General features: G+C 38.4%; 1 protein-coding gene across 6 annotated transcripts; it reads right to left on the bottom strand.

The window, feature by feature from the left end:
* Positions 1-42,227: 42,227 nt before the first annotated feature.
* Positions 42,228-143,481, bottom strand: COL12A1 (collagen type XII alpha 1 chain). Of its 6 annotated transcripts, XM_039568522.1 has the most exons (67): positions 143,117-143,389; positions 140,427-140,534; positions 132,107-132,223; positions 131,292-131,435; positions 130,349-130,405; positions 129,401-129,664; positions 129,123-129,287; positions 128,495-128,668; positions 127,394-127,684; positions 126,567-127,169; positions 124,919-125,191; positions 122,398-122,670; positions 121,197-121,469; positions 109,440-109,709; positions 107,287-107,553; positions 105,182-105,374; positions 103,433-103,554; positions 100,683-100,832; positions 100,477-100,596; positions 99,796-99,960; positions 99,462-99,608; positions 98,705-98,844; positions 97,412-97,541; positions 96,247-96,392; positions 95,851-95,980; positions 94,919-95,058; positions 94,075-94,204; positions 91,878-92,014; positions 91,463-91,595; positions 91,335-91,361; positions 90,882-91,024; positions 88,638-88,767; positions 87,631-87,770; positions 86,408-86,537; positions 85,515-85,657; positions 84,461-84,590; positions 83,396-83,538; positions 81,834-81,963; positions 81,517-81,636; positions 80,759-80,905; positions 79,885-80,001; positions 79,306-79,452; positions 79,144-79,218; positions 78,454-78,593; positions 76,483-76,606; positions 76,145-76,288; positions 74,115-74,279; positions 71,385-71,423; positions 71,153-71,291; positions 68,848-68,990; positions 68,363-68,472; positions 63,160-63,309; positions 62,679-62,756; positions 62,010-62,096; positions 61,112-61,165; positions 60,494-60,589; positions 58,998-59,051; positions 58,038-58,091; positions 56,803-56,856; positions 55,631-55,702; positions 49,957-49,992; positions 49,781-49,847; positions 48,020-48,208; positions 46,914-46,982; positions 45,705-45,875; positions 45,325-45,330; positions 42,229-44,559 (listed from the first exon to the last, which is right to left on the bottom strand). In XM_039568522.1, the coding sequence occupies exons 2-67, from the start codon at positions 140,497-140,499 to the stop codon at positions 44,549-44,551; spliced, it is 9,201 nt and encodes a 3,066-aa protein (XP_039424456.1). In that variant the 5' UTR covers positions 140,500-140,534; positions 143,117-143,389; the 3' UTR covers positions 42,229-44,548. The 6 variants fall into 6 exon arrangements, with proteins under 6 accessions (XP_039424454.1, XP_039424456.1, XP_039424458.1 ...); XM_039568520.1 differs by lacking the exon at positions 45,325-45,330 and having other exon boundaries at positions 42,228-43,309; positions 143,255-143,481; XM_039568524.1 differs by lacking the exon at positions 45,325-45,330.
* Between the last annotated feature and the right edge of the window lie 698 nt (positions 143,482-144,179).

Raw genomic sequence — 144,179 nt, 5'->3', positions numbered from 1 at the left:
GAGATTAACTTTGAGCCAGACTGCCTTGCAGTGCATGGAGCTGCAGTAGCTGGGACTGTCCTTCCTACTTGCTCTCTGGCCACGTTTCATACAGTGAGCAAAGGACAGACATTTCCCTGGGCTGAAATCCCCCACACCCCACCATGTCCATATTGCCCAGCTGTACCTTGGCCTCGTGTACTTCAGGCTGTACTTAGAGGTCTCATGAGTGGAAGGGCCAGCAAAGGTGGTCTTGAAAAGTGATTTCAGGGCTGTGCTTACCAGACCACATAGATCTTTCTAAACTATTTCAGATTCCCCAAGTCCAATGCCTACTCCTCATCTGTGGGGTACAGTTTAGGTTGTGACTTGGGGTCTTGGCAACCCAGAAACCAATCAGTTGAATTTTCCATATTTGAAAAGTAACCTAGGAGTTCAGATGAAAAAGCAGTGACCAGGGACTACCACTTGAAGTCAACTGTTGGGAAATAACAGAAATTTTGCCAGGGATTAGTCTCCGATAAATTTTGAAATATAATTTCACACGCTGTGCTAAATTTTAATTAATAAGGATGTTTACTGCAATCTTCCCATAATTTTTTAGAGTGAACCAAAATATAGAGCACCAGGGGTTCATTTGTTGCATTGATTTATTTTAAAGTTGGTTCAAGTGAAACATCCAAATTTTAGAGCCAACTTTTCATGTTCCTGCAGTAAAGGTTGTGCTTGTCTGTAATGAATTTAATATAATAGTAGGATTTTTTTTGTTAGTCTTGAAAACATTTTGTTAGTCTTAAAATTCTGCCTAGCCTTCTAGTTCCCAGATTAAATAAATGTGGTCTGACATACTTCATGCCAGCCCATAAAGTGCTCCTGAGTCCAGGCCCACAACAAATGCCAATAAATGGGGCTGCTAACCCTCTACAAAGGCCCCATGAACACATCTCATTCACAGAATTGTTCTTAGCTCTATGAATCTTAGCTGTACAGGAGTATATGCACTTTTATAGACATTTTAAACATGAAATCAGTCCCTTTTTTTTTCCAGAATTTCAGTTATCCAGATAGTGAACCAGTTTGAGGCACCGACATTTCTGCTTTCATTCCTCTTGCTGCAGAATGCTTTAACAAGTGATAAGAAATTGAATCATACTTTAGAAATATCTTACAAGTTATTTAATCATACATAATAGCTTCTTAATTTAGGTCAGAGTGTCAAGTAGAAGTATCTCATCCTGAAACATCTTAGGGCTGAATCTCAGTCTTCATCTGGAGAGAAGGGGCCATGTATTGATCTAGCTGCTCATACATAGGTCAGTCCTGCAGACTTTATTTAAAGTCAATTTTCTCCAAGTTAAACAAACCAAACCCCTCAGCTGCTCCTCATTCCTTTTATGTGTCAGCTCCCCAGCCGCCTTGGTATCTTTGCACTGGGTACCATCCCTTGCTAATCTATCTCTGGGGATGTAACACTGGGTAGCTGAAAATTGGACACTGCAGGCATGGACTCACAAGGGCTGAGTGGAGCAGACTAATTGTGGTTCTGGACCAAATAGCTACTGCAGTCGAGGATGTGATGAGCCTTTTACTCTGCAAGAGCATCCTCTGGACTCCTGTTCAGCTTCTAGTGTACCAGGATCATCAGACCTTTTAGAGATTTTCTCCCTACCAGCCAGTCTTCAGCCTGGGTTCATTCCCTCCAAGAGCAGACCTTTGCATTTCTCTTTGCTAAATTTCTTGAGGTACTTGTCAGCCTTCATATCAAGGTCCCTTAAGGTAGTCCTACCCTTTTGTGAGTCAACAACTTCAGATAGGAATTCATTGATATTACTGTATGAAATTCACCTTCATAATTACCACTCATTCCTAAAAATAACTCACACAATTAATTATTTTTATTCCATAAGATGTCAGTATTCTTTGACGTGTATGTCTCCAGGATTAAAGATATTCCCAATTTCTTATTGTTCCCTCATTGTTCAAATAAATTAATAAAAATTAATAACTTTCTTAAGCTCTGGTCTGTTAGCTCAGAATGAAAATAGGGTCAGTTGAAGTCTTCCCACTCATTAGGTTTCTATTGTCAGATACTTGCCAAGGGTTCAGCAACAGTTCCTTGGCTTGTGTTTATAGCACCGGAAAATCCCAGGTGGTCTCTCTATCCAATTATCCACCAGGTTGGTATTGGCTTCTGTGATGAGTTGGAGGTATCACACTTCAGTCTGACACAGCCAAAGTCAAAATGCACTAATATGAAACATTCTATTTCAACAGTTTGTTGAGCAATACGTGTTTCCCAACTTCCTTTTTTGGACCGCCAAATAATTTTTAGAATGGGAAATTTATTAAAACTTAGGTTTAGTTTGGTGAAGACCCTCAAAGTTTTATCTCCATCAGAAACTGAATTGGTGATCTTCATAGGAACATTCTACTTACAGTTTCCAAAAAAAACAGTCCGTAAAACAACAGAACAAGAATAAAAATTGGTCTCAATTTCCACCATGATGCTACTTTGATGGTTAGTAGCATTCTGTATCTTCTTTTTCTTTCCGTACCACTTACAGCACACTTTTCCAAATTTCTTTCAAAATGTGGTATGAGGAGAGAGACAAGTGGCAGAAAATTCAACCAGATGAGTTTGTGGAGGAGAAAATATGTGCGAGAAGGATGATGGAGAAGTGTCACAGTATAAGTCTCTCCTCATGAGTGTATGGGCCACAACAGAGATGGGAGCTGCTGTCACAATCAGTGATAATATTTTCCATCTGCACAATGACAGGACCCAAATGGGAAAATTTGGAAGCTCTGACGTAGAGAAAAAAGACACCAGACAGCATGTTTAAGCCACAGTGTGGTCATAACTGACATAAAGGTTGATCAGAGAGCAGGACCTGGAGTGTAAATAAAGTACACAACATTACCATTACGTGAGAGCCACTCTTCAGACCAGAACCTCTTACTTCTCAGGCAACCTTAGCAAATTGAATAATAAACCCTAAACCAAGGCTATTTTATACTAAGGAGATTCACAGAAATAGTGTTCTTTCACAAAGGACTGTGACAAACTGCTTGCATTGTGCAGAATTTTCCCCAGTCTTCTAAGAAATGGGCAGTATTGGAATCCTAATTTTAATTAATTTTACCAGTAGAATTTCAGGAACCTGTAGGGGTCTGTAGTAACAAGACTCCACCCTGAAGTTGTGCTGGAGCGCTCACAGCTGCCAGCAGTTAGATCTGTTAGGATGAACTCTTCTGAAGTTGCTGTTGGCTCATCACAACAAATCACTGTGTGTCCAAGATTCTCCTATGTGCTGGTGTTACAAACCCTGTGGGCAAGGAATGGGGACAGGGGCTGCTTTCTATTACTTATTTTTCTTAAGAAAAATTCAACAAGGGGTTATTACTTCTATTTATCACTCACAGAGAGGAAGATCACCTTCCTCTTATTTCCTTGATTTGGCTGCTAGATGACACAAAAAAGTCACAGTCTATTATTTTTATTCACATCTGAAGTGAGATTAAGAAAAAGGCTAATGCACGAAGACTTAGCACAAAACTAGGAGACAGGGCTTTATAATACAGCAGGAACCTGGTATATTCAACCATGTGGCAATAAGAAGGATAAATAAAGTTCTGTTGCAGACATCCATTTGTTTCTTTTTCTCACCAGCTTCAAAACATTCTTCAAATTCATGGAAAACACTTCTCAAAATCTCTAGTGACCATATTCTGTCTACCTAAAAAGCAACTTCTCATTGGTTCAGAGAACATTATCAACTTGCAAAATAAAACAAAAGAGAACTTCCATAACTGCACTAGTACTGCTAATCCCATAAAGAGAGCAAGAGTTTTACCTTCTGGGCACCACCAATTAGGAGGTTGTGCAGATCTTGGGCTAAAAAATTGCAATCAGAGCCTCTGCGCGTTTATCACAGTTCCTTAATTGAGACAGAGGTCAGACTACGCTCTGCACCATTTGTCTTTGTTAGAAGTTCTGCAGAAGTCAGGTCATTCGACATTTCTGGATTGTATTCTGCATACCTTGGATTCTGTAGACAGTCAATTACATCCATCCAGGTAGTTATGCTATAAAAGGACCATTATGGACCTGTTCCCAGTTTGAACTCTCTTGGCAGCTTCTTCCTTTCTTAGCCTTTAGTTAAGGGAAATTTTTCCCAAGATACTTATGAGAGCCTGTATTTGACTTCACCCCAATCCTTGAAACAGGACTACTTTCTGAACTAGATTTCCTTGAAAAACGTCTCAGGGTTTTCCCATGGCAGGACTCTAACATAATACAGACGAAAGAAAGCAAACGCACTGCTCAGGCCTTGATCTCCCACTTATGTGCATAATTAATTTCACATGGAAAAATATTTCCATTGATTTAGGACTCTTCATAAGCAGAATATGCAGTTCATATGTATTTGTAGAACTGGGGGTCATACACTGTACACAACCGAACATTTGTCATTTTTATTGGGAAAATATTGAACTAAAGGCCTGGAGACTTGAGTATGACAGGAAAAAGAAATTTTTATGATTTATAGTGTGGAAGCCTTTTCTAGGCTCAGGAAGAATCACAAAGTAATGATTTTCTGGCTATTGACACACAGGCTTTATGCTCTGCCCGGTCACCTCTTCAACAATATTGACTAATCCAAAACATTTTGAAATTTCCCATTCCTTAAATTACTCCAATCTAAACAGATCAGTGATTAACTTTAAATCTGCATTCCAAATGGCATGCAGCTCTTTGGTTAAGCTTTCTCTTTACAAAGAAATTCTTATTTGCTTTTATTCCAATGTTACATTATTTTTGGTCTAGATGTGAATGCTACTTAAGCATTTAAAAATTAACCTGCTGTTTGGAACTAGAGGGGTAGAAGTTCTGGAAACCCTCAGTCCCTTTGTCTGACTCCAATAAACATCATAGACCATAATATTTCAAAAAATTCCAACTGCTTGATCAGCTTGAAAAAGCTATTAGTATCCTGGCAAAAACTTCACTTAAATATGTGCACTTAATAAAACTTCCATAATGAGAACAATTAAAATTCTATTATGTCAAAGTTCTGAGCAGGCAGTCATGCCTTATTTTTACCTCAATAGGAATAACACAATTCATAACTTCAACGTCCACTTTTCACTGCAGCGAGCAAGCTGTTTAATGCTGTCAACAACACCAGGTTCCCCCTCCAGCATCTGCTTTACTGGCCAACACGTATAAACAAAGCAGCTCAGGTCATGCTTCCTGCTCATTCAAAATAAGGAATACCAGGCATGAACTCTTTTGCCCTACTTGTACTGAACTCCATAACTTAAAAAAAAAAAAAAAAAAAAAAGAATCCTTTTTCCAGCATTTCTTGCAATTCTTATGCCAGGAGAATGCATTCATATGTAAGCATGACGCATAAAGGAGCGAGGAGATCCTTTATTTGGATCAGTATTTGAGGTGAACAGGTATGAATCTACTGAACATAGGCTAACATAAGTATACTAACAACATTACTAAGCTAATGCAAACTAAGATATAGGCTTCTTTCTCTAGTGATACCTTGGTACTAACAGCTGTATGAAGAATAAATTAATTAATTTTGTTGCATTGCTTGAAATGTCTGGATTCTTTCACAGACAGTTTTTGCACTTGTCTAAATTGGCAGTGAGGTTCCTTGGGAAATACAGTCGCCACACCAATAGTCCTTACTACTAACTTCTTAATATTCACCAGAATTTCCAAGCAAATATACCTTCCTAACCATCTTCCATTTTAGAACACTAACCTCTGTGAAAGAAGTGAAGAAATAGTAACAAAAGGCTTTTCATCCTTCTTTGAGAAGAATAGTCATTAATTCTCTATCACTTTTAGGTACTCTATGGTAAATGCTTTAATTTCTAGCTAAAGAGAACGAGAGAGTTTACACAGGAAGGTCAAAATCAACATGATAATCACTACAGAAAAGTTCAAATTTAAAAAAAAATTTCATTCTTCTTGGCGCTTATCAGTGGAAAGCTGATAAGCTGTGCCACCTTGAAAAGTATCTGCGATTTCTGGTGAGCAACACAGTCTATTCATATGAGGTTTTCCTACCTAACAGCATCGAATCACAGAAACAGAAATGCTCCTGAAACAAACCTCTGCAAGTCTCAAAATCCCACTCAGAGAGAAACAATTGCCAGTACTAGATCATGCCTGGCATAGCTTTGTCTAGCCAAGACTTGAAAACCCCCTGAATGGAAACTCCATCAGCTCTCTGGGTAATCTAGGCCTGTTTCTCCAACCTCTCAAACTGAATTCTGTGCTGTTGTCTCATATCATCTGCCACTACTATAAAGATGTAAGATCCAGACCTTTACAACTGTCATTCAAGTATTTGTAGGCTGCTGCCAGACTATCCCTTAGCTCCCCTTTTCCACGCTGAATGAGCCAGCTGTCCTAACCCCTTTGCAAAGGCACTCTGTTCAAAATCCCTGACCACTGAAGAATGCTTCCTTCAGACTCTTGCCATTTCTCAACATCCACTTGAAACGGGTACTTAAAACAGGTTGCTGCATTCCAGATGTAGTCTCACCAGAGCCGTGAAGAGGGTTATAATAAATTCCTCCAATTGTTTGACCACACCTTCCTAATGTGTGTAGTAGCCCATTATCCACTTCTCCTTGTTCATAATGGCAGTGCACTTTTGTTTGCTATTCCAGTAGTTTTTCAGAAAATCCTCTGGTGTCCCTGCGGAAAAGAAACTGATAATGAGTCAGTAGTGTGCACATGCAGCAAAGGAAGACAGCCAGCTTTTGGGCTGTATTTAAAGAGTTTAGCCAACAGTCAAGGGAAGTGACTATTCCCTCTTTCCAGCTCTGTGAGGCCACATGTTCTGTGTCCTGTTTTGGGTTCACTCCAGTACAAGAAAGACATGCGGCTCTGGGATCACTCCAGTAGGAGAGTCACCAAGGCAGTGGGGAGGCTGAAGCACAGGATGTTCAGAGAGAAACTGAGGGAGTTGGGTTTGGTCAGTATGGAGAAAGAGGCTGTGGCTATTGCTACCTACAATGTACTGGGAGAGTGTAGAGAGAATAGGGCCACTCTTCTCTGAGGTACAGGAAGGAAAACACAGAAAATTCCAACTCAACATAAGGGAAAATTCCCAACATGAGGGTAGATAAACACCGTATCAAGTTGAGGTGTGGAGATACTCAAAATACAGTAAGACAAGGCTTTGAGTAACCTGATCAAATGGCCAAAGATTCAATAAGTCAACCGCCAGAGACTTTTTCAACCTACATGAGTCAGTAATTATTTGTCCTTCACTGTATTCCCAAGGTCTCCTGCAGCAAGGTTGCTACCCAGCCAGCCTGTTCCCAGTCTTCCAGGTGCAGATATTTGTTCTTTCTGTTGAAATTCATGCTGGCACAATCCTCAAGTTTCTCAGGGTCAGTCTGACTCCTTCCTATCTTAATGATGCCTGCAAATTTGCTGAGCAGTGCTTTCTGCTTTATGATACAGGTCACTGATAAAAATACTGAGGAACATCAGCTCCATTATCAACCCTGGAATACTTTGCTTGTTACTGACCACTGCCGGAACACAGTCATTTCAACTCACCCAATGGTCTGATCATCTAGCCCATCCTTTCTCAGCTTCCAGATGGGAGGTCTGGGGTCAGAAACCTTACTAAAGGCATATCCACCCCTCTCCCCTCATTCTCATAACCAGTCATTTCACTACAGAAAGCAATCAGGATGTCTGTTTCTGATTACCTCCTTGTCCCGTCTGAGTTTAGAAATGGATTCCAAAAGAAGGTTGTGCACCACAATCTTTGCAGGGACTGAGGTAAGCCAGCAGATGACAGCCCTCCAGATCCTAGTTTTTGCCATCCTTGAATATGACTGTCTGCTTTTTCCATTCATCATGATTTTTCACAGACAATACACAGCAGCCTTGGAATCACAGCAGCCAGGAAGGCAACTACAGCAGCCAACTTTTCCAGCACCTTTAGGTCAGTACCAGGAATATGAATATGTCCGGATGAAGCGGTTTCTGGCTTGTTCACACAGCAATGCCTCCTTCCCAAACTGTTCTGATACCTGCAGGGATCAGGGAGAAGGCTCTGCCTGTGATATGAAACGTGAAAAAGGCCCTAAATGCTTCAGCTTTTTCCATATAATCCACACTGTGTTGTCTCTTATACACCAGCAGCCCCAAATCTTTCCTTTACAATTTGTCCTTCTTGCTCAATATAATGAAGCTATTTTTAGCTTTAGGGTTTTGACTTTCCTGATTTTGTCCCCAAGTACCTTAGTGATCCTTTTATATTCTTCCTTTGTGGCCTGTTTTGTTTCAAACACCTTCACTGTTTGTATTTCAGTTCATCAAGAAGCACCCTTTTGAGCAAGCTGGTCTTGTTCTGAAACTTCTTGTTTTCCCACATAAAAGGATGTCTTGATCCATCAGTGAGTTCACTGTGAAGGAGTCATCCAGCTCTGTTGGGTACCCGGGCGCTGCATGGCTGCTTCACAGAGGACTTTGCTTAGCAATTCCTTGAATAATCAAATCTGTTTTCTGAAAGTCTAGAGCCCTAGCTCTGCAGCTTTATTTCCAGACTTCCTTCAAATCCTGAGCTTCATTGCCTTGTGCTCCCTGCAGCTTAAGATGCCACCAGTGTCTGTATTTTTCAGTCCTTCTCAGTCTGTGGGCAGTAAGTCCTACAGAGCAACACCCCTGGAAGGCCTCTCTAACAGTTGCATTGGAAATGTGTCACCCACACAGTCCAGCCTTGGGCTGTCTGCATGAAGGCACATTGACCTCATAGCAGCTGTCTGGACAGCTGAGACCACTCATAAAAACAGGTGCCTGCAGCTGGGAGGTTTCCACTGGTTGTTTGGAGAAGGCCTCTTCCCTTGTTTCCTATCAATCAGGTCTGTGGCAGACTTCCAAGATGTCCTTAGTCTTACCTTTCCTCTCCAAAGCTGATGCGGAAGCTTTCAATTTAGCATCTCTAGTTCTGCCCTATAGAGCCCTGTGAATATAAAAGATAACCTGCTCCTTATTTTCCCTGGATATCACTCCTCAATGGCCCATTTTCTCCATGGATTACCTTCCTATCATATTCCCTGTCTGATGCAAACAGACCCTGATTGAGACTGGCCCCACCTTTTGTCTCCTCAAACCTTGATCTCCTCGTTCATCAGGAAAGGTCACTAAAGGCACCAAGGGCAGTGAAACATTCTAGATATTTAAATGACGGCATATAAAAGCAGTAATCAGTGAACAGCTTATGCACAATTATTCTCAGGAGTAAGTGAGATTTTTAAAGTGTACTAAAACACCTGGTATTTGCGTAGAGTTGCATATTGACATAAGATGCAGAGGTAAATTAGAGGCATTCAGCTTGGAATCTTCAGCTCAAATTTGTGGTCTTCGTCCTTGGATCCATAATATGACTTCAGAGCTTGTGTTCCTTGTGCTAAGTTTTTAGATTCATGTAAGTAACAGCTTACTTACAGTGTCATGCTAAGATCTTAAAGCTTTTTTCTACTAAATTCTACTAGTTTAGGCTGGAGAAAGATCAACTTTATTTATCTTTATTTTAGCTGCTGTGGTGCTTTCAACTGCCAGATTCTTTGCCTTTCCATTTAACATTATTCACAATAATACTAAGCATTTGTATGAGCATCCATGTATGAATTATCTTACGGTCAGTAAGTAGCTTTATTTGCAGCAAATAACGTAATTTTACTTTTTTTTTTTATTTTAAAATTTTGAAATATTTCTCTTTTCCTGTAGCAATTATATTGTGCACTACAACAAACTACAGTAAAAAATTGTAAGTCATATTAAAATGCACTGGTTTCCTAAATTTAATGTAAAACATTTGGACTTCATTTTCTTCCAGACACATTAAGTTTTTATGACTTTTTTTTTGAAAGATTGTCCTGTGCTCCATAATTCATATTTGTTTCTGCTCTGGCACATTATTCATTTACCAATAAATTTATTATAAGATGTATTTTGGAATTCTTGTATTTTGTTTTGGTTTTTTTAAATTGCTTTCTGAGTTCATCTAGAAATTCAAATTAATGCCATACAAATAGAAGCAATTATCTGGCATTCAATCCAAAGATAAATGCTCAAGTGTAAGCAGAGTGCAGTATTTCACTATTCTGTGGTGTTCAAAGAGAGTATATAACAGCAAAGTTGTGTTGAGATGTCAATTTTTCTATTATTTCATTCCATGTTTGAAAAATAAAATTATTACTTCAATAAAAAATTTAATATTTTCTTCAGGCATTCTTTTTAGTAACAAAAATCAGGTGTTATCCAATCCTATAGCAAATATTTTTAGATTTACATTAAGTCACTATTTTAGGCACAAAAAATACTCGTGGAAAACTAAATTAGAGTTTCCATCACACGAAAAAACCCACCTTTTAGTTTCTCATAAAGTCTAGGGTTTTTAAGAGGTGGCTGAAGGCAGCTTCTATTAGAAGCATTGGCACTTACCATCACTATGAACCTCATCACACATCTGTAACACTCAGTTTGCTTTGAAACTCTTGACCACATGTGGTTTATAGTCAGCCTCCAGCTTCTGGAGTTAAGGTTGTTGTTAGAAAAAACAGTGTTAAAAAGCTTTGTTCTTAGAGGCCAAAAATGGGTTTTGCGTGATCTGTTTCTAAACAGAGTTCTGCACCTGCATCTGCCACCAGCACTCCTTGAGACTATTTTCTGGAAAATAAATCTCTTTTATCTGCCTGCTTGCAGTGCATCCTCTTTATGGTAGTGGTCATAACTTCTGTGGTGTAAGAATGCACCCGGGGCACGAGACAGAGCTCACTGTTCCACAGTCCAGCAGGAATTTGACAGAATAAATACAACTCTTCTTTCTTTCAGACCCATGTTGAATACAAGGCCCAAATTGTAAAACTTCAGAAAACTGTATAAATGGATAAATTTAAGCCATATCAAATTAGATATTTTCCAGCTCCTGACCCTGAACCTTTTGATAAAACTTGAACTCTGAAATCCAAATTATTTTTAGCTTCAAAACTGTTGGCTAATTTATTTTCATTTTGCATGTCTTTGTGCTTCCAGTTTCTGGCAACTTCTACAAGTAAGAATGCCAAAGTCCTCCATTCAAATTGTATCCTTTGCCAAGTGAAAAGGGGAAAACACTCAAAATCATGCAAGACAGTCTTTTCTCATGAGTTTTCTGTTCTCATGAACTTTGTAGGCCAATTCTAGAAATACAAAAGTTCATAATGTAAGAGACATCAGATAAGGAACCAAACTTCTGGGATTCACCCATTTGTCACTAATTTCTCTTCCTTCTGGCATAAAAAAGCAAGGCTGCTGAAGGAAAAAAAAAATGTAAGGAAGGGAGAAAAGTCCAGAAATCTAAAAAAAATATATTAAGAGAAGATCCATTAACAGACTGAAAAGAAAATAAAGAAAGTCCTGAAGAAAACTAATGAGAAGAGGCTGGGCAGAGCTGCATTCCAGAAGTGAATTATGGAGACAAAAAATGGGATAAGATGGGCATCTAACTGGATATAGACATGGGCTTTTTCTTAGAAGCTAAAAAAACTACCTTAACCTGAGCACCTCAGTTCAGACAGCCAAAGCTGAGGTGAGCATTACCTAAATACTTACTTTCTTATCACCTTCTTCATTCTTTTGTGTACATCAGTAATTCTTTTATTCTACAATACTGGCAGTATTTTAGGATCCTCATTTTTATACACAGGTGTACTGGTTTTAGTTTGAGTACAGTTTACTTTCTTCACAGTGGCTGGTATGGGGGTCTATTTTGGATTTGTGCTGAACACAGGGTTGATAATATAGAGATGTTTTTGTTATTGCTGAGCAGAGCTTACACAGAGCCAAGGCCTTCTCTGCTTTTTGTACTGCCATAATGGGAAGGGGGCAGGGGGCCTTGGGATGTTGGGAGGAGACACAGCCGGGGCAGGTGACCCAAACTGGCCAAAGCGATATTCCAGACCACGTGATATCATACTTATTATATAAAGTGGAGTAAAAAAAGGAAGATGGGGGACATTTGTACTGATGGCATTTGTCTTCCCAAGTCACCATTAGACACAATGGGGCCCTGCTCTCCTGGAGAGGGCTGAACACCTGCCTGCCCATAGGAAGCAGGGAATTAATTCCTTGCTTTGCTTTGCTTGTGTGCACAGTTTTTGCTTGTCCTATTAAACTGTGTCTTTATCTCAACACATGAGTTTTCTCACTTTTACCCTTCCAATTTTCTCCCTGATTCCACTGCTGGGATCGAGCTGCTGTGTGGGGATTGGCTGCTGGCTGGGGTGAAATCAGGACAACAAGTCACTGATGGACTACTTATAATAGGCCTTTATAATTGTGATAGATGCATCAAAACTCTTGATCATTATAGAAGCCTTTATCTCAACTCTGTGGATAAAACCTGTGTATTTGAGTGCTGTACTACAATATATGACAACATAATGCAGGGGCAAAAAAGCAAAGTGTGGGGGAAAAGACAAAAATCTATTCACATTGTCTTACTTACATACCTCTAGATCCATCCACCCAAGCACTACAGTGTTCTGTGAACTCACACCATGCCCACTGCACTCCTCTAGCTATTTACAGTCTCTTGACATAAAGAGCCTTAAAAAATGCCATTATCTTGGAACTTGGAATTACAGACACTTTAATCTTATGGTTCTCATATCATCTGATCAAATGATCCTAATCTTCTGAATTTTTACATCATTGCAAGACCTTTAGCCACATGACTTTCATCACATTTGTCAGGAGGATAAAACCTCACATAACTTTGAAAATGTACACATTTAAAAGGTTATTGCTATTAGTATCCATGGATATCTGCTGGGATCCCCTGCAGTGCTTTCATGAGCTACAAGCTGGTTGTGATTGCTGTGAATGATGTAAAACTCTGTTCTTCTCATTCACCAGACACTAACCTTTCTTTGCTGAAGTCACAGGTCCACAAAATCTATTTTTTTTCACTAAAAACCCACTTTTTATGATGAAACTAATATTATATTGGTTAATGTTTGGTAGAAATCCATTTCATTTTTATTCTTCAGTTCTAAAAACAACAGAGCAATAGTGACTAATAGAAGAAACCTCACAATAGCAATCCTATGTATACACTAAATATGCAACTGGCAATGAGAAATATTGAATATGTAGAGACACTTGTAAACACTGCATATGTAAATAAGTAACTAAGCAGAGGTTAGAGTATTTCTTTAAAAAAAATAGGTTTTCTTATTCTTGAAAAACACCTCTCTTCCAAAAAATAAGACAAGCTGCAGCCTACTATTGCACAGTGGCCACCATGTAGCTCTTAACATTAGCTAGCAAGTTTTCCTGTTAGTTAAAGCAAGCATTTTTCCAAGAGGCTCAGTTATGTTGTTCTCTTATACCAGTCTATTTTTGTTCCTTTAGGCTGTATATAGGAAACTCAGCTTCCCAAAAGGGCCGGAAGAAGCCTGAGAGTCCTGTCCTCACACATAGAACTCCTTACTTCAGCTCTTTTCTCCTCTTCCTTTAACAATAGCTTTCAAACGAAGGAAGAGGAGACACTACAATTAGTTAATATCTGAAATGTTTCTCCTTGATTGTAAACAGCCTCTGTTGTGAAAGAAAACACAGTGCTGTTTGCTGGCATTAATAAAACTTTATTAGAGATACCTGATCTATATTGCAGAAACACAGAATGCTGGATGAGAGCCAGTGTCCTGGATACAGTATTCCTAACAGTGGGTTTATCTTGTTGTACCAATGTAATACACATTTCACAATAAGAAAAACCTCATCACCAACCACCTTCTTTTTCAGCATGACACAACCATGTACAGTTTCACAAAGGCATTTTAATTTCTGCCCTCTTGGAGATAAATTCCTGGGATGTGAGTGGGTGAAGCTATGGCTCACAAGGTGCTGGGGTGATGAGCAGGAGCAACCAGTCTGCTCTTTGCTGGTCCTTCAGCCAGCTTCCCTTGTGCCTTCCTAGGTAATGCATTCCTAGGGAAGAAGTTTCCACTGGAATGTACGCTTCCTCAGTAAAATGCAGTTAGGAAAGATTACTCCTTCCCTTAATTATTTCAGCTTTATGCCGAATGTTCAATGGGACGTATCCAGGCCTTGCTGACTCTGAAAGGCTCGCAAGCCAGCCGCTATATTGAGGTGCATCCGTCTGCACTTACAGGGAGAGTGCCAAAAATAGCAAAGGTTTAGATCTCTACAGCCAAGACTTCTGAAAACACAGACCAAAAAGCAGTAAGTTTTGACATCAAAATGACTCAAATCCAACAGATGAAACAGATTACAATACGAGGTTAGAAAACAAAGCTGTCCTTTGGCATTCAGATCATTTTCACCAGCCTTCCCTCAGGCCAACAGCTTTCTCCTGATTCTCTAGGCTGCAAAAAACACTCGGCAGCCTGTGTGGGGTCCACTGGGAAGGTCTTCTTCCCACCACCTTTAAGATGTGTGTTTGTTCCCTAAGTCTCTCAGAAAACTTCCAACATCTAAACACTACAGGCTCCCGCTGGCTGCCTCCCTCATGCTCCATACTGACCATTCCATCTTCTGCTCCAGATGCGTGTGCCTAGATAGTCCAAGAGAAATCTCCCAGGACCTGTCCCAGAGAGCAGCATCCGGACAAGGCAACCAGGGGCCTTCTCCCACTGCCCAGCCCCTCTGTCTATCAGACAACATCATGCAGTATATCCACAGGTAGTAGGCACATCAAGTGAATGTTCCTGCGTCTCCTCCATCAGTTTCTCTTATTTTATCTTCAGACATTACAACACTATTGACTGAAAAAAAAAAAACCACAAAACCAAACCAAACCAATCAAACAAAAAAACCACCAAACAAACAAACAAAAACCAACCAAAAAAAAAAAACAAAAAAACAAAAAAAAAACCAAACAAACCAAAACCAAAACCCAAAAGAAACCCCAAACAAAATAACTCCCCAAAACTTTCCTCTCTCCCCAGACTTTAACTGGTTAATGTTTTCTCTTTACTTGCCTTTGTGGTGTATGGTCACAGATACTCCTCTGATTTCTCTAAACTCAGTTGAGAAGCTCAAAGTCCTTTTTAACAGTCATACATTTCTTCTATGATTTGTCACTTATATGTAAGTGTTTTGTTTCATCATCTCTTGACATACATACATCCTGATATAAATCAAAGTTTTTATCTTCACTGTTTCTGATAACCAACTCTTGTTTTGCTTTCAATTATCTCTTTTAATTTACTCTGCATTTCTAATGCTGTCTCTGGTCATAAATCTAAAGTCAATGTGGTCTTACAAAATGGACCTGTTCATGTCTGGGGATTCAGAAGAATATTTATTTAAAATTTCATGACCGATTCAGAATGCTGCTAATAAAACATGCATACAGAACTGGCCAACCTTCACATACAATGGTGCTCCCTTGCTGCCTATTTGCCCCTAACTGCTTAAAAGAGTAGTCAGGCAGACACATACAATCAAATGAACTTCCAGTATCTCTGATGTGCCTGTCTCAGGTGACATCCTTCCTCTTCTGTGTCTCAGCTCTATGCACAGGAGCTGTGTAGGCCATGGTACTATGCACAAACAAGCTCCTGAGAGTTGTTTTATAATTCACTCCAAAGCCTGCACTAGAGCATAGCTTATTACCACAACAAAACTGTATTTGGACTTGACTGATTACACAGTCTGTTCTGAACCCTTTTAGTCCCCAGGAACGATGATCATCCCTGCTATTAAAAGTTGTACGACTAATATGTCAGTGGAAGTTAAGGACTCTTCAATTCATACTGTGATAGTCTCGTTCATCTTTAATGTCTCGGGGGCTTTTATCTTTTGCATAGAAGCTCATGCTACATCTCCATGAGACTTTGAGCATGCCCCTTGCTTTTTTGGCAAAGGATTTGTAAACTTAGGACATGATTAATGTAGAATGTGTCTATTTATAATTAAAGGAATGGTCCACGTTTCCCAGACTGGCACTACTGATGCAATTCTGGTCACCCTGAATGTCCTGTAAGCAGCTGAAGCACATACTTGAGAAAGGCTGGATTCGGCAGCAGCTCTTCTGGAAGGAGCCAAAAGTTTTGGTCATTCCTAAACTGAAAGGATCATCTATGCTCTGTTGTTGAAAACAATAGGAAAATCCCATTCTGGTGGAGAAGTGGGGATCTGCAAAGCACATAAAGAAAAAAATCCTTTTCATATGGTTCAGATGACAGGAATTTAGCTGAAGTGTTTTGTCCAGATAAAGGTGCTGAAGTTTGATAAAACTGTGGATCAATTAGGGAGAGTCCAAATGAGAACAAAGAGTAAGTCTTGAAAAGGGTAACCTAGGGGGAAAAAAACTGAAAGATTCTGGAAAAATTATTGAAGTGCAAAACAGAAATAAGGCCCTTTCTTCAGGATGATTTCTGTTCATCTGCTCTGTCTTACCAATAAAATCTTAAGGTCACCCAGTGCAGACTGCATATTGTAAAGTGTTTCCACAACTCACTAATTTTCTAAATACTTTAAAATAAATGATAGGATGTAAGAATTTAGCTTTCTTCCTTACTTTATGCTATCCTTAGTAATGGATCTAGTAATAGCTAGTAATCTCACTAACAGCTGACTTCAAAAAGGACACTCTTCTTCAGATTCTGCACTGGATTCAAGAAGGATGACCTCAATAATTAATCTTCCACTGCTGTTCTTTTCTTTGTAAATAAAATTCCGCCAGCTGCTACATTCACACTCCTTGAAAAGTGAAGATGTCATGCTTCAAGTATTTTTTGGTGGTTATTGCTTGTTTTTTTTATGGCTTTGTCACTAGCCTGTTATTATATGAGGTTTTTTCCAGATATGGTGTTTGTATCAAACCAGTAAGAAATATCCATGGTGCCAGGATGCTGAGCTTACGTAAACAGAAATAATGTAATTTTAACCCATAGAATCTTAATTATAGAGGATTCTGGACACTTCTCAGTAAAGAAGGTCAGTAGATCTGGGTCAATGAACATCACTGATATCCAGAGGCTAGAAAGAGTCATTTTTAAACATGCTGTTTTCCGAAAATGCTTTTGAGCTAGTAGGTCATCCAAGATTTCCAGACTCTTACAAACAGGGAAGTTTTTAGTTTAGGCTTTAAATACCTTCTATCACCTTGACCCCACACAATGTATGGGCAATAAATAGGAAGATTTCAAATCAGGGGAACTAATGGAGTATGCTAACCACCTCTTGTATATTCTGCTCCAACACTGTGCCCATGTTGACACATCACATGTTTTTTTTCTCCCATCACTAAGTGTCATGGGTTAGCAAGCATAGTCCCAGAAGTGATGTCCTTGCCAAGGGATGCTTACAACTTCCTCTATGACCTGATAGAACCTATCAGCTGGCCAGTTTGAATATGGACAATTCTTTAAGCCACTTAAAGTTGTGACCGCCTCTGTGATGCACACTTAAGAATAGAAACCCTGAGGCAGAGGCTCTCTCTTGTTTCTGGTGCTGGGACAGGTGGCTGCAGGCCCCGTGTGGGGGCCAGTGGGCCTGGCCCAGGCTCTGCTTGGGCCAGGCCGGGCCGGGCCACGGCCATCCTGGAGCCAATGGGCCCTGTTCCACCCACAGAACCCCCCCACAGCCCTGCTCTGGGCAGCTGGAGCAGCGCGGCTCCCCCCCTCTCCACTTCGATTAGCCACATTCCAGCTGCAAGGCCGAGGTGAGATTAACCCTTTTATTGCTGTGAAGAGCTGAAAACTTGAGGGAAGAGAAAGAGGAGATGCTTAAAGCTGAAATTCTGTTGTGAAGCTATGATAGAGTATCCCGTTGTAATTCCATGAAGATATGGGGGGGTGGAGTGTTCAGCTCGTAAGCAAAAGCACCTGCGCTGAGATAGGCAGATGCTGACGCAGCTGTAATTTCATGAGAAGTTTGGACAGGGAGAGATGGAAGCGATGAGGACTTTTGCTCCAAATGGGAAAGGAGAAAACCTCAGTTCCTAGAGATGCTCCCAGAGATAGTCCTAACGATGAAGATGAGGAAGACCCTTTGCTCCCAGGGAAGGAGAAGGGCATCTGTTGTTAGAGATGAAATGCTCCCAGAGATGGTTGAAGAGAACTTCTGTTTCTGAACGGCTCAACCTTAAAATTGTACCACAAAAACCTTCAAGAGTGGACCCTCGAAAGCAGTTGTGGGAAAAGCTGCAAGCTGGGGGAAGGGACTCGCACGCGAGCAGAGAGACTCCTCTACCTAAATGGACTGAACAAGGTTATTATGGAAGTGGTAAACAGACTGAACATCTTGAGGGTTGTCTTTTTACATTGTCAGTGGGAGAAGGGAGGAAGGTGGGGGGAGGAGAAGAGTTCTGAAGGTGTAGTATAATTTTTTTCCCCTCTTTTAGGTCTGTTAATAAACCTCTTTATATTCTTTCAAGTTTGGTGCCTGCTTTGCGTTTCTCCTAATTCTTATCTCACAGAAGATAAACAGTAATGAGTATTTTGGACCAAACCACTACACTAAGTTTCAATGCTACCTGTGTAAGAGCATGAGCTATGGATATGACCTGTTTAAAGGGCTTCTGTTAGTGCCTGAATAATTATGAAGAAAAATCCTTCCCTGAGATCAGTGACTATTCAGAACATATAGCAAATTTGAGTATAAGCCTAAAAATCTGTTAAGGTCAATTATTCAACAGAAATGTCAATGACAATATAGGGGCCTATGAAAAGAAGGGAAAGTTCAATGCTACAAAATATCACAAGCTGATAACAATTAAAAAGAAAAAACCCACAACATATCTTCCTTCTAGGATATTTCACTTCTAAGCCAATGACAAAGTGTCTAAGGACAATGTCTTTTAACAACTTAGTTCCTAGAAAAGGTACAGTAGTTTACATGTCCATATGCCAAAAAATTCAGAGTAGGGTTTACCCTAACCAGTGTTAATGTAGCTCTGTCTTTGTGGAATTTTGTTTATCTGTAGGAAGCAATAGTGTAGTGGATATTAGCAATGTTGGCAGTATAAACAGCCATTAGGGAAATGACTAAAATTATTCCAAAAGCTAAACATTTTTAGAAATACTTCAGTTACCCTGCTGTTTTCATTACTTTTTTTCCCCTTGAAGTTTTTATTCAGCTTTTCCAGTCTCTGCCCATCACCCAGAAATCTTTCTTGCTTTACCCTCAGACAAGGATACCCCAAAAAGTCTCATGCTAAAACCATGAAAAACATTTTTAAAAAAGCTGAACTGAAACCCCTGGGCTCTCAGCTATAGGTGTGGATGTGGCCCCAGGAGAGGATGGTCAGGGCAATTAAGGCTTATTTCTGCCCTCAGATCCTGACAATAATAGAAATTAAATCACCACAGAACTGTCGTAAAGGTGCTATTATGGAATTAAAATTGGTTAGACAAGAGGAAGTGGTGTTTCAGCAGTAGTGTCCCTTGGGATGTGCTCTTTGGAGTGGCTTAATTCACATCTCTATCAGTGATTTGATGAGAGGAACATGGTTATACAACAACACACTGAAATCTCCAAGTCTGGCAATGATACTAAGACCTTTCACCTACTAAAATGCTCAGTGGGTGGGCAAAATGTGGTGAGTGATTTTCAGTATGGAAAAACAAAAGGTGATACGTTTAAGTACAGGGCTACGAAGATGATTTGGGGGCTGTATCACCTCAATTATGAGGAAAGGCTGAGAGAGTTGGGCCTGTTTAGCCTGGAGAAAACTGAGAGGGGGTCTTATCAATGCATACAAGCATCTGAAGAGAGCATGCCAAGAGGATGGAGCCAGGCTGTGCTTGAGCAATAGGACAAGAAGCAACAGGAAAAAAGTGGAACACAGGAAGTTCCACCTGAATATAAGGAAGAACTTCTTTACTATGCAGGTGACTGAGCACTAGAACAGGTTGCCCAGAGATGCTGTGGAGACATTCAAAAGCCATCTGGGCACAATTCTGTGCAAGGTGCTCTATGGGACCCTGCCTGAGAAGGGATGTTGGACTAGGTGGTGTCCAACCTTACCATTCTGCAATTCTGTAACTCTTTGAAGTAGAAATTATGTGTATCATGTGTACAGATGCGGTTTTCAGGTCTAAATTCAGCAACTCAATGTGCAACTCAAACATTTGGAGTCAGCTCTCTGAAATTGGCTTAGTGTGCAGAAGCAGCCTAAAGAGAAGCATTGGAGTGCACTGTGTCACCAGAAAGGGCATGGAGAACAATTTCCTGGGCATCATTTTGCCAATGCTGAAAACTTTGTTGCACCTGCATTTTGTATAAGGTGTGTAGTCCTGGTCTTCACCTCTACAGGGAGCAGGGGATAAATAAAGCACAGAGGAAGGCTCTTAAAACGATCAGGAGGATGAAGTAGCTGCCATACAGTAGGATATTAAAAACACTGGGACATTTAAATTTGGAAAGTAGGAGGCTGAATGATATATTCATGAGGTTTATAAAGTGGTTAAAAAGAATACAAAACATTTTTCAGCATAGTCCACAGAACTGTAACAGCAGGCACTGGCTGAATTAGCAGAAGGTTAGTATGAAACAGCTCTGAAATAAAGTACATTTTTTATACAAAGGGTAGTGAACTTCTGGAACTTTTTGTCACAGGAGTTTGTGAAGGCAGGAAGTATCAGCAGGCCTAAAAGGGTATTAAACAAATTTAAGGGCAGCAGATCTACAAACAGATACTTTGGGACTACAAATTGTTCTGAGTAGGAAGTGGTTCATTCTTTACTGTTCAGTATGGTATTCTGATTGTTTGTCCTTGAGGCATTGTTGTTGGACAGGCTTTTATAACTGGCAGTCTAACAGTTATCTGCAGTTTATCTGCATTTACTCAAACAACTCTCTTTGTTAATGCCAGCATGAGTAGGGAGCAGAAATCACAATCAGCTTTACAAAGCAATGGAGGGTGGTGGGTTTGGAAGCCAAGCAGGCAATCTAGAACAGCACAAAGAAGACCCCCAAGCAGATTATTTAGCCTCCCACCTCCAACAATCTCTGAACTGCTGCATACACATTGTATGTACCTGGCTCTGTTGCCCATCTTACTTCGTAACAGACTCTTCAAATTAGTATGGTTCAGTATGATATTTGTCTCAGAAAATTCCCTGAGGTGAAATAGCTGGAGGTCAGAAGAATATTTGGGAGAAATACCTCCCATGGTGGCCCTCTAGGATTCCCCTTGCTCTTGGAAAAGGATATTGGTCTGAGTCAGCATGGCTGTTCCTACTCTGACCAGTGCTCCTGCCATATATTGACTACATGAACAGAACATACTAACATTAAATCTGAAATGAAATCTACTTACCTGTTGAAGCCAGACACTAGCTGGTTTAATTCCTTTGCACCAGGCAGCTCAACCAGTTGGAGGCCTTAAGAATTTAACATTTGAAAACAACATATGGAAGGCAATGTTCATGTACAAACCTCACTGACTGTCTGTCCCCAAATAAAATTTGGTCACTTTTTGGAGGTGCTATGAGGTAGTTTAAAAATTTCAGTGGTTATTCTGTTCATTGCTATTTTGATCCTCTAAGGGTCACATTCTATGACTTGTTTCTGGGTTGTTAATTTTAGTATATTTTAAATTGGTCCATTTTTCATCTGAATGTCATTGTGCTTAGACAACATGCTGGATATGGCATTTTGTAGCTAATTAAAATACATTCAAATATTTTCCTTTAAATCACACAGTTAAATAACATGAAGAGACTATGTAATTAATATACACTCTCTATAATTACATTATTTCACTTTAGTTTTACATAAAGCCATACAATTTCAGAAACCAGGTCTTGGCAAATTTTAAGAAAGCAGAAGTGCTAACTCAACATACTGATGGAGAGCCAAAGCCTGGAGATACTACGTGACTTTCTTGAAGCTGCTCAGGGAGCAGCAGAGGAGCTAAATTAGTGCTAGATCTCTTGGGTTCTGAATCACAACCACAATATTGCCCTCCCTCTTCTCACTACTTCTACTCAGGCAGCAGCATCCTATACTGATCTTCTGCAACTACGTTTCTAGGGAAACCCAAGGGAATCTATCTTTTTGGACCTTCCTTCTGTGTGTAAGTATGCTGGCAGATGGGTGGCTGAGTCACAGATGCCAAACATCTGACTGGGTGAGGCTAAGCAGTAGCCAGAGAGCAAGGCTGCCAAGCTGCTCCCTGCAGACAAGGATCAGGGCCTGCATGTAGGCAGCAAATGTCCAAATGAGGACGTTAACAGAGAAACATCTCTAGCAGGAGTCATGTGTTTTGGCTCCTCCTCAGCCTTACGCCACCACAATAACCCATCATGGTAAACCAAATTTGGAACAAGAAAAAAACTCTGGACATAGAGTTCATACATATAAAATTGCAGTTCATCCAAAAGAGTATTTTCCAGACTTCCTCTGAGGTCGATGCAACATTTGCTTACTCTGAGCAATATTGCTCCCAACAATACAGACATTGTTTGAACAATACAGACCCAGACTGAACAATTGCTCTTAACAATGCAAGCCCTTAAACTCATCAGCCAGAGAGGCTAGCAGAGTTAATGAAACTGGAAAATTCTGCCATCTTGGACTCTGCTTAGAAGTGAAATGAAGTGCCAAAAGAAGCATTCCCAGGAGCTAAATTTCATCCAGTATCCCAGAACTGTTCTGTTCAGGAGAGAAGGGGCTTGTAGGTTGCAGGAGAATAACTTTTCTCTTCTTTGCTTGTAAAGATGGAAATTTGGGGAAATCAGCTTCCAAAATGTAACTCAGGCCTTTGGACATAATCCCAGGGCTTCTGGCCTTTGTGAAGGGATTACACAAACTTCAGAGGGACTCCTGAGACCTTGTGAGCCACCTCTCTCTGACACAGGGGGTTGAACTTTTTTCCCACTGACCTGGTTTTCTCCAGTCCATTATCTTTCCACATCAGGGCACATCCTGTGGGATACATTAGATATTAACCAACTAATATTAACATATTCTTCTTTGTGTCTAACCTCTAGATCACAGGTGATTTCAAGTCCAGATAATGTCATTAGGAACAAAATCAATACTCATAGGAAATGTTTTGCAAGAAGCCTGGAAAATCTGAGCTGGGATAGAGAGAGCCATTTATCCCTTCTTCTCTCATGACTGTCTCTCTATTTTGCTCATGGATCTTCATTGGGTTATTCCCACAAACAGATATGTTTCCAAAGTGTGCACAGCTTTTACTTTAAAGATTTAAATTGTGAGAAATTAAATTTCCGTAGTTACCACATTTTAATAGTTACCTTCATAGTCAAGTATCACATTGTTTACTTGGGTTTGATTTCCAACTGCTGGACATTTTGTTTTCTATTTTAAACTGCTTTTTTTTTAAAGCAAATTAAATTGATCTTCGCATGGAGAAGTGTGGAAAACTATTTTAATAAATGATGGAACATGAACATAATGTTAGTTACTGGGTAATGTGCTTTAGCTTGTAGTAGGTGACCTGAACAATAATACTGTGAGCTGCCTCTAGGTTATGACATACATAATAATTCAAAACAGTAGTGCTACATAGTGATGACATGGCAGTTTGTGCAGCTTTGTATTGCTTTTGAGGCGGTCATTAGATCACAAAATCAGGGAGACAATATTTCATTTTAAAAGTAGAGTGTAAAGTACCATGCAAATGGTGAACTATAACTCAGGATAGTCAAACCTTATTCCTGACTGCTTTTTGGAAATCACATTCTGTGATAATTTTGTGTTTGAACAATAAAAATATTTTTGCACACATTTCTTAGCTCAGAAAATCAAAATTTTTGTGAATTGTTTGCTGTTAGTCATAAAATAGAAGGGCATTTTAGGGAGTATGTATATGCACATATAGATTTGTATAAAAAATACAGTGTGCATGTGTCTGTGTCACTTCTATCTCATCTTTTCCAAACAGCTTGTGCCCTATCTGCCATACCCTGATTAAATGCATATTAATAACAGATGTTAGATTCCTTTCCCTTTCCTGCACACATGATAATTTTCATTTCTCTCCTGCATGGGGCCCAGGATGGGACCTCATCCCCTGACACTTGGAAGAGTGTCTTGTGACTATTATTATTGCTCATCTTTAGTGATTATTTGCTTCACAGTGATGCCTCTGTGTGTCAGTCATGTTCAGAACCCTTGTGTACTACACAGAAAATTTGTATAAAGGAAGAGACAATAGTTAGATCTACATAGAGGGACAGTACTTAGCCTGATAGGTAACTCTCCCAGCATATCACCAACTAATTCTGAGCCTCTCAGGTACTATAGAAAAAGCAGGTGCTAAAACATCTCTGTGGTTGTTGAATTTATTAATACATATGAAGAGGTTTCTCTCTCATCAGAACACCAACTTGGGAAAATGAATGAAGGTGCTCCTCATAAATATGCAATAAGAGGACGGTACTGTGTTGCTTAGAGCTGGCACTGGCAATAAATAGATGATACCACAGCTTCTCAGTGCAGTTGGAGAGGACAAGGAAAAGAACACTTGCAGAAACATTCCTAACTAGGAGCCAAAATGTTTGGCATGTCATTTTTAGGTCAGGTGCTATAATACTGTACTATGCTAATATAAGGCCATACTAAAATCACAAAGGAGGAAATCTAACCTTTTTATTTATTTCATTAGATATCCTAAATAATGGTTCTATATGGCTTAAATTTCTATTGAGAAAAAGGTTTAGTCAATGGATGCTTTATTCCAACTTACATGATTTCCCAGCTACACATCCACCCCTCTAGGAGCTGACAGATTCTGCTGGTGGGCAGACCAGACACAAGGGGCAGCAACAACTGAGAAGGGGTGTCTGCTGTGTCTTTTCACTCTGAAGGACATCATTACTTAGTTGCACCTGAGGCAGCAGTTCCTCAAAAATGTTTGCCCAGCTGGAGAGTTGGAGGACTTCTGCCAGAGAATGCAGTGGAGAAAACAGAGAAGTGAGTGGAGTTCAGGGTGAGGGCTGAGTCCTGGCTCATCTCCCTACAGAGACACAGCCTTGTTGCAAGCTAAGGAGGAACATCTGATGGAGTTCTACAAACCAGTGCAAGAGGGTTCAAAGCAGCGTCATAGAAGTCATATCTTGCAGCTCTCAGCAGAGTTAAAAATTACTTGAAAAAAACTAACGTACTAAGCAGAGCAGAATTTTGAACACACAAAACTAAGACTCAGGCTACTTGCCTGTGTGCTGTGGTTTATATCAAAAATGGGGAGTAAAAACCTATAACCCTTCACAATGCTTTGTCTTGAGTCTTACAAGCTAAAAGTAGCTCTAGGGTTGTGGTGGAGATGACCCAGATTTGCCAAGAATAGAAAACTTATTTAATTATTTGGGTTTAGGTAGCAAAAAAAGAAGGTGCAAGGAGCTGTCAAACAGTCAGCACCTGCTCCACATGCATTAGTGTTCACATGTACAAAAAACGCCAAAACCCAGATGCGAGAACAGAGACATCCTAAGCTTAGACTAGCTAGGTTTGGTACACACATTCTAAGGCTCTTTATGACTGTGTGGTCCTGCTTATTCTTCTACTTGCTGGCAGGAGAAAAAAGGTCACTGGAAATCCTTAAACTGCCTACATGACAGATTAAACAGTCTGGTTTCACAGTAGCACTAAGAAACTTGCTTGCAGACAAGGTTGAGCAGGAAAGCAGGATTTTGCTTGCAGGAAAGCAGGACTTTGCTTGCATCATATAATCATTAATATCTACAGTGGTATAGACAAAAGCCAGACATCCAAAGATTGCCTACATTTCCTTCAGGCAATCCACTCCAGATGCTGTCAAGTGACTTCTAGCAGTGCCCTGCTTGGAAAGAGGGATTAGCTGGATGATCCCTGCAAGGGCACTAACTCGTTCCAACATAAACAAATGTCAGAAGGACAATACATAATAATTATTTCTATTTCTGACACATCTTACACTACACAGTTTCAGAAATTGAAAAATATAGTTCTGAAAGCCTCAGCAGTGATGATGTGATTTGATCAGAACACTAATATATTATACAGCAGGAAGGAATTACTGAAAATTCTACCATGCATACAAATCTTTGCTCCTACTGACTAACATCCTCTTTCTTGTTGGTATATCTCCAGAGAACTTCCAAAAATAAATTCAACTGGTTTTTAAAAATACACATTTTGGATTATACTTCTGTAACTAATAGATCATGGAAGAGGTATGTCTAGAATGGGAAATTCAAAGTCTGACTATTAAAACAGGAGAGATTTTGCGAGGAACTTATAGTCCAAATTGACTTAGATGTAGATTTAGAAGCTGAGTAACAAGATTTCCAAGTGTCCTGATTTTTGGCAATTCCAGTTGCAAAAAGATGTCATTGCATGCCTGGTCACAGTAAAAGAGAAACCTTCCCAAGGTTACGGAGTGGTCAAAGACAATGCTCCAGATCTCCTTGCCCTCCTTTTGTACTGATTCTCTACAATTAGGGTCATGAATGTATCAAAGATAGGATAATGCTGCATATAATAGGATTTTTTTTTTTTTCCCCTGAGATGGACATCTATTTGTCTGCTGCTCCTGTTCATGAAGAAGTGGAAGTGCAGATTATATGGCAAGGGGAGGCGCAGGTACTTATAAAGAACCCAAACAGAAGGAGATGACTACTGGCAGGAATTAATCAGTGTATGTCTTTTCTCTGTCCCATAGCCAGTGTCTCACTCTTTAGCTTCTCTGTTCTATTCTATTCTGTCACCGCATTCAACTCTGGCAACACCAAAATCTTAACAGCTAGACAACAGGAGGGCAGGGATCAGATAAATTAGAAACTTCCTCATGTCCCTAATGCTGTGAAGAAATTCAGAATGGATCCACAGAGAAAGAAGGAAATTTGGGGGGCATTGGGCAGGCAGAAGAGAGGCGAAATAGCCCCAAGAATAGCCATGGTGGGGAATAGAATCAAGTCTGTGGGTGTAACCTGACCATGTGTGACAGCCTCCCTGATCAGGGGAAGACAGCAGTCGTTCCGCTCCCATTCTCCCAGGACTTACATTGTCCTAAACAGACTCTGAAAAGGGCACAAGCTTCTGTCTCCTGCTCTTTTTGCACACTAAGAACAGCTCTAGAGTGCAGTCCAGTGCAAGTGGGCTTATTTTGAACTATGGCTTTATGGTTCCTTTAAGATTAATGTGGTTAGGGTTTATATGTGGGAAAAAAGCTGTTCCTTACTCCTACATTCTTTCTATGCTCACATGTACTCCAAATCATCCATAAAAGGTCTCCAACATAATCATTACACTGGTCAAATATGAAAGGCAGTCTTGCAAAATTTTACTTACTCACACTGCCTCTGTGAGTCACCTTTCATTTTAAGCAGTAAGTAAAGCATTTTTTGGCTCTTCTTGTCACCACTGATGAAAATAAGGATGAATAGATTTTCTGTAACTGGAAGGCAAATTCTTCTTCTGTTCTACCTTTTCTTGCATTTTTGCAAGTCTGAAGCCAAAGTGTTTCATTCTGATCCAATTTTATTGTGTTTTCTCAAAATCCATGTGTTTCCTAGACATGAAGAGCACCCAGTGCATATACAAAACCTCATATTTTAATTTATCTGCAATTCCACTTTTCAGGATTTAATCAAATGACAATGATAGCCAGCTACACTTCTGGAGAATTTTCCATGACTTCCCAGAACAGTGGATAATTGTCTAACTAGATGTTGCCCTGCTGTTGTGTGTTCAGCTGTTGATGTCTAGCACTCCTCTCAATGGACACACTGGTAATGACCCAGTCTTAAACATCTTCTGTCATATTTGGGAAGGTACCACAAAGCTGAAGACTTTTTCTGTATTAACCTGGAACTGATAAACCAGGCCAGATTACAGGACTCCATCTGAAGAAAGTAATGGTTAATCATTTTTGAAGCACTTGTAAGCAAGGAGCAACAGCTTTCCAATGTTCTCACTCCTGTTCTTTATACACACTAGACCTCTTGGGAATATCTGAAGCATTGCCAGAAGTAATTTTTATTTTCTTAGCTAACATGAGTAAAACATTTCAGATGCTGAATGCAGTTTACGTTCTACTTAACTGTGCCATTGATTATGCTCACCTGGAGCTGCAAACGGGTTCTTCTCGGGAATACTTACGGAGAACTAGCTGCCAGTATAGCAAACAGCTGTCTTTTAAACCACCATTCCTCAAGAAAAGATCAACAAATTCTTAATTCTTTTGGTTATTGTTTATGCAGTGTTTATTCTTACAGTGTTTTCCATGTGCATGTAAATTCCCTGAAAATAACTTACCAATAGTCTAATTTGTTCCAGTGAACAGAATTCTTCAGGTCATTGGTTTCTGGTATTTTTTTAATGTGATGACGGGAAATCCAAGTTCAAAGCACTCACAATCTCTTAAATATTGTACTTAAAAAATCAACATGAAACATAACTTTTAAATTGAGACCCATGACAGTTCTCCAGCACAGTATGATGTTATGTTGCACTTGAAGAGATTATTTGAGTAGCTGATACAGTGTACACAGAAATTTCCCCTGTGTGTTTTTGCAGCTCCCTTGGTATCTGCATGCCTTGCAGTCTTCAGTGTACTTATTATAGGATATATATATATATATATATATATTCATTAATCCCCACAATGGGAGAGACTGTACCATGAAATCCCTTCCTAAGACACTCTCTGGCTACCAACTTTGCCAGAATCAATAGCTCCCATAAGATTCCCCTCCTTAGACCTACCAATCTTCATCTCAAATCGCAGTGCATTTGTAGGTTTACTTAGATCAGATCAGATGTTTCGTTTCAAAAGTATTCCTACTTTCCAGTCCAGCTATACTTACGACCATTTCCAGAATTATGGCCCACCTTTCCTGAGATTTACTAGCTCCTGCGCAATATGCATCTAGCTAGGAAAGTTTTTGTTATTTTTTTAATAGCTGAGGACTTGAGTCACAAGAAAACTCAGCTCCCTGGAGGACTGGAACAGGTTGGATAAAGGCATCTTTCTTTTTGTAAGTGTGACTTAGATTCGAAAAAGCTGAATCTTTGAACTCTGGCCCACTGCCTGCATTTCCTGGTAACTATAACAGACATGGACCATTTGTGAACAGCTCAGATATTTGGACGCCACTTACATACACAAGACTTGATCCAAAACCCACTACAGTCAATGGAAAGACTTTTGGTTGATTTCCATTCTCTCTGGACCAGGAGTACTTCATAAGGCTAGAACATACATGCTGTCTTTTGCTGCTTTTTCTCCACGTAGTAGCACATCCATATTGCCTTTGCAAATATTTTCCAAATAATGGTCCAAAACAAAGACCCAAGTGCCTTAGCACAAAGTTCCCTTCTTCATAGAAAAATTCCAAAGGGCATAAACAGCGACTGTCAGCCACCGCACCTAAAACAACAAAATAGTAAGTAACAAATGCTCAGTAAAGATAATTCATCATCTATAATGGGCAGAAAAACAAACAGAAAAGCTTTGAAACAGGATTACCACTATGAAGGTATGAGTTTGTACAAATGCAGATCCATTTATGAAACACTGCAGCAATCAGAATTGCTAGGGAAATTAACAGGAGAATAACGTGGGACTTTACCCTAGAAGCCACAGACACAGTATTTTTGTTTGTATATAAAATATAAATGATTTCTGCCAATTTCTAGTGGGAGTCACTGTTTTTACTGACAAAAATTACTGTTACATTGCCAAAATTGCAAAATAATCATGAGATGTTTCATTAAATGGGACAATTGAACTGAGCTCCTGAAAGAATGGGAAAAGTTGACACACTGCAAAATTTGGGCTCTTTGAGCAAAAGGAGATTCTCCCTGCAAACTGTTATGGAAGGATCTTAATGTGTTTGAGAGAGAGAGAGCACAGGAACTTCTGTGCCTAGGGCTGCTCGACTTGTATTTTTTGGAGAGTGGAAGTTCTGGAGCTTGTAGGACACTGATGGGCTAATTGCAAGAGTACAGTTGGTGCTGTGAAAAGCAGCAGTGGCCCTGCTGAGTCTCCATCCCATGGAATCACAGCAGTCTCGCTGAGGTGGCATGAGTGTCAGTGTGTACATCCAGAGCCACCTCAGCAGCAGAAGGAAAAATTAGGGGTTCAATAGTAATAGAACAGCTTGCCCAGATTCAGTCTCCAAGGAGCACTTCAGGGCACCAGGATCAGAGGTGAACCTGTTGCCCTGCCAGTCTAGACATGTGGACGCTTGGAGGCCCTGGGATCCAGGCACTGGACATGGAGCCACTTGTACCACCTTGCCCCATTATTGCTTTGCACTAAGACATGGCTCTCACTGCTGGTCACAGAATGGTCTGAGTCCTTCTTGAGCCCAAGGTGCTGCCATGGAAACAGTCTATTTATTGTGTCCTTGCTCTTATGAGGCTGCTGCTGGGTTTGAAGGTAGGGCAAAGTGTTTCAATTCATGAATTTCCAAATGATGTGGAGTAGCATTATGGTTTTAAATCACCCAAATTTGATTGTAAGGTTGAAGTAATGTAAATGTTCATCATAAATCTGAACACATCAAAGCAAAGTTTCTCTTTGGGGATGCAAAAATAAGAACAGGATAGGAAAATACAGGAATCAGCCTGGTTTTCTAGTTGCAGGTAAACACTGAGCAATCCAATCAATACTGGATTAGTGCCAAGGAGGACTAGGATGACCCATCAGAAAAGTTAAGATGATAAATAAAAAACCAAAAGAGAAGATGTCTATAGATACAAAAGATAACGTTTGTTTTTCTTTCCAAAACATGTCTTGAGAGCCCTACACTCTGCAAGAACAGACTGTACTGGCATGAGCAGACAAAAAGCAGTGGGAAAGACTGGTAAATTCCCTTTCAACCACATAAACAAACTTGTCTCTAGGCATGACATCACAATCCATAAAAGGCTCCAGTGCTAGGGTTTCATTCTGCTTTGAGTGTCTTAAGCATGCATTTTAGACGTGACTTGTTGAATAACCCCAGGGGGGAAATGAAAACAAGCGATCGAGACTTTCCTCTATTCATCGAAGTTCTGAAGGCAGTTTCCCACCAGCTGACACAATGCAATTCAGCCTTTTCTTGAAGAGCAGCATAGCTAGAAAGAGCTATTGGGCATGGATTGTCCTCCTGGCAGGAATGTGAACTGCTGGTTTATCTTCTGAAAGAGCAGATGCTTTTGTTTGTTCACAGCATATTGACTGTAACAGAACCAAATGGGTCCACTTAGATGTAGATATATAATTCATCCCTTCCTGAAAATCTTTGTGTTTGTGATAATGCCTGGCAATAAACCAAGCTTCCACTGAAAGGCCTGAATCTACTTTTCCAGAAAGAACAATTTAGTGATAATGTCAAAATAATATGTTACATCCAAACAATAATGTGCCACAAAGTGACAAACCACTGAGAGACAGATGTCAGTGATCTGACAAATCAATAAACAATTCTTTCAATAGATAAGAAGGTTCCCTGTTGGGTAAGTCATTGGTGTTCCAGTTATTGCCGGGGTCCATGCTCCAAAGTTTTCTCTGAATGGCAGCTAATGATTAATTTAAAGCAGAGCATTTGGGTGAGGGGGAAGATTGGTCTTCTACTTTCACTTCCATTGCTTCCAGACCCTTATGAGGAAAGAGAACAAAATCAGAAAAAAATACCTGAATCTATTATTGCCTCATTTTTTCAGTCTAAAAATAAAAAAAGGTCTTGTAAAAATCTCACTTCCTATGCTGACTACAATTATTTATTTAGCAAGGTGCTGGGGAAAGGTTAGGAGCAGAAATTGGATGAGCACAGTCAGAAATCAGCTATTTTATGACCCACCAACTCCGTCACCCTTCATCAGTCCTAAGACGGCTTTTTCCCTAAAAGCTTTTCCATGGAATAAATTACCTCAATTTTCAATTCTGCACAAAGAAGTTCAGAACTGCAGTTTTTCAAACCATGGTAGATACTGGTGTCTGAGACAAAGCACACATTTCACTTATGTGTGGGATCAGGGCTGTGACATGCCGGATAACCTGGGGTGGGAAATTATGCCATGCCTGGAACATCACTAGGTCATGGAGGACCCAGCAGAAATGCTTATAAGCCACCTCTGCACATGTCCTCTACCAAAACTGCAGTCACTCTTTTGTGTTTTGTCATCTGTTTACATAAAAATTTTGTCCTCTCTAAGGGGTCACTTCTGAAAATAAGCCTCTGTTTTAAATGCTTTGACAGTGACTGCATAAATTTACATGACGCATTTCACAATCCTTGGAAAATTTCTTTGCTTATGATGGATGCTCAACATTTCTTTGAGATAAGTTTGCAGTGGGAGCTGCGGGGGAAGGCTATACTGGCAAGACATCAAAATCTGAAGAAATCATAGAACACTGCTAATAACATCTTTGTGCTTTACCTCAACAATTACTTTTACAGCATGGGGAATTGTGCCAGAAATTCAAATTACCTTCATTTTATTACATTTGCCCAAGTGTTTTGCATGCAGGTATAATCCACTTTGCATCACAAGAATTAAGTAGGAGCCAATTACTGAATCATAGAATTAGAGGACTGTTGAGCCTGGAAGGAGCCTCTGGAGGTCATCTTGTCCAATCTACCTAGACCCAGTGGCCCAAGACTATCTCCAGAGAGTTTTGGATGTCTGTCCAAGGATGGAGACTCCACATCATCTCTGGACAACCTGTGGCACTGCTTAGCCACTCAGTCAGTGAAAAGGTTTTCCTGATGCTCAGATGGAGCCTCCTGTGTTTCAGATTGTGCTCATTGCCTCTGGTCCTGTCACTGGATACCACTGGAAAGAGTCTGGCTCTCTCTTCTTTTCTCCCTCCATCAGGTGTTTATACACATTGATGAGATCCACCCTGAGCCTTCTCTTCCCCAGAATGAACAGTCCAGACAGGTTCTTCCACCCCTTGCAATTGTATTTTTTTGAGTGTAAATGTCCAGCTGGTAAATCTGACCTGTTGCTTCTTTACCCTCTGCCCAGTGCCCTTTGAAATGTGTTTAGATGATTACAACATGGGGCTTTACTACATAAACTTTTTCCCCAGTTAAGAATAGCAGCACTAAAACTGACCTCATTTTTCAATACACGTGAAGTCACAATTGGATAGGAAACAACCTCTGAAAATATTGTAAATGTTAAAGTTCAAGAGAAGGCAGAGAGATAAGTTTTTTCTGGTTTTGGTGGTTTTTAAATTATTCAACTGCCTACATTTAATTTAAATATATATGATGACAGACTTCTAGGAATTATAAAACTGATTTCATTTTTATTCATTATTTGCTAAAATAATTTGGCTTTTATATTAGCTAGCTCATATGCTTCTGTTCAGTGGCAGACACTTTGAGCAGATGTGCCCTTTGTGTCTTGCCTCTTCGGAAAGACGGATGGATATTTTTAATATGAAAGAGACAATTCTTTTATCTGTTTTATTTCTCCTTGGGGCATTTTCTAGTTTCTACCCTAATAATTGCCCACAGGAAAATTATTCTGCATTTTAATTTTGTACGATGTAAGTAACATACTCAGCTAAGAGATCCAAATTCACCCACTCAAAGATGATATTTTCCCAGTCTTTGGCTTGATGAAGTTCAGCAGGGACTGAGGTTCTGTATTCCAAAACATAAACTAGGCATGGGATCCCCAGCACAGAGCACTTGCTATGCAGTTTCGTTCTGGTGAGCTTCATATTTTACTCTTGACTGTCCATCTTTCTGTAAGGCACCTCCTTCTTCCTCATGGAAAGCACTGGGTGACTGCAAAGCACAATCTCATGTTGTAAAGGGAATGAGTTTACTGTAGCTATGGATGGCAAAGTTAACTACCAAGTCCTTTATATGCATGTTCATAAAAGGCACACAGTGAGTTCTTACATGGAAGGAATTCTTGAAAACATGACAATTTCATTTATATTACAGCTGCATAGAGGCACATGTAAACCCAACCTGCATTTGAAGATGTGGAGTTACACGTCACCTTCCATTCAGAAGTTACTTAGATGTATTAATGTGGTACTAGACCTCAGCAAAAACTGCTGTCATACTCTGCTATCATCAGATCTTGCTAGATAGGGCTCAGCACCATGAGAGCACAGCTAAACAGGCTTCTTTAAAAAGCTGGTTCATGTCTGAAAACAGAGTATACCAGTCCCAGTGCCAAACAGAAGCTGAACTTTCCCGGAAAAAAAACCAACTAACTTAACTCAGGGTACTGAGACCTATTGAAAATCTGGCTATAATTCACGAAATTCCGTGCTGATCCATTTCCAATGAGTTTATTAAAGGCAAAACTCAATTGGTTTGGAAGGAACTAGTTCTTTCTCCAGTGGAATTTCCACCACACTGAAATGTGGCTTTTCCCACAGTACAATGCACAATGCTACTAATGTTACAGGATAATCATAGTCCAATGTAATGTGCCAAAAGTCTGCATACTAAGTGAAAAATGCTGGTTGTAAATTTTGGCTGCCAAAGCTGAATTGATTCATTCAGCTTTAGAAATATATATCCTTTTGCAGCATTTTGTGTAGGTGTGGGACCTGGGGAAAGTTTAGCAAGAATACAGTCAGATATAGCATATAAAGGAAGGTGAATTGAAAACTGGAACAAAATGTCATACAATATTGGTAATAAAGTAAGATCTTCTCAGCTGTTGTAGCTGGAGCCATTCTTAAAACTGCAAAAGCAAAATCAGTTGTATATGAGAAATACGTGTATAAGACATGGCAGTGAATATACAACTTAAGAATCACAAAACACATTTTATCATAATGATCATAATTTATCATAAAGATCATAATTTATCATTCTATTAACTCTGTTTACACAGAATGCAAAACACGGGGAAAACAAAGCCATTCTACACGTGAAATATAAGCTATTTGGATCTTCTGGGGTTCTAAAAGCACAGTTGACTACACTTTCTTAATTTACGATGCAGTGGAGTGCCTAGGTATCCCAGAAGCATTCTGCCAAAAGGGGAAATATTTTAGTGAAACTCACGGTGTTGTACTTTACCATAAAACCAATGTGTTTTATTTTGGCCTGCATACATTTTTGAAGCCTTTCAATACATGAACAAAGTCTGACAAAGACGGTTGACAGGTAATAAAAATAAGGGAGATCCGTTTATTCTGACCACTTCTAGGTAAGACCTATACCTTGATCTGAAATTAGACTTTTCTTGCATATGCCTATCCAGAGGGTGTTTTACCTCTCTAGCATCTCTAAGTTCAGTTTGAACACCACCACATCTTATGAGACCATCTTAGAAGTACTTTTAAGAAGGAATTAATAATATATTTTGGTTTCAAGACCTCAAGAACTCTTTGTTTACTCTAATGTGCAAGATGAATCTATTAAAATACATGACATTGCTATGCAGAAAATAGGAAAAACTCTTCTTGTGATACCTAATCTCATATCTATATATCTATTCATAATATTATCCATTCACCTCTGAATAAAATGATTCAGAGATATGAGAAGAGGGGTTTTTTTTCATGTAAAAGAAATTTAAAACTATGAGTGGCAAGTCTGAGTAATGCAGTTAGACTGAGGTTGAGACATATCACAAATGGACTGAGTCAGCCACACAGCTGAATGAGTAGGGTTGTTAAAGAAAGTCTTTATTTCAGGAAATCGGTAATATTGCTTCTGACACAGTCAGTGTTTGGCTGAAAGAGTATCATCTATTTCTCCTTTAATGACTTTCCATTTAGAGCTAATTTAAGGAGAATTGTCTAAAATAGCTATTTATAAAAACTGCCTGTGACTCTCATCCACTCTACATTTCTAGTATTATGTCTGTATACTGGTACATAAGGCAGGATATAGCTATCATTCACATTTCTAGCATATTCCCTTTTGAAAAAATATCAATAACATTCTGATTCCATTTTTAGAATATGCAGAAATTTTGTCTGTGTATTGTCTGCCAGGAAGGGATGGTGAGTACATTTATTTTAAAGTGTATACCTCTTACTTCTGTTTTTATATTTGTGCCACTGTCTAAGTAAAGCTTTTGATCTTTTCTATACATTTAAACGTCTTTCTCTTCAAATTTCCAAAAACTGCACCCATTTCTTTGGAAAACTTCTTGTCTCATTTGTGGGGAAGCAAGTGCCATAAAAGGAAGACACATCTTTCAGACATGTATTTGAGAAACTGAGCAGATATAGGAAATGTTTGGTGCTGTTTTGACTTTTGTTGCTACTGAAAAGAGATTGGTTCAGGAGATTGAGAAATTTAACCACAGGATACTACCTTAGAGGATGCACTGGCTGGGATTTTACAGTTTACAGGCATTTTCTGTCAAATATACTGTAGACACGGGCATTGCCAAATAACAACAGAGTGTATTCATGGTATTCTGAGGAACTGCCAAAGAAAACAAGCCTGCAGATTACACTTTATTTGATGTTACGCTGACATTTTTCACATGAACGGGATTTCTGGAACTGAAAATTAAAGGATAAACATCTAAGAATGGATTTTCGGCCAGGATTCCTGCTTTTTATTTAAACCTTGGTTATGGTTTTATATCTTTGCTTATTTACCCACAATGAGAAAAAATGTTAAGATTAAAAGCCATTGCAGTTAAAAGAACATTATTTTCCACTGTCTTCCAGTGCACCAAAAAGTGCTTTTGTTCCTTGGCATTGCATTGAAGTAATATATTTGGGTTAAAATCATGTCTTGAACCTTCTCACTTCATAGTTGAAAATTGTAGCTACTTATAAGAAGAAAATAATATAATCTACCCAGAAGACTTCCCACTTGTTAATCTATTACAACAGGAGTGTAAAAGATGTAGGGAGACTTGGAAAGGCCAAGAGTTATACAAGTGTCAACAGTAAGAAACTCTAAAACTCTGTGTCCGATCCTAAGAGTTCTGGATGCAAGATGGGTAATAGCAAAATGGAAGTCACATGGGGTACATGATTCAGGAATTCTAGAAACTTTCTTAATATTTTTTGTTCATATACTGCCAGAAAAATAGCAAGTAAACAAGTGCTTGGAATTGCAGGAAGGCAAAGGGAGTGGAAGACAGCAGAGGGATCCCTGACTGCCAGACTTTACTTTGCCAGGCTAAACAAGCCCAGCTCTTGCAATCAGCAGGTGCTCCAGCCCCTGCACCACCTCGGTCTTGCCCAGATGAACTAGCTGTAACGTGTCCTTATCCTTCATATTTCCCGGAGCTAAACAGGCAGGAGGCCTTTAGAGTGGGGAACAGCTCATAAGCTTCAGGGAGGAAAGAGGGCACGGAAGAAGGGAAGGAACACCGTGCCAGGCAGGACATGTTGGCATAATATGAGAGAGAAAACCGCTCCCGTACAGTGTACAGTAATCTTAGCTACTTTGCTCTGTTCATTGTCATGAACAGAACCCAAAGCTGCAAACATTAAATAAAGTGTTGCAATTTTCCTGTAGAGGTTGCTATGAGGCATAAACATCAGGGCACTAAAACTGATAAATGTCTCATATTTTTTTCAGTTTGGCAGCTGCAAAATGGGTATTACTCAAAGTATTTATCAGTTTTATATACTTCTTCTTATCCCAGACAGGAATACTTGTTTTTAAACAATACTGGAGTTCTTTTTTTTGCTCAGAGACCAATAATTCTGGTGAAGTTCATGACAGCAGGCCCTGGATATGTGCCTTCTCTAAAGGAAAAAGATACAGCTTTTGTTTTCTTCTTTCTGGTATTTCCTGTGCATCTGAAGCTTGTCTACTTTCATTATAGATCAAGGAAGAAAATAAATCTCCTTCATTATTTTTAACTTCAAAACTTGACAGGGATAACACGCTCTGAAAATGAGAAACAGAAAGTATTTTATTTCTTCTCTGTCCCATTTTCATTATATATTCAATATTTAATATTACAAAAATAATCTTTGTAGTGACTTGGAAGATAACAAGGCTGGTTAAAGAGGCCAAGTTATTAGGGCCATATTGCTTCCTGAAACTCAGAGATCAACAGGTGTCTCAAAGTAAACACCCAGAAATGTCATGTTCTTAAAACTTTAGGAACACTTGAAAATCCATCGAGTAGCTTGCAAGGGCCCAGGAAGAAATAAATATGAGTTTTGCAAAGAAAATGTACAGTGGTAATGAATAAAAACCTCAAGACATCATGGACTGCCTATAGAGGAGTGACAGGCAGGGGGAGTCAAACTGGGCACAAAACTATTCTTTACAAACTGTTCAGAAACAAACAGGAGTGTTCAGGGATGAATAAATTCATAACCACAAAGCTGACACAGAAATGAAACTGAGACCAGCACTTGTGTGACATCTTTATACAGTCTTGCTGCATTTCCTCATCAAAAGGAAAATATCTGATTACTAAGGTCTTTCTGAATCCCTCTAATCTGAAGCTTAGAGTACAGATTTGTTCACTCAAAGCAGGACTACAAATGCAACCTCATTAATTTGGTGGAAAAAACATAGGTGATCATACAAGAGAATTTCACAATCACTGTCTGAGGTGTAATTGTCACAGTTAGTGATTGAACAAACAAACTAAAACAATAAAGTGGAAACATATTAAGCACAAATCAATGAAAGTGCAACTGAGCATTTTTTTTTTCAGATGCCAATAGTGTACGAGCACTAAAATCACTGTTGGATTCTATTCTTTTTAGCTGAATGTCATCTAAGAAATGTTCAGATGTGGAGAAGCATTCAAGAGGATTTCTTTTAATCCCCAACTCCTTTTCCAGAGCATGAAAGTGATCAGTAAGCATTTTTTATTAGTTGGTCAAGGCAAAAATTTGAGGATGTCTGCAGGATACTGAAGGAAACAAACCCTTTATCAGAAGCTGTGTTTTCTTGATGGCTATAAGCTGGTCTGATCTTTTTGGCTTTGAATACCAGAAATACAACTACCTTCATATCAGTAGGTTCAATGGTACATTAAAAATAAAATTATACAAAATGTGTTCATTCTTATTTAAAAACTGACATGAAAACAATTCTTATTCTCACAGTGCAACATCTTCCCAAAATGTTCTCCCATTTCTGAGCTGCAGTCAAAAAATGCCAACACTTCATTTCACTTCATAAGAGCAAGGGCAACCTCAAGAATTGTGTGCCTTCTTTAATGTGTTTTCCACAGAATAATTTATTTTCAAAACTTGCTAATCAGAATTATTGCCTTTAAGATCTATAGAGATTGATCAAGTTATCACTAATATATATATATTTTTTACTTTTTTTAATACAAAGAGGGGCCTTCATGGGAACAAAGATCAATGGCTTGCGTTGTTTTCTGAAACTCTTTGTATCTGGCCAAATCAGTTATTGTCCCTTTATCGTCTCCTTTTATAAGTCTCTCTGAGCAGTCAGCACTAGGGCATTCAAGAGACTACTGCAAAACCACGGCAAAAGTAAAACTGAAGGACAGCACTCTTACATCCTTTCCTTCACTCCATTTTTGCCCACTATTGCACAAAATATCAGTAGTGCATCAGCAGTGATGCATTATCACAATATTTAGCCTCCATAAATCAGTAATGTTCTCTGGGTATTTTTGCAGTTTTGCTATCCATGCTATCAGAAATGCAAAGACTTTGCTCTCTGAGCAGAGATGTGTGGGACAATGACTGTCTTCATTAAGTTCCTCTCTGTAAACACAGAATCATAGTCACAGAATGGGTAAGTTTGGAAGGGATCACAGTGAGTCATGTGGTCCAGCCTCCCTGCTCAGGGTCATCCCAGAGTACATGGCACAGGATTTTGTCCAGATGGTTCTTAAACATCTCCAGTCAGGGAGACTCCACACTCTTTCTGGGCAATCTGTTCCGGTGCTCAGTCATTAACAAGTAAAGAAGAAAGTCTTCTTCATATTCAGGTAGAACTTTCTGTACAACAGTTTTTGCCCATTGCCTCTTGTCCTGTTGCTTGGCACCACTGAGCACAGCCTGGAAACTTCCTCTTGACACCCTCCCTTCAGATACTGACAGACAGTGATGAGGTCCTCTTTCAGTCATCTCTTCTCCAGGCTGAACAAGCTCAACTCCCTCAGCCTATGAAATGCTCCATACTGATTTCAAGCAAGCAGCAACCTTTCCCACCTGCTTGTTTGTATCCATAGTTTTTGCCAAAATGAGAGGAAATGTGTATGCAATTAAAATTCAGCTTTCAAACAATTTCCTTCTTTAAAACTGCCAGACTATATAAACTGCTCAGTTGTGTATGAGATATTCAAGAACTGAAATCTGTTTGTATTTACATTGAATCTGTATTTTTCCAGTATTTCTTTGGCTCAGCTTTGCAACAGCTTTCCCAGAAGTGTCATCAGTAGCCCTACCACCTCCTGAGAGTCATTCCCCTGAGAATTCCTGGAAATAAGTTTTCTTCCTTGTTGGCCTCAAACAGTAAACACTCATTTATAAGCTGCCCAAACACCTAAAGTATTCTCTTAATATTCTGGATGGGCCAGTGAAAGTTCTTTTTGCTTCAAAATGTACTGTCAGAAACCTGGCTCATGTCAAACAGGTGAAAGAAGTGTTAATCAGCTTTGGGGATCATGGGGATTTTTAAATGAAACATAAATGCTTATCAGCACTTATCTCAAGTACACAGATGGTCACAACTCATACTTCACAATTCTGTGACTGCAGGGAGCACATAACCTAGAGCTTACATCTACCCTGCAGATCTGCAGATGTAAATCTACAGACGTAATTCTACAGAGCAGAATTTTGTCCATAAAAATGTATTGACTACCAATAAGTTCAGGTTTTATTGAATGTTTAAATATTTCAGGCCACCAGATCATCAAACAGTGGTATCTCTATTAGGATTGATATCAATGAAGAACAAAAAAAAAACCAAGGCATCCTTGGCATGCATTTGGTGTATTTTGTGAAGAAATAAAAAGTAATTTAAAATATATGCTTTAAATAAGGTAAAATTTTCTGTTTGGAGGACAGAAAGGAATCTTTCAAATGAAGACATGGGCATCTAGTTAAACTTGTCCTAGAGACACACAATGCCAAAAAAAGACAGATGGGAGATCAATGCAAGATGTCATTATTTTTAAATACAAGTCAGATAGATGTTTTCATTAACTTCTCCAAATTTCTACCAGCATCTTTTTTTTTTCTGCCAAACACATGCCTTTCTTTATCGTACATGAAACTGCAGAACGTTTTTGATACCAACTCTGAACGCTTAGAAAAAAGCATAAAGAATTAATAGCTCGGATTGTTCTTTAAACATTCCTCAGTTCAACCCAGAAGAAGTCACTTACAGTCTAAAAGGCATATGGCTGTAATCAGGATCACTCTTTGAAATGCCGTTTGTTTGCATTTCATTTCACTGATAACCAAGCAGGCAGCCTATGGAGTTGTGTCATTTCCATTTGTGAACACTAAAATTTGCCATGCAGCTTCCAGTGCAGAGTACAATTCAGTGATCAGGAAGCCAGCCTGAACATCTAGCTTCACTTCTGTGACAGATGTCTTGCATGATCTTAAGAAACAGAGCTCCAGATTTCCCAGTTATGTCAAAAGGCTTTGCTCCAGGTCCTATGGCAAAAGCCATTTCTACTTATAAGGTAGACAATTAAGAGACCGTGGATAAGAAGGACCACCACCAGTCCACTCTCTCCTCCTCAATTAGCAAGTAACTCTTCTGGCCCACTCTTGTTCTTTCCCCAGTCACTCTTATCACCCTCTGTAGGTAAAGCTCCATCTCAGCCATCAGTGTGATCAGAGCTTGTGTGAACACAGATACCTCCTAAGCAGGGAGGAGCCAGTTCACAAATAGTCCCAGAAGGATGGAACTCAGCAAACACCACACCCCCACTTCCTCAGGCAAGCTATTTGCTAATGTCAGCGCTGCCACAATGCTCACAGCACACCAGGAATTAGAGGTTATGTAGCTTTAGGCACTCTCTGCAGTGCAAGTAGTTCCTCAGGTGGAAAGTCTCTCTTCACCTGCAGCAGCCATCCACCAGAAATCTCCCAAAAGACAGCAATTAATCCTCACAGTTGATCTCATTTTCTTTACCAAATGCCTTGCAGACTGAATTTCTTAAAAGTTATTCATACCTCAGACAGAGGAGGCATCTCCTGCTTTCATCCACCCACCTCTAGCCACCACAGCCCAAATACCTATTAGACTACTCCCATTCTAATTAATTTTTGATACCTGGCATTTTCAGATGATTGACTAAATAACACTAATACAACACAAATATATTAGTCCCACAATGCCTTTCAAAAAAATGAATAGACACACAAATTTTCAGTAGTTTTATTGAAAAATGCCTCTTTCATTTCAGAAATAAATAATATAAGGCAGTGAAATTCACAATTTGCAGTTAAAATATAAAAGCAGCAATTCTATATCCATAGTCTTGCAAACAATTTCCAACTGCTTTCGGTAACTAAGAAACATTGTATTCTGAAAAAAAAATCCATACTAAATATACAACATAAACATGCAATTCCATCTCTGCAGGATTGACTGCAATTTGGCATAAATGTAACTGTGTCTACAAACAAGGAGATTTCAGGCATTATTAAACTGTATCCAGTTGATACAATGATTTCAGCTACTTAATGTTTGTGGTGTTTAGAGGAGATGTATAAGAGCAGTATATGCTCTGCAGATTGTAACTTAGAAGAAAATTACAGTGATACTGGAAGGAGAGGGAAATTTTTGTTTCTTTTTAACTAGATATTGCAGACCTGTGATCTGACTGAACTGAAAACATGCATTTGAAAAAGAAGAAAAATGTAGAGCTAAAGCAGAAAGTCCTTAGAAAATTTGCAACAGCTCTGTGGTTATTTTTGTTTTGTTTTGTTTTCTGGTTTTTTTTAATGTATTTGTTTTTACATTATTTAAATGAAAAGGCAGCACTGGGATAACTGAATGCACACCTTAATCTGTATGCAACCACTATAAGCAACAGTATTTTACAAGCATTTCCAGAGCAACATGAAGTGTTTGGATACACACATTGCTATCCCCACATAAGCAGGATACAAAACAGGGGTGCGTCTGATATGAAAAGACCAGAAAGCCATATTGCAAAAGGCAATATTGCGCTCTCCCTGTGTGTATCTGCAAATGCAAGCACAGCAAAAAACAAAAAAACCACCAACCAAAACAAACCAAACCAAGATACAGATCTTTTACGGTTTTGTTTTTGCACTTCTTGACAGTGATCTTTTCCAGCGCATGTGCTCAGGGTATTCTGGTGAATGCATTTCAACTCCATAGTCCTCATACTCGTCCTCTCTCCTTTCTGACTCCATAGGTACTATAAAGGGTTCACCTTCAGGCTGATAGGGTCCACTTTCAGGCACGTATGGTTCTGGTTGAAAATAGTTGTCCGATTGAACATAATAGTTATCGCATGTCTTTGAATCCACATATGCAATGAAAGTTAGTCTGTCTACATAATGTTAGTTCAACCTTATTTTCATATAATAAATATATAAATAATTAGTTCACTGGGGGTGTTTCTCAGTTTTGCTCACGAATGCTTTTTTGGCAGTAAAATAACAAAAGGTTTAAAATTCATCTTGAAAGGCTTTGTATTTATAATACACAAAACAGTGCAGAAAGAGTCATAAATTAGGCAAGGGACAAATCATGGTAAAACTATTTAAAAAAACCCAAACAAAACCAAAGCAAATCAAATAAAATTACTATTTTACAGCTACTTCAGTAAATCTAAGCATTGGGCTTTATTTTAAACTGCATAATTAATAGAAGACATGGAGCAGGTAAAATGAAGAGATGGGTCTGGTATATACTAATTTTCTCTGAGAATGGGAAAGTAAGTGTAGACATAACTATCACCAGCGGCAATATACAGTACATGTCACTTTCTCGTGCTGTTCCTCGTAACAAACCGAGTTACAGCTGGTGCTTCAGGAACACCAAAAACTACAGCAAAACAGAAGAAAAATAATTATAAAACTTTGGTATTTATAACTGCAGTTACAGGTCCAACAAGATTACACATAAAAAAAAGGTATATGCCCCAATTCAGACATGTTGGTAACAAGCAACAGACAGGTAGGTTTCATAAGTTGTCAAAGATGTTATTCTGGCATATAGCAAGCAGCAGCAGGCTTTTATGCAAAAGTATCACGTAGAGTTGTTAACAGATTTTAGTGGATACAGTCCCATACAAATCATTTACAAGCCACAATTAGTTTACTATTTACATAAGTTATTTCTCATTTTCCATGTTAAATCTTTCTCTCTTCTAATGGCATTACCTTTGCTGGTTAGTAGTTTTACAAGCCTCCTTCACCACTGAGGTTTTTGGTGGTCTAGGTATTTTTTAAAAAAGAAAGACTGTCTATTTTATTATTGAAATGCAATAGGCTTAATGAATTGATATCACTGTCCTTTATCTCATTCACGAGTTGTGTTAGTAAAAGTATCTCCCCGTTCTATGAGGTCAACATGGTTCAAGAACCATATCCGTGGTGAAATATCCATACGGACTCATTTTCTAATAAGCACGTGCGCAAACATCTCAGAAACAGGATTTTCATGTATTCAAACTGTAAGCAGCACTGGCGACTTAGAAAATGTGTTAGCCGAAACCTGAAACAGGTCAAAGATGATGTTAGTCTTTTAAAAAGTCCATCTGATGTGCAAAAACATACTTTCATCCAACTAAATACATAACAGTTAAGTCTTAGGCATATATTTATATATGTATACATAGCTGCTTACTAGAAAAAACACTGCTGAATCACAGGTACAATTTTCTTTATTTTTCATTTAAATAATAAATTTTTGTGAGATCTGCACAACCACCTGGCTCTTTAACCAGTATCAATGAGTCTGCAAGTGTGTACATATATATATATATTCTTTTCTTTTTGTTTTCATGGATACATGCACAATTACACTAACAGCAAACCATATCCAATAGTAGTATCACATACACTGATTTTGAGATCTGGCAAGGCATACATATTAATTTGTTAACAATACTGTGGTCCTGCAGGATCCCCATGTTAAAATATATTAGAATCTTTCCAGTCAAAAATTGGTGGTCACTATGACCCTTCCTGTTTTGGTTGCAGAAGCAGCCTACTGTTTTGAGCTACATCACAAAGCGGAAGGCTTAAATGACTCAGGGCTAATCAGACTCCACGGTGGTTAACTTGGTAGATATTGTAGGACAGTGGTGCTTTTTAGTTGTCTGCACTGTTATCATTAAATAGATTTCCTTTGTGGAAAATTTTTATTTCAGGAATCAATTTTGTAAAAATAATTCTGACATGGCTCTAAAAGAGACACATGGACACTGCCAACCACAGCATTCCTTTAATTTTTCAAGAGAAACATGGAGAATTCAACCTTGTTCTGAAGACGATTGGAAGGGGTGGTGATAGAGGGGGAAAAAAGAAGAGAAGAAATTGGTCACTTAAATCCTATGAGCAACATTACCAGCTAGTAACCATCTACATTAAAAAAAAAAAAACAAGACTACAATATTTAGTCACTACTTCCTATTTAAAATAAACCATGCATAACATCAAGTAATCCTACACCAAAGTCTTAATGGCTGCTCATATAACTGCACATCACAATGAGGCAAGCCTGCTCACGGCAACCATCTCCTCCCGACAGTAAGTTCAGATTAGCAGGACTGTCTCATGTAAAGCAGCTCAATATGAACAGCCACATCTGTGACGGCTATTTAAGGCAAGGTTAAGGTTAAGTTGTTCCTAACCTACCTGGGAATCCTTGGCCATTGTAAGGGATGCTAGCACACTGGGATGAATCACAATATCCTGGTGGCCCTGGGGGACCCCGAATACCCGCATTTCCAGGACGGCCTGGTGGCCCTGGTGGTCCTCGTGATCCTGTGGAGCCTGGTGGACCAGTTCTAGATTCTCCTTGTGGACCTAATTTTAGAATTGAGAGGTTGGGAGGTTGTTTTCTTTAAGAGCCATCTTGATAAAACAGCTAACTATACTTCTGTCTAGACTACACAGCCTAGGCTGTCTTTGGTGAGAAAGCACTCGCACTTTGTTGCTGTATGGGGGTCAACAGAAAGAAAAACAAAAGAAATCTAGAAATGTGACTCATCATGAGTTGCTTCTCTGTGTGTGGCTTATTTAAGTATTTATTCTTAGAAACTAATTTAGTAAGGTTTGAGCCAAGTAAAGAAACATCAATGAATTCTCTGGTTAATTTCCCGTTTGTGTAAGACATGATGATCTCAAGGGAAACTACTAGATTAGACAAGCACACTGGATTTCAATTAAAATATAGGAGTACATCCATTATACTGCCCAGTAGCCCCAGGATAGATGAGGTAATGTTTGTTTTGGAACCAGTCTTATTATGGTTAGCAGAAAAGTACAGCTTCAAGTAACTGAGGCTACAATTTGCTGCAAGCTTATTATGGTTCTGTAATGAAAAACCATTTTAGCCTAGTAAACTACAAGCAGAAACAAGTGATGCAGCTGATTTATGCCAAGGCATAAAGAGAATTTCATGATACAAAACCCAAAACTAATAGCCAAATCATCTGTCTCTATCATCTGGTAACTCTGCATGTGGGAGTATTTTGTAGTCCAGCAAGTAAAAAAAAAAACAAAACAAGGTACTACAAAAGAATCATCTGATAAGACTTATGAAAAATATCTGTCAAATATTTGGACAATGTATTTTCATGAAACACATTTTCACATTAACAAGCATGCCAGATGACTAAATTAAAAGATAAATACCTATTAGCCACATCCAAAAGTCTTTCTAAATTGCTATTTTTATTGGGGTTTCCTACAAATTTATTAGAGTAAATGCTAATACATGCCAAAAACATGAAGTGGACAGAGTAAAGGGTGCTCATTCACCATATCTAGCCTCGTTCTCTATGAAGAAATGTTTGCTTTTCTCCTACTTTTCTGTAATCTGATTAAACAAAAAATATTTACCAGGTGGTCCTGGCAAACCTCGTGGTCCTTGGGATCCACTCCCTCTTTCACCTTTCTCTCCAGGGATTCCTACAGAATAATAAAAAGGCAATGACAATCAAAGAAAGGAAACCACATCAACAAATATTTCTTCACACTCTCTCACTAACATTAATATTTACTTCCCATTATTTAATGCAACAAGAGTGGTTAAAATTTATGTTCTACAGATGTTCAAATGTGAATTTGGGAAAATAATTTGGATATAAATATAGTAAACTAAAAATAAAATAGGATGCAGAGGTTACAATATGAATAAATTTTCTCAAACATAGAAAAGTTTTGAGATACTGAGAACACCACAGAACCCTATTATTTTAAACTAAAAATGAGAAGATATTTCAATCTTTAATACTTCTGCCATAAAGGAGGTGTTACACTTTCTTAGGAACAGTTATAATGAAAAAAGTTTAGGAAATTCTCCTGAATTCCTTGATTTATTCCTAGCCTTTTTTAACAAGTATATAAAGTATAAGCAAAAAACCACAGCACTGAGCCTATGCTATAGTAGAGTAGTTCAAATAAGCAAAGGACACAACATAGGACACTACAGACACCCCATGTGATTGCAGTGATCCAAGATAGCCATAAAGTAGGTTTACGCATATGGTCATATTCAGTTCAGTTGCTTCCCTCCCTCAGAATATTGTAAAGAGCTAAGGATGTTGATCTAATTCTTTAAACTCCTACATTTTATATGTGCTAATGACTCATTTTCTCTCTTAATCAGTGTTCTATTTTGCAAAGAGTTGTGTTACTCCAAACAGCCTTTCAAGATGCAGCTGTTTGGTGCCAGAAGAATTCTGAGAATATTTTCCTGGGATATTATGTGGAAGCCTCAGACAGCAGCCAAAATGTTACACCAATTTGTATTTCATGAAACCTGAGCAAGAGAGAGAAAGGAAAGCACTGATCTAGTTAACCTTGTCTTTCAGATCACCAGTGTCCCTCAGGCAATCCCAATGGCCTAGCAGGGCTTCCTAGTCTGACATGGTAAAGGGAGCAGACTGCTCCTCTGGAAGCCCCTGCACTATGTCCACAGTACAGCTGCCTTGGAATTTATTCACCTCTTTCACCAGGTGGTCCTTGGACCCCAGGAGGTCCTGGGAATCCTGGTCTTCCTCCAGGTCCAGGCTCTCCTCTTGTCCCAGCAGCTCCTGGGGGGCCAGGTGGACCTGGTGGACCTGGCTGGTTACGGTTTGAATAATAATCATTCGGGATTTGATTCAGCATTTGATTGAACCGGCTCATTTGACCTTCAAAAGAAAATAAAAATGTGAAATGAGTGCAAATCTTTTATCAGAGTGGGAAGGAATAAAATATTATTTCTCTTAATTAAATCCTATTGTTCCCATTCAATAAATTAGTACAGATGAATTAGAAAGACTTAAGATGAACATCTGATAAGAAGGCTGAACATAAATGGAGGAGGGAGGAAGTCAGGGAGGAAAGATAAGGGAGATTCTGGAAGCCAATGACATTTAAAAAATTTATCATCGAACTATTAAAATCAAAAAAGAGGCTTTTTTTTTTTCAATACTCTTACTCTCAGAGTTCTATTTAGAGGTTGCTTTTACTCTGAAGAACAGAAAGGACTTGCTCCACTTCTAAAACTGTAGTATCACATTTCTACATACTTTCAGAGCTCTGCAGCTACCACAGGCAATATAAATTATTCATGTGTGGAGCTAGCAGCACAGTCAATGAAGTCATTTTCTTAAGCCTGTAGGATGCACAGGCTTGTACCTATATACCTTCTGCATATGGGAAAATTTCATTTCCAAAAAAAGGATGTGTGAAAGAAAAGAAACACCATTTTGAAACTATGCAGGAAGGAATGGAGAGACACACCTGATTAGTATAATGTGTATAATCCTAGCATAACACTGAAGAGATCAGCTGAACATGAAAAAAATAAGGTGGCGATGCTCAAAGAGATATTAAAATATCTTGGGTATGATATCCTTATTTGTAAGCCTAATGTGTTCACGAATGTAACTTTCCTTCTTCTGTGATGACTAACTAATAGACATGTTTTTATAAGCAACCATCACAGACATTTTAAGGGACATACTCTCCTCCTCCCTGTGCACAAGCACTCTTAATGATAGAACAGGTATATCTGTTTTCCTCAGTCAGCACTTGCCCTTATAATAGATACAATATTAAAACAAATTTGCCTCTGTCTTTCTTGGCAGGTCTACTGATAGCATAAGCACTGCTACAGGGTCAGAGAGAAAGCCTCTATAGAGAACAACTTCATGGGCTGCAGAGCTGCACTATGTGGCAGTAGAGGACTGAAATTCAATTCAAAGTCCATCTCCAAATAAATATTGTTTTTACTTGCGTAGCACCACTGATTCTGTGCACAGTATTTACCCATCACTCATCTGTCTTTCCCCGCTGGCAAGGTATCTGCAGTGAGCATCCTTTTTCTCACTGATTCCCTTCTCTTGAAGATAAGACATGTTTAATGAGAAAATATATACTGATTTTATTGCAAAGATGAAGTCATTTTGGACCAAAATGACAAAGGGAACATCACTAGAATGTTAGACTTGAATATGTATTTCCAAAGGTCACAGATTAGTTCCAACTCAGTTTATTCTGTTATTCTGTTATTCTGTGATTATCTAGCCTCTGGATCTGGCAAAAACTTGCTGCTACATTTTTTCCACCAAATCATTTGCATTGGATAGCTATCAGATTGGTTAAGCTCTCACCATGCTCTGTGGCCAGTGTCTGTCACTTCAAATTTCAACCATTGTTGTCTCTTTTTAACAAAGTAGTAAATTAGTATGGGAAACAAAGCAAGCAACACTGTTTACCATTTATCAGCTGTTCACAAACTTGTCTTGCAACTGCTCGCATCATGTTTTGAGAAGCAATATCACCCTAAATAATCAAATGCAAAACAAGTGTTTTATTAGCAAGTGTTTGTACTTTTAAAGACACAGTGTTTAACTTAAAAATAATTATAAAAACTGATTTTAAACAGACTTACTCTGTCACCTTTTTCTCCCTTCATTCCAGGTGCACCCTAAAATAAAATAAGTAAAAATTAAGCAATTGAAGGATTATGTTGTTTCACCCCAACTATAGGTTTGAAACGTGCAATTCTATAAAAAAAATTTTACTCCTTCAAGAAGAAAGACCTGGTTCTCCTTGAACTTTTCATTTCAGAGATGCTAAAACAGGTGTCAGAAAAGAGTGGAGAAACAATGATCTTTTGTCTGTCATAAAACACACTAACAGATGCAGAAGCAAAAGATCTGAAGGAAAAATTCAAACAAGGACCAAAAAATGGATGTATTCTGACACTTGGATCACACTGTCAATTTCAAAGTTGAATTTCTAGCATCACATTTCTCTAAATGGTCAATGGTGTTGTATGAGTTATATATGACTTTAATTTTAAGTCTTAAGACAACTTATCCTTAAAGAAGGTAAGTTAGGAAGAATAACACGTGTCAAGGTAGGGTAGTCCTCATGAACCCATGTGAAAGAGATTCTGCATTAAGTGAAATAGAGTTATGCAGAGATGACACATAACATGGAGAGAGATGGCATTAAGTGCTTATTCTATTTATAATGACAGCTTCCCTCTTAATTCTCAACCATTTCTAGTCTTAGAAAGGTCTCATAGAAGTTTTATTTTCAGCTCCTTACAATTACCAACATTTGCCAACTTTTCTCTAACAGCACTTTCCATTTGCCTTTGAATAGTTTAGTGGTTGCGGGGTTTTCAGTTTTCAAGAGTACTATGCAAGAAGCAAACCAGAAGGACTGATTCTAATTTTTATATATGTATGTGCATATCTAAAACACCAGGAATAATGAGGGGGCTAGCATGAGTTTATATAGATTTTCATTTCTAGCCTAAATTACTATTTGAACGTAAAGCATATTTCAAAGGTGAAAGACCAGTTTGCTCATCTGCTGCTCTGCATGGCTCTCCACATAGTTACACACACATCCTGAGTGTTACTGCTTTTTACACTGTAGTATTTCTTTAAGGAATCTATTTATCACCATTAACAAAGCAAAGGCCAAGTGTGGGCTGCAGCTGTTTCTCATAACATTCCTACAGTACCCGCAATTAATTTCAACAACACGAGACACTAGATCATTCCACTGAGGTCACAGCAGACACCTCTCAAGTGTGGTGACACTGTTTCATAGACTTCTACTGAGGGTTTGGGCAGACAAATGCCCTTGGGGTATGTCAGGGTGCAAACTCGGTGTACTCTCTGAGCTTCTCTGCTGCAGTTGCACACACCTACCCCATGACATGCCACAGAAAATATGAGACAGTTCATCCATCACTGAGTTAAGCAGTTGTCATACGGTACATTTGCATCATGAATAACAGATCATTCTTGCAAAATTAATTGTACATATTCAAATGAAAGATTTAGAATGGTGACACCATAAATGTGCCATTGGAATAAATTATGCCACCAATGAGGCAGCTGCTAATAAGTACAAAATATACCCATGAAGCTGATGAATATTCTTTCCCTTCTGTCCTTTCATCTTTAATCTATATTTTTCTTACTCTGTGAAGTCCACAGGGAAATGTCTGGTTTTTAGTTTTAGCTTATTACAGCTACATGCTGAAACAGACTATGGACTTGTAAATGCCATAACATAAATAAATGGTAACAACCAAAACCATCAGGAAAATAAGGCATTTCTGTCTGTCATTCTCCAATAATTAACGTTGTGGTAGATGATGATGTACTGAAGCTCTAAAAGATACCTGATTCCCAAATAAACAGACATTAGCGTCTCATTCATAAACTATTACATGTACATGAAATATCCATTGAACTGAACCATAGGTTTTTTACTTGCACTAGTCTATAACATGAAAATCTGGGGTGAAAAATGGTTAAAAACTATTCATGCTTCTCTTTCTGTTTGAAACTTGACAATTTTTCTATTTTCTGCAAGCATATTCCTTTGAAATTCTCTGCTCTGTATATATTTATAATACCTGCTTGTTTTATTCTCATTCATTCTAAGGCTTTCATAGTACAACCTTCCATGAGAATCAAACCATACAGTACATCTTTTATTTATTCACTAGGTAAATCCAAGCATTATAAATCAGATTTCTCATCTACTATCCTGAAAATATCCTGATAATTACTTAAATGGCATGTTCCAATTCACTTGCCAGAACATTTGCACAGAGAAGAGAAGAAAAGAGAAGAGAAGAGAAGAGAAGAGAAGAGAAGAGAAGAGAAGAGAAGAGAAGAGAAGAGAAGAGAAGAGAAGAGAAAAAAAGTGTGCAAACTTAAAATGTTCAAATCATATATGCTGTTTCTGGAAATATTTTTGCTGACTGGTCTAGAAAAGATCTTCGGGCTGTCTTCAACTATAAGTCATGTTGGTAAGACAGGGAGGTGCTCTGGTAACAAAAGCACTAACATTGTTCCAAAATATCGACAACAAAGGTTGCCCTGTGAGGAAAATGCTAACACCATTCCTTCATTATAAGCAACACACAGTCAATTTTAAAATTCATTTAAATAAAATGAGCCTCATTCTTCAATTTGTGACCTTGCAAACACACATTAATTCAGCCTTGTGGCTGGAAGTCTACAAGCTATTTGGAACTAACTTTAAAATTTGAAGATTAGAGGCTGACTGGCCATGCTAGCAATAAAGTGCATTTTCCACCTGGATATTTCGGAAACAAACTTTCAAAAAAATAATTACAACTGCAATTACTGAGTTGCTATTTGCATCTTCCTCCCACTTGGCTATATGCCTCTTAAATTTCAATTTATTTTCTTTTAATAGACAAAAAAGTGCGCTTTAGCCAACAGCTTGACAGCGTTTTGAGAAACAGCAGCTGCTCCTGGCATTCTGTTTTGTTGATATCCTGCAATGAGGGAGTCACTTGGGGTCAGTGCAAGGAAAAGCTGGTTTATGCTGCATGTGGGATTTTTTTCTGAGCTGTGGGATGAAGGCTGGGGCTGCAGCATAGTTCTACTGCTGAAGGAGGACAAAACAAAGGAAGTTTTGCTATTTTTACTTTTAAAGATAATGTGCTCAATTGTTTTTCCCAAAAGAATGTTTGCTCCCCTCAAGAACCACCAGCTCATTGCTCCCAAAGCAGTGTCTTTTTGAGACTTCATCTAGGACATCTGCATAGATGGATGCAAGAGCAATGAACACATGGCAGCAGAGAATGCAAAATTCTCAAAACCTGCATGTAACTCACAACAGACTTGGACTACCCTCAGAAGGTTTTCACAGTTTATTTGGTTCTGGAGGCATCAGTTTAATAGCACCTTACTTACTAATCTAAATGCCTTGCATTTTTCCCTGGGAACCGTCTAAATCAACAAAGTCAGACCCTGCTGTCACAGAGTCTGTTTTATAAACGGGACAGCTCTACCTTAACACAACTTGGTCTACCTACCCCTTGTTATTGTTTTCAGTCTCACACCTATAAAACAACAAGTACTGGAACTTTTCCTCTCTAATAGTCCAAGATCTTCAATTTCCCATTATATTTATTCATAGAAAACATACCCATTTCTTCTTGAACCAATATCCTCTTCTAGTTTAACAAGTCTTTCTTATTCTTGATGGTTGTTACCTTATGATATGTGTATGAACTATTATGGAATTCTCACTCTCTGACCAGACAGATGACAGATATTTTAGTCTCCTCTAGGATAGCCTGCACTCAGTTCTCAATAAATTACCAACTCCTTTGTGCTCTTACTGTTCCCTTTTCAGTCATTTTGTTACTACACTGGAAAAACACCTAAGTTTCTCTTGGGCGTACTTGTAAGCAGATCAAAAAGCCAAATTTCCTATTTCCATGACAATTCAGTTAACGTTTCTAGGATATACTTGTTCTAGTATTAAGTACACAGTGAGGTAGAAAAATGTTTATGGTGTGCTCTGCCTCAGCTTAGCACATGAGCGGTACTGGATACATCAGGAAGGAGCTCCGGCTGACCACGTTCACTGGGAATAACTTCATAACACCAAGGCTGCTCATAATTTGCAGGTACTTTTATACCTTTTACCTGGAATACAATATCCCTTGGTTTGTAGTCTTTCTCCTGACTTTCATTTAATAGTACTAGCAATACAGATTGTTCAGGTAGAAGAAAAAATGGCAGGATCTGGTCAAAAATTATTTATTCCTTGTATTTACCAGAGGCAATGTGAAGCCTCATTATCTTTCTCTTCAGGCAGAACTATGATTCATGACAGTGCAAGTTGCATTTGGCTGTCAGGCCGCACCTTTGGCAACTATAATACTGCACACAAAGGAAGGCCTTGAAATTCTGTCCACCAGGAATCTGATAAAACATCTGTGCAAGGTACAAGCCAGAATTCCTGCTGGGATCTGTTCTACAAACTTTAGAAATGGTAAATATGATGTGCAGTGTCCTATTACAAGAAAGTGCAATAACTGTGGGGAAAAAAATGTACTTCTAATTGAAAAGAACCTTTAATAATTAGAGTGTAGAGAATTTAGACAGGGTGCTTGGACAGGAATTGACTGCCTTGCTTTGCAAAAGACTTGAAACTGGTCTTGTAGCCGGATTTCCTTCTAAACACATTATTTACCTGCAGATCTTTGCTTCTGAACTGGGTCAGCTATCCATTGTCCCAGGTGAAGGAAAAATCAGATACACCTGACAACTTAAAGCTCCCTTGTGAACAAAGCACAGCACTTTGTGCTCCGACTGTGTCTATTCAGCATGTAACCAAGCAAGAATATCCCATTAACAATGCATATCTAAAGGCAGGAAAGCTTCAAGACTTTCCTAAGACACTCCATGTGTTCTACTACAAGGAGAAATGGAATTTATAGTCCAGCAAACACAGATGTGTGTATGAGGAAATGACCCATCTTCCAGGCACTCCTGGGAGCTTCCACTTCATGGCCATCAAGTTTCCCAGCCTACTATATATCCTTTCAAATTTTCCAGCTTTTGTATATACAACTTCACTGAAGCAGGATGGAAAATTCTAGATGACTGCCGTACATTATTCACAAGTAATGAATGACTTCTCATTTCGTTTGCTGTCTCCACTCCTGACTCAAGCATAATTTCTCAGAGATCCTATAAATGAATCAAATTAAATTTCTCCTGAAACTGTTGGTGGGAGGCAGCACCTCCTCCTCTTTCTCCCTTTTCAGGAAGCACTTTAAAAGTTTGAATAGAACCCACAGAAACCACTCCTAAATAATTTTGAAATAACATTATAAAAAGCACGAAACATTTGCAAAACAGAACTGATTATGTAATATTATCAAAGATTGTCCACCTTCAGCAGTTTATCACTTTTTTACTACACACACATGCACCAATGTAAAGACTTTACAATCATTTTGGTGACCTAGTTTTTCACGCTTATGCAGTGTAGGAATGAATATATGTCTTGGCACATAATAGCCTACAGTCTTTTTAGTGGAAACAAGAGACCACAATTTCCAGCCCCAACTATTAAACTCAGCAAAATGGCATACTGTAAAAATAAAATTATTTTTAAAGAAAGGCTTGTGGGTTTAGGTCAGCTCCACTGTATTAACCACCATCATAAATGCAAGACAACTATTTAAAGCAGCAGAAGTCTCATGTTCATAAACAGACTATAATTTTAAATTTGATACTCTAAGTGTATCATTATCTTACTGGTGTCCCACGATCTCCTGGTTTCCCTGGTTTTCCACTTGGGCCAGCAACTCCTGGAACTCCAGGAGCACCCTGCAGCAGAAGACACGGAAAATGAATTGTAGAAATACACAACCTAAGCACTAATAAGAAATATGTTACTGTATTGAGTCCAAGTAAGACTGAAAATGGCTCCTATTGGGCTGTTTTCTGTTAGGTACATATCAGGCTTGAAATTTTTTTTGTGGAATAAACAGTTTGTTTCTTCATGGAAATGTCTTCTTTTAAGTAACACCATAGTTTAACAGGCATTTCAGCACCAAAAGATGCAGAGAGCGTGTATATGTTTTTGGTATCATTCTTAATGGCAAATTCCTAAAGCAGTAAAAAGCAGTTTGTCCTTCTAGGTTCACCTAGCAGATCTGTGATCCAAGTAAAAATCCACAACAAGAAGACCATAGAAGTCGTTCTAGTGATACTAGATATATACAAAAAATTAAAAGACAAGTATCAGATTATGTGATAAAAGCTCATCTGTATATTCACAAAGGAATATGAGAAAGACAATTGTGGGGGAGCCCAAATAATACCCTGCCTTATAGAATGCTGTCTATATATGTAATGCAAATGTGTGCTCTGTGTGCATTTGCCTACCGGAAATGCATCTTCCAACTTGCTACAGTTTGGACCCAGTGACATGGAGCTGCAGCAACTTGCCTATCTCAGGCTGTCTGATTCAACAAATACTTTTCTCTAACAGCCAGCCTCTTTTCTAGCATGGTCCCACAAAACACAATGAAGCACCTCTTTAAGCAAAAACTAATCCTCAAATACTCTTGTCAAGAAAAACTTGTATTAACAGTGTTTGTTTTCACCAGTGTACAAGCAATAAGCCAATTGGTTTCAGAAGACCTAGCCATGCATTTAAATATCATGGCTAAAGAACCAGAAAAACTGGTTCTTCCCTTATTTACCCCGGCAGAAATCTGTTTCAAAACTACTGCTACAAATGTTTGTGAATAAATGCTTTGCCCAGCTGTCTGCTCACCTTCTACCAAGAGTTTTTCAAACCCATTTAGGAAATTAAGCAAAGGATCCATTTCATTTTTGACAGAAATGGAAAATGTCCATGTGGCTCTCTCTTGGCTCAGGTCTCTTAATTCAGAGTATATCAAAGACACAACTATATTTACCGCTGGTCCTGGTGGGCCTCTGGGACCTGTGGGACCATCTTTTCCTGTGAAACCCTATTCAAAAACAGAAGCAAGATTAGAGAAAAATGGCCTTTACGATTATATAATTGCAATACTACTGATTACTACTATCATTTCTTTTAAAACCTATCCACAATATAAGTTATAAAATAGCTATCACAACTCATGCTAGAGAAAGCTATGGAACAATGAGCTTCAGACACTTTCGATGATAAACTGAAAACCAAATCAATCTTAGTATTTTTAAGGAAATAAATCATCGTTTTATCCCAGAGGAGTAAAATATCTCTTTTCACTGTTCTCTCATTCACAGTTTAGTTGGAGAATCACAGGTTTCTACTTAACTGGAGAGCCACCTCCCTCTCAGATATTTCCCCTGAAAGAATGAATGCTGAGAAATCCCATTTCAGTAATCAAAGATAGCATTCACAAGTTAATGTTGATGGTCCATGACCCACCAATCCAACAGTATCCTCTTTGGCAACTGGCTATCACACAGTTGTCTGTTTTCATTTCAAACTATCAACTCCCACTGAAGGACAGCTGTAAATGCATATATCAGCTATTAATTTTGACTGTAAAGGCAAATTATTCCTTCAGTCATCTTAAAGGTGATATTCCACTGTGACAACAAAACAGATTTACTTAGTTGACCCCGGTTAGAAGAAAGGAATTGTAACAAACCACAATGAAATACCTGTGTACACACCCTTCATTAGAAGAGATTTCAGAATTCTCCATCCAAAGAAAAGTTCTTAGCTCCAGATAGCCAAAGGTTTAGGAGCAAACCTGACGTAAGTTTGGCACAGACAGATTCCTTACTAATATGACATCTCCCAGACATTGAGATAAGCAGTTTCAAAGGGATCCCCTGCAGCAGGGGGGAGGACAGCAGGGCTGAGTGCCCTGGCAGAGCCCTGCTCAGGGGACACACTGCTCTATGGGTGAAGGCAGCTGAGAACTTAGTCAGGGGAGGGAGCAGGGCAATCTTTCCAGAAGCTATCTGGCTAACGATTGCTGTCTGGGGAGGTTTTCACCCCTGAGGTGTTTCCAACCCTTCTGTTTCTGTCTCTCCAGAAGGGATACTGATAAAAGGACTCCTTTTGAAAAAACATTTGAAAATGGAAAGATATATAAAGAAGGGGAAAAAATCCAACAAAACACAGAAATGACATTACTTGGTCTTTTCAGAACATAAACTGAGGAAACCTTACCCTTTCTCCTGGAGGTCCCACTGGTCCAGGTGGACCAGGTAAACCTGGCGTTCCCTGGAGGGAGAAAGAGTGAGAAATTGTCTCTGTGACAGAACATCACTGCTATGTCGTTCCATATATCTCAAGTACATACGTTCTTCCCCCCCTTTCTGTCCAATCTCATTGTACACTAACATGTAGCATTGCTTCCTACAGGACATTACTACTCCCTAAAAGTGTATTACTCAGGGTTATAAGGACTAATGAAACAGGTAAATAATACAAGGCCCTTGGCCCATGACTGACCTTATCTGATAACTGAAACTCAATCCACAACAACATTTAAGCATTCCTCATATAGTATTTTTATCATCAGTAAAATTAAGGACAATATAGTAACCAAGGAATATTTGTTATATCACCATGTGTGCATATCAATGACCTTAGATTATCTAAATTTGGCCAATTATTTTATTGTAGTTTACAATACAGAAACCTGCACATAACTGAAATTTAATATTGCTTGCTTCTTTCAGAAAGCATACAATTAATGTAGCATGGCCATTTGAATTCCAAAAGCAGAAAGTAATTAGGCAACATTGCTGAAGAAGGGCTCAGCAAAGATTTTGCAATCTTTATTTTAGGAAGACACTTAACTGCAAGTGGCCAGAAGATGAGAGACCTTCTTGGGGGATTATCAGAGTATTCTTCCTAATCCAGTGGTCTGTCATTGTACATTCACAACTGTCCAGAAGGACATTTGGCTTGACCAAGCATGGCTGTTTTTTCACTTTTGCTGTTTTGAATGGTTTACTATTTCCTACATTTCAAATTTCTAAGTGTAAGCTAACTATGCTTCCAAAACTATGGCTTAGGGAGAAGAGCCTCTGACTCCTAGTGGTGTCAAAGACAGCTGGCCAGCAGCCAGACTGCATCAGGAATAGTGTAAAATTACATTATCTTGTCTACGTGTCAACTTACCGATCGCCCTGGTAGTCCAGGCTGGCCAGCATCCCCTTTCATTCCTTGACGACCCTATAATTTTCACAAATGATTACAGAATACATCATACTTCCAGGACACAATGTGTAGGAGCATATAAAGAAGCAATTTGTTGCCTTTCACAACTAGCTTGCCTTCCATATATGCTACAGCACATGGTATAAATGCACAGTCTATAAATACACATGAGCTAAACTTGACAATACAATATTTTTTTTTACAGTGGCTTGCACAATAATCCAGCATTAACAACTGTTACTAATCAAAAATTTTATAAACATACACTGAGAACATGGATCACAATTGATATGAAAAATGAAACTACATGACTCAAAAATGCTCTAAATTCTTGTTAGCGAATAAGAAATTCCACAAATATTGGTGTTTTCATTCTACAGACTTTTTCAAGTGAGTGTGATGAATAAATGTATTATTTGTATTACACATGTAAAAGGATTGTTTGTCCTTTCTTGCTGTTTGGTACCTCTAGATCATCCTGATTAAGTTTTTCCTTCCAGTATATAACAAAAAAAAAATCCATGAAAAGAGTTCTACACAGGGTAAAAAAATCATTCTACTTTGTCCTTACAAAGCAGAAGGTTTTCCTAATGTCTATTTTAAAGTACATTTTATTTTCCATTTACCAAATTTCATTGCAGATGGAACAGGTAACCAATTTTCAAATGAAAAAATGAAAAATGACACAGCATGTAATTAGACATCACTTCTGCTTTCCATAAACTTTATATTTTGAGCAAAGACTTCATAAAAAAAGCTCCTGAATATATTAAAATTCGAGTTGATCTTAAATAGGAAACATCAGAATTATATTCCTTCTTTTAGGGTGATTATTTATTAAAATATGGCAAAAGCAGCCTTAATACATTCACAATGCAGACAAAGAGTTATATATGCTATCTTCTATAAAAACCAGAACACATGAAACTTCATCAGTGTTAATACAAGTTACTCTGGCTTTGAAGACATGCACATGAAATCAGAAGGAGCATCTTGCTAAAACATGGATGTTGTTGCCAAGAAAACCCCTAGCCACTGACTTAAGCCAGAAAATAGAAGTTGAACACGTAAGTCTGTGAGAAAGTCTTCAAAGTAATATTGCATGCTTAATTTTGCTGTACCACAGTTTGACAGTTTTGAGTCCTTAAACTGAAATGCCTAGCAACTCTACAGAAAATCCATTAAGGCTGAAAACAGAGTAGCACAACTTACACTACAGCACTTCGACTCTGTCCCTTCATTACAATCCCATAAGCACATGCACCATTCAGGACAGAAAATGCTATTGTATTAAGAGACTTGTTTCAGAAAGACATGTGTCTCACAATACTGCTGGGAACAGGGACAGATGAACACTCAGGCAAAGGTGCCGCCCTCTTCCCAAGACCACCCACCCCCATGGACAGCTCTGGCTCCACACACATTGCCCGCTGATGGCACTCAAAAGGTCCACTCACCGGTTCACCTGGGATTGACAGCCCATTGGGACCCTGTGGACCTGGTGGACCCTGAGGGCCAGGAGGACCCGTCTCACCACGAGGACCAGGAGGACCCTTAAAGCAGAAAATTGAAACAAAATTGTAAATGAGAATCCCTTCTGAAATCCGTAACTGCAAAATCCTTTGGGTTAGAGACTTAAGGTAAGTCAGAAGCCTGGAGACACATTTAAGACTTCAGAACAATGGTGGAAATAGAACAAACATTGTTCGAGAGGCATACCCTTTCATAAGCTATTCTCTGATTCATGTTGGCAGTCTCAGGCCAGTACATGCCCTCTGGCAGTGCTAATTAGAAGTATTGTCATCTCCTCTGTACAGAGGAGAGAACAATAATGCTGCAGTGTGTATTAACACTCTGATGCATGTAATCCCAGTATCCTGACATGTGGTCAATGTCTTTGAGGCTACACAGACTATGATATACAGTCTCAAATAGGCTGCACAAAAGTAACATAAAGGCATATTTTCAACTGAATTTTCAATCTCCATTCTTAGCCTAAAACTAAACATAAAAATTTTCACACAAGTAAGCCTGTGGCAACATTATTATAGATGCATTTTAGGAAACATACTTACAGATGATCCAGTCAAACCCCTTTCACCTCTGGGGCCTTTAGCGCCTGGGCCACCCTAAATTGAGTATTTGGAAAGAAAATGTATTTTATAGACAGAAAGCAAAGGTGCATATTACTAGTGTGCATTATGAATTCCCCTAACAAACTCCTATGTGAAGCTCCAAAGTCTTGAAGTGTACAGATCACACTGCTAAAAAGAGTAGTAGAATAAAATATGCATCAGGAACTAAGGGAAACCACATCAACTTCAGCCTTGCCAATTCAGCCCATGAAAAATTATTATTTTGATTTTTGTTTCTGCAGACATAAACTTACATTTATATTCATCAAAGTCTCTGAATACCTCTCTAGTAGATTACCAGACAACTTAACTGGACTTTAGATTTCTCATGCAGCATTTTTGATAGCTTCAAAATACAACTACTGGGCTGAGTATAACTCCCTACTACTCAAAGCAATCTGTAGGAGTATGTCCATTCCATAAATTACTCTCCCTCCACATAAAAAATAAAGTAATTTATTTCCCTGACAGAGTGAAAAATCTTTTCTTGGAGTGAAATCTTGACTCTGTATTTAGGAAAAATATTTTTACAGTCCATTAAAAATATCTTGTACATGATGTGCAAGAGACTAGGCCAGAGCCTTTCAGCCTATCAAACAATGAGGAGCTATTCTCAGTGATCACACTGGAAATACTGGAAAAGATCATACAAACAAGTAGATGTGGTAGGAGCTGATGAAAAGGGGATGGATTACCACGATGTTATGGACATGCTGATAGAAACTATGCCTCTGACTGACATTTGTTTCACAAAACTACACACCAACACAAAACGACTTCCAAAAATTTAAGAAACAGAAAATTTGTCTGTTATGAATAGTTACAGCCAGTAACTTACAGCTGGTCCAGGAGGTCCTGGAGGTCCCACACTGTCTTGAGTACAGGTACAAGCATTTGGAAGAGCTGGGCATTTTGCTTCATCTCTCTGAAAATTCAATCACAACTTATTACTGTCCTTTTAAAGAACTCAATGGCAGCATGCTTGTCTGAAACAATAGCAGGAAGATTCTCTATTATCCAGTTTTCAAGTAAAATTCACAGCTAAACTGTGGTTTCCAAATATTTCTACAGGATCTTTTATATTTTTAGAAAATTTTCTCTGTGAACTTTGCAAGGCATTAACAATAGAGGCACAAGCAAAATATTGTTCCAGTGTTTATATGCATTTTACAATCAGCTTGCCCTGACAAAGAATAGGTACTTTTTGAATGCTAATCTAAGAACAGATTAAATAAATAAATAAATATATTCCCCATTTATAATACCTAGAATTTGAAACATCACTGAAACACATATAACAGACATTTTTTGCACCATTTCTAAGGGGCTCAATTCTAGCATTACAACCTTACTGCCTCAAACACAAAACTCTGAAATGAGGTGTTGTTGACTGGCTGCTCTGATAACTGTGATTTAGAAGTACAAGGTTTAATACCAGCCTAATATTAATATTATTAAATATAGTATTAACATTTTTCTGGATAGCCTCTGGTCCATTTATACTTACCATAGACGGGAGATCACAACATCTGTCTCTGCTAGTCCAAACTGGACTGCAAACAATGTCAAAGTTCTGGATTTCTAACTGTAAAAGAAAGTAATACTCTTGAAAGATCATTAAGTATGTTGTTAAGTATGAAATCTATTCACATTATCATTAAAAATTATTCCTCCATTTATTTCTAATGATAGAAAATCCAGAGTAAAAGCACTCATCTGCTCTCCTTATTAAAAGAAAAACATTCCTGCTCTTGTTTGAATTTACCTGAGTGCAACTTTCAGCTATTAGAATTTTGTTCTTGCAACTCTGCTAGAATGAGAAGATATAAAGACCAAACATCTCAGTTAAGTACATTGGGTTTGACAGTATAGACACGTGAAAGCTTTGGGTGCAACACTGGATTCCCAGCAACCCCTAATCTCTAACCTCTTTCCTCAGAAAATTTCAAGGTCTTGCAATAATGAACAGATTCATATTTATTGCTTACTGTTGCTGATCTTCGGTCGCCTTTTAGAAGTTTCCCAAGTATTTCATAGCCATCAGTTGTGATATTGCCAGCCTCCTTAATTGGTTTCTCCAGTATTTCACTGCAGTCAATGTAAATCTTAACATTTGATGAAGTTACAACAATATGGACCTGAAAAAAGTTTAACGTAATATTTAGAAAAGGCACATGGGCACAATTCCTTTAACATTTTAATAGTATTTCGCTGATTCGGTAGTACTGTTTTAAATTTGATTCCTAGTAATCCTGCTTTACTTCCAACTGGTAGAAAAATTCAAACTCAAGGAATTTAAATTTAAAAGGAAAGTCTATAACATTAATAACCTCTTCAGAATGTGTTGAAGGTCAACAAGATGAATACACAAGCGCAGCTAAGAAATATTATTTAATGTACTAATTGAACTATTATTACCTATTTAGAAAGCTTGCCTGAAAATTGTTTTAAGATGGCATAAAAGTAAAAAATAAAAGAACTTTTGAGAGGAAGTAAATATAAGCATTTCTTGTTCTCTTCTGATGGCTGAGACCAGACAAGACGTTTGTAAGCCTGGGACTGCCCACTGGCTAATAGACTCTGTAGTTCAGAGAGTAGACTGTTTCAGACCCAAAGATACAGAGTTCAGCTTCCACAGATGATTCAACCAGAGGAATTAACTGCATTGAGATACAGGAAGCAACCAGAGAAGCCTGCCCAGAACAATGGAAAATAATGGAAGATGCAAGAGAAAATTTCCACAAGAGAAATCTGGTTACAAAAACATATGCCAAAACAAGGGGAAACAGGGAAGAGGAAGAGATTAATGACTGGAAATAAAGGACACTTAGGAGGGAGAAAGGAATGATTGTAATGAAGAGAGAGTACATTTACCAGGAGAAGAGAATGAAGTGCTTGGGGGAAACATAGTAAACCTTAAACAGAGGAACACACAAAACCTAAGCAAAGATTATCTTTCCAAACATTTATGGTATGTATGACAAATGTTATGAGAGTGAATTTTCTACATTTCTGTGAAAATGTAGAAAACATTTAGGAGTCTCCAAGAAAGAAACTAGGGCCATTTCAGCACATTTAATACACAGTTGTTGAAAGAGCATATTCAGGCAACAGGAAGTTTTCAGGGGCTTTATATACTTTATCTGGTATATATATTTCATATACATCATTATAACACCTATGTAATTGTTAAAGTATCAGCACATTAAGAGCAGGAGTAAAGAATCCCTGAAGTATGTATTTATGTTTTAAATCTTCTGTTATCCCAGGACATAACCATACAGAAGCATATTGCTATTTGATGACTGCTTCAAAAATTGGCATAAAGTTGAGAGATTCCCCTAAATGTTCTGAGTCAACAAGTACCTGAACAATCTCCTGAGAATTTTTACTTTTTTTTCCCTTTTAAATATTTTCCCATGCAGACTTTTCTTCAAGGCATCAGCACAGCTTATCTAAAAGTCTTTTAAAATTATGTGCTTATGCTTTATATCTCAGTGCTGTGTATACAAGTGGGCCTTTTAATTAAAATTCCCAACAGTGTTCATTGAGCAAATAATTAAAAGAAACAAACAAACAAAATAATTGAAAGATAACTCTGTGTCCAAAGTATAATTTGGTATTACATGCCAATCTTTCTATAAAACAAAATAACTGCCCTGCCAAAACTTTAAATTCATTATAATTTGTACATTATATACTCAGTCATTTGCTTACATGATGAAATTTTACAGGTTAATTACTGCATCATCCAGTTTAAACTCATCACAGATGCAATTTACTAATTCTGAAAGGTGCCTGATATGCAAGTCCTTCTACTGGAATGTTAAGTATTTGTCACAATTTAAATAAAATAAAACACATTGCATAGCAAACACAGATAGTATTTTCATTAGTGCAAAAAACTTAGGAGAGGTAAATCTATATCAGAATGTTGAATGAGATCAGCTTGAAAAGGTTCAAATAGGAATAACTGCTGAGCATCACCTATCTATCTAAAAAAGCAATCCCAACAATCAAAAAAAAGGAGAGCTCTCCCGAGTCATTGACTCAGTCAGTTAAACACTGATTTACTGCCAGACCAGAATTCCAGTCCAAATCTCATGGCCTAGGCAATAAATCTAATTAAAGCAGGCATCTGGTGTTTACAGTAAATAAAACATCTCTGCATTCAACCCCGATACATTTTGTTTTCAACAGTTTCTCACACACCAACATAAAGAATCTGTTCTGCTTAGTTCTGACTATTTATTTCATTTATGACATTTTAGGAAAGAAAACAATTTTAAATTTTTCTCTCTGGATGCCTTATAAGATAAAGTTTGATGGTGTTCTGATCTGCTGCTAAGTGAATCACATCAATGAGCCAAGCAAACTAATTTCCCATATGTATATCAGCAGAAAGATGTACACTCATTATCAAATTTCCTCTTGCTAACTACTGCAAAATGGCAAGCTAACAGGAAGTATAGTGTGGTAAGAATAAGAAGGACAAGTTGTCTGTCTCTCCAAAACATCAGTTATAAATTTAATGACTGTCTCAGGCAGTCAGAATTTTTCCTATGGGACTTGCCAGATTCAACAGCTTTCACCATAGCTATGCTACGCAGAGTTTTCAAGCATGCCAAAGTAAATTTCCCTATAGTTAGGTGTAGTTAAGTGAATTTCACTGAATGAACCAGTAAGTCATCAAATGAAAGCCACAAAAATGTTTAGTATTTTGGAAAACATCTCCTTGCATTGTAAAGATTTGTCATCTCTTTGAAACTGGATGGTAGGAGAAATTGCAAAAGTACCTTTAGAAAGGTACTCTTACTTTCCTTCCTTCATCCATCTGAAACTACTGCTATCCATTATTAGGAGCTAATCAACACAGCTGAGACATAAGGCTTTCCCAGCAGGTGGGCTGGGGAAGCCCATGATGCCATCACTAACAATCTGACTCAGATAGCAAACTCAGTAATCATCTGGAGAGATGCCAGAAAAGTCAGCTTAGTTTTATGGTGAAAAATTGCAAATATAGCTCTAAACCAAAGCTCTTACAGCTACTTTAAATATTATCAAAATCTGAACTTTTAATTCCTTTCTGGGAAAAAAAGAAGGGGAATTACACATTGCATTAAGTAACTGAGAAATTTTTTCTTAAGAAATAATCTCTTAAGCAAGAATTCATAGTTGTAAAGCTTTAAGATAATTTTCAAATCACTGCTACTTGTGTTCATTGTATGGCATCTTAGGATCACTTTCTCTCAAAATGTCTTACTGTATTTAACTATCAAAATGATACAAAATTTTTGATTTTTATTTTCCCTGTAATTGTTTTTCACCAGCAAGTGTAATAAACAATTTTACATAACTGCTAATTTCTAGCAGCTGTCACAGATTTTTCCCCATTTTCTCTGATAAATGAGTAGAACATCACCGTAAGTGCTGTCAGAGAAGCTTGCTCAGCTCTATCACATTTAGAGAAACTATATGGGAAAATGTGATTCTAAACATCCAATACATTAGCAGCAGATATTTAAAACAGACTGCTGGCAGTACAGCAGGAGGAGAGCTCCACACCACTGACCTGAAGAAGTGTCAGCTCTCACAGTGATATCTAAAATAAGGCATGCACATGCTGCTTTGTGTCTAAACAGTACTTCTTGGTGATGACTCAACCATCATACCAAAACAAGATACATCCTAGCCTTTACTGACAGTTTTTCTCACTCCAGTAGATTAATATATTTCCTTAAAATTCAGTTGTCCTACTAAGCTATTAAAAAAAAAAAGTGAAGGGCAAAATAAAGACTGCTTAATGTAGGTATGATCCAAAGCTACTCATAACTATCAGTTACAGAATCAATGACATAAACATTTCCTCATATATACAAAAATAATCAGGCCTTAAATAAATTCTAAACCAAGAATAATTGGATATAATATAGGATCAGTTTGGGAAGTTATTCTCTGTCACATTCTGAGGAAATCAATAGCTTTTATAGTACTGTGTGATTTTCATAATCACCTGTGTTTTAAACAGATGAAGTCACAAAACATTATGCACTAGTTATCTTTCCTGGCTTTCAGTCTAGCAAAGCTCAGTTGACAGCTTGGCCTCCAGTATGTGGAAGTTGACAGAGGCAACCCCTTATCAGTATCCTCAAAGGAATGCTGGTAGTGACTAGTCATGCAGAAGAGGGTATCATAAAGAAAACAAATGCTATACTCAATCCATATTTAGTCATCAGATGAAAATTAAACTAAATAGAAGGGAGATAAATGAAACATGAGAATGTGCATTTTAGCTAACCAAAAATGTTGCAATTGCAGCTTACTTTCTTGCCCTAAACATGCATATTTAACACAGCAGGAGAATATTTTAAAAATATTTTTAGGTATACGTATATTGGTATACTGAGTCAAACACTTCCTGATGACTAGAAGTAAGGAAGCCTGGCAAGATCAAATTGCCATAATTTGGTGCACAAAATTAGAAAAGCAAGCACAAAACTATGACAAGAGAAGGCAGATGCAGCAACATGTAAAGATTTCACTAGCCATTTTGTCAATTCAAAAACTGTAAGTTTCATTCTAAATCATAAAGAGACCTTTTATGAGCTCTCTCTCCTTATTGTTGCTTCCTCATTTAACATGACATTGGAATATTTTAGGCCCAGTGTTTTTAAGCAAAATAAAAAATCAATTCACATTCATACTTACTAAATATATAGATACAATGTATTATGTTTGTTAAACATAAGAATCTTGTTCAATATGCTATTGATCTCCCAACACTGGTTCCCTGTCTACTCGCTTTCTCTGGCTATATCTTCCTCTTTGAATGATTTCAAATTATTACACTCCCACGAAATCTTTTCTCACCACAACTTCCTTTCCTTTTTTCTTCCCGTTTATCTTTTATTCTTCCTCTTCCATTTGGAATGGAACCAGGCTACAATTTCTTCTTCAGATATATCCCTCCACTTACACAATCTTAACAAATTCTTGACAAATCTCTTACATTGGTTCAAAGAAGACCTATAACTTCAGAGATCTTGTTTTACATGATCTGTAGGTCCTTATGTCAACTTCCAGTGCTATCCAAAAACCAGATACAATCACTTGACAGTGACTTCTGCTTGGTTGTCCTCTATTTAAAAGAACAGTACTTCAGAAAGCAGCATCATAATTTCAATCATTTACCTTATGGAAGCTTCCATAAAAGATTTTCTTTATGTCATCATTATCAAAAGTTACAGTTTGAACTTCTCCCCTTGTATCCTTGTTAAAGAATGACAGCACTTTGCTGGCAGCTGCAATAAATAAAAATAACATATTTCATTTCATATATACTACTGAAACCACCATCCAAAGATACACTTATAGATAAAATCTACTTTACCCCTTTTTTGGGTAAACACAAATCATAGATGGTCTTAATGACCTGTAAGTACATAGATGTAATTTCCTTTGATTTTAGAGTTAATACCAAAGTTGAAATGTAGTTTAGATGAATTATTTTTAGTTGAACTATAGATGTACAAAGTTTAAAAGAAATCTCTTGAAACAAAAAATGTATAATCCTTTTATCATGTAAAAATGCTTTGGATTTGGAAATATTTGGGGAGAACACATGCACAGTAACATAACATGTAACTTCTCTATGCAATAAGTATAACCATCCTTACGATCAAGCACAACTCCAACTTGTGGTTTGTAATCTCTGTCTGTAATCTGCCAAATTGCAAAAGGCTCATTGGGGGATTCAGGCAGAAGACGGAATAACAGAATAATAGTGTACGCCTGCGGCAATCCCTCCGGGTGAATCTCCCTGTTAAGACAATATAAAGACATTTTTTCACGTGGAAACACACGAGTAAAATAAGATCTTCATCATTTGCTCTTTCAAAGAAAAGACACAAGAGCAACAGGAAAACGACAGCGTTTAGTGGAACAGAGCATTTTAACCACTCTCTCAAATAGAAAACACCATTGTGATATAAAAACACTGCGATTTGTTAAGATGAATTCACAGCCTGTCTTCAATTGGTCCCAGCACCATGGTTAGAGAGGATGCCAGAATATGACCAAGAACTCTTGGGTATGTATTCTTGTGGCAAAATTCTATACTAACTACACATGTTTTAAATTCCTTGATGATAAGTACAGAAAAAAAGGACCGCAGCTTTACTCGTTTTTTTCATCTGGCCTGCTTCAGTCAGGCAACAGCATTTAACTATTGCTGCCCTTCAGGCACAGATACAGTGACAGAGATATTTAATGTCTTCTCTGCAACTGGTGATGCATTTGGGCTCCAGCTTATTCTTTGGTGGCTCAGGTTTAAATCTGTGATATTTGGACTGTTAGACATTAAAAAAGCAGAGAGCCAACAGTAAATAAATACATGCATGAAACAGCTTTCAGAACTTTCTGTACAGGAAAGGAGGGAATGCAGGAAGGGAACTGTAAGAAAGAAGATAACTACTGCTTCTCCTTAACCATTATAATGGAGCTCAGAAAGAGATTTAGTCACATGAACATAAACATAAAAATCTTAAAATGAAGAGAGGAGCTGCTTTGTATGTTAGAAAAAGCTTATGAACCCATACAATTATGAACACTGCAATAAAAACCATACCACTTATTCAACAACATCACACAGCACAGTGCAGGAATGCAAATATGAAAGTAGATATAGCAACACAATTTATAACTTGGATAACAAGTTACTTCAGATATGGAAACAACTATGCCACTAGGATCAGTATGTGTTTATTGCTTTGCTGACTCAGTCTAGAGTTTTATTTTTTGGATTCTCATGAAAAATAAGTGCCCAGAATACTCTGGCAAGTCTATTCCACCTCTTTAGCAGACATTAGACTACGTACCACAACATTTCTAAAAAATTGAAATAAATAGGAAGCCTATCTTTTTATTGTCTTTTCATCAATTTATCCTAGTAAATGCAATATCTATCAATGCAGGAGAGTTGCAAAACTGGGATTATCTGTATTTCCCTAGACTGGAAAAAGCTGGGCTGTCAGAGAACTATCATCCCCACAGGTATTAATGGCATGCCAATGAACTTAAAAATCCTCAGGTCCTCCACTTTTAAAGCTGTGATCTCAGAAGTCTGGCAAAAAGAAATTATTTCTTCATAAACCTTAGCTTCTGTGTTTGTGATCTGATCTTTACCCAGTCTGGCAGGACTGCAGAAGATTTCAAAGGCTTCTATGAAAAGAAAACTAAATTTCCTTAAATTTTTTAGCAACAATGGGCTATTTTTAGGCATCTCCTCTGAACCAGAATAAACTTTTCTGAAATTTACTTAAATAGATGAGAGAGAAACAAATGTAAAAATGTGAAAAAAAAAAAAAAAAGAAGAGGGAGAAAGGTACTGTTCCACTTTTCGTAAAACTAACTGCTAACTAAGTCTTGTTTTCCTTTGGGAAAAAATGTTGGCAAGAATGATCATCTATTACCCATCCCTAACCAAGCTCTAAGACCACAGGCCCTTGAAAACTCTGCTCCATTTGCCAAATAAGGCAAGCCAAGTAGAGGAGAAACTAGCCTAGGTCAATGGCATCAATGTGCTGCCTACTGTAGTAAGAATGATGCTTCTGAAAACAGTGATGCTAATCCCTCCATATTGAAACCATTTCTGTCCAGCAACATGGAATTCATTGTACTAAGGAGGCTGTTGCTCAACTGCCTAAGTATAAACTGTGGATTATATGCAATTTGAATGCTTAATAAGCATAATCTCAAAGAAAAATAAGCAACTAGATTAATAGTGAACTGTGATTGCAATGGAAGAAATAGATTAGCATTTAATGAAAACAATGATAGATGTTCTTTGGAGTATATTTCTTGAAGCTCAGTAAAAAGAACATTAAATTAAAGCATCTTCCATAAAACACAAATGCTATCTATACAATCTGTTAATCCTTCATCATCTGGTCACCCTAAATACAAGTCTTTAGGTTTACTTACCGTATTGGCTGGCTGACAAAGGCATTTTTGTGGAGTCTATATGCTACATAGCTTGGGAAAGAGCCTGATTCCAGTGAAACTCCTTGTACAGAAGCAAAATGCTTCTCTGTTAGATTGTATGATTCCAGCATCTTGAAACCTTTAAGTCCAGAGAGAAAATAAAAAACAGAAACACTGTAGAGCTGTAAAAGACACAAATGGACCTATGCCAAAATATTAGAGACTTACTTACCAGGTGAAGTGTATCCCTCCAAGTAAATAAGGGGACAAGCTGAAAGACATGAAACAACATATAATTCAAAACTACTAAGCCTAACAGGATATGAACATATGTATACTTCAGAAAATTTTATTACCAAGATGTCTGTGCTATTATTAATTATGAGACAATTTTTGTTACATTTTTCATACTGTGCCCTGAGCTGTGGTAGATGTAATGTCAAAATCTTTACTCATCACTTTTAGTAGGGTATTTCTACTGTGACAAATTGTATGGAATAACAAATTAACCCCAAATATTTCAAGAGTATAATTCATAAGAAGAAAGGAGGACAATGACACAGTCTTTCCATGAATATTTAAGGCATGAGTCAAGCTGCATAATAGCTGTCAGATTCACAAGAAATAACTGCATATTTATGTGGCTCCGAAGAAGCCAGCAGATGAGGCAGTTAGGGAACAAGCAGTTCCACGTGACAGGCCTGAGAATTTCTTATTTTTGCCATAGAAGGATTTCACTTGAGTAAACAACTGAGCTTTATTTAGATAATTTTAAAACAGCATCACACACTATAGCTGTACATCTTAGCACCCCTATTCCAGTGGTAAATAAGAGACCTGTTGTGCCCTGTGGTTCACATTAGGCATCATTCTACTTCTTAATGTTGTCAGTGACTGTTACTCTTTCCTTGTTATACTAGTACTTTTGAAATGCAAGATGAGATTACATAAAATACAATACTCACTCCAAAATTTTAAAAATTAACTTGCTCCCTTAAACTATGTCCAGTTATTATGAAATCTAACTTTTTAATATGAACATGTCTTCTGATGTACCTTAAATAAGATGGCAACTTGTATTGGGTTTGCATGGCAAGGTTTTGGTAATGTGGGAGCTACAAGGGTGATTTCTGTGAGAAGCTGCCAGAAGCTTCCCTTATGCCCAACGGAGTCAGTTCCATCTGGTTCCAAGACGGAGCCATCACTGGCCCAGGCTGAGCCCATCAGCAACAGTGGTAGTGACTGGGGGATAACAGATTTAACAGGGGGAGGTGGCTGGGGTTGAAGATTGTGTGTGTTGGAATGACACAACAACCTGCAGGCACCAGAGCAGAGATTCCACTGGTCTTAACTGTGGTGAAGATTATGGTGAGGCAGGCTGTGATCCTGCAGTCTGTGGAAGTCCACAGAGAAGCAGATATCCACCTGCAGCCCCTGGAGGACCCTGTGGAAGAGCAGGTGAATGTCTGAAGGGGGCTGTGATGCTGTGGGAAGCCCATACGGGAGCAGGCTCCCGGCAGGACCCGTGAAGAGAGGAGCCCACGCCAGAACAGGTTTGCTGGTGGAACTTGTGACCCCATGAGAGACCCAAAATGGAGTAGGCTGTGCCTGAAGGATTGCACCATGTGGAAGGGACCTAATGAGGTTCAACAAGGGCAAGTGTAGGGTCCTGCACGTGGAGAGGAATTACCCCAAGTCCAGCCTGAGGGCTGACCTACTAGAAAGCAGTTCTGCTGAGAATGACATGGGGGCTTTGGTGGGTAACAGGTTGACTATGAGCCGGCAGTGCCCTTGCAGCCAGGGAGGCCAATAATATCCGGGTGTGCATCAGGAAGAGTGGCCAGCAGGTCAACGCAAGTGATCCTGCCCCTCTTCTTGGCCCTAGTGAGGCCACATCTGGAGTGCCATGTCCAGTTCTGGGCTCCTCATTACAAGAAAGACTAGGAGTTACTGGAAGGGTTCCAGCAGCAGAGCATGAAGATGAGGGGTCTGGAGGAGTTCTCTTATGAGGAGAGACTGAGAAAGATGAGCCTGTTTAGTCTAGAGAAGACTGAGAGGTGATCTCATTAACACATATAAATATCTCAAAGGTGGGTGTCAAGAGGATGGTGCCAGACTCTTTTTAGAAGTGCCTAGCAACAGAGAAAGGAGCAAAGGCCATAAACTAAAACACAAGAAGCTTTGCCTCAATATGAGGAAGAACTTATTTATGTTGAGGGTGGCAGAGCACTGGAACAGGCTGCCCAGGGAGGTTGTGGAGTCTCCCTCTCTGGAGACATTCAAAACCCATGTGGATATGTTCCTGTGTAACCTGCTCCAGGTGACCCTGCCTTGGCAGGGGCATTGGACTGGATGATATCCAGAGGTCCCTTCCAACCCTAACAAGGTGATTCTGTGACCCACACTGGAGCAGTTCATGAAGAACTGAAGCCCATTGGAAGGACCCATGTTGAGAAGTTCGTGGAGGACTGTCTACCACTGGAGCAGAGGAAGAGTTTGAAGACTACTGCCCCTGGGGAGGAAGGAGCAGCAGAGACAATACGTGATGAACTGACCACAGCCCGCATTCTCTGTACCCCTGTGGTGCCCAGGGTGAGGAGATAGAGAAAACTGGGAGTAAAGCTAACCCCAGGAAGAAGGGAGGGGCAGGGGGAAGGTTTTTAATACTTGATTTTATTTCTCCTTATCCTACTCTGATTTCATTGATAATAAGTTATTTTTTTCCCCACATTGAGTCTTTTTTGCCTGTGACAGTAACTGCTCAGTGATTTCTCCCTGCCTTTATCTCAATCCATGAGCCTTTCGTTTTATTTTCTCTTCCCTGTTCAGCTGAGAAGACAAGTGATAGAGCAGCTTTGGTGGGCACCCAGCATCCAGCCAAGGTCAGCCCACCACTCACTTGTAGCAGTATATAAGCAAACATATTAATTTGGGAAAAGGGAAACCGATGTCTTTTACTCACTTGAGGTAGCTGTCTCACACACAAAGGTGACGAGGTTGTCTTGAATCTTTTCAAAGGCATCAAAGTCATCAACAATAAATACATGACGCTCACTGGGCTTGCTGGCAATCTTGGCCAGTTCATTGTAATCTACATCAGCCACACCAACCACAAAGACACTGAAGCCTGTAAAAATAACACTTGTTATTTAAAACGTAGTAAACACATATTAACATTTTTCCTGTCAATATTGCACAAACCATTGACTTGTGAGGATCTACCTATGATCTACACATTCAGGATCTCTTTTCATCCTGTCAAAGCTCAGAAGGTTTCAGACTGGTTTTTGCATTTTTCTTTCAAAACTTTCTCCTCTTTCATTGCTTTTTGGGGTATTATCCAATCTCATGCAGCCTTGGCTACATAGTTCCCTCACTCTTTAATACAAAATGTACAATTCTCTCAACTCTACAGTATCTTAAATCTGTTCTGTGGCCAAAACTTGTACAGATCATTAGTTATCCAGTTGTCTGTTTCCATCTCTTGCATCTCATGCCTCTTTATTTCTCTTTCTCAGAGTAGTACTCACCTCACCAGTTTCTACTTTCCAAATTAAGTTGTCTAGTTTTTCTCTATAATCACCAGATTGACATGGGCAGATTCAGAAAGCAATTCATCTTATCTCCCTAACATGCTGACTTCAGGATAGGAAAAGTCATTGTCTATAGATGCCTATATGTTGCTCTCTTCACCAGTCATAAAAAGGCCCTACACGATGACCTTAGACTAGACATTTAGTTGTCAGATGTCTTAAGTCAAATGAGAAGAACCAGACCCTAGAAGTCAGTCATACCACCAGATGTAAATTTCATTGAAGAGAAACTGCACAGACATTGGAAATGCCAGTTGGAGGCTGAAACCAGAATTCACATTTATTTCAAGTGATAAAAGTTGTTGTTTGGTTGGTTCGTTTTTTTTAAGAACGTAATTATTCCCCTGTAGCCAGTTCTGGTGAAATTTTGGCTGAAATTCTCTGTCCAGCTTTAAGCATGCTTTGATATGTGTAGAAAACAAAGCAAGTAGAGAGGAAACTAAAAATGGTAAGATGTTTTGAAAACATGATCAACATGAGATTGAAGAAAATAGGTTTGCTTAGTCTAGAAAAGAGAAGACAGAAAGAGGAGGTGACAACAGATTTCGAATACGAAGGCCCATCACAGCAGACAGTGATCAACTTCTTTCCTGGGTAACTAGGTAAATGAAGACAACAATCTCACTAGCATGAAGAAAGACTTAGGTGAAATGCAAGACAAAGGTCTCCTACTAGCACAGTAATTAAGCACTGAAACATACTGTCCAGGGAGACTGAGGAACTATCCAGACAGAGCTAATTCTTTCAGATTACAGAGACAGAGAAGATGACTGCTTTTTGGTTTACATGCATGTGATTCCCATAAGGAAGTACAACATCTACTTGCTTAGAGATCAGAACTAGGTGGTTCATGCACTGAAACACAAAATGCTGAATGCTGGGACAGGAACAGATTACTACACTCACATAAGCCACAATCATAAAATCTTATGAGGAAGTGCAGTGCTTCTTAGCTCAAAAGGCAATAAAGGAGTCCATTCAGACCCAGCTCCTTCAAAAACTGTTACTTTAACTGGAGATCCACTGGTTTATACCAGATAAAACATAAACCTCAGCAAACCAGGCCCATTAAAGCATAAGCACTAGTATGGAGTACACTTCCCAATGATCCCTGGGGTCCACACACCAAAAAGAGAAAGAAGTTACCAAATGTCACATCTTGGAAATGGTATGCATGAGGAATTAGTTGAAATCTTTGAGAAGCCACATCCTTCCCTGGAGACAGGGCTTAAGAAAGAAAATGTAAGTCTAGGTTCAGAGAGCGCAAAATCTTTGAATAGTTTTGAGGCTTTCCCAAATACTCAGAATACATTTCCAAGTCCATAAAGGATGAGTAAGTGATTCCCAGATAATTGAAGCAACACAGAAATGAAACAGCCAGGTGCTGTGAATTGCTTACCAGAGTGCTGTATAACCGTTGCGGCTTTCCTCACCTCATCCTGAGACCGACCATCTGTCACAACAACAAGTACCTTGGGAACACCTCGCCTCATGCCACTCTCCCAAGTCAAAACCTTTTCTTTGATAAATGTTAGAGCTTTGCCTGCAAAGTGTACAATAAACAAGGAATCATTCATACTATCCACAAGAGAAGAATTCTTTTATTTCGTAAGGGCAACAGTCACAGAGCTAAAACACAACAGAAAAACCTAATTCTTCAGCCATGCAATATAGGATAATTATGCAGTTTCTGAAAATATTTTATCTTAAAGAAATATAATTACAGCCCATACATACCTGTCCTTGTGTTTCCTCCTCTGTACTGAATATTTTGAAGAGCTCCCAGGGCCTGGGCTTTGTCATCAAATGTATTCAGTTTAAATTCAGATTTTGCCTCATCACTGTACTGCACAAACGAAACCTGAAATGGAATATAACACAGTGTTCAGTCGCATAACTCCACATTCATATCAACTCTCTCTACTGAAATATGTAATTTTGTATATTAATAATTCTTAAATAATCAAAAATTCTTTTCTCAAATATGTCCAATTCTGCACACACATACATATTTTTATATATAGTCATCACAGCAATGTGCACACAACTCTCTTTTCTTTCTTTCCTTCCTTCCTTTTTTCTTTCTTTCTTTTCTGTGTATGAAATGTCGTTAAATGCATATGATCAAATTCTTGCTATTACTATGGTGAGGTATATATGCCTATTCTCTACTTCTGAGCAGATGTACAGTATCTATTAAACTTCTTCCAGCTGTTTTTTTAGGAATAAAAAAGCATTTGTCAATAGAATTGCCAATAAAGTCGGATACGTACATAAGTGTATAGTCTTGCCTTAAATACTGAAATACAATCACGAATATTTATTCCTAAATAATCTTTAAATATTTTTCTTATTTTTCTCCTTTTAATATTCTGTAAACTTGCAATATTATAGTATACTATTTTAATGATGAATAGAAATATTTCTGTATGTATATATTCACATCTGTTGTAGTAAATTCCCCTTTTAAAATTATTAAATTTCAATTCAAAACCTTAGCTTGTTGCACCTCAAGAGGTATGTGACTTCATTATTTTACTAAACATTAGTGTTTACATGTGTCTGTCACCTATATTGTCTTCTCTGTTTCCAGGCTGGGGACCCATATACATAGCAAGCAAAAAATATTAAACAAAAAACAAATGGAAAAGAAAACTACCCAGTATAGATTCAAGCTATAATGATAAAGAGTGTCTGAGACAGAGTGAATTTAAGGAGATCTTTTCCTTTAAAGTCTAGAAAGTTAGAGATAGGGAATTAAATTACTAAAAATATGCCTAGAACATGAAAAGCAGACCTTTAACAATGCAAATATCCTGTCAGCCTTCTGACCAAAGAAAATGCATTGCACCTGCAGCTTTCTCCAGAAATACCATGTAAGAAACTCTCTCAGACCTCATGTCATTCATTTCATCTAGTGAAAGAGAAATGGTTATGGGAAATTAGACAGTGATTTCATCCAGCTTCCTACAAGTAGAAGAAAACTGATAATGGTGCAATGCTTATGGTAAGAAGCCTGACAGGAAGTTACTCTGACATAACTATGATCAGCCTGGTACTGCTGAAAATCTATTATAATCTCATTAGATATTACTGTTTACTCTCTCAAAATGCACTAATTCATCAAGAGGACCTTTTCATACTTTTACTATGCCCACTGTGGAGCAGACCCACATTATCACAGCATGAAAAGACATCTGCAAGTGCCTTTTTCAAAGGGATTCTGCTATTTAGTGCATTAGTATTCTAGGGAGCTCAGCAACAGCAGGCCAGCTGGACCCGGCATGCACAAGACTCATTTTCTACACTAAGAAATTAAAAAGTAACCCTCAATCAAAAGTCAGAATGTCTCTATAACAGATTTCTGATATGACAGAGACAAAATCTAGGATATGTGCCAGTTGTTGATGCCCTACACAAATAAACAAAAATATAAAATTTACCATACATCATCCCAGCTTCTCTACCTGGAGGATTTGCACACACTGTAACTTTTGTATTTCAGAATATTAACTTCTCAAAATAGACTGGATTTCCCTGGTATTTATAAAATTGCAAATATATTTATTAAATAATAGGCATGCACACCCATATACGTTTTGTACAACAATCTAATTCAAAATATGACAGCATTCTGCAAGAAAGTAGAAATTCATCTTCATCTTCAATTTCCCTCCAGAATGTACCCAATGGGAATAACAAACCTACCTGGATTCCAGCAGGATTGATTAGATCAAAGGCTCCTACTGTACTAAAAACAAATTTCACTACTTTGTTGAAATTATCATCACCAATACTCCAGGAAGCATCAGTCAAGAAAACTATGTCTGCTTTGGCACCTCTGCATACTGAAAGTCCAAGAAAAGGAATGCTTAAAATACATCAACCACATCACCATGAAATAAATATTACTTCAAAATTCAAAAATTCAAGAATGACAAATATTTAGTAAATGTCTACTACCACACAGTCAACTTGGCAGATGACGAATGCTCTACACAAAAAAATTTATTAAAATATATCAAAGAAAATTTCAAGAAATGTGAAAGACCTCAAGAATAAAATGTAAATGTTTTGAATTACGTTTTTTTCTGATCATCTACCATAAAACATAAATTATCTGCTGAGAGCAGATAATCTCATAGACTTTCTGCAGAGCTATAGAATATCAAAAATTTTTTCCCCAAAGGTTTGCATCTTGCTGTTCTAAACCAGGAAGTGCTGAAGTCTAGTAAAGCTCTAGAAAATAGGGATGGCATTAGAAAAGGTCTCAATCTTCATTTCCCTGAAATTCTGTGCTGGCTTTAAATTCACTTAAAGTTATGAAAAATTGAGGTAAACGATGAAGTAGTACAGCAGCTACATAAAAATATTGAATAATTCTAGAAATAAACATACCATCCCTAGCTGGAGGGATTGTGGGAGGTGGAGGAGGTGTAGGCGGTGGAGTTGGTGCCTCTGTAGGTTTGAGGACTGAAAAGAAATAATAATTTTATTCTACAGCTGAAGCAGGACAAATTCTATAGCTAAAACGGAAAGTTCACAGTATCTGTTACCTACCTGTATGCTCCCTCATAGAGACTGGAGGTCCCTCAAGGTTAGGGGTCTGAACAAAGACAGTAGCATTGTATTCTGTGTCTGGTGAGAGGCCAGTAAAACAGTGGCTCGTTTCTGACCCACGAATTGTGATTTCCTGTCCTCTGGAACCTGTCCAAAAAATCCCAACGGAAAGAAAGTTAGAACCTATTACTTCCCTTCTCATATATCTATACATAAGTGTAGAAATGAAGAAACTTCTTGAGGGGAGACAATGGGACGACAGTCTTATTCTTGTCCCGTAACAGCCTTTCTAGACCAAAATTGTGTGACTATTATGAACCCTGGAGCACACTGGAAATTACAATTGCAGTGTACATGTGGAACCAGGCAACTGGGTAGATGTAGGTTCACTTGACAATAAGCAGCACTTCCTCTTTGAAGCTTTTTCACCACCCAAGAAAAACAGGTTATGTTCATAGCTTTAAAACCCAACCAGATGTATCACTATGGTTGGTGCTTGCCATCAACCCAAATAAGTGGTGCTGTCACTGACATAAGACAATATGTTTCCAGAAAATGCTAAAAATAGAATGTACTTACCATCAGTTGGGCTTAGCTTCAGTCTGTAGGAAGTCGCTGACCGATGAGGTGACCACCGGATACAGAAAGTATCCCAACCCACTTTGTAACTTGTTAGGTCAGTGACATTCAAATATACTATGAAAAGAGAAAGAGAGAAATTGTTCTCTGGAAAATAGCATGTAATAGGTAAAGCACACCAAAATGAAAATTATATTAGCAGTGCTGGTCTGGAACTTGATTTTTAAAAATATTTGCATAAAGAAAGAGCAATTCTAGTCAAGTCTCTTTATTTTACATCCTACAGATCCCCACCTAGCTATTTACAAAGGCTCCAAATCCCATATTGGGTAACAGCTCATTTTACAAGTTTTCACATGAAGTTGATATCTTTACAAAATAAGAAACTTCCAAAAATGAAAATGTGACTCATATATATGGCAGTCTGAAAAGAATGTACTGAGTCAGGATGCTTGATTCATCATAAGTGAAGAAATTTTTAGAAGTTTCTTAGCTGAGGCCATCATCAAAGTCACCGGACATTCCTAAGGGGTAAAAGTAGAGTATCAAAAAGCCTAGACCCACTTAGTAACATGGTTAGATTCTGTAGTACCCTGCAGACAGTTAAAGATTGACTCCAAATATAGCTTAACAAAATTTTAGGAAGTAAACTAGAAAATTTTATTTCATCAAGTCATCACTTAAAAATATATCTTCATTACTGTTTCTAAGATTCGTGTTTTTAAGATCTACATCATGGACAGATGACAAGTATTCTCCATGAGACAATGCACAGGCTTCCCAGCAACCAGCCATCAAAATCTTCTCTTAATCAATGTTGTCTCAGACGAGCATATGTATCCAGCATGACTACAACAAAATCCTTCTGACTTACATGTAGTGCCTTGATCTGTCAAAGGTACACTCATTCCAGAATCATACTGGGCATAGACATTCACATCATAAGTAGTACTGGGAGACAGATTATGCAAAGTGTAGGAAGTCACTTCTCCCACAAAAAACTCCCTGGGCTCATTTGAACCTTGGATTGAAAGGAAGCATTAAGAACACAGAAAGAGAAAGAATCATGATTACATGAGCTACAAAATTATTCCGTCTCTTACACATCAGTAAATGTTAACCTAATTTTTTTTTAAAACAAAGCATATTGACTTCTTAAATTTTAGCATATTACAATGTTGCAAACAGAACATACACAGTTCTACAAACTATTGTGAAATGTTTGTGCTCAGCTTCTAGAAAGGTATGTATATTGTTTGAAGGCCACATAAAACAAAGGTTCTTCAGGACATTAGTATTCAAATACCTGTCCAATACTCATCTCATACACACCAGTTCATAGCCTTAGAAGAACAAGAGGCATTAAAGAGGTGAAAAACAAATCAGGTCACTGTATAAAGTTTTAACTATACAATTCAATCCCTGTGAATGTATGAAACTGCCTTTGATAGTTTGTGTTTATTATAGAATACTGATCATAAGACTAGAGTTTTCATGAAAATCGGTAAACAAAGGAAATAAATAGATCCTTTAACACAAACATTTCTTAATACATATGATTTCTACTCTGGTCTGCCATTAGCTACTCACTGTTCTCAAAGTGGTGTACTCAGAATGAACAAGTTTTCTTACCCACAGGTTTGTATACAATTTTATAGCCAAGAACAGGGGATGGTGAAGGATCCCAGGAAACTCTGAAACGTGTATACCATTCATCAGTTATATACATATTTTGAGGAGGAAGCAGGCCAACTAAAAAGAAAGAAAGAAAACCATTCTAATTAGGCTAGTAATTGTTTTTCAGTCTTTAGAAATGCAGATTGTTACTCTGCAAGGTAACAATCACATCAAGGACTTAATTAACTTAATGAAGCCTTAATAATGTTGAAGTGCTCAAGGAATATGTCTTAAACATAAAAAAGAATAAACCACATGAAAACTATAATTACCAGTTCTGCCATTTCCAGTCAGTTGTCCACCATCTCCATCTTCATACACAGCAACAACAGTAATTTTGTACGGCGTATCTGACTGCAGTGGTTGCAGTATCACATTATTCCTTATCCCAGGAACTGTTGTCTAGAACACACAAGAAACAGAGTTGAACACACTCAGAGTCTTGTAACTGATCAGTAATGACAGTAGCCAGAAACAAAAATTTGTTCTGACATTTGGCACACTCTTTTTTATGTCCACCATAGAAAAATTCATTCAGGATACCTTAAGGGTTATAGCCTGTAAACAGTTATCAGTATTTGCTATTTTGAATTACAAAACACTGCGGCCATCACAAAAACATAAATCAAATTGACTCTTCAGTCCCAACCCTCACATCAGACTGAGATGCTGCAGTTCTTCACCAAGATTTCAGTACTCTTCCCTCATAGAAAGGTAAAATTCATAATGTTGTGTTTGTTTTCTTGGCAGAAATAGGTTATTCTGAGAAGGAAGCTCTAAATATATTGACATATAAAAATATCTCTATTTATGCATCCCTCAGTCTCCTCAACTTCCTTATGCAGCCATGCACTATTGCTGACTTCCAATGAAAATGTAGGTATAATCCCAAAAGTGACCCTGCTCCATAAGGAAGACATAAAGCACTGAAACTATGGGAAGTAACTTGAGGTATCTATCTCAAAAGCACATGCCAGTCAGCATTTGCTATGAATACTTGAGTAAAATTTTTGGTTGTTTGAGACTTGCTGTTTTTGTGGATTGTCCAATCTTTTCTGCAAAGAAGATATGTGTGTTGACAAATATGTGTGCCCTGATTAACAAGTACAGTAGGGAATTTTCGAACAGTGAATTTTCAGCATGTGCTATACAATAATATAAAAGCAATAATAGCATTTAAATAGCGCTCTATACATGTCGTTTTGGCTGGTGGCAGTTGGCAGGAATTCTGCCATTGACCTCCGCAGGATCTGAGCTTAGCTTTGCTATAAATACTCCATGAATTTTATAAGCTTCAGAATAACTTGTGCTAGCATTAAGCTGCAGGAAATGAAACACAAACGCTTACAATTCATACTGAAACTTAGAATAGCAAGTTAGATGCTGAATCAAAGTTATCATTGTTGTCATATTAGACTCTGTTAACTCTCTTCAATTTATAAAATGCAGACTCATATTTATTCTGTATTTTAGCACACTGACTTCGAAATGAATAGAGTATGAAGCAATAGATGGCTATTCAAATGTATCACATTTGAACAAAATGCCAGGAAGCAGATTCTGTTCAGAATATTCTAATTAATGTGTGACTCACATTTTCAACATTATTTTACACACATATTTGTTTTTAAACCATATATGTTCTGCAGCTTCATGAAAAAAAAACCAAACCTGTTTTCTACAAACCATGGCCTCTTAACATTTACAGCAATGTCCAGAGAAGCCATGGAGCCTGCAACGTGTACTACGTGTAGAACAAGTGTCTCGGTTTTTCTGTAGCCTAAAGAATTGGCTGAGAACACCTCAGTGCTTACTAAGGAATTACAGAACTTACATATTCATCGATAGGGTCTCCCACAGTGGGTGAGTAAATGATTCTGTACTGCTGGACTGGCCCATCAGCATGGTCCCATTGTACAGAAAGGCTGTTTGTAGTCTCATCAAATACTCTCACATTCCTTGGACCACTGCGAGGCACTAAAGAATGAAAATACAGAAGGTTGTATGGGGTATGATACCTCTTGTTCAGTGCTATCCTCATCAATTCAAATGTTGCCCTGAAGCCAAAGTCAAGGGCCCTTCCTGAAACCCTGAATAAATAAATATACATGGGGAGATTAAATCAATGATAATATGGCAGTGCCTGAAGGTCTTAAATAGAAAGAGAGCCCAGCTGGAGGAACTGGAGCAAAATGGAAGGGAGAGAACACCCAGATGTGCAAAGTGAGCATCTACATACATTCTGCTTCTCAAACTCCTGCGGACAAGTATAACTATAGCCTGTCACATCTTCAAATTTTAGATGAATATGGGGATTTCACAGGGATAACATAGAAGAAGCAAAATTATTGCTGTCAACAGGTTCTGTACATGTTATTTCTAGTATGAATTTTAAAGAAGCTAAGCATCAGCCAACCAGATCCTATGAGAGAAGTTATAACAAGGATATTTTGGTGTTTAGGTGTCTGCAGCAAAAAACCAAACATCTGAGGAGGCCAACACATACAATTACCATGTTAGACAGAACATGAACACTTTTTTTTCTGTTGACAACTAATCTTACCCATTTTAATATGCTATTTTTTCTTTACAAAAGATAAATCGTTATTTGCCTGTAATTTGATTTTGAGAACAGCCTTTAAAGTCTAACACATTCAAATTAAGCTTATTTCCCGATTGAAAATTACGTTGCTAATTATTCAAGCACCACAACTGACAGACAGCATAGCAAAAGTTTCCTGCCACAGAGGCCTGCAATTGCTGCAGCCATAACACAGACGCATTAATTCAGGGTTGCACTAAATGGCTCACATTACTTGTAATCGTAACCAATTTTTTAAGTTCTTCTCACACCAATTTTGACATATATTTCACAACACAAGTACTGATTGCCTCTTACATGTTCTTCCCTGTGCTTGGCTTGGATTTCCCTCTCCATCTGCATACAGAGCTATAACATTTATTGAGTAAGCAGTGTCAGGAGTCAAGCGCTCCAGAATCACATCACGAGTGTTGGCTGGTACCACAATCTAAAACAGGAACAAAAAGCATCTATATAAATAACGTTTCAGCTTATACCATTTCTTTTTAGAAAACAATTTGAATAAAATATAGAAAAATTTGGAACATGACCATGCTGCACACTGTCCAAGAAAAACACACAAGTTTAAAATAAACAAGCAATATTGATGAAAATTCACTAACAGGCGAAAAAAAAAACCAACCAAGGAGCTCTCAGTCTGCAAATAGAATTGTTATTTTTTTTCATTTTACATTAAAATAGTTCAGAAAAAAAAGGAGAAACATTTATTAACAAAAACTAAAAAAGTAAATTCAGTCACAGTTTACTGACATATAAAGGACATAAAAAGTCCTTAGAATTCCTTACATAAAAACATGTACATCTACGTGTACAATATGGGTGTACATTTTGCATAAGTACATTCATGGTCGAAGTTTAAAACTGCACTTATTTCTACACAAACCCAAGAACTCTTACTTCATACCCGTAGGGCACTTTTTTACCCATATCCAGACTTCACTGCTCACCAACCCCCACTAAACAGTAATGATTTGGGGTAAGCAGGTGGTTTAGTGGTAAAATCACATAAACCTGGCATCTGGTTTCATAATTACATAATTCCTAATAAATATTTGTTGTCTCCTACTCTCTTAAAAAAAAAAAAAAAAAAGGCTTAATTTAATTCATCTTTACCTGCGGTATGATATCCTCAATACAGAGTTTTAAATGGGAGTCTTATTTCTTATTTCTTTCATTTCACCAAATTAAGCCTTTTTAACAATGGATTAGACTCCTATAAACACTGGGCTTTCAGTAGAGACTCTCCTGAGCAGACAGTTGGCCTGAGTTTACTATTATTTTTTACACTCATTGAAGGAAGCAATATTTTCTGCACACATTTGACTCATAGTATAAAAGCTAAATTACTTACAGATTCTGATGGCCTTGGGCCAGTCAGTGGAGCATAATTAATTCTATATTGCTGTACTGGACCTGGAGCAGGTTCCCATCGGACATTCATGCTGTTTGGTGTGGGATTGTAAACGTGAATGTTTCTTGGTGTTCCTCTCTCCACTAGATCAAGGATAATTTAAATTAAGTTTTACAAAGTTGCTTGTGTAAGTTATATTTCTACTTGAATTTACAACAGTGCTCAAAAGAAGTTGAAAAGCACCTCAGCCCAAGATAACACATTACTTTTGTTAGCCCAAAATTTACAAAGCTAAGAATCTCCATGTTTAGTCATTCCAAACTTCCGTACCAGGCAGCAAAGTATGTGCTTGTACTGCAAATTGAAAGTATGATCATAACACTTTGTTATCCTACTGTTGATCAGACATGTGTGAAAAATAGTCACAAACTACACATTTTAATGTGTAATGTATAATGTCAAGTTGACGTTAGCAGCTCAAACTTCCTGGAAAATTTTAAGTACATGGTGTGGACATTAGCATGGATCAACACTAATATTTGCTGTTTGTTCACCGGTAGTGCTACTAGCACTACAATTAAAATTTTACTATTCTGTGAAGTAAACAGTAAATGTGCTGCACAACTTTGCAGCTGAACTTCCCTGAAATAAGTGGACTGAAAGTCTCCACAAGAAAGGAAGGAAAACAAAAAAGGAAAGGAAGGAAAGCAAAGGAAACAGAATAAATTACGGAGCTGCAACAATAACCAAGAAGGTAAACAGAGTTTTTGGCACTTATGTTTTAGCTTTAGGGAAAATAAACTTCCACTTCTGATGTAAAATCAATTTCTAATGATCTGAGGCCATTAATAAAAAAATCCTAGTATTTTCTTGGAAAGGACTATTTTACTTACAAGTGCGTCCAGTGTCAGAGGTACGTCCACCATCCCCCTCTGGGAAAACTGGAACCACAGTTACAGTGTAAGGTGTGTTGGGTTCAAGAGTCCTCAGGATGACATAGTTTGTATTTCCTGGTACTGTGGTCTACAAATTTAAAAAGAAAGGAAGAGTCAAGAAACTTACAAAAACACGCCAAAAAAAAAAAAAAATTAAGCTGTTTTATTTCTCACTTACTCCCCTACCATATCTCATTTCCAGACTGGATGTGATAAAAACTTTACAAAAGGTGAAGCTTAAAATAACATGGTTCATGGTATCTTCTGGAATTGCCTTTCAAGAATGTTCTGTCTCAGACTCAATACAAATTATTTCTATGCTTTCCTACATAATCCCTTATAGCTCTTTCCACTTTTGGGTCCAGATCCTGCTGTACTAATGAAAGTAGCAGAATCTGCAGTGATCTCTTTAATGACCACTATTTAGCAGCTCGGAGGCATTAAAATATCACTAAATCAAAAAAACAAAACAAAAAAACAAACATGTAATGAAGAGCTCATGTTAGGAAATAAAACTCCACAGCATTTAAGAATATTTGGCGTCAGTAGTACTTTAGTTGCTATTGAAACAATGGCATTCATGTACGACTCATTTCATGGGCACATTAAATTGCAGTCATATAGAAAAAGAATCACAACTGGGAAACAATATTCCCTAGTCTGCAGCAAGGATTTCATATTTTCAGGATTCTTTTAGCTCTTTGGTAATTAAATAATTTGAGGACATTAGAATGTGCATTTTTCTGCTTTCACAAATACCATTTGTGAAACGGTCACATTTCACACTACAGTCACATGACATTACAGTCACATAATTTCTTAGCAGTAAAAATGGGTAGAAATTAGGTCTGCTAACTTTATAACCTTTTGTACACCCTGAAGTCAGTTTTACACTCACACATAGTGCCCTAGGAATAAAGAAATAAAAAATTGTGTTTGGTATTAAATCCCATGCTAAGAACTAATCACTGATGGTCTACTATATGAAATCAAACATCTGTAATACATATAGGAGGAACTTTCATGGCAGTGCTGTGCATTTTCTTCAGGGTGGCTATGAACAGAAAAAAAGCCAGTGCATAGGCAAACAAGATCTACTTCTCTCAGCAGCATTTCTCTCACTAGCACCATGAGCTGTAATTTATCTGAGACGGTTAGTGAGATCCACATGAAGAATTTACCATTTCTTCTGCACCTCCAGCTGTAGGACCATAAAACACTTTGTACTGGCGAGGACTTCCTTCTGCATGATCCCATCGAACATTCAAAGTACTGGTGGTTGGATCATAAACTAGCAAGTTCTTCACAGTGGTGAGGGGTTCTGAAACAGATCAATGACCTGTCAGAAATGTGGAACGCTATTCTCTCATTTTTGCTGTCAGACCATACCTCTGTAATGTATCCTTAGGAAATGTTAAAAATAGGTTTAGTAGCTCATGTTAAACCTTATCTGTCTTCATTAATCAGAACATCCGGCCCCACCCAACAGCATAAGCAATGCTAGTTAGAAAAATTTATTCATGGATACCGTTTTGGAATTATGCAATGAGAACATTAGGATTTTTTTCTTCAATCCTTACCAAATACATTGCTTAGTCTGACTTTCCATTGCAAGCTCATAATTAAAGTAAATGCAACTGAATTAATAAATTTATGGTTAGATAATTAATTAATTAAATGTATTGAAATGACTTTTACACCTGGAGTGTGTCTGATAGCAAATCACTCTGTGATTTCTATAGCAGGATCAAAAGAATGCATCAACATAAAATGGTAGAGTCCTAAAGTGCACACTCTAAAGGTCAGCCTCTCAACTGAAGGTGCTTAAAAGTACACATATATGAGAGTAACATGTCTTCAGATGCTTTAAGGCATTTACTGCATTATGGCATAAAACAATTAAGCAAATTAAAATGAGGAAGAAGTTCCATAGTAACATTAGAGTTTCTCTCAGCTGTAAAAACTGTAAAAATCCAGTCAAAGGCTGGTGGTCAAAGTGGTCCAGGATTTCTCTACAGCCAGTAGACTGACAGGTGTTCTTACTTTAGAAACTTGAAAGCCACCAAAGGACAAATGACAAATACAGATGAGATGTATTTCACCTTAAGAAATTTTTCTCAGCTCTTCTGAAAAGCAATACATCAATATTGTTTTGTACCTAATAAGAAGACATGAAGAAATTACTTACTGGTTCTGCCTCGTCCTGTCATTCGTCCCCCCTCACCGTCTGCATACATTGATGAAACAGTAATAGTATATGGTGTGTCAGGCTGCAGCTTCTGAATCACCACACTGTTCTGTCGTCCTCCAACGGTAGTCTGCAGCAAAACAAAAGGAAAATATTAAAATCCCTTTTATACTGTCTCTTTTATGCTTACTGGTATAGTAAAGAACGCAAGCATTTGATGCAGAGTAGAAAACACTCTGATGTATCAAATGCTGCAATGCTCTTGTGACTGACACTGACAGCAGACATTGAACAGTAGTAATATTTAGTACATACTGGTTTTAGCAAGTTTAGACACAAAGCCACTATTCTTTAAAATCTCCGACCTTGCATACAACCACAATTATACATCAACTGCCAGTTCTGTACCAGCACAAATTATATTGTAACTGCATATACCCCATCATTCTTTGTACTTTTAAGACTATCTGCACATTTTCAAAGCCTATTCAGCTAGTGTGTTCAGCATAACAGTTAAAATCAACTGTTGATGAAGAACTGATAACAAGCAAGCATTTACACATCTTCACATTTCATAGCAGTAGATTATTTTATTTTACAAGCAGACTATTTTAACTTACAATCAAAGGGTTTTTTTGTACTCAAGTGGACAAAGCTCCTTTCAAAGCACAAATGCTTTTATCATCCCATCATGGCTACCTCTACATTTTCATATCTGGTTGCCTTTCAAAGCCTAACCCTAAATCATCATGTTCTCTGCAGTTCTGTGTGCAGTTTTTGCAGACCTATCTTCAAATCACCTGTGATTCTTCTTGGTGCTGAGACCATTAAACGTCAGACATAAAAGCCCTCCAGAAATTCTATTTTAAGTACCTTGGTGGGGACTGTTCTACTGCCTACCCAGCATCTACAGTTTAATAAAATATCAGAGTAACAAAAGAAGACAAGGAATTATGATCATATGACAGCAAGTCATTAGAAGACAGACATTAAATGCCATGAACAGAGTATGAGAGTTCTGTGTGCTCTCCTTAGAGGTATTTTCTCCAACTGTTACTTCCTGATTCTATCCAGCCGTAAGCAATTAAGTCTCTTAACTATATTCTTTGCACAGATTTCAAGAGAATGATCATAATTCTCTTTTTACTCCACTACCAGCATTTAATTAGATATTAATTGAACTTATTGCTGCTCCTTATTCCTCTAGCGATTTCTCACTAAAATTTTGTTCAACTACTTATACACATTTCAGTTACCTCAACCCAAATGCATGTTGTTCAGAAGAGAGTTAAAATGTGTGTGTAAATATCCAACTGATTCTAAAGTAAATATTCCTAGATATACTTCTGAACATGTGTGATCTCCAATTACAGGAGCAAGCTAAATGAATGTGGCTCTCATCTGAGACTGTTTCTGTGACTCATTTGACAGTAACCGCAACAGCCTCCCACTACAGAATAGGGCATTTTTAAGTAGCACACACTTCTGATAAACAGCATGACCGAATTACCATTCCCAGGCTGTGTTGTGTAGGCTGCCAGTAGTCAAAACAGTTCTTGCTGACAACACAGGGAAGCTGGCTGATCACAGAGTACTGTCTCTCCATAGCATTACAGGTTCTCATCATATTAAGAGTCTAAAATACCTTAAATACTTCATTAGCACATTTTTTACATGGATTTTTTTTTTTGAAACTGCTACCTCTGGGTGGTTATTCTGACCCTAGAGTGGCAAAAGACAGTCTCAGCTGTTCACAGCATGTTTCATGGCAAAGTCCTCTGATAGCACGTGAACCACACTATGAAAACAATGGAAAACTCTGGACTATGAAAGTAGTCATGGTAGTTCATATTGTTGTGACACTTATATCTGTGACTTTTAGCCTTGCATGCTGATTGACTTATTTCTCAATGCACTTTATTTTAATTTTCTCTATAGATAAACAGTTGGAGTTTATGATCTCAAAGATCTTTTCCAACCTAAATGAGTCTATGATTACGTGATTTTTGAGAAAACAGGATGCATCCAAAGTTATTGCTGCTCAATTAAGAGTATTCTAACTTGGATTTGAAAGGGGAGAAAAAAAAGGTGGGAGTATATACTTATTCACTATAAATACAAATCTTCATGCAAAAGGTGATTAATATCTAGAGTGTTGTGCTTTGAAAAGAAATTATTCTAATGGATTACTTTGCAGAAGGTTCATTTAAGGTTGAATAACTTTAGCACTTCAAAATTAGTTACCAACTGTTCAGGGCCATCCCCACTGATAGGCTGGTAAATGATCCTGTATCTCTGCACTCGACCACTGGCAGGATCCCATTTCACAGTCAAACTGTGGGAAGTTGCATTGTACACCTGAAGGTTTCGTGGGCCACTCTTTGGGGCTGAGAAGCATAATAAAGAAAAGAATAAACATGAAGTTCGCCAAAGAGCAGAGACAAACACTTCATTCACAGTTTTAGGGCTGCATGAATGCCTGATCAAGAGTAGAATGTATTAAGTACAGGGGAACATAAACTGTAATGTTTGTAAAATAATAAACATGTGGTAATCTAGTGTTTAGTATTCTCCCAAATACACAATAATATTTATTAAATGATCTCAGTTTTTTAATGTCAACATTCGTCACAGTTTAGAAAAAGAGAGGTATGAGTTTCCTTCAATAAAATGGTACCTGGAAATTCAGATTCTTACCTTGTGTAGTGATAGGTACCAAGGGTACTAGGAAAAAAGTAGAAAGAATTTTCAGAATTCTTGTATGTATATGCCTTCTGTTTTAATAACTATGAACAACAACATGCAGAATCCCTTTATTTACTTACATGTTCGTTCACTGCCAATGAGCTCATCACTTTCTGATTCATCAGGATAGATGGCAGTAACTGAGACATCATATAATGTATCTGGATTCAAATTTTCAAAGACCAAACTATTCTCATCCCCATTTAAGATAGTCTTGTGAAGAAATTAAAGAAAAAGGAAAAAAATAAATAAACAAAACCAAAACATACAAATGAAACAGGCAAACAGAGTGGGATAGAACTGAGTAACTTTTCACTCAGTAACATCACTGCAAGTGGCTGTAAGTATATGTCCTACACCTTCTCACTGGATTTCTATGGAGCACAACAAGAGGGTTTGCAAGTTGTAGGCCATTTATCAATTACATTTCTGAGTTTAATAATACACCCTCTGTGAGACTGCCCTCAAAAGCATACGGTGGCTGTCTATTCTTACCTCCTGTTTTTCTCTTCCATAGGGTCCCCATTTTATTCTATATAGAGAGACATCTGGAGCTCCATGATCCCAAGTACCTCTGAAACTATTTGTGGTTATATCTGTGATTCTGAGGTTAACTGGTGCTGGCACAGGCTCTATTATGAGAAAAGGAAAAATATTCCACAAAATGTAACTACAAAATAAATACAGTTAAACAAAGGAATTACTCAGAAAAATAATTTAGAAGATTATGTAGAATGTTCATCTCTCAGTTACCATGCTTCTAATGACTACAATCAAGCCCTATAGTATAACCCAGTCCACTTACACTAGGCAAATCATCCTTCATAAGGTCACATCATTAGGTCATCGCCTGATAAAATAGACATAGCTCTACTGACCTCAGCAGAGGTCACAACTCACATGCCTACTCAAAACAACTGAAGCCCTGGCTTTTACATTTTGGAGCTCTATGGAGTGAATATGAACTCCCATAGACACAGGTCAAGTTCCTGCATGAGTTTCTCACAAATCTTAAAATTCTTTGTATAAGCCAAATAAGTCACCACTTGTTTAGAAAGAATTCACAGTGGTTAACTGTAGGTTAAGGAAGCAAAATATTATAGCCACTGGGAAGAAATACGTAAATAGGTAGAACCAGAGAATTAAAATAATTTCTTTGGCAGAGCTTTCCTTTTCTTTCCTTACACACATATTCACACAAAACCACAGGTATAGAACAAAGACTAGCACAACAGCAAGCAGAAAATCTCACAAACATTTTTAAATACATCAGACTACCAAATTAAAAATTCAGCAGAATAAATAAGACAGACTATTCATGGGTTTTTCTTCTTTTTCACACCAGATGGAGGGGCAGTGAAAAGGTAATATTACTCTTTTATATTGTACCTTTTCTGGTTAACTGTCTTCTTAAATCCTAAGCCTTGATCAGGATGAGAACTTCCTTGATACCTGCTTTCTCCTTTCAGTCTGTCACATCTCCTGTATGGAGATCAGCTCTTACAGCTTGTGCAACTCCATTTCCTTGCCTCTATTTGTCGAGGTTACTTAAAAGCTGCCTTTATGATTCTCTAAAAATAAAGGCTGCTTTAGCATTCCATTATGCAAAACCTCTCTTGGATCAGAGGCAGGATCATATCTCTCTAATCCTCTATTATATGGCTCAACTTCTTATTCACAGCTTCTTATTCACTTTCCTAGATTCCTACATAGACTTGATAAACCTTTCCTCTGTCCTCATATTTTCTTACCAATTCTACTCCGGTTGCAGTGACCCAGCCCACTGCGGGGCTGGGGCAGCGTGATGCCAATCAATCCCAGCCCATCCCCTGGATCGAGTTTCCCGACGAGGCAGACTCAGAGGGCGGGTTGAGGGGCGGCTCAGAAGCCTAAGCCACACCCCCTGGGCAGTGCCCGGGTACAAGCCACCTCCCCCCGTTCGGGAAAATTCTCGGTTACTCGGTTGTTCGCTGGTTCTTTGTTATAGCTCCCGCCTCTCGGTTTCCCCCAGTGGTTCTTGTTGAATTGTATCCTCCCCCTGGCTTGTAACTTATTGGTTGTTTTCCCCTTTCACCGCGGTTTTCAAACTCTCTATAAAACTGAGGACAAGCCTCTGGGGAGCATTCCCATCGCATTCCATCCCTTCCCAGCTTGTTCGGGTTGCGAGACTTCTAACAATAAACCTGTTAGGAGCCAGACCAGAACAGCCTCTCTTCCTTTGTCTCCGAGCTAACGTGAGCCGATCCCATCGGCTCCTGCCATGTTCCCTTTGCAAAGAAGCCAGCTAGCTAGCTCAGTCAGCAGCACTCATCCTGATGCCAAAGTCGCTTCTGCAACACACAGAAGAACGCAGCTGGACTGTCTCTGACCTGGGGCACACCAGAGGTCGTGCGACGAGCACAAGTACTGCGTTATACACCTAAACTTCTCCTTCAGTCTTTAAATAGAAATAGTTTTGCTTCAGTTGCTCTTCACATCTCTGGAGACTGCGATGTCAGTGTTCACTGCAGTAAGACACAACTCATCTAAGATTCCTGTGGTTTATCATATTGCAGATAATGCTACAAGTGCAAGTATTTCTCAGATTAAATTAGAGCTCCATCTAAACTCTATAACATATTGCAACACACACATCACTTAAATCAAACATAAGGCAAAAACAACCACAAGAAAGATTATTAGGAAAACTTACGAGTGACAGATTCTGCATTTGTTGGTAGGGATTCCCCTTCGTCATACACAGCAACAACTTTTACATTGTACAGTGTTTGGGAGGAAAGGTCAGAGAGAGTAACGCTTGTTTTGAGTCTGTCAAGTTCCACCTAAGAATAAAAATAATGACTTAAAGGATTGTAAATTTCTCTATTTTCTTACTCTGCAGAAATTCCTGCACTGAAAAACAAAGAAGTATTCCGCACTAAGTTTTGCCATTTACCCTTAAATTTACACCTGAATATTGAGTGTTCCCTACTAATTCCCTTGCAAAACATTATTATACACATAGTACTTGTGGGTCATTCAGTGCTTTATTCCTTTGGAAACAAGGATGCAGACTGAACCTTTAGAAAATTCTATTTCCTTTAAAAAAACAAATTTAATTCTCCAAGAGCTGGTTTATGCCTAGTAGTGCAATTAAGGAAAGCTTGCACATAGCTAAAAGACATCTCTAACAATCGTCACACATGTTTTCTCAGTAGGCAAAGGGGCTAACATACCTTTATTCCACTATCCTGTCCTCTTAATTGTAAGCTGTTCTTAGACCTTGGGAAGATGATACTTAAGCAGAGAGTAGAAACTACTATTTACCAAAGCATATTAAAATTCTCCAGTCAGTTTAAGGATTTTTCCTCTCAGGAGGAGGAGGAGGAAGAAATCTATCAAACATTTTCCAAGAAATCAATACCCTTTCCTGACTGAAATCACCATGGACTGGTGTTCTTTACTCTCAGTGGTGGGTTATAATACTAGTTTTACTATTATTTTAGTAATCTAACTTTTCAAAGTAAAACTCTTTCCTTGTACTTTAAATATTTTACCTCCTTTACATCAGCATCATCAGCTATTTTGTATCTTAGAATGTATTTTCGAACTTTTCCTGGGGCAGGATCCCAAAGGACATTCATGGTGCTGTGAGTAACATCCTGAATTGTTAAACCTCTGGGTCCAGGCAAAGGTACTGTAAAAATAATGGTAGTAGTAAGTGAATGCTATTCATAGCAGAGGTATAGGTCTCTCACAGATGGAAGTGAATTCTCTTCATGTCTTTCAGTTAAATTCTTTTCAGTGAAGGGAAGCAACCACTTTCTGAGAAGTTCATTGTCCTGGGCATTAGATGAGACAGTTCAGGAGTTTATTTTCCCAGCAATGAGCAAAATAGCTATAAACTATGCTAGTTTCACATTTGTAAATTATGACTACAATACTTCCAGAAGTATCAGGGCTTAAGACCATGACTTTTGGTGACAATAGCCACTTTTCATCTATGGGTAATTGTTTAAAATTTTTAAGGACATAAAAGTAGCCATCTTTCATGCATCTAGACCAGAAGCATGCCTCTGCCAATAGGAATTGTTTAGGGAAAGGTATAAAAAAGGAAGCCATTTTTAGAGCTATTTTTTTTTTTTATATGACATATTTCTTCAGTATTTTCTATACTTAAGAGGATGTCTGAATTCAGGAACAGGGTTTCTAAATTAATACAAGCAAAATCGAGACCTTTTAAAAACACTGTGATCTCACGATTTCCTTCATTATTCAAGTTAAAAATTATTTTGTTTCCCTTTTAGTAGCTGGACCCTTTTCATTGAAATTGCCTTTGAGATCTCTGGGAAGTGTATGAATGTTAGAAAATACATAAAACATGGTTAAGGTGGTCTTCTAAATGAAACAGATTATATGAAAACTGTTGCATGAAATAAAATTAAATGTTGCTGAAGCAATTACAAAGCAAAAATCAAGATGCCCATACATGTCACTTCCTGTGTGGTGAGTGGGTCACTCTTCATATCACCAAATAATACGTAAGCTGTTAAAGTGTACTCGGTGTTGGGGATGAGATCTACCAGCTGCACCTCATTCACTGATGGTCCCACACGCATCTGCACATGAAAAATAACACTCCGTGTTTAAAAACTGAAGAAAGCAATGGCAGAAAAGCAAGCAATGATTTAACTTCAAGGGAATTTTGTTTGTGAGATTCACAGTATATTTACAATTTCCTGACTGATGTCATTGTATATAATATCCCAGTAAGTTCACTGCACTTGAAGAAGTACATGCCAGTCTTTTGACTATTATGATAGTCTAACAGTTTTTCTTAATTTATTTTTGGTAGAGTACAGGTAGCAAAGACAAATTCTCTTACTTCTTTCTCTGTGGCTGGGACTGTGGCATTCACAGGTTCATATGTTAACAAATAACCGGTAGCTCCATTAAGAGGTTCCCATCTCACTCTCATGTAAGTTGATCCAATATCATAAACATTTAAGTTTCTAACTGAAGAGATTGGCACTGTCAAATAAAAAAATATATATTAATTTCTTTCTTTCAGCTTCTTCATATTTAATATCACAGGTCATATCACTGAGAATATTGTACCTGGATATTAGGGCATATTATGGGTAGTAGAGAGGTGATCTGCAAACAGTGGTATTTAAATTCTTAGTTTATGAATGAGGTAATGGTCGTCATATTTTGAATGTGGCTACAGATTTTCTACATACACAGCTAAAACTCTTACAAGTCTGCACTGGAACGCTTTAGTCTTCTAAAAAGCAACATTAACTCACATGAAAATTCTAGTATGAAACAATATGACTGGCTGGGAGTCTGTACAAAGAGAGTTTTTGTCCTTTCTCTTTGTTTTCTGTATTTCTCAAATTATTAAATAAGGAAAAGTTTCCATAAAACCATATCAAAAAATAACAGAGACTTGACAAAAATTATACACGTATTTTAAGGATTTTTGACAAGCCTAATACAAAAGAAATAAAAAGAACAGCAAAAATTCAATGTTATTAAAGAGACAGAAGAGTGACCCTATGTTGCATTCAGCATAAATATACCTGAAATCAATTATGTAGACAGCTCATAGGAGAAATATAGCTAACTCATAAAAGTGGCATAATTGTCTTGAACTGGCTTTTGCTAATTAGAAATAATTCTGTCTGGTAATAGCAGGAATTAATTACCTAGCATAAAAATGAAGGAGTAAGCATTTGTTTATGATTAGATTTCAGGAATTTATAAACTCTGTCTTGTAATTCATGTCTGTTGTTCTAGTTTTGTACAACCATGTTTTTGGGCCTAGAAAGAAGCTGGGACAAATATATTCTACCACATTGCAGTTTCACTTTGGGGAAGTTTTCTGAACAACAAGCTCTGAACAACCAGAGTAACACAATACGGTTTAGTAATTCAAATTAAATATTTTGCATCTGCTAAGAAGAAAACCCATAGTGCTAAAAGTTCTGCTGAACAGGTGCCAAATTGGCTGTTAACATATTATTCAAGATCCATTTGTAACTTACAAGTTGTTTCCCTGCCGATCAGAGGTTCACTGCTTTCATCTTCTACCACAGAAAACACATTAACCACATATTCTGTTTCAGGTTGCAGATCTTTCAGAACTGTTGTTCTTTCCATCCTACTTACGTAAAACTACAAGAGAAGCAATGTTAATCACTTTAAGAGAAACATGTTTGTAATCTTATCTCTAAGAAAAGCAGTCATTCCTAGTGAAACTGCAGAAATCAATGACAAGGAGATAAATAAAGTCTGGTCCTAATTTTGTATACGTTTTGTCTGACAATATACCATTTTTGCAAAGCAAGCTGTAGGGAAATCTCAGACAGAGACTTGTTTCAAATTGAGCTGGATCTACTTAGCATCACTTACAGTGCATTCTGATTTCACACGTGGTTTACACTTCTATATTACTAATGAACATAAAGAAAGGACTGAGGGGAAAAGGACCGCTTCGGGAAAAATTTCAAAATCCAGGATAATCTAGATGGTTACAGCACAAGGCATTAGCAACACCTTGCAGAACAGAAATGCCAGGAAGTAGTCAAATTATAAAGTCAGTGTGCACTGGAACGACAGCTCAAACTTTAATCAAAGGCCAAATCTTGAACTCTCCATGAGTCAAACATGAGTTGAGATTTAAAAGCCACATTCAGAGACGGGAAATTCACAGCTAGGTACTCAGAGGCACCTAACTTCATTCTTCTAAACACTTCATTCTCCTAAATAGTGTTCTATCTGGTTAAAAAGCATAATGAGCAATTCAGATTTCCTAGAACCAAGGGTTGCCAGTCACTGGCTCTCTGTGTAGAGAAGTAATAACCACAAGATAAGTTTGATCCTGTGCAATAAACAGTTTGGAGTCATATAGTGTTAATCTAAGCACTTCTTACAAACTGTATCCCCCACTGTCTTGTTTCTACTAAGAAGAAAATGCGTGAAAAGGACAGTGGGCCTACCCATGAGTATGGTCAGAAAATTTCTGGTACAGACATATTTCAACTAAATATATGACAGTGGAATATGGAAATAAAGGAATTACTAGAAATAGAAGACAATTCTTTATAAGAAATATATTTTACTTCTGGATTCATGATATTAAAATAATCAAAGTCATACATATACTCCTATTTTTTGTAATTTTGTGTATCATTTACCAAAGCATGATATTCTAGACCTTAGGAGCATTTTTAATTTGCTGTTATATCACACACAGCACAAATTCAGAATGATATTACTATGATGTGGAAGTCCAAGGTTATCCTGGATGATGTCAAAGATGAACATACAATACTAACCTGTTCAGGGCTACCTCCAGAGGTAGGATAATATTCAACTCTGTATCTATCAACACTCTCAGGAGGTGGGCTCCATCTCAGTCTGAATGAACGAGGTGTCACTTCAGAAATAACTAAATTTGAAGGGGCTGGCAAATCACCTGCAAGAGTGAAGCAAATTTAAAACATATTCATTTATCTTAACAAAAGTGAAAAAATCCACTTGGTGTAGCTGCTTATATTTCTTTTTCCTCAGGAATTCTTAAAACAACTGCATGAAGAGATAGCTCACCTTAACACACTCAAGACTAAACAAGTTCCCTGTAATTCCTATTCCACTTTCAACACCAGTGTTTCACTGAAGAACCGTCAGCTAACATTACTGTCTTTCCATGCCCAGCCTTGGTTTTGGGCTGTCAGATACTAATACCTGAAAAGAGCAGGGCTGCTAAAATTTTCGTCGTTGGATAAGTATTATCAAACAACATGCCACAGTGAGTAAAAAGCTGACACACTAAGAAAGACACTTCACGATTCTGGGGAGAAAAAGAAGGCACATCCAGCAATGTCATGCTGCGTTAGTTATAACATAGTCACTGTTGGAAGGAAAGGAAGAACCCCTGCAGGGTAGTCTAGGTGGACTGCACAACTTCCTCACACCAGCAGCTGAAAAAACAGCCCACGGCTAACAGAGTGTTCCCAATAAGTAATAAAAAGGAATTAGCAATGCAAACACGTAAATGGAAAAAGGGTGAAATAGACTGAAAATGTGATGTACCTGGACCTTTCACACTGTTGCATAGATTCGTGGTTACATTATCAACGATGTCAGCCAGGAAGGGGAAATCTGCAACATTGTAAGCATGGATGTCATCTGGATCCGTTGCAATCTGCTTCAATTCATTTTCATCTGCATTTTTAATACCTTACAAGAGAAGAAGAAAGCAAAACCTGTTAGAAATTATGGCTGTGAAGCATGACACCATGCAATTAAGTCCCTAAACATGTTCTTTGAATAACCTTTTATATACTTTTATATGTGGCCACTTCTCTGCGTTTAGCAGATGGGCAGGAGGGGGCTGCTGCAGGCCATCTCTTCATACAATACTTACCAATTGCATACAGTTCCACTCCTTCATCTCTGAGTTTTCTTGAAGGGATGGCTACATCATCTTGTGATTTGCCATCAGTGATGAGAACACCAATTTTGCGAGCTCTGGGCCTTAAGCCAGCATTTTGCTTGAAGTTGTTTCTTAATATGAAATCCAAGGCCATTCCTAGCATGACACAAAGAAAGTAACCATCACTGTAAACTATTTTCATATAGTAGTCATGGTAGAAGAGATTGTTGCATCCTAGTGACTTTACTCTGACAACAGTTCCACAGTTTACTTCCCTTTAGAAGCATTTTGAATCAAGTTGCAGCCCATCATTTAGACTTCTCAGCAACTGATAGTATTCAGCACCTTCTTACCCTTTGAGCATCAACCTCCTGACTTCCACCAGCCTTTCTTCTGGTTCCTGGTTGTCTTCATCCCAACCCTGACATGGAAATGACCTTCTTTCTTCTCACAGGCGCAACAGCAACACAAGCTCTTCATCACCCAAAATGTCTTCTATCAGATTTCTCCTGAGTTTATAAGCCTATGCTAGATCTGTTATCTTCCAACCATACTGAGTTGAACTGTTAACTCCCTTTCATCACGGGCACTTTTGTTTTCACTTAATTTCAGGGTCAGCTACTGGAATCGTTTTCACTGGAGCTTAAGTAAAATCCTGGCACTGTGACATACCTGTTAGAGTATTGCCTCCTTTGTATGGTAAGTTGGCTACAGCCTCTAACAAAGACTGTTTGGTTCGGTAAGCATTGAGATTCCATTCTGTCCTGGGATCACCACTATACTGTGCAAGACCTGGGAAAAAAGCCATAATTTACTCAGTTATTATGTGCCTTTGTAGCAGTTATGCTCCATTTTCCCTCCAACATATGAGAACTTACCAATCTGTACTTTGTCAGGACCAATATCAAAAACTTCAACAATACGGGCAATAAAGTTCCTGATGGTTTTAAAATTTGGCCGCCCGATACTCCATGAGCCATCCACCAGCAGCACAATATCAGCTTCTGCTCTGGTTCTACATTCTAGACCTGCCGTGTCAACCAGAAAAATATAGCCTTAGGATGATGGCTTGCTTTCCCCATCCTTTTAGATGACATATGTCATGAGTTAGCTTCCAAAATAGCTCTAGTTTTATTCACTGGCACTCTGTCAAGTATGACCTATTTGAGAGCATTATTCACACTAGTCAGTGGTTCCATGGCAAAAGCTGGATAAATTTCTTCATGTATGTTTCCTTTTAAAAATAAGCCTTTGCAAATGTCAAGGCTAGTGTTCTCTATTGTCATGTCACTGTCTGTTTTGGTCTTTAAAGATGGCTGATAACTTGATTTCAGAAGTTTTGTACAAGACTACTAAATGAACCACTGATATGGCAGTGAGTATTATCAGATTATACAATTTTATGGTATTTTAGTCTGTCACAGCTAAACTACTGGTTAATTTTCAACCATGTAATAGTTAATAGGGATTAACATCATATATTGTAATCACTTTCAAATAAATTGCATTCCTCAATTTTCAGGGGAAAAAGATATAGTAATACACATGGTATAGAAGTTTGCATGTACAGAAAGGAAAGAGCACAATCCAGAGAAGACACACAAGCATAAACACAGGTCAAGAGATACAGAGGAAACAAGAACAAACATTTATATAAAGCTGCGATCTTCTAAAAAATAGGAAGTTATTTCAGATATCTTCAGTTTACAAATTACAGAATAAAATACGCATCATACTGTTTTCATCACAAGGAAAATCACAAAATATTTATACAAAACAGAAAGACACAATAATTTTATCCACAGCCATGTGCAAACAAAATAAACCAAAATCCTTTCTCTCTTTTTTCCTGTAGGTTTTGTTACCAGCTGCAAATTTTCTGGCTTCCTGCCATCAGAGCTTCTGGTCTTTATATGGAAGAAATCCCATTGAGAAAAATCAGCCACACTCATCACAGTTGAAAGATATTGTGATTTCATATATGTTCCACAGAATTGATCCAACACTGTAGACTCATGAATATAACTATTCCATGTACCTGGGGGTTAAAAGCATGATCCTCTTCTGCACAGAAAATATAGATCTAGTCTTTAGTCAGGACAATAAAATCAGTTGGGAGTAGGGTTTAAGTCAAACCATGTTAGTTCAAAAAATTGCATGCATAACTTTAATATGGATGTTAAAGTTAGCTTTATGTACAATATAAAAGTTAATCTATTTTGACTTTTATATTTCTTCCAACATACTATAGTTCCCCACATGGAAAATTCGTAAATGTGCCAGATCTAGGGTGATTTTTCCCCCCTATTAATAAATAATTTACTATTACATTTACAATCCAAGATATAAATTCATTTTTCACATTAACCATGACTCAAATCCATGCATTAGTAAGACTAATTAGCTTAAAGAATATAACATTGAAGACAGAAATGAGACCTACTATGATGAAAAATAACAAACCACTCTTGGTGCAATTTTTTGTTGCCAGCCCCATTAAAGCTTTAGTCTAATATCACTGATGGCCTATTTTAGGACTTTTTTTCAGTTTTACCCTCTAGTATTAGACAGAGGAGGACACCAATTAATTAAGAAGTTTCTAAAAATGTTTCAATAAAGTATATACAAGATGAGTATTTTTTACACAGCCCATTGTTGGCTAAACAGAAACAATATAGTCAGCTGTCAGAAACCTTTTTTCTTTCTTTGACTCTAAAAGGACTTTGCAGTTAGGTTCTTTCTCCTCACCAAATTCTCTCTGATGGTTATGCAAGCATTGAAATGGCAGAGGAGAACAGGCTTTACTTATTTGTGTATACTTGGCTATTCAGCAGCAGCCCTGTTTTTTATACTTTCCATGAAGGGCTGAGCCCTGAAATTTTCTTCAGGTGGTGTAACTGAAAGTATGGTGAGCACAACTATTATCATGCAGAGGCCTATTAACCACACCAAAGGGAGATAATATCATAACATTCACAGAAACCTTGAAAGAAAGATTTAGCTACACAGTGAGAAACTCCCAAAGAGATACCAGAGAGCACTCTGCAATTGCCTTTCTGAAAAAGTCTCCTCCTACTACAGTAACAAACCAAAAGACTAAACAGTGAATATATTGAATATACACTTAAATAATATACATTAACACTAGGACATTCCCAACTATCAGATCTTTGTTCATTATATCATCTTAGTCTTTAAAGGAAAAGCCACCATATAAGGACAAGCAAAGGGCCAACAGTCTGCTTAAAATTCCTTGTTCTACTCCTGTGAACACCCCTGTAGATCAGCCATGATCTCTGTTCAAGAATTTGACCTTATGTGATTTAACACAGCTGTGGACAGCTTGAAAATGCAATGCAGATGGCTTTGAATAATCAGGAAAACACAGGTTGCCTGCATTATCATCTTTTTAAGATCATCTGAAGGGTGCAGAGGGCCAGAATTGCGAACTGAGCCATGCTTTTTGGTCATTTGAGACCAGGATTTATGTCATCAGGGAAGGAAATACAATGAATCCTGTAAACAAGTATGTATGTGCATTGGAAAAACAAAAAGGAAATGTAGTAAACTTTTGGTCTCTGTAATCCAAAATACAAGACTGCCTTTTCTTTGATTCAGGCACGTTTACCTCTAGATAAAAATGGCTCCGAAGTAGTATCTGAAAGGGTGGTCATCTCCTGTCCAACCAGAGGGTTGCTCTCTCCTCCTTCAAACATCCCAAAAACATTTACCTTATAGGTAGTTCCTGCCCTGAAATAGTTAAGGAGGTATACTTTAATTAAAGTCATTTGACTAGTTAAATGCTAAACACTTCACTTATTAAATTGTGACAGAAAAAAAATACCTCATGGAAAAGAAGGTGCTAAAATATGAAGCCCAAAATATGAAGCCAATGTCTTCCACAAGGCACTGAAGTTCAACAATTTAAAAGCTGATTTTACACTCTATACTTAAATTTATAGCCTTCCTCATTCAAGTTATTTAATTCTGGGAAGAGAAATTGTCCAGGCAGCCAGAGATCAGGTTATGATAGCTAAAGCCCTGGTAGAATTAAATCAGGCCAGGGACATCAAAGGCAACAATAAAAGTTTCTATGGTACATCAATGAGAAAAGGAAGATTAGGGAAAAAATGGGCCCCCTCCAGAAGAAAACAGGAGACCTGTTTGCCCAGGATATGGAGAAGGCTAAGGTACTAAATTATATTTTTGCCTCAGTCTTCACTGAAAAGTGCTCCAGCCACACTGCTGGAAGGTCGCAGAAGGCAAATGCAGGGACTGGGAGTGATGCCTGGGCTGCATCACAAGAAGCAACCAGCAGGTCAAGGGAGGTGATTCTCACCCTCTATTCTGCCCATATGAGACCCCACCTGAAGTATAGCATCCAGCTCTGGAGCTACCAATGTAGGAAGGGCTTGGACCTCTTGTAACGAGTCCAGAGGAAAATCAAAAAGATGGTAAGAGGGATGGAGCACCTATCCTGTGAAGACAGGCTGAGAGTTGGGGTTGTTCAGCCTGGAGAAGAGAAGGGTCTGGGGTGACCTTATGGTAGCCTTCCAGCACCTAAAGGGAGCCTATAAAAAAGCTGGAGAGGCACTTCTGACAAGGGCATGTAGTGATAGGACAAAGAGTAATGGCTTTAAACTGAGAGTAGATTTAGATCAGATATTAGGAAGAAGCTTTTTACTGTGATGGTGGTAGGACCCTTGAACAAGTTGCCCAGAGAAGTTGTGGGTATCCCATCCCAGGACATCAAGGCCAGGTTGGATGGGGCTTTCAGCAGCCTGATCTGGTGGAAGGTGCCCATGTCAATGAGGTTGGAACTAGATGATCTTTAAGGTCCCTTTCAACCCAAACCATTCTGTGACTGTATGATTCTTTGACTTAATGATTCAATTTTAGTTATATTTAGTATACTTGTCTAACAGATTTTGACATGGTGTGAAGCCTGCTTTAAAAATCCAAGCCTCCGAGAAAATGAATTAAGAACTAAACTAAGCATCTTTTGAGAAACATGAGACAAGAAACTTTTAAGAGGAAACTATAGAAATCCCAAATATCCTCCCCTATTATATTATCTTTCTCATATGTGAAATACAGAATACAGCTCCAGCCTATATCTTTGCCTCCTTCAGTTGCTGGGAGAACACCACAAGTGATGTAAATGGATAATCTTAGCAGGAGACCTACCTGCCAGGTGCCTTTCAGAGATGGCATAACAAGACCTTCATGGCTTATTGACAAAACTACTTTCTTGCTTACAGTAGATTTTGCCAGGCATTTCAATAGCAGATCAAGATTAAACAAAATCCTAGGCTAAAGTTATTTAAAGGAAGAAAAACAAAACAGAACAAAAACCAACATGAGGGAATATCCATACCTAAGCTCCTCCAGTACCACTGTGCTGTCGTATGGCCCCACTATTAATTCTCCAAGACTCCCATCATCTTCAGTAGGGTGGAAAGTTACTTTGTAGCCCTTCACTCTCCCTGGGGCTGGCTCCCATGTTACTCGGAAACTTGACATAGTTGAATCAGAAGTTCTCAGATTTCGAGGTGGCTTAAAGGGAGAAGCTGAAAGGGTGGGAAACAAAAGAGTTTAGATCAGGTCTGCACATGGAAAAAATCGGCAAGTATGCTTTTATGTAAAAATATATATGCAAATCCAGTATTATTGACAGTCCTAAACTCTTTGTTTCTTTCTTTAGGCACAAAGACAAGTATTAAGAGATGAAAGGTGAGATTCCTGTCACTCGATTTTAGCTATCTAACCAACAGGTACGTGCGCTAAGTCTATTGTTGAGGCTCCCTCTGCAGTCAATGAACTGAGGGATAAATTGCCTGGCAGCTAAAGCAACTTCACCAACCACAGGTGTGGCAGTGTGTCAAAAAACAATTCTTCAGAGGAGTCCCAGCCAAACAGCTTAAGGTTTTTAGGTCAAGAGCAACTTCTTCAGAAGACTAACAGCTGCCCACTGCAGGGCAGTGCTCACAGACAGAGTGGTTAACAAGCTGCTGCTAGCTTCTGCATTTTGTGCAACTTTTGTGCAACTCTAAAGTGCAGTTGTGGAAAATACTGCAGCAGTGTAATCTCAAAGTTGCAAAAGAATAGGAATTAAACAGAAAGTTAGCACTATAGCTTTGGCATGAAAGATGGAGGAAAAAAAGAGTTTGCCTTGTTCCTGTGCCTGTGCAATTGTCTAATTATAGCTGAAAGATCATAAATGTCCTCAAATTGTGAATTCTGCTGAGAAACAGTAGATACAGTCCTAGTCACAAGGAAAAGTACAGATTCTCTGTCTCATCTCTCATCATACTCCCTGAGTTATCATGACAGCTTCAACTAAAAAGATGACTCAGGCTCCATTTGCTTCCAAAGAGTGTTTACCACCACTGTTATTTAGATTGAAAGCAGAAAGACATATCTGTATCAAGATGGAGAGTTCAAAAATCAAAAGCAGCTGGATGATCTAAAGTTTACCTCAGTATAATTTTCAGCATTAAAAAACTAGGTATTGCTCAAGAGCTGGTCAAGTTTTCACGACTCCTTTATATCAACCACATTTTAGGTAAAGAAGAAATCTTTCTTCAGTAACTGAGGTGCTGGTATCTCCACTGTTGGGATATCTTTATCTTACTTCCTGTCATTATTCAATATAACATATATTCAGAGAACAGAAATGGCATGAACTATTTAAAGAATACCTCAATGAATGGCACTAGTGTCACATAGGCAGAAACATCTTGAAAAAGATTTTTTCTTGTTAATAACTTTCCATGTATTGAACAGAAAACTGACACTAAATCTGGTTGATCTGAATGTCTAGAGAACATTTCCTCACAAAATGTAAGACCAGTATCACATTCATACTAAAGGTAGAGTAGAAAATGAATTTTGCTTTTACCACAAAACTGCCTTCACTGAGATTTAAGAAATGTTTTAGAGTTTCAGTTTCTGAGAGAGAAGACAGCCTGTCCAAAAGACCATGAAGTCAGACTTCCACAGATGAATCTTCAAAATCATCTACTCCTCCTTTTTAGTACCTTGGGTTTTCCACAGAAAATATGGTGACCAGAGAAGACAAACCTAAATAACGGGATGCTGGGTAGCTATTTAATCAATACCCACAAGCAAAAGGCAAACTATGAAACAGCTGACAACACTTGATTAAGTAGTCTGTCTTCCTCACAAAACACCTTTTTTGAACTTCTGATGACAGCATTTCAAAACAAGTCTAGTATTTTCAAACAGATTTTACACCATATTTACACCTTTTAATATCAACAGCAAAAAGCTGTGCTCAGGCTATGCCACAGTGAAATCTCAAACAAATCAAACTCTCTTCTCAACCTTTAAAATTTTCTTCAATTTTCCTGTCAATTCATGATCTTGGCAGACTCCACCATGCTGTTCTATGTTTCATGACTATTAATTTTAAGAACAAAACTTGCATTATGAAATCCCATACAACCTTGTGGTACATACCTGTTGTTCCTTCTCCTTTTCTTGATTTCCCATGTCCAAAATCATAAATTGGAACAACAGTTATGTCATATGTAGTTCGGGGCTTAAGTCGCTTTAACACTATGCTTGTAGCAGGAGCATTTACTCTTCCAAACATTTGTCTTCCTCCACTGCGTGGCCGGTAGTTCACACGATAAGACAAGACTTTCCCGGGTGAAGGCTGCCATGTAACTCTCATTGTATTTTCTGTCTCATTGTCTACTGTCACAGTCCTGGCATTTGGTGACACTTTTCGGTGTAAAAACATGGATACATTTTTAGTTTATCATATCCGATATATTCAAATGCATGACTACAAAAGTAGTTCTGCTGTAGTAAAACATAAAATTGCCTTCTTTAAAATTGCAGGTTTTGATTGTGGGGAAGACACAGGGGAATCTCACAGGCCATTGTTAATTATTTTTAACTGTATTGGACTAAAGAAACAGCAGTGTGCTTTTCACTACTGAGACAAAAAAGGGGGAAGTATAAATCACATGATGACACAGCATAATTGGAAGTTTTATTTAGTCACACTTTTCAGTAATCCACTAAATATTGGATTCAGCACTCTCAAATGAAAGTGATGAAGTCATTTATTTTCATGAACACAATGTCCTATAGTGCTCAGATTTTCTAAGTTTTGACTTTACAGGTCTGATAAGGTACTGGTGAATACCCAAACAGCTGGCTGTTGAACTCCATACAAACTATCCTGCAAATAGAGATGAGTGACTTTCCGAACACTTGGAAAATCACTCATCACAACACAGTGTATGTGCTGAAATAAGCCCATGAACTAATAAAGCATTTTCTCGACAAATTGCAGCATTCAGCTTCTAAGAGATATTTTCCAGACTGTACAAATGGTATAAATAATCCCAAGTGAACTGACAGATATGCAATGTTGGCTGTCAGCCAAAATAAGCCATCTAGGTTTTGGCAAAGCTGAACCTTCTTGGCATGGTGGAAGCGGTCAGTACTTCATCGCACAGTAAGGTAGGCGTTGTAGTTCTTAGGAACTGACAATTTTTAATTGTGTGTGTACCATAAAGATACAATATTAATCTCAGGTCTGGGGCTGTTGATAGGCCTTATAGCAAGTTACCTCAGTCAGCACACAGAGAGTCAGCACAAGTGACATGGCTACACTGCCTACTTAACCTGGAAAAGCTAGGACAGCTAGTGCTGTGCTTGACCAAAGAAGGAAACCGTGGGATGGCAGTCTGCTTTGACTCTGGGGAGTCAGCTCTTACTAACAGCAGCAATCACTACTCTTACAAAACCTTAAGAACAACTGCACTGGGTCAAGGACAAAGGTTAACATAGTTCAGCATCCTGTCTCCAACAGTAGTCAAAACAGATGCTTAGGACAGAGCACAAGAACATGTAAACACACATGATGCTTCCCCAAAGCTCTCCCTCAGGTTTTTTCTTCACATGGCCCCTTTAGGCAAACAACAGAAATGTCAAGCCTGATCCAGAGCATCCCTTCATTCATTCTAACTCCTTTACTTTCCAGTTCTTGCTATAAAGCAACAAGCCATCCCTGATCTCTGTGTTTTTTCACTTTGCCTACATTTCAGGAGAGTCTTGAGCCTGCTTTGACAAATACAAATAATAATGTTTGGCAAATAAGAAAAAGAAGAGCCCCAGAAGGGTAAATAACAAACATCAAAATCACACAGTGAGCCTCAGTTTGAGGACTGTGATGACTGGAAGGGCAATAGCTTGGAAAGGAAACTCATTGATTCTGTGGGAATTTACCCCATTTTTCCTCCTTGCTCTATCCATATTTCCTCCACCTGATTTTCAGCAGTCACACCAAACCTATGAAAGGCTAACTTCAGAGTAATATGCAGACAAAATCATATCTTAACTTGGAAGTAATTCTTGCTGAATCCAAACCTTTATGACATAGATGAGATTTTGTGGATTTTTTAATGGTCCAGCAAAATGCCAGAACTGACTGAGCTGAGGTGGCATTTTGGTTTGGGAAAACTTTTCACAAAAAAAAAAAAAAAGAAACAAAACAAAAAGAAAGTTGAGGATAGTAAAGGTCCATTTTCTTTAAAAAAAATTATAATTTCATCAATAGCAGAATGTTACAAATGGTGGTAATGTACTACACTTACCATCAGTGAAAGCCTCTCCTTCTACTGGGTCTCCTTCTCCACTGCTGTAGGCTGCATATACTGAAACCCTGTATTTAGTCTCAGGCTCCAAGCCTTCTATCACAGCATCCACTGTATTTCCAGGGACTCTCTTCTCTCCCATGGTATCATCATAAAGTGATTTCCATATTATCCTATAATGGTTAACTGTTCCTGGAGCTGGTGTCCATGATAACCCAACTGTAGTGTCAGTTATATCTGTAGTAACCAAATTACGTGGTGAACCGCGTTCTGCAAGAAAGAAAACAGCAAATTGTCTCTTAAATACAAATGGAAAAAGTTAGGAAAGTACAAATGTGAAAGTCACATAATCTTAAGAGCTAAACCAAACTTTTCCCATCAATATTATTTTCAATAACATACAATTGTAGTTCCAAGAGAAAATAGATGAATGTTTCAACAGAATGCTTAAAGCTAACTTTAGACTGTACATGATCCTATCCTTACCATGTAAGATACTTAGCAGTCATGCTTTAGAATATGCAAAATAAAAATGGCAGTATTCAAAGAGTTGGATTGAAACCAGCATTTAAATGTGGTGCAGCTCACTTAGGTAAGTTTTAATTCTCAAAAAAAAAGATTTTATTTCATTCATTCATCTTCATTGTTATGTGTGTAACTTTTTTTCTAGGGTTAAATAATGGAGACTTTTACGGAATTACAGAATCACAGAATCTGCTGAGTTGGAAGAGACCCAAAAGGATCACCAAGTCCAACTCCCAGCCCTGCACAGCACCATTCCCAGGAGTCACGGTATGTGCCTGAGAGCATTGTCCAAACACTTCTTGAACTCTGTCAGGCTGGTGCTGTGACCACTTCCCTGGGGAACCTGTTCCAGTGCCCAAACACCCTCTGGATGAAGAACCTTTTCCTGATATCCAACCTAAACCTCCCCTGACACAACTTCAGGCCACTTCCTTGGTCCTGTCACTGGTTACCACAGAAAAGAGATCAGTGTCTGCCCCTTTCTTCCCTCTCATATTCAAATTTCCATAAACCAGGACCCTCAGTGGGTGCCTTTCCATGGCACTGCTTTCCAGCATCTCGTTCCCTGCTCTGTACATACATCCAGGGCTGCCCCATCCCAGATGCAGAATCTGGCACTTTCCTTTATTAAACTTCATATGATTGGTGATTTCCCAGTCCTCTAATCAGTCAGAGTCCTTTCTCTGACAACTTTATTTTCTTATTTATTAGTACTAGTATCTTCCAGAGTCCCACTTACCAGATCAGCTATTTAATTTTATGTTCACAACTAATTTGCAGTGTGTTTACATCATGCCACGCTTACTGTAGAAAACACTCTCCATCTTTCTATTCATAAAATCTGTACCTCCTTCCTCCCTGTAGTTTGTTTCAGCCAGCATGGAACAAAGGAAGCAGCTCATTAGTCTGTGAAATCCAGTTGTCAGCCAGATATGTGAGTCTCACCTAACACACCAGAGTAATTCCTCTGCTTAAAAGTGAAACTCATTGGTCTAAAGCGGTGCAGTGAAAGGAATGCCTCTGTTTAACATTTAATGTACATTTATAACATATGTTCAATTTTCCTGTTGCAATGGCTTGCTTTTGATGGCAGGAAAGGAGCACTAACTGGTGGGTTTAGTGCAACAGCCTCACCATAGCAAAATCTGCAAAAGGGCTCTATGAAACCAGATCCACAGAGACAAAGGAGCACTCAATTCTTTGGTGTGTATTCTCTGTGGGATTTCTCACTGTACAGGATATTCCTGAGAAACTCCTGCTTAGCAAGAGGACTTAAACACTTGGGGTGGCCTCATGGCATCACAGTTAAGTTTTACCCTCACTGATAAAAATATATCCCTATACTAATCCATAGCAGCCCCAGGACCAGTACCAAAATTCTTTGAACACAGAGGAATTCAATACTTATCCAATTTCCACTACTTAGTCTCATTGCAAGAACAGACCTCACTACATTCAGAAGGCTGAAGCAGTTTCAGGCTGAGCAACAAGTTGCTCAGAGTGATATGCTGAGTTTTTACTTTTCATATTCATTCGTCTTTTACTTCCACCAAAATCTGCAACATTTCCAAACACAATCCCACTGGAGCAGACAAGATTATCTGTAGAAAGTTTTGGTTTAGAAACATCTCATTGCCAGTGCAACTTCATTAAAAGTGAGTCAACTAATCCCACTTGGCTTAATGATGAATAGAAATTAACATCAAGCTATCAAAGATTCACCAGCTACGCAGAGTACAGAATCAGAGGGTACCACAACATTCATGAAGATGACTCTCAAATATAGCTAACAGAACACGTGTTGTGGGGGGTTTCTGATTTTAATTCAGTCTTAGGGCCATTCCATCAGGCTTTTCTGGAGACAGTTCTTTTTCCATCCTAACTCTGCATCAGTTCTTACAGTTGTACCCTTCAAACTGATTTTTAGCCTTACAAAGTAAATTACCACAATTTATGGCACCTTCTCTTCAAAAAAAAAAGGTTAAGATACAGAGGGTTTGGTAAAGTTCACTTATCATTTCACAACAGTGATTGCATATACTGAAAAAGTTATAGTGAAAAGGCCTGATTCAGCTCATGCTTCACGAAGTCTCACCAAATTCAGTGACTGCATTAAATGAAAGCCAGGGCAGAATCTTAACTCCAAATAACAATTTTCCTGGAAGCCTGAAGAAAAGATTTGCCTTCAAAAGTAAATTACACCAATTTTTCTGTCTGCTCTTAAGCTCCTACTCTCAAATCTTGGCTTTTTCATACAATAAAAAAAATACTAAAGCAATCCAAATGGAAAAAATATGGAAAACCTAACTTGATAGAATGCACAGATGTCTCACAAAAAACCCCTTTCTTTCCATATTTTAATGTAATATAAATATACAAGTCACTTTATTTTGGCTACTTTAAATCATGGCTCTGCCACAACATGATTTCAGTATTAAAGTATCTGCTACCACAGCACAATTTTTTGCAAGTCTACCCTTGGATACTACAGCTAATGATATATGTTGGAAATACTGCTAAAATAACTTCTTATTTAAAACCCTTATTGATTAAGTCATTATTGAGGTCATTAAATAACAGAGGAAAATAATTTGTTTGGAATGGACTATAATGAACAGCATTTACTGTAATGTTTTAGTTCTGAAAGAAATATTCTTTGGAACTAAATGTCTTTTTTATAAGGCAAGGTAAAAGAGGGAAAAGGAACTGGGATTTTTACCAAACCACTAGAACTAGATGGAAAATTTTTACTTCAAATAGTTGGAAACTGCTGACAAGACAACTTACCTACTAAGGGAAATTAGACTTTTTATATGTTACACTGCAACTGAGAACATTTCTTTAACATAACACACTAACTTGATTTGCACCTCACATGTGAGGTGGAAGTTCACTCACAGCTTTTTTCTGCTTCACTTGATCTCCCACAAGTGGGGGTTTTTTTATTTATTATTTGGGGAACAGCTATGTTTAAGATGCAGCCCAACTGTATGTCTTAAACTATTAAGACTCCATGAAATATTATCAAAGCTGCTACACTCAGAGTCAAGAAACACATTTATGCTCCACAATAACACTGGTATAAATGTGGTCACTAGCAAATATACAATGAGACCTATGAAATATTCTTCCCTTGGATTAAAACAAAATACCTGGGTAACTTGCTTACATTTCATATACACACAAAAATCTACAACTGTAACATCTGAACACTCATTTTTCTCCTTTGGTCAATGTGTTCAGAAATGCTTATTGAGCATCCACTTTTTGTCTGCTTGTTTAAACAGGATGGATAAGGAGCATGAAGACAATGCACATCATAAGAAGGAAAAGTGCTGGCTGGCTGGGTTGCAAGTAGGTATCAAAAGACTCCAGCTTTTTCTTGACTTGAAATGGAATCTAATGTATGTTCATCACTTCATACATCGGCAAACAAGGATGGAGTTGGATTTTTAAAATTATTCCGTAACAGTCATGAGGTCCTATGATGCTCTGGAGCACCAAACCAGCTGGTGTAAGCACAGCTGTAAGCCATAGTGAGTGCATACGCAGGAAAACAAAGTGCTTGCATGGACAGGTCAAACCCCTGCCTGGGAGAGCAAGCAAGTCACCAGCGTCAGGCTGTCAGATCCACTTTGACAGTTTTTAGCTCAGAGAACTTTTCACTCCCTACAGTCCCTTGTACATCTCTATCGCTTAGAGCAGACACACTCTCAAAAATTCACTTCATGACTTTCAGTCAGGTGCTTTTATACCCTCTTCTGGACTTCTGAAATGTCCAGTTTCCATATTAAGTTTTTCCACTGTAGTGTGCCAGAGACACAATATGATATTAAAGCAGTTTCCCTCTGTCCACTTGGCTTACTTTCCATAGCTCTCCAGCAATCACTGTTGTTATTGAACACAAGACTGAATCAGCTAAAATTAAAATGTTGACATTCATAAAAATCAAATGTCCTTATTCAAATGGCCTTTCCCCTCAGAGACATTTACACAATTCCAGCTCATCTCTGTGGGATTTTTACATGCAATTTGGGCCCAAAGTTTAAACAGCTTTCTGTATGTATTTTTTAAAGCCAGGTTTCAAAATCAATCTGCAGTGGTAAATTTTGTGCAAAGCCATGTTTCATTTAAGTTAAACATAGGATTTCTGTAAGCCAGCATCCTAAAATGTCAGAATCAACTAAATAAGCCTTCACTTGCAGTGGCATATACCAAAATGTTCTGGCCTGAGTCCTGCCTTGTTTACAATAGGCAAAAATCAGGAGTATCCCATTGTGTCAGCAGGATACAGCCAAGGATCCAAGTGTATGCATCAGATGAGATGACAGCAGAATCACTTCAGTGTTACTCTAATGGTCAAACTCTCCTCAGCATTGGAGGAAGCAGTCACTTGGGTGGGCCGATATCCCTCCCTCCAAGCCATAAAGTGGTTAGAAACCAGCCCTCAGGCAAGTAGAGAGGGGATGTGGGCATGGTACGGGGGATAGCCAAAGACTTACTACGCAGAGGCATCCTCACATGTCCCCATTAGAGCAGATTTCTTCTCTTCTGCAGAAAGGCAAGAAGATGCCAACCAGGAGACTTCTAACCTAAAACAGGGGGACTTTGGCCAGAGAACGCCTGAGTCCCTGATCTAGGATAATGCCAATAGGTGTTCACATTCAGTCCCTTTAATATTCCATCTGTGTTTTCCAAGTTATTCAGTTAACACTGTGTAGAAATATCTTCTTATTATTCACTCAACCTTCCCTCTTGGGTCTTTTTTCTGATACATATTTCATTTCCTAGATAAAACTAAGATAATTTTCCACAGATTACCAAGTCAGTTTCAAATGTCACACTCAAAAATCTTGGAATGTATAATTTTAAAAACGCATGATACAGCATTAAATCTCCTGAGGACACTGAGTCCTTGTTTCTGTCAGGATGGAAGCAGCACTACGCAGTCTGACCATTACGTAAAGTCGCTGTGATATGCTAAAAACCTCATTGTAAGAAAATGTCGTTTGAATTTGTATTATTCTGCCTGTAGGAGGTCATTCATTTCTAAAGCATTCTTATGTTACTACAGAAACAGCGAAAAGGAATCATTTATTTACCAAAGTACTGCTATCCATTTTCTGACCAAAAAAGAGCCCACCTCCAAAATCCCCAAACCTAAACTATAAGAAACATATACATCAGAAAATCACTTCAAACTGAAAATGACACAGTCATGACAACTTTTTTTTCATATATTGCTTTAGTACAGCTTAATTCTCGCAACACAAATAGCTACTCCTCAAACAGGATGGAAGGTTTGGGCCCTGTATCACCGAAACAAAGATTCTCTTCCTAAAGCAGAAGACACAATGACATAATTATCTCTCAGATTTATCTCCTGAATGTAATACAATATGCCTCTTTTTGCTTATTCTATAAAGCACAAAGATAAGAAACAAAATGGGCTGACACCTCTGCTAATGGAGACCAGCAACCTCATATATGTCAAAATAACTTTGTCCTTTTTTACCAACAGTGTGTCTAGCCTAGGATCTTCACTGAAATAAATGGAAATACTTGGAAATTTCTCGCTGCAAGCAAGATGGAAATCTGATCACTGAATATTTTTTCTAAAAAAAAGTAAAAATAAACCACCCTTTTTTCTAAATTTCTCTGAAATTCGTATTTAAAAGTGTAATGACTTCCCTGATTACAGTTACTCAAATATTCTTAAAACTTTTCTGAAAACCATATAGCTGCCAGCAAAAGGACACATAAACCAGATCTTCTGCTTTCAAGCTTTTTGGACATTTATTAGGATTAAGCATTTCTGTATAGATTGCTTAATCTAGCAATGAATTTGTTATTCTTTAAAACAACTGCAAATTATGAAAGTTAATCTGTTTAGCAGCTAATGTACAGTATGTTCTTTTCATCTGACAGCATGCATTTGGGCAGAAAATCAAACTCTTGCCAGACTTAAAACCACTTCTCTTATTAAAAAACAGATTAGAAAAACAGTAGCTCTCACAAACTGCTCGCTGTCTGCTGCATTTAGACTCACCGCCCTCTCCGTGTTTCTCACTGTACTTTATTTCTGGTGTATGATGTCTTGGATAAAGATCATATGATCCCAAGAAATATCGAAAGCCAAATGGTTTGTTTGGCGTGTTTGGAGATGAGAGAAAGACTTTTCCCTAAGACATTCCATGGGTGTTTCTTGCTTGTTCTTCAAACTGTTATTACATAACATCAAATATAACAATTAGTGTAAATTTGTTTAGTTTCCCCAGCTGTCACAAGCCCTGTTCCACTGCAAGGCAAATGGCAGCCTGCACTGATTTAATTTACTTCAGCAGTTTCAACAACTTTGTGTGAGCTGAGGAGAATCATAGCCAAAAAAGTATGTCTGAGGAAAATTTTTCCATGGCACCTTTATAGAAGTGCTCCAACCAAAGCTGCCCAGTGATGGATCGCCATGCACTTTTGAAAGTGAGAGAATAAAAGTGGAGAGTTTTCTACAGCACATATTTTGCACATGCAGTTATATTTAAAGCAGTATGAAATATAAAGCTCCAGAATTTTCACCTCTGGATGGTACTTTATAACTGTAGACAAAATCAGCCAGTGACTGAAAGAGGTCATATAAAAGATGAGAATGCTGTAAGTTTCCTAAAATCTGGATTACTGAAGAAGGAAAGCACACTCCTTCAAGAAAGGGGCAAATACGTTGTTTCCCTTTTCCTGCTCCAAAAACACCAAAAAAGAGAAATAAATCCATTCTCTCTGAATAACCATTACCTGGTAATGGAACAGCGCTCTCAGAAATGAGTCATTTTCTGATTACTCATTTGCTAAACTCTCTACACTTTGTTGTCTATGAACAGTTCGTAAAATGTTGATCCTCTGGCATGTGTTTATCTTTGGGCTGGACCAGAGAGCTATGCAAACAGTTTATAAAAGAGATTATCTACAGTTACTTGGGGGAATATTTGCCATCTCTGTTTTATGCAGAGAAACAATAAGGGCAAGCGTATGCTTAGCAAAAAGAAAAACACAAGGAGAAACTGAGATTACCCAGATGGTAAATGATATCAAGTACACAGAATGATTTCTGCGTTTCTGTGGATTAATTTTCCTGCAAATCCTGAAACAAGCAAGTGACTTCAAACTGAAAAATTACCATGCAGAGCAAAGAAGAGGAAGAGGGGGCAAATTGTAACTGCTCCAAAATACTTTGGAGATAACAAACATAACTGAAGGGCCTTCAATGAATGCCTGGGCAGACATGTCTGTGTAGATCAGGTTAGAGGGGTCTAAAACTTCCTCAGGTTTTTTCCTCTCGTCTGAAGGATACTCTTGTCTTAGAGTAACTGCCCATGTGGATTCTCCTACTACATGCAGAACAAATTAAATCATTACTGAAAGCAGGAAGAATGTTTGCCTACATTCTTAATCACAGGAGACCATTTAGTTGTTCAGTAAAATTCCATAAACATCTGAGAGTTTGGATTTTTCATTTCCTGCAACTTGACTATAAGATAGTTGGAGAAGGTCCTGTATCCAGCTCCTCTTTTCTCACTTTCCTATTAGTGCTGAAATGTTCTCTACACCCAAACTGATTCCTCTTAGGCTACATATCAATTCCATGAACTAGCAACTATCCCAGTTTGAAAGGCAATCTCAAGCCTAGTTCCTGATATGATGAGCAACTATGGCACCACTGACTGAATAGGTTTGGTGAGAATTCATACGGTGAAGACATCAAGTAAGCCCCATAGGGATTCCTGATACAGGAAAATACTTAAGTGCTCAGCCTTTCTGGGTTGTTGGCAATGAAAAACACACACCAAACTATTTTGTTTCTCAGACACCATGGCTCATGGAAAAACTAACTGAAATACTAAACACTTTTTTATGCTTCCTTAGCTTTTTTGTCATTACTGTTGATAAGTTTATTTCTCCAGAAGTTAAGACCTGTCATATTTCCAGCCTCAGTCAGACAAGTTATTTCAGCTACTCATTACACAGTGAAGTATTCACTTCACTGACCTGTGTAACTTTTCATCCTGGTCCAACCATATTTATTTTAGTTTCACAGCCAGCATGACATCTCTTTTCATGTAGATTTCTATACTGAGCTTTGAAATTTGAATGTTACCTTTCAGTTCCAAAATTGCAACCCTTTTCTTCATAATTGTCTGTGTTCAATGATTTCATTTTATCCTTCAATGAGGTAAGAGGAGACCATTTGTTTTATATGCTACAATGAATATTCTGAAATCCTTTCGTACTATTAGTCAGAGAGTCTTTTAAAATATCTACCACTATGTACACAGAGTCCTGGCTAAATTCAAGTACTTTTATTGCCCCATAAAACTTCAGATATGCTGATTACTGAAATACATGGTAGATGTTCCATGAGGAAATATGATGAATTAGACTTTTGATGCCATGCAAAAAGAAATTTGTATTTTGTTCTTTCCCTTTGATCACCCTGTAAGGACTGACATCTCTATGATGCTCTTAGTAACAGTTTATCTAACCAAGAAAATTTAAGAGACAGTTTTAATATGAAGAGTAATGTTTTCTGAAGAGCACCCTGATAGGATTTTCAGATCCATCTGAATCTTCAAAGAATTTACACTTGAGACATAAAGTTATACATGTCAAAATGGTAAATAATTTTTAATTTGGTTTCCTCCCAGCTGAAGAGCTGAATAAAAAGTCATTCAGTTGAGTGGTAGGATGCTCCTTTATTCATATTTATCCTGAGAAAAAATCTGTCACAGAATTTTTAAAGCAATGTTTTAATTCAGTTGCTTAGAGCAAAATTTCTTACAGGAATGCTTCTGTGACCTTTTAAGTCCAACACTCATTTTAAGCTTTGTCTGGTTGTATATAAGCCTATTCCTAAGACAGAGGCAAATATTCTTTTAAATTATTTGGCACTTTAACCAATATTGAGAATGTTTTTCTTCTTATTAAAAATTTAGCAATGCAGAAAGTCCAAATAAGAATCAGACCCCTCAAGAGGGATACAGGGCAGGGAGCACTGAAAGGACAAGTCAGTCTATACCTGAGACTGAATTCTGTTTTTCTGATGATTTTGTCAGTTTTCTGATGATTTTGTCAAATTTCTGATGATTATCTGAATCTTTTGGATTCTACTGTATTTCATTCACTGCTCTCTCTAGGATGTGTTTTAACTGAAGCTCTAGGCAGTGCCCTAAAAGACTTTTCTTTTGCTCAAGTTTTATGTTAGGATAAAAAGCTAAGCTTACTTTATGAATTTGAAACAAACTTGATCTCTCCACATCTCAATGTTAATAAAGGAGCTCTTCTAAGTTTACTGCAAATATAGTCAATGAAAATGTTTCCACCCAATGTAAACAGTTAACTTGGTCAACCCTTTACTAAAATTTGAGGTATGTCCCTAAGGAAGTGAACAATTCAGTCTGTTTAATAGTGAGACAGAGGCCTCTCTAGATTTGCAAAGGAAGCCTGAGGCATTCCTCTATCCACTGATAGCACAGAGAAAAATGATGCAGGGCTGTCAGGTTCCTACATCAACTTGGGATCCAGTCTGTTTTTGCTCTGAGAGTGAAATTTGCATTCCTGGATAGACAGTGGCTCATGTTCAGTGGAAAGAATAAAGGAGACTCTTGCCCAGTATACTCCGCTGTTTTGGGAACCTGCTGGGGTGTGGAGATGAATTCAAACCCTCCCACACAGGGCAAAGTCTACATTTTCACCCTCCCTCTTCCTTCCAAAAAAGTCTTAGACCTAGGAAGTGGCAGCACCACCACCAACAGGGAAGTTCATTAGGTCCTGATCATCTCTGGCTTTTCTGGAGGATATGGGCAGAATATTGATACCTGATCTCATTTACCTGGATCTCAGCAATGTTCTAGGCAGGAGACAGGCTCTTTTCTCCTACAAAAGGAGCCTTTTGGACTTTGCATGGGTAGAGAAAGCAAGGAAGTTAGGAAACTTTCAGTATGATATGCAAGGTGCCTGATTCTCTGATGGCTGCATCCTGTCTCAGTGTAAGCAGGTCTTAGGTAGTGGGACAAGCAGGCATTTGGTGTCTAGAGCTCTCACTTACTCCTTGTATAGTCAGTGGACACAGAAATGCTCATTTGAAGGAAAAATGAGATCTCAGATGGACTATCTGCCTACTGGAAATATTTGCCTTTCTTCATCAACTGCAGAAGAATCCTAGAGAATCCATGCTGCAAATGGCAGTGTTCAAACAAGTGCCTAAATTTTAGTAGGAAGAATTCAGCACATTGGTGAATCATTGGAACTGATTTTTTCAATATTTTATTTTACATTTTCCTATTTAAAATAGGTTTTCTGGATTGTTTCCCAACCTATGTCATAAACAAAAAGCTAAATTTATGGAGAAACTGAGAATCAAGTATATTCCTACTGTAACTTGATTAGCAACAATGGACAAGTCTTAATTCCACATAATTCACCCATAAGATGTTTTCAAGTGTGGTGCCTACACAGCTATAGTACCAGATTTCAGCAGTACATCCCTGGCCAGAGTCACCTTCCTTTCAAGGCCTACGAGGCAGCTTTCCCTATCCTCTGACAGATGACACTGTGAATGCTCACAGAGAATTAGTCTGGAAAATTCTCTGCTCAAAGTCAGAGAAAGAGCAGCCTCCCCTCCTTGTAAGAAAATCTTTGGGTCTGACTTATGCTTTTGCCAGCATTCTGCTTATGCTCAGCTCCAGGCTCTTAGTTAGAAGTGGGATTTGACCCATTATCTGTAGGCCTAAGACTATGTGTTTTTTCTCTGATGCAAAAATGGCCCCTGAACATCTTTCAGTCTCAGTACTGTAGAAATGCTGCAAATTTTCAAATGGATGAGATACTTTAACCTCATTAATTAATCCTGTTACATTAAGAACAATATGCCACTAAAACTACTTGGAAGATGATGATTAGACAAAATATTTAATGGAGGCTGGTGTGGAAGTACAGTCAGTTTTGGCTGGTGTTTCTGGCAGTAGCTTTTTCAAGAGACACAGAGTCCCCTCCACAACCAGTGATTTAACCCACTTTTTTCTTTGAGAACAGTAGGTTTGGAAAGCCCATATAAAGTAGGAGAGTGTCTTTATGTCTATTTTTCATTCACATATTTACTTCTACAGAAAACTTGGGAAGACACTTTAAGACACCATAAACACCAGTCAGACAATGAATGACTGCACAAAAACAATAAATAATTACCTTCAAGTGTTTCTCCCTCTCCGGAAAGGGCGTCTCCTGCTCCAGAGGCATACAAGGCAGACACAGTCAGTGTATACCTAGTGGCTTGGTCCAAGCCTTTCAGCACTTTAGAGGTGGTGTCACCTTTCACAGTCACTTCCTTAGTTTCACCTCCTGTGACTGGAGTGTACGTTATAAAGTACTGCTGCACCTTGCCAGGAGCAGCACTCCAAGACAGCTTCATTGTTGATGTGGTAGCATCAGAAACTCTCAAATTTCTTGGATTTCCTCGGACTGCACATGTCAAAAGATTTTGGAAACAAGTTGAAGCAAGCCTAATTTCTTGGTTTATCTGTTAGGTTACCACTACATAGGGTTTTATGCTAAAAAATAATTCCTCAGTATGCTGCACCAATGCTGCTACAGTGTACCCTTAGTGTAATCAGGACTGTACAATCCTATCCCCACCCTCCTTAGGTAAAAATGCCCAATAAAATCAACTTAATTTTTTTTCCCTGTTAAAGCAGGCTCAGTCCTGGAGCACTTATACATACTAGCACCTAAGGATATGCTCAGATTCAACAAAGATCCATGTTGAAGTCACTGTCTTCAGAATCAAGTCAAAGATGACAAATGATATGTGAAATTAACGTGTTTTGGTTTACTAAAGAGGTCTTTTTGATGGTAACTTTCATGGGCCAGTGAAATTTCAACAATGATCAGGACATTCGTACTCTCTGTACTCTCTGGATTTAGTTAAATAAGGCACGATACATGTTAAAGGATCATGCATTTTCACATACGTTAAATCTACAGTGATAACTTGAGAAAATGAAATGTTTCATCAATTCCTTGCTAAACATTCAGCACAAAGTGCAAGCAGGGTCCGAATTTGCTCAAAAGGTATATAAGGTATATAATTTATATCATTGACCATATGAAGAATCATGGGGACAATTAATTAAAACATTCGAGTAGATTCTTTGCCCAATTTACCTTGCCATATCAGGTTCAAGATACTGTATTTTAAAATTAAATATTGCAATTTTGATAAATTCTATTGTCTCAAGTTATCTCTTAGCTAGGCTTGGGCAATGTTATAACTGTGTTCATCTAGGATGATACATATGGACTGTATGGTTTATTCTCTTTTCAGTATGAATATGTCAACATGCAGCAAGTTTTTCTCATGCTTACTGTGTTAACAGCATTGATCATGTACCTTCATCAGTTTTTGCATATCCATTCAATGAATTCCCAGGCCCAGACTGATACTCAGGAATAACAGACACTTCATATCTTGTATCTTGGATCAAATTCTGCAGAGTAGTTGATCTATCATTTGCTGAGACAGTCACTTGTCTCCTTTCTCCTCCAGTAAGTGGTCTATAAACAAGCCTGTACCGTAGGACATTTCCTGGAGCTGGAGTCCAACCAACTACAAAGCTATCAGTAGTTTCATCTGTTATCCTTAAGTTTCGAGGAGCACCTTTAACTACAAAGAATATACACATGTCAGTTGTAAATATTTGCCTTTAGTGAAGCAGTATCCACAGCAAAACCAAGCCAACCATTCTGTTACCTCATCCAGTTTTACCAAAACTGCTTATATTGCCCTCCCATTGCTTTAGGATACACACACCTTTAGTCATTTCTGAAAATTTAGGGTCAGAGTTACATTCAGCAGTGGAACAAAGTTGTCCCCAAAAGTACATTCATCCCAGTTTATACAACTGCTTCTGAAACTTAAGACAGTCTGACTGTGTTTAGCGGTAACAGTAGAACTGAACTGTGTAAAGAAACATTTGGGCATAGTGAGGAAACTTCTTAACAAAACAAATAGTATCATTTTCCTTGCTGTGGCCATTTGCTTCTGCACCACTTCCATTTACAGGTGTTTGTCAGATACACCTGACTACATACAGGCAGCTATCCTATTTGAAAGAACAAACAAAGAAAAACAAAAAAAAACCCCACCAAACCAATTCTATTTCTTTGACTATTTCAAACCAAAAATATATTCATTGCAATATGAGTTGCATCTAATGTTTAAAGAAGGTTTCTGAATTTAGTCTCTAACTCAAAGAAATAGTTTTTTATCCTAGAAACTAAAGAAAAACTGTGGTGAATTCTTTAACCTAGCCTGGTCCTTGAAAAAAGACACAGCAGTTCAGATGAACTCAGTGGGCACATGACGCAAGACTTGACTCTTCCAACAGACATAAAGATCTGCTGTACTACACACTGCTTGGCAATATGTAGCATTGTCACTTAGGGAAAAAAAGTTCTGGTTTTTTGTTGTTGACTATCTATATTCCATAAGTATTGTTCTTCAAAGTTAAGAGTGAAGTAACTAATCCTAGTTTTAAAAAAAGAAACTTGCTTTCTGTTAATCAGAAACACAATACTCAACTTCAAATCCTTTAAAAGCCTGAAACCAAAGTTAATTGCCAAGAAAGCCATCTGGCTCAAACTGTTAGCTAGATCTGCATGGAGAGCTGCTGATGTTTACGTGACCGTAGAAGAACTCTGTCTTCTCAGACGTGCTGGGATATCATCAGATCACAATGTTAACAATTATTTAAGGTAGTATCAGTTACAAATGGGAAGATAGATTATTTTTATTAAAGCTTTTTCTTCTGTCCCTTACGCATACAAGCTCCATGTTCTATCAGCCAAGAGTTTTTCTGTTTTCCTAAGGGAAAATTATGTGTGGCCAAAATATTCTGACTGGTACAGTCATGGAAATGTGCACACTGACAATGAAACCTGTATCTTCCAAACTTAACATCCAAGCTAAGCTATTTTATAAGTGTTTATTTCTATCAGTCTTAAGAGGAAAGAGCAATTAACAAATCTTCATGCTGTTTCTTTTGCTCCCTTGGAACCATTTATGTCACCAAAGGTCACAAATGACAGCATGGAATAATGAAAAAAAGTAGATCGATATTTTTAAAAGCATGATTTAGAGTAGACTGAGTATTCAACTACTGGAATAGAAAATCAAATCTACTGTCATGCTGTTCTTTTCAATCAGGAGAAATGCATTATGGCAACTCCATCATGAAAAATTAAAGCTACCATGCTTAAATTTACAGCCATTGATCACATAAAACACATATTGACATCAATGGCAGTTTTGAATCAGTTATTGGATCAGACCAAGGAATTTCTGATAAAAAACCCAGTTAACCAAAACTCAAGCTCCTTTAAGCCTATTGTATGTAAACCAAAACTTCTGATAGTGTTAAATTATATGTAGACATAGCAAATTGCATAGGCACACATTTGTCTTTAAATGCATCTAAGTCAACATGCATTCCTGCATCAGTCATAATTATTAAATAGAGTAGAATAGAACAGAAGAGCTCAGTTGGAAAGGATCTACAATTTTCATCTAGTTCAACTTGAGTCTATATTGACAATAATTCATGCCACCGAATTTAATATTGAGAACACACTACTTCATTTGAAAGGATGCCACTGCAGAAACACAGCATCCATCCAACGTTCAGGAAAAATAAAGTCCAATCTTAGCAGCTTAATGGTTGCATATAATTGGAATTTTAAATCTTTACTGAATGCATTGAGATACAATAATGTTTATTCTCATCCTGCATGGCAGTACAGCTTCTCAGCCTTATTTGGCTGTTCTTCATTTCCTCATTTACCCATCCTCCAGCTAAGCAAATTCTTATTTGAACATATGACTCCCTTGTGTCTGAGAATAATGAGAATCCTACCTTCTAAGGTGGTTTCCTCTCCATCCAAGGGAGGGCCATCACCATCTTCATATTCAGAAATCACACTGACTGTGTAAGTAGTTTCAGGTAGTAAGTTGGTGAGAACTGAGCTAGTACTTGAAGCTGGCACTGAAACAATGAATTCATCTCCACCGACTGCTACTTTATATTTAATGAGATAGGACAAAACCTCTGATCCTGCTGGAGACCAGCTCACTTTGAAACTCTCTGATGTTATGTCAGAAAAGACCATGTTCTTTGCAGGTACATAAGCTGCATGGAAATAAAAATGCACATGTGAGGCATACTTGCCAGATATGTTAAACACAAAATTTCTAAAATAAATAATAAATGTTCCTCAATAATTTGATTTATTGTAATTGAATAGATATTTCGTTGCATGTGCACAGTATCTGTTTTCTATATGTGCTTATATCTATCAAATTTCAAGAAGATCATATCTAGGTTGCCTAAAATCTTTCAACAGTGAATAGAAGCACCAACTCTAGATCAAATGAAAATGGTCCATCTAGAAAAAAATGTGTTTATGAAAACTTAATTTAGAATCTGATGATCAAGTTGGGTTTCCTATTTCATATGTCCGATGAACAGCAATAACATAACGTTCTCAATGAAAACTAAAAATTGTTGTGATTTTTTTCAGATCTAGATTAGAAGTAAGACAAAATAAAAACCAGTATTTTTTCAGGAATGAGGTCAAAGGGGAAACAAGGAATTTTACATGAGGCACAAACACAAATCTGACATCCCGGGCTTGTTTTTGGTTGGCCTAGTCAGCCTAACAGTGGGGATCTTAAAACTGTTTGAGCCCTCTAAAACAAAGGCTGCTTTACTGGTTTGTTCCTCAAAGCTATCCTGAAACAAAAGAATTAGTTTTAAAGACAGTGGGGCTTTCAACACTGGGGATCCTTCAATGTTAGTGTCCTACTAAACATAGGTAGGGACACTGTGGATCCAATTAATCATAAGTAACTTTATCTGACTAAAAGCTGGCCATTTAGAAATCTTTTGAATGTTAAACATTATCTATGCTGGCCTAATTTGGATGCATGTGAAGACTTTCATGTGCTACTTCATTTCAGTCTTTGCAGTTAGATTGCAATCACTACCACCTAGCATCTGCTGTCTCAAGCTGTCTTGCCTAAGCCCGTTTCAGAGGGCCATTAATTTTACCCTAAAAATTAATTAAATTGCCCTCTAGAGTGCTGGAATTACTTTGTTGCCTTTGAACACCTAAAAGACAAGCTTAGACTTGTCACCTCATTTTGTAGAGCTAAAAAAAGAATGTCCTGGTAACTTTTTTACCCAAGACATTGAGTGCAAAAGCAGAGCCTATCCACTAAGGTCATTCCAATAGACACGCATTTTATTAGCTTTTTAGATACCTAGCAGAGTTGGGGGAAAAAAATTCTCCAATAGTTTTTTCATTTCCATTTATCCACTAATTTCAACTGTTGCTTTTAATATGTTTGAAAATGAGCAGCAAATTCCCAGTTATTAAAATTGTCATTTGTTTATGGCCAATTTCATCAAAATAAATTCTTTAGTTAACTATAAGCACAAAACTGGTTCAGATCCTTTTGTCATTACATTTTCTGCATTCCTGTAAGTAATAGCAGTTACTTACATTTTCTCCTTATAGCAGCCAGTTCCTGCTCAATTCGTAGGCAGACAGATTGTGTAAGTTCAAACGATATTCTTTGAAAAGCATCAAAATCTTCCACTGTGTAAACATGGGTTTCCGCAGGAGGTGATGCAATTGCTTCCAACTCTGTACGCACTGCATCCTTCACACCAACTGCAAATATTTCTACATCTGCATCCCTAAGCTTTATTGCAGGTTCTTTAAAAGCATCTGACGATTTTCCATCAGTGATAAGAATCATGACTCTCGGCACATTTGGTCTTGATCCTTTGCTGGTAACAAATACTTTCTCCCTCACATACGTCATTGCTTTGCCTGTGTTGGTAGATCCACCTCTGTAGGGGAAGGTGTTAATAGCCTGAATTATGTCTTCCACTCTGTTGTATCTGTTCAAAGAAAACTCCATATGGGGATCTCTGCTATACTGGACAAGACTTATCTGTACTTTTCGAGGTGATATCTCAAAGCTTTTAACTAACACTTCCAAAAAGGCTCTTACTTTTACAAAATTGGCAATACCAATGCTGTAGGAACCATCCACTAAAAACACAACATCAGCTTTTACATCCACACCACGTGAGCATTCTGCAAAGAAAAAGAATAACCATTGTAAACAGATTTTCAATAACCACATAGCATTACAATCACATCTGTAGTTCATGTATTACACAACTGCTTATAAACATAACAAACTATGCTAAGCAAAGCTTTTTCTCAAAAATAATAAAGGTATGATATTAAAACATGCATCAGAGATTTCATCAATGAAAAGCTACAATTTGAAAATAAGGTAGTGTCTCCAAACTCACCCACTTGAACTTTTACTTGTTGTGTTTTTTCCATTATCGTTATTGGCTCACTGGGGGTCAGTCCTTTCATTGCATAAACATTAATTTGATATTCTGTGTCTGGAGAGAGATCTTTAACATTCAGAGCAGTAGTCTGAGGGCCCACACTCAGTACATGTTGTTTTCCCCCAGCTATCATTGGAATGAACTGCAGACGATAGCCAGTTATTTGGCTTGTGGATGGATCCCAAGTGATTCTAACAGACTTTGAGGAGATCTGAGTGGCCACCAGATTTGAAGGAGGCTCCACCACTGAAAGAAATCAAAAGCAAACCCAGAATATTAGTTACAATTATAAACATATTTTCTTAAGAGGTTTTTTTTCTGGAATAAGTTTCGTTATCTTTGCTTGATCTTTAATAAAAATCACTTTTTGGGGCTTTTTAAAGCATAAATAAACAGAAATGAATTACAGGACAGTCCAAATGAGACATCAGTGAGAGAGCAAAAATATGAACAATGCATTTATGGTCCCCTAGGTATAGCAGAAGTTCCAGGAGAAATGCTGCCCTGCTCTAAAACTGCTTCAACCAAAAGTGAAAGCTACACTCACAGAAACACAGTAGAAAGTGTGAAAAATGCAGAGTACTAGGACAGCAGAGTCATCTCTACTGCCATTTTTGTCAAAGAATAACTAGTTACTTAAAACCTTACAGGGCCAGAAAGCCTCAGTGATCCAGCTTCATGTCTTTGTTTTCCCCACATTCTTCAGTTTTCATGCTTTGGTTCTTAATCTATTACATATTCTGACCCTTCACCAAGCAGGTTTTTTCCTTTTAATACATTTTTCCACTGAAGTGATGCATGTGTCCAAACTCACTCTGATAACTGCATATCACTGTGCTGCCTTTGAAACAATGGAATAATGGAGCTATTCCAAATCTACATCACATACTCTGTTATCCTGCATTTAAAGACACAAAACTGAGACCAGTTTTCCACACTTGCTAAGTGAGGCAATGGATCAAACTCTAGAAATAAAGCAAAGGAAGTAGGGATAGCCTCTTCAGTAGACATTGGAATAAACTGAAGCTATAAATACATTTTAATAAAGTGTCTCACCTTCTTCTCCACTAACCAGTTCACCTAGTTGTTCATCAACACCAGAGCACACTTGCAAGATAATTTCATTCTGTATATCCACAATTCCATCAAAATTAGCCACATTGAACACATGCTTCAGTGAAGGCTGAGATGCAATTAATTTGAGTTCCTTTGCATCTGCTGCTTTGATACCTAGAAGTTGCAATAGACAGGACTGTGTTAAGTAGCCATAAAATACAGACACCTGTGAATGTATTCATGGAGTATCAAAACATCCTGGGGTAAAGCTGAGTTTAAATTAGTTCTGCCTTCTGTCAGGATCAATAATCAAACTACAAAATAATGATTAATGCAATGAGGTGGCAGATGCACTTTTCAACCAGGGAAAATAATGTGGTTAAGTGAAGAATGAGGCCAAGGTTGAAACTATGCTAGTCAGTCATATTAATCTCCATTAGGAACTACGTAATTACTGTCAAATTAACACAACTGGTACGTTCCACTCTGGAGGGCAAAAATGACCCATTTCAAGGCATACACATGAAGAAGGGGCATAGTGAAATTCTTCGAACACACAGTCTGCGAAGCCTATAAATTAACGTTTTATGAAAGTTAATCTCTCAATCATTAGAAAAACTCAACATACCCAAGGAAAAAACTTCAACTCCTATGTTGCGAAGCTCTCTTGCAGGAATTTCTACATCATCTTGAGCTTTTCCATCAGTAATGACAATTGCTACTTTGGGAAAGCCTTTTCTTGCTCCAGCAGACTCAGTGAAGGTGTTTTGAACAAGGTAATCAATAGCCTCACCTAAAACCAACATCACAAGTTGTGTTTTATTAGACTTGCACAAACTAGGATTTAAAGCAAATTTGAACTATGACATGAAATGCTCAATAAACATCTATGTGGGAAATCTGTACCTGTCATTGTGTTGCCACCTTTGTAAGGTATCCTTTTAATTGCATCAATAAGATCACTTCTTCTGAAGTACTGATTTAAATTGAACTCTGTTCTTGTATCTGAACTGTACTGAACAACTCCAACTCTCGTCTTTTCTTCCCCAATGTCAAAAGCTGATACAAGGGCAACCATGAAGTCCAGAATATATCCAAAGTTATTTCTTCCTACACTCCATGAACCATCTACCAGGAAAACTAAATCTGTCATTGCACTTATGGAGCATTCTGGAACACAACAGGGAAAAAAAGAAAACCAACTCTATTAGCAAATGAGCAATTGCATTCTTACAAATCAGAGAGAAATGTCTAATGGAAACTTAGTAGGTAAAAGCCAAAGCAAACAGATATTTAAAAGATTGATCTTATCTGGGATATCGTGCTTGGGGAAACATTATGCACCTAAGAACACCTGTATGGGTTTTCTAACGGCCATTATCAAAAGGGAACTGCTTTGAGACACCTCTCATGCTAATCCACAAGATCTGTTATGCCACAAAAGATGAAAACACCCATATAAGTCTTTTTACAATGATTTGATGTTACAGAAAAAATTTGTTACCACTCGTGCCTTGCATCTTTATTTCCCGATTATAGCTGCACAGGCTCTTCTGCAAAGCCTTTTATCCACAGCACAACACTTTTCGTAAATAGGACCAAGACACTCATGGACTTGCTCAGGTTAGTTGCATGAAATCCCTAGTTTCAGTACCAACTTTGCACCTTAATCTTTCAATGCAGCTAATAAATTCCTTCTATCCCAGTCCCTAAACAAGTGTTCTTAGCTCTGCACAACTTTACAGGCTAAATTTTTGGTAGGTAACACAGAAACGCAGTTTAACTTTGTGGGGTGCTAGAGCTAGATTTCAGGTAAGATAAATGTCAGATAAGTTGAAAGGCAAAACACCTTACTTTGTAATTGAGCCTCAATGTTCTTTTCCTCTGGTATCCCTGGGCCGCCTGTCTGAACTATACAAAGCACAACATAGACAGAATTAATGGAGGAAATAGGGTTAAATTTTTAAACATCAGAGGAAAGCACATATGCAATTAGAGACACACATCTGACAAGCCTCAGAACATGAAAACATAAATTCAGGTTGTGAATATATCACCTGTACTTACAGATTTGACAACACAGTATTCAGCGTGACACAAAATACAGAAAATGTAAATATCTAAGAATCCTCTGTATTTGTACTTCTTGTACAGTCATTTCCTGAAAATTAACTGCAACATGCCTGGATGAAATACCAATATTACCCCTCTCTAACACCTAGGGGAATTAATAATTAGTAATTTTCCCATGGTTCTCTGTGAAGCCTGAGACATGAGACAAAACATGTCACAGAAGAGTCTGCTGTGCATTTTTATTTAATTAAATTTATTTTATGCTTTTTAAATTATTAATACAAATTATTAAAGCTCAAATTCAATATTTTAGTGTGCATTGAGGTATATTGTGTCACATTTTATTATTATTTGATGAATATAATTTGCTTTCTCACACAGGATGCCAGTCCAATTCATTTGTTACTGAGGTCAGTGATGATCTTCCCCTTGACTTCAGCAGATGCAATTTATAGGAAGTAGATATAACTCAAAAACCTCAGTGGCTTCCTGCCAAGAATACTATAGAGGTTGGCAGACACTATATCCATGTTATTATCCTTTGATCTCTTGCAAATTTTCCCTGCTTCTACTAGGATTAAGGGAAAAAGGCTGTTTAGACAGCTCCATCGGAAGAGAGTTTAGGTATGTGGCAATTTTGTTGGAGAACTGGATCAAAGTCAAGTTTTGTGAATGACCCCTCAGTTATCTTAATTGGCTTTCTAACTGTATTGCAGCTACTTACTTGTCAGCTGGCCAAAAACAGGTAGACTCTCCTCTCTGTCATCATATGAAGCTATTGATACAACATACTCTACATCAGGTATAAGATCTGATATGACAGTTTGGGTAGTGCTAGGTGAAAGAGTAAATTCTTTAGTAGGTCCATCTGCAATAAATATATAAAACACTCAATGCAGCCTTAAAAACCAGTAATATTGATAAGCTGATTGTAAAACAAAATGCAACAGACAATAATCTATCTCAAACCCAATGACAATTTTAGAATTATACACTTTCTGTTTTCATGAAGTATAAATATTGAAACATGAAACTTCAAGCTAATGTGCCTTCAATAGTGAATAAAATTACTAAAGTGTTTAATCAATTCCAGGAAATTTGAAACTTGAAATGCACGTACAAAATGTACTATCATCTAACAAATCATGTCCTGTTCTGATTCAATATCACTTTTACACTGATTATTTCTAAGTGAAATAGAATAATGGCTGTCTTACACAGCATAATACAACTCTTGAACTTCAATGTCAAAGCACAGAAAAGGAGCAGAGTGATGAGTCTACCTTCTTATTGCTCCTTGCAAAGCAAAGGCATCCAAAACTTGTTACTTGCAGCTCCAAAATGGTAAACACTATGGCAAGAATAGCTCTAGCTTGGAAGAATCACTGTTTTTCCTGTATGCCCTTTGCTGCTATCCACACTTGATCACAAACTTCCAAAAGATTTTAACAGCTACTCTCACACCTAAGTTAGATATAGGTGAAAATAAACTAACGTTTCAAAACATGTAATCACATAAAAAATTTTGACAGAACTCACCATTTGTTGGAACCACAGTTATTCTGTAACCCACTATTGCATCTGGTGGCCTTTTCCATGACATTTGAACATTATGTTCATCTATAATTGTAAAATTCAAGTCTGATGGTGGGTTAACTGCAAAAGATTTATACCAGGTAGGTGTTTAAAAGCTTGAACAAGTTTTGGCAAATGAATAAATAAAACAATGTTGAGCAAAGCTTACTAAAATTGTCTTTGCATAAATTTGTTTCCAACAAATATAAAGATATGTTGTTGGAAAAAGAGTAAAATAAAAGCTGACAAAAATATGACAAAACATCAAAGAGTATATGCATTACAGAGGACAGCACAGAACATGTTTCTTGAGTTGCCAAGACATTCAAGAATGGCCAGCAAAATCAAGCACAATAGGAAACACATTTGGATACATGTACAATGAGTTCACAGATAATCACCACATATGCAAACGTTTCACATAACAATTAAAGGAAATTTTTTTACATGCTGGGTGCAATCTGTAGAAGCATGCCAAATCACAACCTGCTTACAATATCATGAGATCATTTAGGATGTGGAGAACACAGTACTCTTCTTAATTAAACATCAAATTAAGCTTTTAAGATATAGTCTCTGCATATGATATTTCTCATCAATTTCACTGAATCTGGAAACTTGGCAGAGTAAAGAAATAATTTAAATACAGGAAAAGATTGGATATTTAATGTTCAGTAAAACAATTTCTGTTAGGGTCTAGATGCGAATATACATGCAAAATGTATATCAGTAATAATGATACACTGATGTATCATTATATTTCAAAATATGGAGAACTCCACCCCTTTGTTCCTAGAAGCCACTAAAGTGACATACTTTGCATGTAACAACAAAGGATTCAGGAACTAAGGGGCTAATAAATGGCGTTAGTAATAGTTGCAATTTGCCAAAATATTCGAGCTGATGCAAAGTTCACAAAAATAAAATTCTACCTGTTTACACCAGATTTATGTACAATTTCAAAGGTGTAAACCATTGTTTTCATGTTCCCTTTGCAGCAGGTGTACCCATACTAATAGTGGCATTTTAACATAAAATGCCAGTATGGTTCCAAACAACACAATGGTTAATTATGAAAAGACAACATCAAAATATATTTAAGGACATTTATTTCACAGAATTTATAGAAAATGGCAAAGAGGGCACCAGTGAACTGAACAAATGACTGCAAATAAAACTTGTAGGAGCTGATGACAGAAGTAACTGAACAGTACAGAAAGAAATAGTTTACACACGCTAATTTGCAGCATCATGCATATGTAAATGAAATGTTGATTATTGGTTTTTTAGCTTCCCACAATGGACAAAGCCTCCATGTACAAGGTTCATTACACAAAGACGTTTCATAAATATTTTATAATGATATTCTCTTTGTAAAATTGTCATGCTTATTCATGCAGTATTTTACTGACTCACTGTCAGTGCATGGTAGGTGTATTATATATTATTGTTTAAATAGGTCTAAAAAGTAAGATTAGATCCAGCCATACTTTCCTCAACTACTAGTGAGAGAGTTTTGCAGGCATTTTTAAAAGACAGATCTTCTGTTTCATAGAAGATCTCCATCATATGTCAGATTTCTTGTCAGATTTGAATATCATTGTAAAAGCAGATAAAGAAGTAAATGCTAGAATGTTTAATTATGAAAAGACACTGTCCAATTACAAAGAGTAAAACTGAGATTAAAAAAATGGCGTTTTTTTCTTTTTAATTTTCTGTAATTTCCAACCATAGGATAATATGGCTTTATAATACCGATACAATAAATAACAGTAGTGCTGAAGTAAATGTTATTTTTCCTGTTGTCCATACACAGGCAGTGAGATTAGACCATTAACTGCATGCACAGTTTATTCATCATTCAGTTTATGAGTATCACAATGCTAGAGATGGCAAGGTAGTTACTTAATATCAAAATCATGCAACATGTGTTAATAGTAAAATACATTTAGATGATAAGAATATCATTATAAAATATTGTTTCAGTAGCAATGGCTCAGGACAAATTTAATGCAAAGGCAGAGACAACTGACCTGAGCATGCTTTTAAAAAAAATTCAGTACATGGAAAAAGTAGCACCACCAACCTTGCAAGTAAATTGGAATGTTGCAGCAGAGACTTTAGGCTTTAACTGCTGAAGGACAGCAGCAGCCCAACTTGTTGATATCCAAATGACCGGATTCCAGATAAACTGAAAAAGCTGACTGTGAGGAAAAGTCTTTAGCATTTTAAAGGATTTTATTCCATTTTATGATAATTCAGGTGTGGATCTTGGCAGGTAACAAGAATAGTACATTGACACAAAAGTGATGTATCCATTCATCCAGGTGATCACAGAACAATGGCACTGCAGGGGAACTCAAAAGTCCCCTCGTCCATCCCACGGTCAAGACAAGATTGGCCACCCTATGTCATTCCTGACATGTTTTCTCAGATCATTCTTAAAGACCTCCAGTATTGCCAAGACTGCCAGTTCCCCACAGAAATTACTCCAAAACCTCACCGCCTTTATCATTGCAATTATTTCAGAGACCTAACCCCCATCTTCATTGCTGAACTTTAAATCCATTCATTCTCAGCCTACAGCTGGCTTATCAAACTCAAGCACTGAATACTTCTCCCATTGAAATCCAAAAAGGAATCTTGCTTGAGTGAAAAAAAAAGCAGTTTGGATTCAATGTCATCAAAATATCTTCCAGATGGCCTGTGAGCTTTCGATACTCAAACAGAATCTCCAAAACATCCATGGACCTTCACAGGGGTCAGATTTCACCCAAGTGAAACCAGCTGTGGGGTGAAGACCAAACCATGGTCATATGACTGAAAGTAGTAAGTTGATCTGAAGTACAGCAAAATGTTTAGATGATAAAAACCTTATTGTGATCATAAAATAGGGCAACTGTAACTCCATTTCATTAAAATTCTTCTCCCAGAGGGGAATTAACTAGTAGAAAAATAATACATCTGCAATATTGAATCAAACCAGAGTTCTAGGGAAAAAATGCCCTTGTTGTAGTAGGAGTTTGCCTCATTTAAGGGACAAACCTTAAAACTTCACTCAACAAAATCTTACGTGTGAGTGCATCTTAACTCCAGCAAGCAGTCTTGATGTCAGGCTGCTTGCAGCAGTGAAGTTGCACCTATTCTTACAATGTAGTGACACTGCTGATCCTTTGTCCATCAAAATCCATGCCAAACCTCTCATTGACTTGTCAAGGTACAGAATCATGATCATAACATGTCATGGTGTAGTATTGCCTTCATACAGTGATCCAACTGTTTCTGCACAGAAATGCATGGCTCCCCTACAGTTTTCCAGAGGATTAAAAAAATATCTTGCTTTACAACAACCGTGTTTCCACAGCATTAATTTTGGCCACTGTTAGAACTGTGATATGATAATTTCCTTTACTGGATCTATATTATTCTATATTATGCACTACAAAAGAAAAACAAAAGAAAAGAAATCAGACCTAATATACTTAAATTATTGCCAGTTCTTGTGTTATATCCACATGGAATAAGGGTATAATTTCTGAAACAAAAAAAATAGAGAGCAAACATCTTTCTCATGCTATGCAGGTCTTATATTAGCTTGTATACTTCACAGGTAATATAAAAAAGTCTACAGCTTTTTGCAGATAACACAATGTGACTACTAGAGGATCCCAGTGAATACCTTAACAAGACAGAATTAATATGTAACTGGAATATCAAGTAATTTATATCTAGAACCATATTTAAAAGTGATATAACTTGGAAGTAGCTGCCATTCACAATCCTTATGTGAAACATATGCTGTGATTCCATCACTGGAAAGGACACACTATAGTTAGCATGTAAAATTACATGTTAGCCCAAGTTAAAATAACATGCAGTCTACAGAAGCTGAAGAGTAAGCTCAGCTTTATGATCCCAGCAATAAGCCCAGCTGAGGCTGGAAGGTGCCAAAACTCTTCATTTACTATTTTTTTTCAGAAATGACATGAATTTGGCACAACTAGATCCTGACCCCAGTTAAGCTCCTCTGAAATCTGCATTGCCAGTGTGACTGGGAGAAACAATGACCTACAGCCTAGATATGTAGTAAAGAACAGCTTCTCAAAAGAGCAGCTTCACAGACTTGTTAGATATTCATTGCCAATCGCAACACAGAAACATCGCCATCTGTATCTTTTCTTTGCATTTTTTTTATTTTATACATGTATATGAAATTTCTTCAAAAGAAAAAATGCATAGCTCATAAATGTACTTTGAAAAAAAAATCATTTAAATCTATATACCTATACTACGTATCTCAACTGCATATATATACACACATTATATGTAAGTTTACAAAATTTTACACGTGTTTGTCCATATATATGTATGTGCATGCATATATACACTTGCATATGCACGTATATTTTGCTTCTAATTGGCAGCAGGAAAACCAGGGATGTATAGTCACCCTCAGGTATATAAAAATTTCAATTTCACATATCAATCTACATGGCTCTCTATTTAGAAACAGCTTCTTTCTCAAAAGATATCGCCATCAAAAGATAATAAAATAATGGTCCTACCAACCACTTCCAAAACTTGAAAAGTTTCAGCTATCCCAGATCACCTCTAAATCATTCAGTCAATGAAAATTAGTGTACTCAACACAGTTTTATTGCAAGCCAAAAATTCTAATCCTCTGCAACTGCTGTGCTGCAAGTATTTGTCACTTACTCTATTGGATGTCATGGTAACAGATTTTTCACAATTTTTCTTTTCATGCACAACAGAAAGGTTCCACACTTGGATCAGTGATGCCCTCCTTCCCTGCCTCTAGCCTAGAAAACAGACTTTTCTAGGTCTGAACCGGTTCCTGAAAAACTGAAAAGTCAGCACCTTCAGAAGCTCAGTTAGGTTACACAGAACCAATGTTTTCCTTATTTCTTTCCCGTGCCTTTGAAAATCCCTCTGTATTAAGAAATATGACATGGTACAGAATCCATGACAACATCACAGCAGTAACTTGAGGTTATAATTAACAGATTCTTCACACACCAATATACTTGACTTAACTATGACTAAAATAAGACCCCTTGGCTCTTTGTGATCACAGATGAAAAAAATACTGTAACAGAAAGAGATTCTGACATATGGACAGACATGGAATGCACTGGAGTATTGCTGTGCTGGACTAAAAATGCACAAAACAACTTAAAGTATAAAATATAGAATCACACACAAGAATTTTAAGCTGGGAGGGAGATATCAGAAGGATTGCAAAATAAAACAAGAAGAATTTCCCTGTAAAAGGAAAGAGCAAAAATGCTGAGCATGAAAACAGATTTGCTTCCTTGACCACGGTAAACAAACAACTTCCCCAGTGAAATGGCATGAATGCATTTAGACTATATGTGGGTTTTACCCCCTCTGCTCCTAAAGGGTCTGCCCAACTAGAAGCTCCTGTTCTGCCGTACCTCTGTAGAAAAGCTCTAACACCATTACTGTGGCTCACTGCCTTGCCAAGAGTAGCAGAGCACAGCTCTCACAAACGACTTCAGAGCAGCTGTGATGCTGATGAAGAATCAGTTTCATACTGGAAGATTCAGGAATCTATGGACAGCAGCATTGGATAAACACCAGATCTACTCCCAGAGGAGACTGAAAAATAAAGTCTAAAGGAGGGCAGAAAATAAAACAGGTTTTTCTTTCCTCTGCTCTCACCCCATCTTCCCACCTCATATCAAGAATCTTCATCACATTAAATGGCCCTCTCCCTTATTCTCCTCTCACTTTTTCATCCCAGCAAGTGTCTACCCACACCTTTGGAAAAGAAAATTCAAACTGCATGTCTTGTGAATGATACAGGGAGACTCAAAAAGAACTAAGAAAAGAGACACAGGACTGACTGACTGGTGGGGGAGGATAGCTTTGCCACAAAGTGATCCGAAATTTGGAAAAATAAGACTAAGGGACAAACTTTCACAGCTAAAAGTCAGTTCAGCAGACAGGATTTGAGTTGCAATGATACCAGAATAAAGTAAATAAATAGGTAAGTAAATAATTTGCTAAAGTAAATAAGACGCAATTTACAAAATTATGCAAACTTGCAGTGCAAAATTGAAACAGTGCAGAAGAATGACCAGTATAGTACAAACAAAAACCTGTAAAAAACACGGTAAAAATCTCTACAAAAGCAGTTCCCACCACAGCAAGTCCTAAGGTACTCCTAGTTTTGAACTTTCATTTTCAGCACCACTATTTCTCACTCCATTTTCAGCACCACAGTTTTTCACTCCTCACTTCCCTGTCTTACTTCAAAACACTGGAGCTAGGAGAATTTTCTCATAGAAACATGATCACTGTACATTAGATACTTTATTTATCAAACATTTCTGAGTGCAGAGTAATGTAAGTCCTGTCCAAGAGCCCTCTACGAATCTCAAGATCAGGCTTTGTCCACTCTTTTCCTTGGCAATAGTGCATCCTCCAATATCTAATCAAGGTCATCCAGCTATGTGTCAAGTTTTGCCATTATAACTGGGCTGCTCCAAATACATTTTTGTAGCTTGCTTTAACAGTACTGAAGCTATGACTGGTTTAATCTACACTATAGCTAAGTAAAACAATTTCACTTACATTCCAAAATAACATACTCCATACATGTAATTAGTAATGCAGGACAACAGCAATATTACTCCAGCTCCAAGTGAGCTCCCTTCTAAGATGGGGAAGAATGCACAAACACATCCTCTCCCTTCCTCCATCAAAACTGTACACTTTCTCTGCTTTCTCTGGCACAGCAGTCTTGCATTTCAAATGCAACTCTGAAATGACTTCAAATGACCTTTTTCCGTTCCTTTGCCAACAACAACGCAGCATGAGAGGAAGGCAGAGGACTGATTCTCTCCTAGGGTGACCAGATGTTGCATTACTGGCAAAAATGCCATCTTTTTCCAGAAAGCCAGTGTATTTTACATCTGCATGCCCCAGGCAAGCACTACTGCTTGGGGGGCAAACACTGCAGAGGCATCTCTGACACCCCATGCTTTTAGTAGTCATCAGCCAAAGTGACCAGGTCCAGACAAGGGAGCTTGATCAAGGAATTTGTTTCAGTTCAAGGCAGAAAGAGAAGGAAGGGGGCAAAATGAATTATCAGATGCTGGCTTCTGTTTTTTTCCCGTAAGTCCAGAGGAGTTCACACCTACGATGGAGTCAGGTCCCAGAGGTCAGATCAAGTCATTTCAGTGCAGGATATTCAGCATCTCTGTTTCCCCTGGCAGCCACTGCTGGCAGAAATGCCATGACTATGCCCAAAAGGCCAAGCAGCTCACACTGAGGGCACAGGACACAGTTGCTGTTAATCCACTGGGGAGCAAATGCAGGGCCAGGCCATTTTGAGCCACGCTGTGGCAAGTATGGCAGTGAAGATGGGTCTCCCCACATCTTCAGCTGGAGGCAGGATGCTGCCGGGGCTGACAGGGGCCTCAGCCTCCAGAGACACTGGGCTGAGGGCTGAGGAGGAGAAGGAAACTCTTTTCCGAGGTGACAGTACCACATGTACGCCAGAGCCTTGGAGCCCCAGCCGCCCACAGCAAGGCCTGGCCCAGCCTTCCCTTCAGTGGTGCCCAGGACTCGTGTCACAGCACTTAGCATCTTCCCAAGCATGTTCCCCAGGTCAGGCCCGCCACAGAAGTTGAGGTGTCCCTGGGGGAGGGTCCGGCCACCCCAAGGCTCAGCCGGGGGTCGCCCCGCCGAGCAGGGGAGGCCGATGCACCGGCAGGCCGGTGGGGCAGAGGCGTCTGGCTGGACAAAACACACAGGCGCAGAGAGCCAGACTCTGTTGGAGCATTTTATTTCAAAGTTGCAGGTTGTTGGGTAGTAGGTTTTCCATTTCCTCTCTCAACATTACTAAAAGAGGCCAGAGACCAGACCTTCTTGGCCCATCCTGGGGGCAGCGCTGTGGCCCCGGCCACGCCGGGCTGCGTGCCAGTGGCAATGGGCTCCTCAGGGCGCTGCGCCCGGATGGCCACACCAGCTGGCCCACGTCCTGTCTGTGGGGTGGTGTGGACAGCACACCAGAGAGACAGAAAGGGAGATACGGTCCGGCTCACTAGCCGGGAGAAACAGAACACAGAAGGAGCTGGGCAAGGAAGGAGAGGCATTTCTCTGAAGGAGAGAAAGAGAGAAGGTGATGTATTCACACTCAAAAACAGAGAGGGAGAGAGCCAGTAGCTCAAGGCTGATTGGGAGATTTTCTGGTCAGCGAGGCACCGGGGCAAGGGGGCAGGGAGGGGAAGGTTACCTTCAGCCTCGATGGAGGAGAGGAGGGTGGCTGCACACAGAGCAGCGACTGCCGAGCACAGCGCTGTCTTCATTTCTGCCCTTTCAGATCACAACAACATGAATGAATCTGCAATGATGGGGAAGGGGGGAAGGGGGAGAAAGGAGAAGGAAATGATACATGTGGATTAAAGGATTGCGTGGGTGTATTCATGAAACATAAAAAAGACAAACCATGGATTTCACTTTGTTCCCTTATCCCCAGCCCCCACCCACGGGACCAGGTTGAAACCTCTAGACTTGAAAACTGTCCAAGACGATGAAATATCCGTATGACTAACTGGACAGTCTCGTCTTGCAATAATGTGCCTTTTGTTGCTGAACCCTTTCCAATCACAGTAAGCACATGAAGCTTTAACCTAGTTAGGGTTAATTTGATCAGGGAAGTGCAGTGAAGATCTGTGCCTCCGCACAGGCAGGAGCCAGAAGGGAGCTCCATGACTTCATCGCTGAATGTGATGATAGCTAATTCAGAGGTCATTCCTGCCTTGGATCAACTAAATGTCTCTTTCAGCTGGACATTTTAATCGGCTCCTTTTTCATAACTGTTGAACCACTTAGTTAGCTTTGTTTTACTGGTCTCAAGGCAGTTTGGAAACTGTAATAAAACTTTTTTTAGGGGTTCTGCCTACAAATGTGCTATTCTTCATTTCTTGAAAGTCTGAAATAGGTTATACAGAAGTGTGTGTAACACAACTGAAATTTGACACATCTGTCTAGCCATGATGTTTCAACATCTGATAATTCATTTACATGTCCTGAGAGAAAATAGATTTAAAATACACTATATAAAGCTGACAGGCATAAGTCTCACAATCACTGCAGGTTGTCTAGCAAAATAGGTGGGATTAGGCCAAGTTAGTGGTTCTTAATTGCAAGCAGCCATACTTTCATAACTATGTGCCCTAGGTCATGTAAAATTACTGCCAATTACTCCAGCAATACTTCCAAATTATTTCCTTGTCTAAAGAAAGTCTAATATGAACCTACACATGCATGTAAGTGTTTCTAAAATTTTGGATTTTCTATCTCAAGAAGTAGGGGAGTGACAATTTGTATGAATAAAGTCATAAATGCATCATATATCATAATTAGGCTGGGGGAAAGAGAATTCCAAAAGCAATTAGGCAACAGATTTTATCAGGAAGATGCCAAGAGCAAAACAAAAGAAAAATACATAAATCAGTAGTCCACAGAAACAACTGAAAGGGAAAACGATATTCTTCTACCATCTAAAGGACTACCCTGTGAGGCACATTTAGTGGAGATCCAGGAATTTCCCAGTTACTGACACTGAGCTTAACAGGCTTCATTTGAGCAGCTGTATATACTTGTCGTAGCCAAATGCCTTTACTGCACATGAAAATACCAAGAGCTCAGTGAAAATCTAAGCAAACGTTTCAGTCTAATGGCAGTTCCAGTGGCTAAACAGAAGAGTAATATTGACCATGATGACTCCCTGACACTAACATAGGAAAGGCCAAGGTTAGTATTAAAATGCTCTGAAAGCTCCAAATTCGTATCACTGCTCTGCGTGGGAAACGGCTGCCCCTGGGCAGATCTACAGCATCCTGCAGTGAGTTTAAGGATCGCCCAAATTCAACGTGAAAGGACGTTTTGTCCTGGAAGTCTCATGTGAGCTTTGACTGCCATCTTTTGATCCTTTTGAAGAGCAACAGAAATTAATCATCTCACAGTCATCTAGGAGTTTGCCACTGCTGCAGGTCTACCATTCCTGATACACGTTTTTGTTTCATTAAATACACCATCTCACCCGAAGCATTCATTTGCTAACCTAGAAACACTGTTTCCTTCTCGCAAACTTAGGTGAGTGGAAGAAAGCCTAGAGCTGGCAGAGGAAAGTTCCTCTCACTGGCTCAGCAGGGACGCAACAGACCTCGCGTCAGGACTAAAGGTTTTCTCATGGATCTTTAGAAATCACTTAGAAAAAGTCCAGCCCGAGCTTTCACAGTGCCAGTCCTATCTCGCACTAATTCAACCTACAAAAACTTAGCCAAAGCGTTTCTAAACCACACAGTGCATGACATTTACCACTTTCGAGAAGAAAAAACTAACGTAAAGAGAAAAAGAAAAAAACCGCAGGAAAAGCCCACTACCTATCAAAGACATAAGAAACTGGAAGCAGGAGAAAGCATCACCGGCAGCTGAACACACAAGGGAGGGAAGCGAGAGCTCCTGCCAAAGCCGCAGCGGTAGCGTGCCTACAGGCGCGCTGGGCGCTGACAGCGGGTTCCGCCTGGAGCCTCCGGCCGCCGGGAGCCTCCGTCTCCGGGACATCACCGCCCCTCCCCGCATTTCTGCCCAGGCACCCGTCCGCCAGCAGCGCTCGGGGCCGGCATCCCGCTGGGCTCCCCCTTCCCTTTCCCTGGGCTGACAGCCAGCAGCCCCGGGGCGCTCTGCCCCGCACCTCTCCGCCCGCCCGGCCGCACGCCTGCAGCCGGCTCTGACATGCCCAACGCGCGCACACACGCTCCTTCCTAATCCCCTGGCGGCTTCCAGCCCGGCGCTGCTACCCCGGCCTAAGGTGCATTGGAAGGGGCTGAGTGCATGCTGCGTGCGGACAGAGCGGGACACGGGGGCCGGCGGCGGAGCGGGCAGGGGACCCCTGCTCCTGCCCGGGCACACACAGACCTTCTGGGGCGGCCGCAGGGTGCCGGGGTCGGTGACAGCTCCTCCGGCGATGACTCCGGCGGTGCCCGCAGCGGCAGGAGCCGCAGCCGTCGGACCTGGATAAAGGGAGGAGGATAAAGGATGAAGCTCCGGGGGCACCTTGTGGAGGGAGCAGCAAGTAGCAGCAGCGGCGAAGGAGGAGCAGCGGCAGCTGCAACAGCTGAGAGCAGAGGAGGCGTCTCGGTTACTGTAGCTCCCGATGCGAGGGGTCTGTCTGGGAAGACTTGCCTTCTCCAAGTGGGAAGAGCCTCTTCTCAATCTGCTACTTAATAGAGGGCTGTTCCCAACTCTCAATTTACCCTCGTAAGCGGTTACGAAACTGCAGGGAAGGTGGACTGCTGCCACTGGGTGATATATGCGCTGCTGTGCTCCAGCAAGGAAGGGGATCCACTTCTGGAAACTGGCGCATACCTCCGCGCATTCCTGCGGCATGAGACGGGATCCGCGGCGGCAGCGCGCCCGGAGGCAGGGGCCCGGCCCGCCGCCCCCTCCCTCCCTCCCCTAGGCTTCCCAAACGGAGAGGACACGGGAGGGCAGTGGAAAAATTGAGTCTCCGGGCAGGCTTCGAGGGACGGCGGCGCGGAGGGTGTCCCCGGGCGGGGGGTTCCACGCAGCCCCCGTCGCCCCCGCGGGGGACCCGCTCGCCCTGCCGAGGCTGGGCTGATCCCCGGCACAGTCTTGCAGAGAAGCGCGGGCACTCTCGGTGGCGCGGCCGGGAGCCTGGAGGGCAGTGGTTATATAATCATCGTGACACAGTTCAGGTGTGTCTGGCCTCAACGCTATGCAGCCATACATACATTAAACATACATTAAACACACAGTCCAGCCGACAGCCCTCCGCCACATGGGTGTTTTACTTCGAGCACAAAGCGTTGCGGGTGCCGGGAGCAGCCTGCGGCGGGGCGGGTACGATTCCCCGGGCCGAGGGACGGGGCGCACGGCCACACTGACCCTCCCTTGGACCCCGCGGAAAATCAGCGCCCATATCCCATGTCTGAAATTCTGTGCTTTCCAAAGGAACTGC

The sequence above is a fragment of the Corvus cornix genome, chromosome 3 (assembly GCF_000738735.6).
Source record: "Corvus cornix cornix isolate S_Up_H32 chromosome 3, ASM73873v5, whole genome shotgun sequence".
In the NCBI taxonomy this organism is placed as follows: Eukaryota; Metazoa; Chordata; class Aves; order Passeriformes; family Corvidae; genus Corvus; species Corvus cornix.
The sequence above is the reverse complement of the archived record's forward strand: the minus strand, read 5'-3'. Positions and strand labels throughout refer to the sequence as shown.

What these genes read in the sequence shown, in the direction of transcription:
- COL12A1 (XM_039568520.1), bottom strand. Translation starts at nt 140,499, where the DNA reads ATGAAGACAGCGCTGTGCTCGGCAGTCGCTGCTCTGTGTGCAGCCACC. An exon ending in AACGGTTATACAGCACTCTG is followed by an intron (nt 74,280 to 76,144) that starts GTAAGCAATTCA and finishes TTATTTTTACAG; the next exon opens with GCTTCAGTGTCTTTGTGGTT. An exon ending in GAGGCCCACCAGGACCAGCG is followed by an intron (nt 55,703 to 56,802) that starts GTAAATATAGTT and finishes CTTCTGCTGCAG; the next exon opens with GGTGCTCCTGGAGTTCCAGG.